This window comes from Dipteris shenzhenensis, chromosome 24, assembly GCF_047967505.1.
Source record: "Dipteris shenzhenensis isolate YYH24624 ecotype China chromosome 24, Dip_SZ_1.0, whole genome shotgun sequence".
Classification (NCBI taxonomy): domain Eukaryota; kingdom Viridiplantae; phylum Streptophyta; class Polypodiopsida; order Gleicheniales; family Dipteridaceae; genus Dipteris; species Dipteris shenzhenensis.
This window is the reverse complement of record NC_141619.1, coordinates 19,503,118-19,647,296: the sequence shown is the minus strand read 5'-3', so window position 1 is coordinate 19,647,296 and position 144,179 is coordinate 19,503,118. Positions and strand designations below refer to the sequence as shown.

The following is a 144,179-nucleotide window of genomic DNA, read 5'->3' as shown; positions in this document are numbered from 1 at the left end:
TGGCAGCCTATTTAGGGAGGGGAAACAGCTTGCTTCTGCAATAATAAGGGCCCAAAGTCTTTTACGTTATGCAGCAGATGCAAAACAAAGGACTGCACGCACCTATTATGGAAGGCCAGGACAATTTTGAAAAGAGGAGCTTAGTGGTGTTGATATGCATAACCAAAAGAAAGTCAGTGGATGAATCCTGCTCTACGCTGATGGTTCTCCAAAGGCTCTGTGATTTGGCACCGGCACTCTTGAGGAATTCAATGAGATGGTAGACAAAGGCAGAGAAAGCAAAGCCAACGTGTAGAATCTCGCAACCTTAGCAGAAACCGATGAAAAGCATGAGAGTGGAACCACTCCCAAACACCACGCAACACCAAAGGGGAACCATCGTAGAGCTCGCAAGCTACCAATCACCATGGACATAGAGGAAACGAACGAGATGTACATGAAAACTAGAAGAGAATTGAAGAAAGCGCATTAGGAGGCTGCAAGATACTAATATATAGAATGAATAGAGTGGGCGCATCAAGGCTAGGTGAGTCCATGCTCTTAAGAGCATTCCCAAGGGCTGGTTTATAGATGCACAAGGGAGCCAACAAGAGCCAAAAGCTAAGCAAACAAAGAGTTTGCTTGCCTTCTAGTGATTCACATTTTGTAAATTGGATTTTTGACCTAATATTTCATGGATTCCAATCTTGACATCTCCTAAAAAGTTGTAGCTTTCCAACGCACTAAATAGCTCCTCAATGGGAGTTACGAATTAAAAATTATGATTAATCATAGTAACTCTTGCTTTTTTTGGAAAATTGTGACATACTTTCCTCCATATCTGTCCACTTTTTTCTACCTCTATGATACACATCTAATGAAGAGGATTTCCAATTTCATTACCACCCAATCTCTAGAGTCCTCCCTTGGACCCAGTGCTTACCACTTGAGTGCCATGTGTCCATAATGGACCTTAATACTTATATGTCCATTTAGGCCTTAGCATTGCACTACATTCTATTACTTAGGCCTAGGATTATCCCTAGACCCCAATCCTCTAGGCTCCCTTTTATGCAAGCACTATCAAGCGATTTGGTTTTCGGCCTTACCATAACCAAGCCTCAGGCTTCCTCTCATGCAACATTCCTTTCCCCTTAAGAATGGTTTACATCCTCAAACAAAATTGGGAAACCTTCTCTAATCTCTTATAAAATGCAAACAAATCTAAGAATATCTATAATTCTTCTAGGTTTTTAGTGGCCATTGCAATATAGCGCTTAACTTTTCATGATTCATATAACTTTTCGAGATCCATATGAATCCTTCCTTGGGATATGATATGTCCCATGTACTTCATTTCTTTTGCAAAGAATTCAAACTTGGATTCTTTAGCAAAAATAGAATTATATCCAAGTAATTGGAACACTTTTCTCAAATGTTCCATATTCTTTTTCCTTGTTTTCCTATTGAAAAGAATATCATCTAAGAATACTACAATAGTTCATAAGTGTCATAAAAGTTGCTAGAGTGGGTTCTATTGTAATAAACTTCTACGTTGGTGTACTTTTCATTTACTTTAAGTGGTGATACCTACACTGTGTGGACTTGCTTTTGTGAAGGCTTATTTGGGGCTTTAGCTCTTGCCTCTTTGTTTCTAGGGTAGTTCCAAGCAGCATGATCTTTGCCTAAACATTCAAAGCAAATATTTTTTCGCTTGGCTTTCTCATAATCCTCTCTTTGCAAAAGAGGATATCTTTGTGCTTGAGTTTTCCTGGGTGTTGCCTAAGAAATTTCCTTCTTAAATTGCCCCTTGGGAAATTTATTGAATCTCAAAACAAAACAAGTTTGTTTCCAAGTTTTGACTCTGGATTTCACCATAGTATCATCATATATTTGGGCTACTTGATGGCTTCTTGAAAGGTTTTGGGAGAATTTCTTCTCACCTCAACCGTGTAAGTATCTTTTAAAGCCCATGAAACCTTTGATCTTCTAGGATTCATCTATTCCCTTTAACTTAAGGACCGCCTCCCTATAATTTACTATGTACTAGACTAGAGCGTTTTTTCCCTTACTATAATTATCCCAAGCTTCCCATGCCCTCCTTTCCAGCTCACTTTCAAGGCAAAAATTCTTTCTCAAAGTCAACCCAATGCTTTGGAATCCTATTTGTTTCCATGACTTTGATCCACCATTTATACGCTTTGTTTCCAAGGGAAAGATTGGCTTCCATGACTTGCTTTTTAGGAGGGTTATTCTTGAGTTGATGGAAGTCTTCACACTATTGCAAGAATGTGTCTATGGATTCCTTGTTTATTTCTTTTTCTTCCCCTTTGTATATTGGTGGCTTTAAGACCTTTAGAATATTCAAGGTTTCTTTAAGTCAAGAGGTGGACCTATTAATTTAACTATAGGAAGAGTCAAATAAGAATTATCGATTTAGAATCAGTTTGAGATAACTTTGAGATTACTTTGGTTAGAGTTTTAACGAGTCATTAATAGACTCTAACTACGTTTTCACGTTTTGCATTCGGGTTTCTAGTTTTATTAATTTCAAACTCAACAAGACCACTACCCATTGCCCTTTACAGAGCATGTGCTAGAAAGAGTCATTGGAAAGGAGGCTTATAGCCTCCTAGATGGATTCTCTAGGTACAATCAAGTATCCATAGCACCAAAGGATCAACACAAAACCACATTTTCCATAAAATGGGGAGTAAACGCATCCAAGGTGATGCTCTTCAGGCTCACCAATGCTCTCGTTGTAGCGTTGCAATGATTAATGATCACAACTATCAAAGAGTATCGAATAGATTTTCTAGAGGTATTTCTAGATGATCTGTGTGTACATTCCACATGGGATGGTCACCTTAAATACCTTCTACTTGTTTTCAAAAAGTGCCACTTCCCCAAAAGCTTCCTCAACCCTATCAAAAGCCAATTTTGGGTCAAACATAAGGTTATATTAGGACATGTTGTATCCAACAATAGAATCTCCATGGATTACAACAAAATCAAGCTCATCCTGGAGCTACCACCCCCTATAAATGCAAAGGGTGTGCAGAGAATTAGTGAGCATAGGAGCTATTATCATCGATTTTATCTGTGACTACGCTGGGATTGCTCGCCCTTTGTACACATTGTTGATCATTTTCCATTGGGCAAAGGATTGCTAACCTCCTACAAAAGCTTTAAACTCATTTTGGCTTCCACCTCAATCTTGTGGGTACCAAACTAGGATTTAATATTCCATGCTCATATAGATGCCTCTAAGTTCACAATAGGTTGTATGTTGGCACAACTAGGTGAGTATATAATAAGGACTATCCAATATATTTTGCAAGTCCCAACTCAATGATGTAGAAATGAACTACACATCAATAGAGAGGGAAGGCCTCGTGATGGTTTATGTGGTAAATAAGTTTCAGGAGTACTTACTAGAAAACAAGTTTGTGTTCTTTGTAGATCACCAGGCCCTCCTATATCTAGTAAATAAACCCTACATGACCGGACGCATCTTGCAATGGATGCTTATTCTTCTAGAGTTTGATTTCACTGTAGCTGTACAAAAGGGATGCACCCATTTGGCTAACCACATGGCTAAGATGGTTGATGATGGGTACTACTTGCAGGATGCAACTATGCTCTAGAAGATGAGAAGTCTCATATATCTTACCATCACTAGGCCGGACTTGAATTATTCTTTGGGTGTGGTAGTCAATTTATGCAAAATCCTTGCAAGAGTCACCTTGATGCAGGGAGAAGAATACTTAGATATGTGAAAGCCACAATAAATGTTGGATTGTTTTATGCCAAGGAAGGAGGAATATGCTTACATGGTTATATCGATGCAGATTGGGCTAGCAAAATTGATGATAGAAGGTCAACTAGTAGGTATGGATTCTCTATTAGGAGTAGTGTGATTAGTTGGAGCAGTAAGAAACAACCCACGATTGCTTTATCTAGTACAGAAGTGGAGTATAGAGGGGCTGTCATAGCAGCGTGTAAAGAAACTTGGCTGAGATTGCTTCTTCATGAGTTGGGAGTATGCATTGATGGTTCACTAGTGATCTACTGTAACAACATAAGTATTATTATGCTGCCTTGGAATCCCATTTACCATGCAAGGATAAAACATATAGAAGGAGAAAGTGATAAGTGGCAAAATGACTTGAGATATGTGGGGACGGATGCCCAGATTGTAGATATCTTTACCAAGTCTTTGGGTAAAGATAAGTTTTGTGTTTTTAGAGATACTTTAGGTTTATGTGATGTAAAAGATCATGCTGAGCTTGAGGGGGATATTATAGATGCATAGATGTATGGATGAGTGTATATGTATGTATGTGGATATACATAGATGATGAGGTGGCTTCTTTAAAGTAGGAGTGTGAAGAAACTTTAGGAAACTCTTGCACGTGAAGAGAGATAAGTGTATTGAAGGTGTAAACTATCTCTGGATCCCCCATAATAGATGAAGGATTTCCATGAATGTGTGTCCTCTTCCATATTTATTCACACCCGAGCTAGCTATTCCTATGATTTGACAATAAAAAACACTTAAAAACAAGCTCAAATGCATCAAAATCACCATAGGGACACAAATGAAAGTTTTTACTTTTTCCACTTCAAACACACACTTTTTCCCTTCAATCCAATCCTACACTTCACTGACAACACTCCTAGTTATGCTAGAAACCATTGTGCAATGGCTGGTTTGATAGGGAAAGCTTACGCAATACAAAAGCATACCTTGAACTCCCGGGCAACGGCACCAAAAATGTGTAGTCTCCTGTGGTGACTTATGCATCGTGGGAATCTTGGAAGAATGCCATCTGGGTCTCCACTCCCAAGAATGGGAGCTTTGTATGTATGAGCCTTGCACTTGTGTCACCCAAACGTCTACCAGATTGTGTTAATGTGATTCCGCGAAAGTGAAGAGAGGAAGGGGTAAGAGGGAAATAAGGATGAGAGAAGGGAATGGGGATGAGAAGGGGAAGGAAGTGTGAAGGTAAGGGAGTGGAAATCACAAGGCGACAGACAATGGAATCAAGAAGTCTCAAGCACAAGAGAATGAAGAGAATGAGAGAGCTTCTATTCCAAAAGTTGCATGTACACAATGAAGACCAAAGTCAAACTTTTGGCCTTTTATACAATCCACCTTTTGAAGGGAGGGCTAACTCTCTTTCACCTCTCTCTCTCTCTCTCTCTCTCTCTCTCTCTCTCTCGTTACAAGCACTTGGGCCCATACGACTCGAATATAGATAGCATATTTATATTCATCACATCCTCTCCTACTTCTCCACTTACATGAACTGTTAACCATTGCAATTAATAGCCATTTTATTTGGCACCACAACTATTGGAAATAACCGGTCACTCCGATCAATGGCATAAATAAACCCTGCTTGAATTAACTTGTCCAATTCGACTTTGACTTGTTTGGTATAGTTTGGATTTATTCAGTACTGTTGTTGCTGAATGGGCTTGGCATCTAGAACTAAAGGTATCTGGTACTGGCAAACTACTAGTGGCAATCCATGTAGGTCTATATAACTCCATGCAGACACATCCTTATATTGCAAAAATAATCCTTAAGTAGTTGGAGATGATCACCAAGTAGGAGTTCACTCACCACTACTATTTGAGGATCTTCCTCACTTCCAAAATTGAGCTTTTATGTTGGTTTAGGAACTAAATATTCCAAACCAAGCCAAGTATAGTGATTGGTTGCTCGACAAGTTCACTTTCACCAATCATGTCCTACGTGAAATTTCTTGGATAGCAATTCAGTGGCTTGGCCAATTCCTCAACCCTTATCTTCTTCTTGAGCTCGATGGCATCATGGAATAAATCAATCTTGCCTACTAGTAGGATCTGCATCTCCATTAACCGAGTCTCAATTTCCTACAAAATAGGAAGATGCTCTCTCTAGCACTCCACCATAGCTTGCCACAACATCCCTAGTTAGTGATTGGATGCAGAGCACAACATGAAGTAGTAGGTCTGTGTTGTGTGGGTGAAAACCATACGAAGACAGGTGAAGGAGTAAACAAGTAGAAAAGAAACAACCCATTGGAAATTACTTGTATTAATCAAAGGCCTTGGCCAATACAAACAGTCGGGGTCTATGTAGACACTTGCCTTGTCTCGGGACCACCAGTCACTCACTTACAACAAGACTTGAGACTTGCAGAGGCACTTGTGAGGCAAGAAGCTCATCTTTCAATTCCCTTTTTGTTCTTAACTTCTCACAAAATAGTGGGCCTACATTGCCACCATTGGATTATATCCAAAGTCATCCAATATCTTGTGTCATGGTAGGGTAGAATTCCTTACAAAGTGAATGTCATTACATTTTTGAATCACTCTCGTAGGATATTTTTTTAATAGTTCTTTTTGGGCCTCTGCCTTGTCAACTAGGTGATGAACATGTTTATGGGGTATTTCTTTGAGTTTCCCCTCATGATATAAAAGGATATTTATATGCCTCACCAAAAAATAGATTCTACAAGGTGTTCGATTAGATAAAAAGTTTAGCATCTAGTGGAGCTCTATATTCTCTTGGATACTGATGAATCTGCTTCATGGAGTCTCTAGATTATTTCAATATAATTGTTAATATATAAACGTTTTTCTCTTTTCTAAATCATGGATGGTGTCAAGAGTAGATTGTTTATTAGCACTATCCCCTTAGAGGTAATGCTATAGTGGAGAACTGGATTGATTGAGTTGGGATGATTTTACAAATATTTTTCTTTAGAAAAAACGTGGCTTTTAATAGCCCAACACATTACAAATATTATTTTGTTTGAATCCTCCTTGCATCCAAGTGCTACTTACCACCACATTAGGATGTGGTACCTAAGTGCCTACAATGGTTGTTGTGGCCATCAACATGGTTGATGTGGTGGTTGCCAACTGGTTTCAACTAGTTGGTTTTAACCATTGTGGTGGCAGATGTGGCCTAAGTTTCAACCATCACAATGGGTGATGTGGCTGATGTTGACCATCATAGTGGTTGACATGGGCCACTGTAATTTCTACCATCATGGTGGCTGGTAGATGCCAATTCCTCTACTAGGAGCATGTGCAATGTCACATCTTTTGCATAACCTACTAGCACGATGGTTGCAATGTCACATCTTTTGCATAACCTACTTCCATTGTTTGATGTGTCCATTTGCGATGGTTGACTTGGGCCACTAGGAGTTTATTCCATCCAATCAAGAGTCGTATTCATGGCTTTCAATATTTTTCATATAGTGCCACGTGTTTTGAATAACAAACTAGCATGGTGGTTGTAGCAAATTAACTACAGCCTTCAAGTCCATGTGGCATGCTACTACCACACAATAGATCTGATGACATTAGTAGTGGTTTTAGCAAATTAACTATAGCCTCCAAGTCCATGTGGCATGCTACTACCACACAATAGATCTGATGGCATAGTTAAGGAGTTTGAAAACAAGATGGAAGCTTGTAAAAATTTAGTCATGGTGAGAGTTGCAGTCCTCCTATTTGATAATGATCACACCCACAAAAAACGTCCAATGACAGTGCATGGTGTATTCCATATCATCATGAGCAAACATGAATCTTGTAATCCTGCACATCACAGCATACTCCAAAATTAGTTCCACGTTTTGCTACACCATATCACGCATTGATCCTTGCATGTCAATTTTAAATATTCTCTTAGTCTCTGATCCCTTCAACTTCATTTCTTCACTCTCTATCCTCTATCCATCTCCCACTCCTCCCCTATCTCTTCCCTATCACTTTAGCCCTCCGTATCATATATTCCCTATTCAATCTCATTGCCTTCATTGTAAGACAATGACATTCTAGAGCATCTTAGGGTTATTATTAGTAGTGAGCTCACACTAACTTTTTCAGTAATAAGTATACTTTGTCCTTGTAGTTTCATGATGTTGTTATATATTTTTTCATTACAAAATTTATTCATAAAGGACTTGTGGTGGAATCAAAAAGAATTCTAGTGATATATGTATGCATTTTATGACATTTTCTTATAGATAAGTATGCTTTATTAAAAATACAATGTTGAGAAGGGATATTAGGGATGAAGGGGTATGAGGGATATGCTTAGGGAAAGAGAAATATAAGGGATGAAAGGGTATAATGGATAGGTTTAGGGAGAAATTCTATCGACTAAGAGGGATATCAAAGAATGGAGATAAAAGTTGAAGGGGTATTAGGGGGTGTGGGACTAGGATATCATAAAAGAGAGATAGAGGAGGTATGGATAGAAGGAATGGGAGAGGGGATTAGGAGTAGAGCGATGGGAGAGGAAGGATGGCAGGGATATGGGAGAGGAGAAATGGGAAGATAGGGAAGAAGAGAAATGGAAGAATATGGGACATAACTGGGAGAAGAGGGACGAGAGGACATGAGAGTGGATATTGTAAGAGTTTTAGTTTCTTAATGTTCATTTGGATACAAGGTATGCCAATAATTTCTCATTCTTGGGAATTATTATTATGATAAGGGCATTGCTTTTTTATGGTTATTTTTTAAAAAGAAATCTCTCTTGTTTAAGATTTAATCTATTTTCATCAATTTATATTTCTATCTATTTTTTATATCATGGATTTTCAAATTTTAGTTTTTAGAAATTTCATCGTCTAAGCATAATATTTTTAAAAAAAGGAAAAGTACATGGGACCTAATTGGGAAAATACATGGGATGTAATTATATTCCATAAAGTCAAGGGGGGGGAACTAGAGAAGATATGGAGAACCCTCAAAGGGAAAATACTTGAGTATTCTGTAAGGTTGAAAAGGAAGTACTTGAGGAGATCTAGATAGTTCAAGGATGAGTTAGAAGAATTGTGTGTTAAGTCCTTTACTATCATTCAGGGACTTCAAAGTAGAACAAGTGGGATGCTCAAACACACTTCATCTACATTTTCTAGATCCTTGATTGACTTTAGATCTTTGATCCATGGATGCCACCTTTGTAGCTCCCAGATGCATACTCAATGTCACTCCACAAGGATAGGAGGGAGAGATATGGACTGGATAGGATAAGAGACCATGAGCATGGTAAAGGGGCATGGGAATTTTAGTTTTGACAACAAAAAATAGAACGGAGTAGCAAATACTCAATATCCAAGACACAAGAGAGTGGAGAGAATATGGAGGTCTTGTAATCCTTGCAATGCATATTGAGGATATAAATAAAAAACATTGTCTTTACAAACACACATTTCAAAGCATGTTTACCCCAAAAATCACTACTAGCCCTAACAATCCAAAATTTTGGGTTTTGTGCACACACCTTTTGAAGGGAGTAACAAAGACCCATACCCAAGACATAAGAGAGTGGAGAGGATGGAGAACTTGTAATCTTTTCAATGAATAATGAGGGGGAAATTCAAAATTAATCATTTCTATCATCCTTGCAAGGATGAGAGGCGCCACTTAAGATTAACCTGGGTCTTAATCCTCCATCACCAAGGCTATCCATTGCAAGAAGGAAAGATGATACCAAGGTGGGTTTTAAAACGGACCTTGGGAATCCTACACCTTGCCTTAGGTTCTCCCCATAAAAAATAAGAGGTGTCATCAAGGTCATATTCAAAATCATACTTGACTATTATGCTCCATCGCTAGGGCTTTCCCATTCATGAAGGATAGGTTCTACCAAGGTTGTCTTTAAAAACCAACCTTGGTTATCATCCTCCATCACCAAGGCATTCCCTTGCAAGAATGAGACGTGCCAACCTTGGGAATCCTACACTATGCCTTTAGCCCTCCCTTCCAAATCAAGAGGTGCCACCAAGGCCCCACTAAGGTTAGTTTTAAAACTAACCTTGGCTATCACCCTTGCTCTTCCTTGCAAGAAGGAGAGGTGCCACCAAGTTCCATTTTAAAATTGTCTTTGGCTATCATCCTTAGCTCTCCCTTGCAAAAAGTCTTAGGAATCCTACAACTTCCCTCAGTCCCTCCTCATCCAAAACAAGAGGTGCCACCGACCTTAGTTGTCATACTCCATCACTAGTGGTCACCCTTGGAAGGCGGATAGGTGCCACCAAAGTCAATTTTAACTGATCCTAGCTAACATCCTCCATCACTAGAGCTCTCTCTTGCAAGGTGGTTTAAAACTGGCTTTTTTCATCATCCTTTCTCACAAAGGATCTTCTTGGTAGGAAGGAGAGATTCCATTTAGTTTAATGGGTTTGAAATTGACCTTTTCTATCATGCTCCATTGCCAAGGCCCTCCCTTGGAAGAACAAGAGGTGCCACATATCTCATGCTCCATTGCCAAGGCCCTCCCTTGCAAGAACAAGAGGTGCCATGTATCTCAATGTTAAAATTGATCTTGGGAGTTGTGGACCATGCCTTAGGCCCTCCCAAAGCAAGAAGTGCCACAAAACTCCATTTGTCTATCATCTTTTCTCACTAATTCTCTCACTTGCAAGAAGGAGAGGTGCCACTAGGGTTGGTTTTTTCAACTGTCCTTGGCAATTATCTTCCTTCCCCAATGCTCTTCCTTGTAAGAAGGGCAGGTTCCACAGGCATACCATGAAGGTTGGTTTTAAAATTGACCCTAGCTATTAGCCTCCTTTGCTAGGGTCTCCCTTGCAACAAGGATAGGTGCCTCCAAGGCCAATTTTAAAAATGATCTTGGCATTGATCTTCCATCACCAAAGCTCTCCCTTGCAAGAAAGAGAAGTTCCACCAAGGTTGGTTTTAAAACAAACTTGTTAATCATGAACCATGTCTAATGCTTATCCGTGTTATGTTTAGATACATAATGTAAAGTTTACATTTATGTTATGATCTAGTTGTTTTAACATTGTGGTTATTTCAAAATAGATGTTGGAAAGCAACAATGGCTTAGCGACTAAAAATGTTACCAAAGGCAAGAGAGAAACTTCAAGTGATGGTGGTCATAGTACATCTAACAAAACGACTAAAGCAATCAAATTTCACTTGTTATATTTAATTTTATATCACATAGTTCAAATATGTGTATGTTTATAGAGTGTTTATACAAATGCTTGGAGTCCTTATTCCAAGGGGACCTCATCCCCAAATCTACCCACCCACATCTCATTGATTCCTCACATGCTTATTCACATGCACACACCCATGCACTCATATATGAGATTCCAACGTCCCATCTCAATAGCAGCATGTGGTACAACATGATGAGCGTTGCACTCATCTTCAATACTATAAGATTATGTTGCATGTGTGTGGAGCACATGCGTTCAAAAAACCCAATATTCCATGCTTACATACTTCTCCTTTCCTAGAGAAGTTATAAAATAATCACAATTACAATATTTGTTTCTCTAAACATAAGTTGGATCATGTTGATCCTCAATTTGTTTCTCCAAACAGAAGTTTCATCATGTTGATCCTCCTCTACTCTTTGTAGATTGAAATTCCTCCCCAAAAAAACATGAAAATAGCCTCGATCACCAAGATCTTCAAAGGGGAAATTTACCATGCTTGCTAACAAAGATTTATTGTGCCATCAAAGCCCAAGAATAAACAAAGTGCTATTAAAAATGGCATAAAATAGCTTCGTTGCAATAATTTCCAAGAGTGAAAATTTTGCATTGTGAACTCATGGGTTGACCAATTGAATAAAGCCTTTAAAAGAAAGAGGTAAGGGGACAAAAAAGGATTGCATACCTCATCCCCAAATCTACTCACCCACATCTCGTTGGTTTCTCACATGCTCATTCACACCCACACACACATACACAGCATGTCTTTCTCTTATCGCATAGAGATTTGAGTTGCCCTTTTGCACCAGAGAACTCCTCTGAGGCACTCATGTCTTGCTCTTATCACACAAAGGTTCTAGCTACCTTTTTGTACTAGAGAGCTCCTCTTATGTAACTTCAATAGCAACAAGGAAGAAATGTTTCTGTGAAAAAAAATGATGGTGTAAGCATTAAATAAAGTTTAGAAAACTCATAGCCCTCAACCCTATACTTGGAGAAGTGGCAATAGAGGTTTTGAGCATGCTAAGAAATAACCAAGGCCACAAAACCTTCTAAGGGAAAACAGTATGAAATTGCAAATTTCGCTAATAGCAACAAACTTAGACATGAACTGGCAAATGCTAAACACACAGATGAAATACTACCTGTATTAACAAAAGACCTCCTAGTAGAGTAGCAAACTTAAGACATTAACTTGTAAATGCTAAACGCATAGATGAAATACTACCTGAATTAACAAAAGATCTCCTAGCAAGTGTCAAAGCCAATAAACTCCTAGCTAGCTCTATGACCCAAAAAATGTGACGACATTCTATACCTTACTTCATTGGCTTGATTGTATTGCTTTGCTTCTAGCTACTACTAGACTCCTTAAAATTCTTGAGAGGAGTAGCATAGAAACTTTTGAAGGTCAACCTTTAAGAAAAGTGTCATCTTTGGTACATAGTAGCTTATAGCCTCCAAGAAAATGCAATAACAACAACAAGCAATAGAGAAAAACTTAACTACCTCCTTTAACCAAATCTCCACTTTAAAAAACCCTTAGATCATTCCTATAACTTTCAATGACTAGTAAGGATCCAAAATCCTCCCTTCCATAGAAAAGCATTCATAGTAGCAACTAGAAAGTCATTGAGCAGCAATAGCAACAAAACAACTAAACTGTGAATGTCATTCGAGAAGCAACAATGGTGCAAAATGTATAAGTTGGGGGTTCTATTTAGAACATCAATCGGGGAGACTCTATTTATAATACAAACATAACACTTAGGAACATTTAAGAATATGTCAAGGGAGTATTCAAGTGCTTAGAAATGTTTTGCAAAGACTCAAGGTCTATGATTAATCATGCCAAAATTGGCTATAGTACTCTAAATGGAGAGGATCAGGACTCTCTTGGCTGCTTAGGCTATCACAAAATTCTCAATGGAATAATATTCAAACTTTTGGATACCCTAATGCGACTATCAATGTTACTATGAAACACAGATGGGGCTAGTTCCTCAATAGGTTTAACGAAAAATTAGAGAGGTGGAGAGGATACCAAGCCAATAATGCTGGAAGGAGATTAGTCTTGAATCATTGCATATACCCAATTTATCTTTTTAATTTTAACCTACTAGCATCCCTGGAATGTTGCTCTAGAGAAGTTCATTAGAATCTATAGGTCCATCCTCTAGAGTGGGGACACTTCTAAAAGAATAATCTTTAAGGTGAAATGGTCCCTTTGCACCAGACCCAAGAGTAGAGGTGATCTGGGGATTGTTAGCATTCAACATGCTACCTATAAAATGTCCTCCTCTTGGTTCATCGAAGCAATTATCAACCCTAGCTTGGATTGGTCTCTCCTCTTGCTAAGTAATTTCTCTCATGTTAGACTATTCAAGGCCCCCAAGAGGAAAGAATATCCTAGAATTTTTGCACTTTGTAGCCCTAAACCATATTTCACTAAGGGTAGCCAACTATGGAGATCTATTTGGAAATATTTTGAATCTATTAAAGCATAGCTCAAATTTACCTAGCAAGGGAGCTTTCATGAACCTAGACTCTATCTAGTTCTCAGTCATATTTTAAATGTCCCCTTAAGTGACAGGGAATTTATTAGAGTTCACTAGCTTTTAAAAACGGGACTTCAATGTTGGGGTCAGCATTGGAAGAGTGGTGAATACATGTGGTGCTTTGGAAGAGTGCTAAATATAGGTTAAAGACTTGGTTGGAAATTAGAAGAGAATTCAAACTCCCCAATCAAGATCAATTCTTATCATGGGGAGAATTGAGTCATGGAATGGGAACATTTAGTGGAAAGGAGAATCTTCACTGTGCAATAGGAGGAAATCTAGCTAGGTACAGTGCTCTCATTTTTTCCCTATTCCCTCACCTTACAATGACATGATGGTGTCTTTAGAGTCTTAAATACTAGATGTATGCTTTTCTACTCTAGGCTAAGGGGCAAAAAAGGTCTACAACAATCTAGGACAAGAGGATTCCCAAAAACATGTCCATATTGCTTTGGCTAATCCTACACAAAGCTATACATTAGACTAACTACAAGGGACAAGTTATAGGAAAAGGAGATGGGATGTGCAAAAGATGCCCTGGACACAAAGAAGACATTTTTCATCTCTTTGTTTCTTGCCCAAAGGCTAGAAGGGTGTGGAAAGAAATGCAAATGCTTGTAAAGAAACCTATTAATGGAAAGTATTTGTTTTTGGAGATGTAGGAAAGGTCAAATAGACGATTGGGTCCTACTTAGAACAATTGCACTGTGGTTCATTTGGGTTGTAAGACAAAAAATTAAGTTCAATGAAGTTCTGACAGTTAAATCCCATGATGCTTTCTTGAAGTGGTCTAGTAGGAATAGCTCATCTTTCACTACTTGATATATGATATGAGTTCTACTAAGCAAATAGTGTATTGTCTCTCTCGTTTTAGGCACAGAGAAGTATTGAATATGAAATATTTAATTTCAATGATGTAGGTGACCAACTTCTCAAGGAAATGGAAGACCATGATTAGTTGTTTGGTACTTGCAACACTATTAGAAATGTACTGTAGGCTCACTACCCTCCAGGTTGCTTTTAGGTTAAGGATGAGGTGTAGCAAAGGTGGAAAATCCTCTCAAAGCCTCTAGTTTCTTTTGTTGCAATAGACACTTACTAGTTTGTTTTATTCTCTCTGCTTACATGGCACGTTACACCACCTCTCCTTTAGAATGCTCTTCTATAGCAGTTTTGATGTTTTGTGGTGTTGCTGCTCCAACTTTGGGAATCAAGTGTATATGGGAAGTATTGTAAAATCTTTATGATTAACACAAACTAAACTCTTTTATTCCCAAAAGAGAAAAAGAACATCAATAACCAAGTGAATCCTAGGAAGGAAACTTCTTAGCAACTCTATGAAAGAAAACAAAACAATCCCTAGTTATTTATTGATGACCTTCAGTAATCATCTCAATGAAACCCACAAAATACTATGGCTATTGAAAACTGTAGCCCACAAAACTAGTAGATATGCACCAAAGCCACAATTGCAACTAGCAAATGGAAGGCAACAAATTTATCAAAACCTCATTCCACCTTTTGCAACAATGATATCAAGTAGACTACTTTATGGCAAGTAGCGTAATGGCAAATCTAGCAATCGGTGAAAATGGGTGGTTTTCAACACAACCAACCCTTTAATCAAAATATGTCATAGTATCTCCTTGTGCCAATAAACAACGAAGAGAAACACTACTACATCTACATAACAAGTTCAACCAAATCAAAAAAATATCTCAATCACATGAAAGTCGATGATGTCAAGCAAAGTTAGCCCCAAGTCTCAACCCAAGGAAAGGAGCTCCGATACCATGTTGTGAAAATGAACTAAAATAGGATATGCTCAAAAGAAACCTCAAGTTTTCTACTCAAATGTGGTAGAGGAGAGAGATCTTATCCAAATTATTTCTTACATTTCATTCTCTATCATGCACTTATTTTTGTGTAGGACTTCCTTGGCAAAGCCATTGTGTAAAGACGTCATCCAAGTAATGATCATGTGAGCATCCTTTAGATTATACTTTGCTCCAAAACATATTTGCAATCTTGATATCATGAATAGATATGGCAAATGTAATTTGTGAAATGCAAAAGACAATAATAGAGATTCCCATCTAGGGAAAAATGGAAAACTTTTCCCAAGCAAGGGGCATAAGAAGGTTGGGACCAACAATATTGTGATGTCTATTGGAGATGGTAGACTCCATTATCTTTGATTCACAACATGAGATCTTATAAAGAAAATTCCTTCTAGAAGTATAAAAAAAGAATCATTTTCATAAGAGAAAAACGTGAAAATTTTCCCAAGCAAGGGGCATAAGAAGGTTGGGACCAACAATGTTTTGATGTCTACTAGGGATGGTAGACTCCATTATCTTTGATTCACAACATGAGGTCTTAGAAAGAAAATTCCTTCTAGAAGTATTTACAAAGAATTATTTTCATATCAATGGAGGACAAGTGATGGTGAATGAAAAGCGACAAAGTCCTTTAACCAAAGGTTGTCCATTTTCTCAGGTCAAAATGGGTAATAGTTGGGAGAACTTAAAAGAGTTTTATGACATTGTAGATGAAATGTATGAAACTTAGTTTGGGTACTATAATGAATGGTTAAGAGTACGTGAATGTGAGTATGTTTTGATAGATGAGAAGAATGGTAAAGAAATTTGAACAAAAAGAGTTTCCATTCTACATACAACCCTTAGATGAAACATATAGGCCAGACAACCCCGATTTTGAATGCATGTTTAAGCCTTGATTACAAATTTTGACAAATGATAAAGAATTCACTCTTAGTAACACCTTGCTCATTGATGTTAGTCCATGTAAGGTGTGTATACATCCTATAGAAAATTCTTTATATTCAAATCCTTTCGTGATACATGATATTGACGATGTGTTAAATAATGATCTCCCCTATATCTTCTTTAGTTTAGAAAAGTATCAAACATAAGTAAAATAATCACGCTTGATCGTTATGGCAATGAAACAATGTATCAATCATCATCAATATATGTATTTCAAAGAACTGATTTTGGAGTGGGAGGAGTTTACTACTAAGTGCATCAAAGGGTTATTAGAGGAGTTTAATACTAAGTGCATCAGAGTAAGTGCTTAAAAACCAGTATTTGTTCATCTAGTTGAAGTGATTTTGACCATAGAAATTAAAGTGGATATGCTTGTGAGGTAGATAATGAACAATCACATAAAATTTTTAGAGTGAAAGATTGAGCTAGCTGGCCCAACTACTTTGCATTTTTCTAAACATGAGCTCTTAAAGAGAATAGGGGGTGGACAAATTCTTTGAGAAATATGGAAGCTTGTTTCTAGCTACATCCGTCCATATATAACTAGTAGTTCTACAAAAGTATATAATGCCATAACAAGTGATCTACCAAACATCTCTTGAATTAAACATATAATAAATCCTTGATAAATGGTAATTGCTTATTTGTAATCTATCTCCCCTTTTTGTCTAATTTTTCAATAATTCTTTGCTCTTTTTCCTTTATGTGTAGGGTATGATGACTAGCCAAAAGAAAAATAAACTAATCCTTGAATTTGACTCTATTCGGACCGTTTTAGTAGCATCCTAGCATTCTTTTCAGATCATCAGTCCCATTTTATTAATGTGCTTCCTAGGTATCCCAAGAGAGACCCATATGCTAGGTATTAGTGCTTTAGTTGCAACTAAAAGTCCCATTCCATTAACATTTGTCGAAGATCTTCCAACAGAGAAACTTACGTAGGGCACAAGCACATGAACTCAAGATTAGTCAGATCTCGGGTAATCATCATACTACACAATTCCCTCCCAAATTGCAAAGGATTTTTGCTGTCAATTATATGGGTCCAAACTAAGGGAATATGATCAAAACAAAAGGAGTTGCTACTGATGGGCAGCGTGTAGACAGTAAGATTAGGCCAAACCAACAGTTAACGTCCCACAGACGATTTTCAATCCTTAAACAAGTGCAAAAGCCATCACAAGACCAAGTGGCCGTGATTTCCATCTTGGTATCTTGTATGCCTCGCCAGTGTGGTGTCGCGGCGATACCTAGTCTTCCCAAGAAGTTATGGTAAGGGTCCTTAGCGACAAAGTTCAAGTTACACTTATCTTCGAAGGTACTGTAGAGCTCTTATGTGGCAACGTCATTACGTCTAGTGATTCTACGTGTTACGTTATCCAAGCCACAATGTTCTTAGCTCTTAGTGTACTCCTGTGCTGCTTCCTCATGTCCTTGTGAGCATTCAGCCCAGTGGAAGTGAGCTCCAGGACTAATGCATTCCTCTGGTTAGAGCCATCACTCAGGGATCAAGCCCTATAATATTTCATTGGTGTCTCATGATAACCGTGTAGTAATATGAGCAGGGCTCCTTCGGTTACGTAGGTGTGATTCAAAACCGAAACATGTGAATAACGAAGTGCCTCCGACTATATCCTAATGAAGTTGCACGTATATCTGACTATATCCTAATGAAGTTGCACGTATATTCCTTGTATGCATCGCTCAGAGCTCTCTAAGATACAAGCAAGGTGGTAGCCCCGTTCTTTCATCAGTTCCTCAGTGCCTGGGAATGGCACTCTATGGGCAAGCTCCCCCGCTTTGGAGCATAGAAAAAGCTATTCTGGAGCAGAGGTTGCGTGCTCCGTTCCCTCCAAACTGCATGAAGGACCTCTCGTACCCAGGACTCTTAGCGGGAGTGGACAAGAGTTCAAACGCATTTGTAAGGAGTTGATTCCGAGCCCGATCTATAGGGACAGTCACCTCTCAGCGTTTACTATGTGATTTTCCAAAAACCAAACGGTTATGTAACAGAAATACAACGACGGGGAGGGGGGATGAAATACGATGAGTATAAGGGAGGGCAGCTTTCGTTCGGCTGTCTTCCAGCTTTTCGACGTGCCTCATGGCTTGCAACGTTTCACACTATAGGTGCGAGAGCCTGTAAGCTGTGGCCGTGGGTCGTCGCTTGTTGCCTCATCAGGATCATGTGAGCCCTCAGCTAGTATTGTGTGTTTCCATACCAACTTCACAAGTGCAGAGGCGTATAGAGAACGAAGGGAGGCGGTGAGGCTCCTCTTGACTGATCAAGAGTGTCCAGTGTTCCACGTGGTTCCAAGTCTTGTTAACAATCCTGGTTAATTCATGTTCAAAGCAGTGACAAGATAAGTTTCCCTCATCCCTAAAGGTTAACCATGGTTTCATTAGTTTTGCTCCCAAATTCTACTTGAAGGACCAGCTAATAGAGGCTTCTTTCAGGAAGGTACTAGCCAGAAGTAGATTATGAGTCACACAAAATTCAGAAAGTAGTTTCTTTACAGAAAAATAATCCAGAAGGGGGTTTTTTAATTCCAATGATAAAAATCCTTTGTCGTTTTTTATGCGATGAGTGGTTTAGGAAAATTCTTCATGAGGGAGTACAACAAGGTCCTTTGAGGGGAGGACACATACCTGCAAAATATCAATCTTTCTCGTCATATAGGAGATGCCAGTAGCTTTGCATTGACATCTTGTGTAAAGGACATTGTCTTGTCGCCCCTCATGATCTTCGAGGGTCTTACGTGAGATTCACCTGAGTCCAAGTGGATTGAGCTTTTTGCACTATTTTGCCACTCGATCTGCTTTGGGGTACACGATTGGGCCGGCTGTATATTCTTGGTTCTCCCATAACCAACCTAGCCCCGTGATTAAAACCTACCTCGTTTTGAAGAGCTTACTGTTCTGTGGCTAATGCCGTCATAACCCCTTACAATTGTTTCCCCATATGAACACACCCCTGTGGATGGTTATGGTAGCAGTGGTAAAGACGGGCTTTTCTCCAAGTTATGTACCGGTGTGAGCATCAGTTCTCTCATGTACACAAATAGTACCATATCGGGGGTCTTCATAAATAAGAGGAATGAGTTAAAGGCTACTTTGAGAGGCCTCCTTGGGAAGAAGGTAACTAGATTATTAGCAATAAACCAAATGGCATGGCCAAACCAAAGCGGCTGAGCCTTACAGTCCATTCTTTCTTCTTTGCATCCGCACTTAATGTAAGGCCTCCTAACATTAAAGATATCATTGACATATTTTGGGGTTCTCCTCTCAGATTCATTGATCTTGCTCTTAGATCTGCCAAAGACCCCTACTGGGGATGTCAACCTGCCCGATGCGAATATAGACATGGGGAAGAAACTGGCCAGTGCATGGCTATATATGATTGGCATGTCAAAGTTATGAGCAGCTTGTTTTGCTTCCAATTTTAAGTGCTTAGTGGACTTCTAGGAATCAATAAGAAATAGCCAAGTGTTAATGTGGAATGGGGCCAAGAGATTCATATCACGTAGATCCCAAACTTTGTTATCATGTGCCACAAGCTCAGCCTCCAAAACTTTAGGCAGGAAGATATATGTTGGGCATGAGCTCTTTCTAGCATTTGTTATTGGGGACACCATTAGATCTGAGAAGATCTTCTCTTGGTCATCCTGAGATAAACCTTCCATGTTGTAAAAACTATGCTGGGGGGGCGACTGCAAGTTCTATGGAGGAATAAAACATTTTAGGCCCATATTCTTTGCAGACGCGGGACTGACGGGGCGGATTAAACTGAAGTTTAGGAACAGATTCCTCATAGTGTTTGGAGATGACTCCACAAAGTCTAAGAGGGCCTTGTTGTCTTCATGAATGATTAGGTCTAATGATTCATGGAGTTGCCTCTGATGAGGGTTATTGCTTCATCCCCCCTGCTTTTGCTGAGAACTAGGACTTTGCACCAGTCGTTGAAAGACAGCTGCATTATAATTAGTCTTCCTAATTCTGGGTGTTCTTTCAGTTCCTGTGAGTCCAAACTGATTATGATCTCATGGACTCTTTGAGGGAACATGGTCATGACTACCTAGCATGCTTGGTAGCCGGTAGTGAATCCTCATAACCAAACTTGGTGAGGTTCGCAAACCAAGTAGGTGCCTGGGGGAGATAGTAACAAACCCATCAAGTTAGGATCTTTGTCATCCCGATGACCTTGTTACGATGTGTGTTACCTATCCAAGCATTAAGATCTAATTCTCCCCTATTACACTCTTGGCTCCCATGTACAGAGTTGCCCTTCACATCCAATGCATCCTCAATCCCATGCTTTTAAGTGCTTTCCATGGTGATGTGCAGGATTTCGAGTGTTGCAGCCTGCTTTTAATGTTAATGCTCAAGTATGCATTCATGTACAAACATTATTAGATCCAGAAATTCATTTTAGGATAATTCAACATTTACATATAATGTAGACTTCAAATTTTGTCTTGTCCTATTATTTCTCACATAAATTCCAAACTGCAGCTTTTAGTTTGTCCAAGACATGGTATAACATAGGCTACCCCATCAATTGTGCTTAATCTGCATAGTAACCTCATTATAGTGAGCAGTCCATTATTTGATTTGGTACTCCTTGTAATGGGCCTCCCAAAGGGTACCAAAAACAATGTCAAAATCCTCGTGCAAATCATATATAGAGCTTTCCTGAAGTAGATATTCCTGAATTGAGGGTCATTCATAAGTCGATTTGAGTTGTCACAATGTGCCTCATTACCCTCTTTCCTATCATTCAAAAATGCTGAGAAAAGTAGCCAGACTCACCTGCATCCATCCAAAAGCATAACATGTTAGAACATGGATATAATGCATTGTGGGACTACAGGCTTCAAAAGGCCCAGCTCAGTTGTTATCCCCCGAGCCACATCTTTCTTAGCTCTCAGTGTACTCCTGTGCTTCCTCATGCCCTTGTGAGCATTCAGCCAATAGAAGTGAGCTCCAGGACTAATGCATTCCTATGGTTAGAGCCGTCGCTCAGGGATCAAGCCCTATAATATTTCATTGTGTGGCTCATGATAACCATGCAGTAATATGAGTAGGGCTCCTTCAATTATGTAGGTGTGATTCAAAACCAAAGCATGTGAATAATGAAGTGCCTCCGACGATATCCTAATGAAGTTGCATGTATATTCGTCATATGCATTTCTCAAAGAGCTTTCTGAGATACAAGCAAGCTATTAACCCCGTTATTTCATCAGTTCCTCAGTGCCTGGGGATGGCACTTCATGGGCAAGCTCCCTCGCTTTAGAGCATAGAAAAAGCCATTCTGGAGCAGAGGTTACATGTTCCATTCCCTCTGAACTGCATGAAGGACCTCTCGTACCCAGGACTCTTAGCGAGAGTGGACAAGAATTTAAACGCGTTTGTAAGGAGTTGATTCCGAGCCTGATCTATGTGGACCAATCACCATTTAGCTTCTACTACGTGATTTTTAAAAAACGAAATGGTTATGCAACATAAATACAACAAGGGGAGGGGGATCGCAATACGACGAATATAAGGGAGGGCAGCTTTCGTTCGACTCTGTTCCAGCTTTTCGATGTGCCTCATGGCTTGCAACGCCTCACACTATAGGTGCGAGAGCCTGCAAGCTGGCCGTGGGTTGTCGCTTCTTGCCTCATCAGGCTCTTGTGAGCCCTCAGCCAGTACTATGTGTTTCCATGCCAACTTTGCAAGTGCAGAGGCATATGGAGAAGGAGGGGAGGCAATGAGGCTCCTCTTGACTAGTCAAGAGTGCGAGTAGCTCCCTCCACATGAAGGGGGGGTGGCAATGCCATTTTGTGGCTAAGCGGGAGGGGGAGAGTGAATTTGTGTCTCACCTGTGTGCCTCCATTATCTTGGGTAGCTGTGAAGCGTGTCCCTCGGGGCTCCTTTGCTATTTGTGCAAAGCTTTGTCAAGGCTGGGCCGTCACGCCAGGATTCTCTGCCCTCTCTCAAGAGCTTGAGGTGTCTCAAAATCTGGGTTGTCAGAGGCACCGAGGGGGTGAATGCTAAGGACTCATTGTCTCTTCCAGGCGTTGGGCCCGATGCACCTTGAATTCTGTCTGGGGCAGTGCCTTCAAGTGGCTATTGGGGACCATGCTAAGGGTGGGAAGGCGGGAAAGTAAATTTGCATGTGCTAAAGCACCTAAGTACCTTGTACTTCCCTCGAGCTCCATGATGGGGGACTCTATTGTTCACGAGCCTCATGGGGAAGTGGGCAAGGTGGTGGGGGGTTTCCAATGTGAAGGGTTCTTCCCCATAGTAGCTCTAATCACCTCATTTTAGTTGAATACTTCTTCTTTTCATTCTCCCTAACCATCAAGCACCTAATGTGCAATATTTTGATAGGCTTGAAATGCTTATTGGATCTCGGGGGTCAGTTAGTGCCATTCCGATTATTCGAAGGGGTTCGTCCGATGGGGTTTTTAGATGCCCCCAGTTCTCCTGTCAAATATCCCCCTTGATTGTGGGTACGTCCTTTGCAGACAATCCTACATACGGGAGTGAGTTGCTCCATTCGTGGGATCTCGGTTGGGATCTAGTCCTTGCCCTCCTTGGAGGCAAGTGTGTGTGTGTGTGTGTGTGTGTGTGTGTGCGCGCGAAGAGAGAGAGAGAGAGAGAGAGTACTACATTTCACCTTTTTTGGATGTACATTGATTTTTCTTTTTATGCATTCTTATTAGCATTGAAATAAATGTCACAAAAGTTATCGATATTGAATGATTGGAATTAGCATCAAAATAAAGGTCAAAATTAACACCACAATTTGTTTATTAGTCCATACTCTTAATGCATCTGTGGAGCCTTTTGTCTCAATACTTTTATTCAATAACACTATATTAGGAATTTTTTGGAAAATCTAATTCCCCAATTTTCCCAAACCCTTGAAATAGAAGACATCTCCCACGAAGATGGCGCCGAGATCCTTGAGAGCACACGAGGAGAACTCATTCTCACATCTGCTCCTATATTTTATATATAGCCCAAGAGTGCTCTGAGAACCTTGTGGTCAACGTGGGAATGCACTCTCATGAAGGTGGAGTGGAGATTGTGACAATGTGATTAATAATGTGATTAGTGGTATCTTAAGGAAGGGATTAGTCACTGCAGTTGGAAGACCACGTTGATTGCATGCAAAGCCATGATCCATTCTAATAACAAATACAAATCGCCTCGCATCGCCTTTGATTCTTCATCACCACCCATTTGTTGTTGTGATTTCATCCATTCCAATTTTATCTTCTCATCCAGCTTGCCATCCCTTGCTATGCAGCCCTCGCTCCATCAGATGCAGCTCCAGAAGCAGGACCTGCTCATGTTCTGGCAACACCAGATCCAAGAAATAGAGCAGACCACAGGTTCAGCGGCCTTCATTTGTGATCGTCGCGATTTGATTGATTTCTGCTAGCTGCAATTTAGGCGATCAATCGCATGCACCGCGATTGATTTGCTCGACTCTCGCAGCTGGCTGAAATAGAGGCAATAAATTATAATTGTGCGATTCACTGCAGATTTTAAGCAGCATCAGCTTCCCCTTGCACGAATCAAGAAAATCATGAAATCGGACGATGAAGTCAAGGTCAGGTTGGTTGTCTTTTGTCATTGCTGGAATTGTCGGGGACTAAAATTTAAGCTACGTTCCGCAGCTGGTGTATGGGCGTGTGGTTGCAGAATTTACACAAATTTACATCTTGTTGGACGGCAGATGATCAGCGCTGAAGCTCCAATACTCTTCGCTAAGGCTTGCGAGCTCTTTATTCTGGAGTTAACCCTACGCTCATGGATCCACACCGAGGAATGTAAGAGGAGGACTCTTCAACGGAATGACATTGCAGGTGCAATCAGCAGGGGAGATATCTTCGACTTCCTTGTGGACATCGTTCCCCGGGAGGAGCCGAAGGTGAGCAGCAGGAAATAAGGCCTGTGATCATTTCGCCAGTTTGGACTGCCATCCTTGATTTGCTTTCAGACACGAAGGCTTCTGCCTTGCATTTGACTCGGAAAGTTTTGCTATCTTGATGGAACCGTAGCTGAATTTCAATCCTTAAAACAGGAGGACGAATGCAATGAGACTTGGCCCATGATTGGAGCTCACGAGCCCACTTCGTTTGGAGGGGTGTTCTACGATCCCAACATGGTAGCGCAGCAGCAGCCTGCGCATCATCCTTTGTCTCCACATGTATGTTGTCTGTCTTTCGCCTTGCCACAAAGACAAACGTAGCTGATATATGCAATTACAAAGTCTTGAAATCTGCAAGCGAACGGAGATGCAACGCATTTGGATTTATTCTCCGATTCAACGCATGTTTTTATGATGACCTTCCATCTTCTTCGACTGATTTCTAACTTCTTCTAATATCGTCTCTCTTTGCAGAAGACGATGCTGGCTTCAGCTTCAGCTGGGGTCGATCAGAATGGACACCAGATCTTATATCAATTGCCCCAGATGAGCAACTTCGATGCTCACGACCATGTAAATCTCCACAAAATAGATTAAAAACTGCCCACAGTCACCAGCCACCTAGAGTGCCTGTTATCCACGCCTTCGTTATATGAAGAGTCAACCTTCCTGTTGTCCCTCATATTTAACATTTCATAGATTCAAGAATAATGCTTGAGGAAATGTTTACCATCCAGCCTATTCCTGATCGCGTGTCTATTATATTGAATACCCTATCTCTGATCTCGTTGCTATTATATTGAATACACACATTTATTTTCAACGTGTGTCCATCATCGTCAAGCTCATCCATGTGATGCTCCAATATGCTTAGAACCTTTAAATGCAAGAATGAGATCTGTATATTGATGGCGTTAGTGTGATTAAGACTTGAATAAATACAAGTAGATTTGTGTATTAATTGGTTGTAGCGGATTAGGACAACACTCATCCACAAGATACGTCTAGAGAGTTACATCGATATGTGTTTACAAAGTACAACATTGGTGTGGAGAGGATTGCATATGTTTTCACAACGAGAACAATTGGGATAGAACAATTGGGATCAATGGTAATAAAGCACAACAATTGGAATCAATAGTAGGTTTTGGTGAGAAGATAATCCTTTGAAATTAGGAGCCAAAAACCATAAAATATTATGTTAGGTTCTAGTGAATAGGACATTTTCGGATTAGAGAGTAAAAACCATGCAAAACTACCCAAAGGAGCCAAGGTGGAATCCCTTTCTCTTCTTTTGTAGGAAGCCTTCACAAAAAAACTCTTACAAAATGGAATCCCTCTCTCTTCTTTTGTAGGAAGCCTTCACAAAAAAACTCTTCCTTTGTAATGTTTTCTTCATTCCCTTTTGTAGGAAATCTTCCAAAAAATACTCTACTTCCCAAAAAACTCTTCTTTTTGTAATGGTTTCTTCATTCCCTTTTGTAGCAAACCTTTAAAAAAAACTCTTGTTTTGTAATATTTTCTTCATTCCCTTCCTCACATGTGGTAGAAACATGTAGGAAGAGCAATGAAATGGCAATTAGAGGTAGATATTCTCAAGGAAATCTTTCCAAAGAAAAACTCTTCTTTTGTCACGTTTACTTCATTCCTTTCACCTACATCTGGAGACTTGTAATGGAAGGGCGATTAGAGGTAGGGTAGAATATCACAAAAAGATTGACATTAGTAGGGAAGGAAGAACAATTAGAGTAGGGCGAAATATCACAAAAAGACTTACAAAAAACAAATACACCCTAATCATAGCAAATAGGACAAAGAGGGCAAGTTGTGACAAGCAAAATATGAAGAGGGGAAAGGAGAAGAGTGCAGATGAGGAGAGAGGGCAGAGCTAGAGAGCACACCACAAATGACTAACTGTACACTAGATTTAGTTGAAAAAATAGAATATATACAAACCCATTTAGGGTTAGGGTTAGGGGATCTAACCCTTTCCTTTATAGCACTCTATTGGGTTAGTGCTATGCACATATGATCACGTGATGGTACTATGCACACGTGATCACATGATGTTGAGCGTGAACTCTCAACACCTTCCCTCAAGATCAACATCATGAAGTAGGCCTTCCCTCAAGATGATGATTCTGGGGAATTGAAGAAGGACTGAGCATTACATTCCATCATACCCCTTTAATAGGAATGTCCTTCCTCTGCATCAAACCAAGGGCTAGTCAGTGTTTCTCGAATAGCTCTTTACCGAGTGGTTTGGTAAAGATGTCTGCAACATTCTCTTTGCTATCACAATGCTACAGTGTGATGTTACCAAGTAACACTCTTTCTTTGATGAAGTGCTCTCTGACATCAATGTGCTTTGTCCTGGAGTGATATACTAGATTCTTGGCCAATGCTTGAGCCGATTGATTATCATAGTATATTATTGTTGCCTTTGACTCATCAAAGTAATCTGTTTCTAACAATAGTCTTCAAAGCCATATAGCCTCACATGCACCTGTAGTGAGTGCTCTATATTCTACTTTAGTCGAAGGCAAAGAGACAGTTGGTTGTTTGTTTGACAACCATGATATATCACCTTGACCAAGGAAAAATGCATATCCATGTGTCGATCTCCTGGTCTCATGATCTCTAGCATAGTCACTGTCACAGTATCCATGCAACCGTGGATGACTTCCTCTGTATTCTATCCCAAACTATCTTGTACCTTTGATGTATCTCAAGACTCTTTTGGCTGCATTCCAGTGAGACTGTTTTGGATTTGCCATAAAGTGTGCTAGTGAGCTTACTACATAACAAATATCTGGCCGAGTGATAGTCAAACATATTAGAGATCCGATGAGCTGCCTGTAGTATCTGTCATTGACTGTAGGCTTTTCTGAATCTTTAGTAAGTTTCAAACTCTGTTCCATGGGAGTGGCTGCAATCTTGCAATCTGCCATATGAAACTTCTTCAGGAGACTGTCAACATACTTGAGCTGACTCATGAATGTGCTATCTGAATCTCTCCAGAACTCAATTCCAAGACAATAGTGCATAAGTCCAAGATCTTTCATGTCGAACTCTATAGATAAGTCTTGTTTCAATTTTCTGATGAAGCTATCATTGCCTCCTATCACAATCAGATCATCTACGTATAAAAGTGCAATAGTAATGTCTTCCCCTTGAACTTTGTAGTAGAGAGTATGATCTGCATTGGACTTCATGTATCCCAAATTAGCAAAATACTTGTTAATTCTACTGTACCAACTTCTGGGTGCTTACTTTAGCTGTAGAGACTTTTCTTGAGATAGCAAACCTTATTCTCCTTTCTTGGTTTAACATAACCTACTGGTTGTTGCATGTAGACTTCCTCGTCTAGATAACCATTCAGAAATGCATTCTTGACATCGAGCTGATATACATTCCATCTGCTGAGTGTCGCTAGTGATATCAAGAACCGTATGGAATCCATCTTTGCTACTGGAGCATAAGTCTCATCATAATCTTGACCATATTGCTGTGCAAATACTTTTGTAACTAGTCTGGCTTTGTATCTTTGAATACTGCCATCTAGATTGTACTTCACTTTGTATACCCATTTGTTTGCTATGGCCTTCTTTCCTGGTGGAAGGTCGCATAATTCCCAAGTATTATTCTTATACAAAGCATTCATTTCTTCATTCATAGCAGTTTGCCATTCTGGCTTGTCTACTATGTCTTCGAAGTACACTGGCTCTTTTGTAGCCATGATGGTAGTCATAAGAGCATAGTTGGTGGTTTCCACCCAAATTGCTTTGCCTTTCTAAGCATATGTCAATCTGGCTAGTGGTCTACTTTCCCTAGTAGACCGTCTGAGCTATTGTGGCTCTACTTGGGGTGTTGTTGGCAATTCTTGCTCTTTTTCATAAACCTGTTCTGTAGATGACTGTGAAGTCGGTGATTCTATCTCCTGTGTAGGTGAGGTTTTCCATTCTGATTCCTCATCAAAGATTACATCTCTGGAGATAATAACCTTGCGGTTGATGGGATCATACAATTTGTATGCTTTGCTTTATTCACTGTAGCCAACCATGATGCATTTGCGTGACTTCGCATCCAATTCCCTACGATGACCATCATGTATGTGAGCATATGCTATGCAACCAAATATGTGGAGATGCCCAATGTGTGGCTTGTGTCCAGTGAATGCTTCATAAGTAGTCATACCATGTATTGGTTTGATAGGAAGCCGATTAAGCAAATAGTTTGCAGTGGCTATTACTTCTGCCCAATACTGATTCAGAAGATGCTTTTTACTAAGCATTGTTCTAGCAATGTCTGCTAAAGTCCCATTCTTTCTTTCAGCTCTTACATTCTGCTGAGGAGTATCTGCACATGTGAATTGTCTTCGTATGCCATGAGTTCTGCAAAAGTTCATGAATGCTGAAGACATGTATTCACCTCCTCTATCTGATCTCATGACCTTGATCTTTCTGCTTGTTTGGTTTTCTACCATGGCTTTGAATTCTTGAAATCTGGAAAACACTTCAGATTTCTTTTTCAGAAAGTAGACCCAACAATATCTGCTGTAGTCGTCAATGAAAGTCAAGTAGTAAAGTGAACCATTGATGTTGCAGGTCTGGGCATATCCCCATACATCTGTATGAATCAAATCAAGAATACCTCGTGCACAAGAGGTACTTCTGCCAAAGTTGGTTCGCTTTTGTTCGCCGAAGCAGCATGCTTCACAAACTTTTCCAAGAAACTGTAGCTTCGGAATCCCAATTGCCATATTTTGATTCCTGAGATCTAACAAGTACTTGAAGTTGACATGACCATATCTCTTGTGCCATTTTGCAGATAGTGGCATCTGTTGCAGTTGAGCTAACATGGCATGCTTATCTAGCTAGCATTCTATATAAGCGTCCTTCCTTGACACCTTTTGCTACTAGCTGACATCTTTTGGATTTGTCTCTGATAGTGCATTCATCACCGTTGAAGATAACTCGATAATTGTGTTCTATCATTTGACCTACTGACAAGAGGTTCTTGCTAAGCTTCGGAACATAGAGCACATCTTTCACCAATCCTTTCGTACCAGTGAAATTGTTCATAGGGATAACACATGTCCCTCGAACTGGACTCGGTGTATTGTCTGTTGTGTAGATGACATTCTTCTGTCCTTCTAATGGCTTCATTTCTACAAACCATTCCTAATGATTTGTCATGTGAGATGATACACGGCTGTCGATGTACCAAGGATCCTATTCCACTTGGTCAACTTGATAGCTAAAATCCTCTTTGGGATTGTAATCAGTGTCTGGGTACACTTTATCATTCTGATGCATTTCCTCGCTTTGCAAGAAACATATTTCCATGTTCATTTGCAAAATGACTATGACTAGAATGTCCACCATGATGATTTCCTCTGCCTCGGAAATTTCCTTGATTGCTACTAGATTGACTGCCTTGGTCGTACTACTTCTTGCAGCAATCTCTTTCATAGTGTCCAAACTTGTGATAGTAATTGCACTGGATGTTTGACACATTGGTGGATGCATTCCCTCTTCCTTGAAATCTTCCTTGGTTGGAATGATTTTCTCTTTGCTGATTTTGATGCTGCTGAGGATGATGCTGATGCTAATGTTGATGCTGACTTTGATTTTGTTAATGATGACCACTTTTTTGATATGATCTACCTTTGCCTCTGTGTCTACCTCTACTTCTGTCTGAAGCTATGAATGCTTGATCATTAGAATGACCTTTGCATGCTTGGATGGCCTGAGTCCTGAGTTCTTCACCAAGTAGGACTGACTGAAGTCCTTTCAGTGTCGAAATTTGCCGTTGAATGGTAATACTCTGGACTAGATTCTCATATCCCTCTCCTAGTCCATTCAGGATTACTTTAACCATTTTTGCGGGGTCCATAGTCTCTCCTGCTACTACAAGTTGGTTGTTGTAGTCTTTTATGCAACATCATATTAATAAGTTTGGGAAAATCCTAGGTCTCATTTTGCTAACACCTTGGAATGCAGAATAGCAAAACCTTCTAAAAGTTTGTCGAAACCCCATCATTTGACATATTATTGGAAAGATCTCGAAGAGTAGGTTCTAGAAACATACTATTTAACAAATTCAAAGTTCTCATACTCAAGTTACATTTAAGATTAGATTACAAAGAAAATTCCCAAAGTATTGGGATTTTCCCAAAGTTTCTAATATGGCATTATGCGGAGTACATAAGCATGACCGGTTTCACTACTATTGCAGAAACTCTGGTTGATTTGGTTTCTCAGGGTGAGAATCCTAGATATGTTCTTGGACTCTAGATAGAGAGCTGCGAACATATCCCATGCTTCTGTTGATGTCTTGACTGTGTTGAGCTATCCTAGCATGAGATCTTGCACATTCTACTTGATCAGATGATAGGCATACTTGTCTTTCTTATCCCATTCTGCCTGAGCTCGGGTAATGGCAGGATCTGCTACTAGTGCGAAGACTGTTTGTGTAGCTGTAGATACCATTGTAGATCCTGTTGCTGGTGCTATGACGACCGGTGGAGTAGAGCTACTTGTGGCTGGATCATCCAATGGTCTAGGTGTAGACCCATCGACATACTCCCATTTGTCTTGAAGTACAAGAATGGTCTCCATTCAGTATTTCCATGTACCATAATTGGAGTTGTCTAACTTAGCAGATGCCTCTAGATTGAGGTTGCTAGTCATAGACATAGTGCAAGAAATGTACTCAAAAAATGTCGTGAAAATCTATGTATGAATCAATTGGAAATACACTGACTATGCCAAGTGAAATCTTTGAACCGTCAGTGAAGATAGAACTGCAATATATAAAATCTAAATGTATTACAAATAGGCTTTACAATGGTGGCATGTGTGTGAAATCAAGTGCTATCTGCCCACTAAAACAATCTGCAATGCCTCTGTACTCTCTGAAGTATGATCACTGAACTGATGAACGTAAGGTTTCAGGTAATGTAATGATGTAAAATCATATGTGAGCATATGGACTGACTCCAAGTAGGTACTAGTCAAGAATTTCGGGCATGGCTTAGATTGGCAACTTAGGAAAATTCAAAGCGTCCCCTCTATGGCGATCTAGTCTACTCTGATCTAGATCTATACCAACCGTCGATTGATGAAAGAATAGCAAATAATTCCTTTTCTTTTGTTCTTTTTAAGTGATGGGTCAGATGCGTCCATGTAGAGGCGAATGTGCGTGAAGGAAGTGATTTTGTCGGGCGAAGCTCAAATGTGAGTGTAACTTGCACCAAAATGTGTGCGTGATGTGACAAGCACGTAGAGCATGAAAAAATGAGCGACTTTCCTTTTTGAAGCACCCTCAAATTCTTCCTGGATCAAGAGATATGACTTAATCTAGGTGGAGGAGCAAAAGGAGTGCAAATGGTGCTCAATGATGATGTGTCACTGTGGGTCACATGTAGTGATGATGTGGCACTATGCCTAGCAAGAGGTGTGCCAGTGGAGCCCTGTGCTGAGGTGGCAGGAGTGGTCACATGCAGTGACTGTGAAGAGATAACTATGCCTGTAGGGCTCAGTGCTAACTGGATTGCTGAGGTGGCACAGATGATGATGTCAGCAAATGACGTGATAATGATGATGTGGTAGATGATGTGGCACTAATAATGTGGAACTGGTGATGTGACACTGATGACATGGCAGATGATGTATCAGAGGTGATGTGATAGATGACATGTCAGAGGTGACATGGTAGATGATGTGTCAGTGCTGACGTGGATTACTGATGTGGCAGTGATGACATGGCTGCCACCATGGCAGATAAGATTGCTTGATGATGTGGCACTTGGAGAGGATAAGGCTAATGTGGCAATCGGCTACCATGTGTCAGCTACGTGAGGTGGCAGATAGACCTTAGGTGGCCCTCACCCTTGGAGCCTTACTGTGGTTAGGTAGGTTCCCACTGTAGAACCTCAGGACATCATAACCTTACCTTGGGTAAATTCTATCCTCCACATGGCCTCTTTGTTGAGACCTAGGGAGAATGTTGCAAAGATGGCGACGTCCGGGACTTCTTGCAAAGAAGGTGTCGCGACTGTGAGCTATAGAAGAAGAAACGTTGGGCAGGCAGTCATTCAGAATCGTGAGGCTCCTGGGAGAGGCATGTAGCCGTGTACATAATCTCGCTGGATGGTCATCGAGGTGGCTTGGATGGAGCTTTGAAGAGTATGGCACTGGAAAGAAGCTGAATCTATCATTTGAGATCGTTGTGTTTGGCTTGTAGTCGCTCGTAGAGGTGTTGAAGTAGCTATGTGTGCGCTTGCTGGCTGTGTAGGAGCTACAAGGTCGTTCGTTGCTTGTTATGCATGTTGCAGGTGTTGTTGAGTCAGTCGATGGAGCCTTTGCTGGGTGTTGATGCAGTGCAAGGTGTCTTGGAGTGCCATTGCTCGCGTAGGTCAATAATCTCTACAACTATGACTTGGGTCACAGGAGCCGTTGCTGGAAGAAGAGGATGTAGATAGTAGTCAAGCCCAAGGAGGCTGAGAAGACCATCAAGCCTAAAGCTAAGAAAAAGCTTGCCAAGCCCAAAGCCGAGAAGAAGCTTAAAGATGTCACCCGAAGGATTCCTCCAAGAAGAAGCACAAGAAGAAAAGCAACGAGACGTATGATGTCAACATATTGTTGGAGTTGGCTACAGATTCGCAGCCGCTATTCACACTAGCGCTTCTTTGTAGTAGCCTGTAGTATGAAGCTCTCTTTCTCTCAAAGGTTCACAAAAGGTGCATAGATATTTTCTCTCCTCCCAGATTAGTGAACAGAAGAAGACTCTCTCAGAGTCTCTCTCTCTCTCTTTCTTTCTCACAAGAAGAACTGCAATGGATGGAAATGTCCTAGAATGAGCAAAGGAGATTAACAAAAATCTGTCAATCTCTCATGGACGGAATTCTCACATGAACATAAATTTCTCTCAAAGAAAACAGAAGTTCTCTCAGCAGAAGAGAACACTGGAGAACTCTCGATCACTCTCTCACACTCTCAACGATCGCAATGCCTCAGCAGACGGCAAGCGAGCTCTGATACCATGACAAAATATGAAGAGGGGAGAGGAGAAGAGTGGAGATGAGGAAAGTTGGAACAGCTAGAGAGCACACCACAAATGACTAATTGTACACTAGATTTAGTTGAAAAAATAGAATATATACAAACCCATTTAGGGTTAGGGTTAGGGTTAGGGGATCTAACCCTTTTTTTTATAGCACTCTATTGGGTTAGTGCTATGCACATATGATCACGTGATGGTGCTATGCACACATGATCACAGATGTTGAGCGTGAAATCTCAACAAGTTGGGGGCAAGTTGTACATGAAGTTCAACAAAATGGCCAGCACAAAATGGAATAGACTTACCACTACATTATCCATAAATGATAGGAAATACCATATGGTATAATAAGCTACCACTACATTATAAGTTTGGAGCCATAAATGATAGGAAATACAATATGGTATATAGATATTATGGTATAGATTAGTATCATTAGTATGATGGATATTCTCATATGGCATTGAAAGTATGTAAGGAATAATACATAGTAGTATAATAGTTAATAGAATTCATTTTCCAATGTGTAGGTGGGCTGTTCAACTCAAAGTGGGCACTGTACGTATGCAAGGAACAAAATCCAAAGAATACCTACCACAAAATTTTTTTTTTTTAACAATATCTATCACTTATTTATTTATTTTTGTGATTGATTTAACTTCACACAACCCCTTAGAGGATTTTTTTGCGATTAATTTAACTACACACACACCCTTTAGAGGATAAGGGGGAGGGGATGAGGCTAATCACACTAGGCTACTTCCCCATCCATAATACTTGCCATGGTGTTATTAGAATTCTTTCATACAATGTGAACATGGGCTCTAAATTGTATCAATATGTTTGTGGGCTATCAATATGTTTGGGCTATATATTGTGTCGATATGTTTGTGGGCTATATATTGTATCAAAATATTCATTATGAATGTAGTGAATTATGTTCATCATCAATCCAAACAACACCTACCATGGTTATTAGAATTATTTTCCTATTGTGAGCATGGGCCATATATTATGTTCATCATCAACCCAAACAACACCTACCATGGTTATTATAATTATTTTCCTATTGTGAGCATGGGCCATATATTGTATCAATATGTCCATTATGAATTGCAATGAAATCTTTTTTCCAATGTGAACGTGAGCCATACACTATATCGATATGTTCTATGAATCCTTAGTGAAAGTATAAAATGTGAACGTGAGCCATACACTATATCAATATGTTCATTATGAATCCTTAGTGAAAGTATACATTTGGCATGGCTGATGGCTAGTCTCGTCCTCTCATGTGTGTATTGTCAACCATAGTTAAACATGGTAACATAGCCTATATGGATCATGGGCCATATATTGTATCAATATGTCCATCATGAATTACAATGAAATCTTTTTTCCAATGTCAACGTGAGCCATACACTATATCATGGATGATTTTTTCCTATTAGTCTTATTAAGAAGCGAAAAATTCCTATTAGTTTTATTAAGAAGCGAAAAAATTTATATTGGTGTCGAAAGTTTGTATGCCTTGATAAAAATAAAGGTTTGAAACATTCGCCAAGATTTGAAACTTTTATGAGAAGAAATTTAAAGTTTTGCCAGGAGTTACAACTTTTTCTTTATAATTCAAAAGAAAATATATAAAATTGTAATAGGTTCTACAAATATTGTGAAACTAAAAAAACTAGTTCGATAAACTTTTGCCAAGATTTTATATTAATATATAAGTATAGGTTCGATAAAAACATCCCTGCACTATATCAATATGTTCATTATGTATCCTCAGTGAAAGTGTACATTTAGCATGGTGATCACTAGTCTCTCCTTCCTCTCATGTGAGTGTGTATTGTCAACCATAGTTAAGCATGGTAATAGAGCTTATAATTCAATCTAGAGTCGATGTGAAATGAGCAATGTGTTGCTTCTTGTTCCACTGCAAGGCGGGGGGGCATGGGTGGCAGCTCAAATTCTTTAGACTCGACCTTGGTGGTGAGGTTGATTACTTGGCTCTTTCTCTTGCTCTCAAAAAATTTTACATCATTGCTAGTCCAACAATAGCTCCTATTAGATTGCCTTTGTTTGTGCATGCCCTCTACCTTAGCTCCTTCACATATAGTGGATGCCTTTTTCATGGGGGTGGCCTTGATTATTGATGTGGTAGGGTTAATTATGCTGAGTGCCCCTCCTACTCCTCCTTTGGTGTCACCTTCTCATTAGGGCTGTCCTAACCTTGTAAGAGTGGAAGTCATAGACAAGTATGGTCACTTCATCAAGACTAAGTGTAATAGCATATTTACGTGTATTTTTGCTCCTTTTTCTTGAGCTTCCTTGTATCCCACATATCATTTCCAAGATATATTATCCTTTGAAGGCATCTTCATGATTTTGTCCAATGTACTATCATAGAAAAATATATTGTCTCCATCTTCTTCCTTGTGCAATCCAATGACTTTACTAGCCCAAAGTGGGTGCCCAAGGTTATCATCCTCTACCCAGCCTCTACCAATGTAGCTATTATAATAGTACCCTCTTTAACATATTGTAGATCTCTGTTGCACATCTCTTTAAGCTATTCAGTTCTTGATTTTGACCTTCTAGATCCAAGATACATTTCCCTTGTAGGGGCATGAAAGAGGCTATTATGTCTATTGGAATATTTATTTTAGAGGGATACTATCTTGATTTGTGTTATATCAATGTACTATGGTAGACAATATATTTTCTCCATTTTCTTCCTTATGGAATCCAATAACTTTACTCCTCCAAAATGGATGCCCAAGGTCATCATCGTCTACTAGAGTACCGTCTTTAACTTGTTGGGATCTCTACTCCACATCTCTTTAAGTTGTTTAGTTCTTGCTTTTGCTCCAAGATACATTTTCCTTGCTGGGGCATGCAAGAGGCTATTAATCTCTACTAGAATATCTATTTCAAAGGGATATTGTCTTTGATTCATAATTATCCAAACAAAAGTATAAACCATATCCTATTCCATTTTTTAGACTTTATTAATAATATTCTCTTGGTCAAAGAATATTCCCTCCCACCATGACACATATTGTTGTCGAGCATATTTTTTAGCCTTCTCTAGCAACCTCTTTCTTTCTTCAATCCATTTCTTATAGTCAATTCCCCTGCTCAACTTTTTAGCTTCTTTTACCTCCTTTAACCATACAACTGGATCTAGCTTGGCAACTTTCATGATGGATTATAGTACAAATATGAGAAACTATCGACCTTTATGGAAGCGAATCTTTGGGACTTGCCAAATAGAAACACTACATCCATATCACGCTTTTTCTTCATTAAATAAGCATGTCAAAAACTTAGATGGTTGAGTTTCTTGCAAGATTTCACTTTTATTCCTTTGATCCATATGCAAAAACCTTGACATCAAGATTCTCTTTGAGCTAAATTACCATGGGCTTAGGTGTATAAGGGATCTACTCAAGTGATCATAGCTAGCAATGTAAAGCATCATCTCAAGAAGGCCTCTTTGCAAATGCACTAAAAATTTGGTCAATATGTCCTTGAGTATGCCCAGCAAGTAGAAAGCTTACTTTCAGTTTGTGAAACACTCCCATACATACCAACATATGAACAAGTATGCAAGAGTAGTCTAACTCTTATTTTAGGCCTTTACATATGCTGCAATAACTAAAACGAGTCAAGATTATAAGCAACTCACTACCTCCTCTTGTGGAGATTTGCGGTCTTTCATATTGCTACCCAAGAAACATCTGTTGTTCGTGCTTTCACAAAATATGCTCATAGTCATGAAATACTAATACAGTAACTTTATGTTGGTGTTATTTATATAATTGTTTTTAAATTTTGTTTTTGTTTCTATTCATAATAAATTTCAAGATAATAACACTAGGATACTAGGATGACATCAAGAAATAGAGAGCAAAGGCACATGTGCACGAGCTAGGATGCTTAATTTCCTTTTCCTACAGTTATAAGAAAGTTGAGACATGTTAATGGGTTAAAGAACTTGGCCAATCCATATCAAAATCCTCACTATCTTATTAATCACCTCCTTGATCACTTCTTATTTAAATATGATTGGGTACCATATTTTTTTCTAAACAATGTGTATAAGTTTTATCTTTTGCTACTATAATGAAAATAAACATCTTAAAATCATGTATAGTAGGTAGTATAGTATCTTATACTAAATCTTTGCATTCTATAAAATAGGTACTACAATAGCTTGTGATGTGAAGCATGCACGAAATTGTTTAACGCTAGAGAAGGATGAGATACAACATCTTTTATTAAAATGCATGTGAAGGTTGTAATGGAGGTTCCCAATGAAGATGAAGAAGTTGGCACTTGTCTGCTGGAAAATAGCAAAAGGTTCCAACCAACATCGAGAGAGCCTATGTTTCCTCTTCTTGATGAACCCAGCAAGCTAGCTTCATTAACTAATATAGAAAATGATGTCCCCTTATTGACAAACAAAGAATGATAGGTAGTAACTAATAAAGAGGATGCATCCAATAAACAACCTAAATAACTTTTCAATGTTTTAGTCTAATTGAGAATAACATGTTTTGAGTAGAAAGATAGGCTTATTAGCAGTTACTATTGATTGTAAATGCCTCAAAGCAGCTTTACACTATGCTGCTTCTCTATGGAAATATTTTTTTCTTCATGATTTCGCTCTTTCAATAGTTCAATTTCAATATTGAGCCCATGTGAAAACTTGAACATTTAGGCTTGTTTTTAAGTCGCAATTTATACATGATAATCTATCATCATGTTTATAAAACCCTGGTGTGATGCAAAAAGCAATTGCATTGTGTCATATGACAATTTATTTCTTTATTGAATAATGGTGTGATATGAAGAGAGAAGTATACTTACCGTAAATTCAATGTAATAGAGATACAAATACATCTTATAAATTCAATGTTGTTATGAATACTTTAGTTTTTTTCTTATGTTTTATATTTTTGTATTGTCTTATGAACGTGCAAACTGTTAGTGTAGTGTTGCACTTATCTTATATCTCAAGAGAACTTGATTGTACCAAGTTTGCATCTCCAGCATGGCATTCTTGATGTGGTAAACAATCTAATATTTAGTAGTACCAAAGAATAGACAACTTGAGTGTCTAGTTTTACTAAATATTGTATATTCTACATAATACTTTTTTGCCAAACCCTAAAATAATGAACGTTTTAGACTTTGGTGGGGCTCTTAAAGTGGTTGAAAACTGAGCCTAGGCTAGGCTTATGATTAAGACTACACTGCAACACTCGTTTGCTACATTGACTACATGGAATGGGAATTTGAGGATTTATAGAGGATGCAATGCCCCATCTTCCTTGCATAGAGAGTGAACCGCCATTTATTTGGTAGGATCATTCCTTCTTAATGAGTTCTTTTACTTCATTCTTAGATAGGCAAGGTTTGGGCCATCCTTCATTGAAAAACTCATCTATTGCACCATTATACAATACCAATTTTGTGCACTAGCCACCAATAACAATAAGGCATTTTGTAGATATATTCAATTCCACTAAGTCCCTTCCCTATATCTAACCATGATAATTGATCTGCCAAGTAATACGAAGTCCCCTTTCCCACCACCATGATGTCAAAGCCTATTAAAAGCAATAGCCACTATGATATCCTCTTCGTTTTAAAAGTTTTATTTTCCATTGCAATGCCTAATGATCAACTTAGAATTTGATATGATTGGCCATAAGATAACACTTACACTTTCTGATTGAGTAGACCATAGCCAACCCCTCCATTAAAGCAAGTTCAGATACCCATTGCATATGTATATGTGAGTGCTGAACAAAGGGGTTTTTAGGACTTAGGAATATGCCATAAACTTACTAGATAGGACTATCTTAGGGATTTTACCGTGCAAATATTGAGGGATAGTGATATTTCAAGGGGCCTACAAGACATGTTGAGGGTTTTTCAAGGACCCTATTCTCCTAGAACTCCCACAAACACGTGGCATTGCATATATAGACCATGTTGACCTTCATGCCTAGTTGTATAGTTTTGTTCAACACATTCAAGGTCCAAGTTCATACTCCCCAAGTGAGGTGAGTATAAACCTAATGACATACTTGGAAACATCAATATGAACATGAAGTTCTATCTCACAAAAGGCGACGTTAATATTGGGGCTTTGTCTATGACTTGCTTAAGATTTCAAATAAAAAGATCGTCGATTGCAAAATCTTGAAACTATTGACCTTGACCTCCTTAATGAAGTTATTATTGCTTGCTATGATGAGATCCCCAACGACAACAATAAATGGTGAGGGTATATGTGCTTCTCTTTGCAATCACCCCATGATTAAGTTCGCTTCTTCTAAACTCTTTCCACCTAAAATAATGTAAATTTTGTTGTACCATGTTCGTAGGGCTTGCATGAGACCATATAATGACTTTTTCAATCAGCACACCAAATGTTTAAATCTCTTCTCAATGAAACCTTATGGTTACTTCATGTATACCTCTTCTTGTGATTCTCCATTCAAGAAAGTAGATTTGAAATCATTTTCATGCAAATGAAGTCCTATATTGCAAGCAAGAGGAGATATTATCATGTAGATGGCCTTCATCCTTGTGACTAGGGCAAATGTCTCTTAACAAACTATGCCTTTCTATTGAGCGCATCCTCTAGCAACCAATCTTGCTTTGTACTTGTCTACACTTTCATCAAAGCCTTATGCTTGACCTTGTAGACCATTCTTTCCCTTGAGTTGTCCAAGCACCATTTTTCAAAATGCCATTGTATTCCTCTTTCATAATATGCCCATGGATAGGTGCTTTGTATTACACATGATCAATTTAAAGCAATAAAGATTTTATTCAACACAATCGCGCATACCAAAGTGAGAACTCACTACAGAGGATGTTAAATCAAAATCCAAGTTGGATAAGTTCGACATTTAACATAAGCTACTTAAAACTATTACACATCCATACATATTGCAACCATCTTATAGACTAACACATTTTTCCATACATATTGCAACCATCTTATAGACTAACACATTTTTGCAATATTTTGATACCTCAGACACCTCCCCTTTTTGTAACTTTTGCAAGACCGAGACCTAGTTGGGATTTTATACATGCCCTCAAAGAGCTCAATCCTAAAGATCGCAATCTTTGCAACTTTCATGAGTGCAGAGAGCTAGCTGGAGGATTTTATACATACCCTCAAAGAGCTCCACCCTAAAGATTGCACATGGCATATCAATTCATCGACTGTTCTAGCCAATCCAGTCCCTTCTCCCTTATCCTCTCATTATCTACACCAACCAAGTGAGATATACTCATTTCTGTTTTGTACATAGTGGCATGGCTGCTTACTTCTTGCTAGACCAAGTACACACATCATGAATTCACAACTTGGTATACTCATCCTCTATTGTAGATAATGCCATGGTTCCTAAGACACACTATGCTAAAATTAATCTTTAGTTAGGTTTGTCTTTGAATTGATTCTTCTTACCACCAAGAGAGAGAGAGAGAGAGAGAGAGAGAGAGAGAGAGAGGGCCCGCCCTGGGGGGGGGAGTTGCTTTTGACTAAGCACGAGGGACCTGAAGAGACTACGGGAAGGATCCTATGAGGATGACCTAAGGGAACTACTCGCCAAAGATTGCATTGGCCTTAGTCAGAAATAGTCCAAGATGTATTGCATACAGCAAAGAAAGAATATTGTCAGATGCAAGGTCTAGCTTGTTTCAATACAGGGTTCAAGGAAAACAGTGCATTCTTTAAGAGATGGTCATTTAGCTGAGTTCTTTAACCATAACCCAACTACTTTCCCTAATCTGATTGAAAAGCAGTACTCTTTGTGTACCGATTGGACAGCGATACTGCTATCCATGATCAAACCTCCTTCGTGGCTGTTGCATATCAATGCTCCACCCAGTTATAGGTCAGTCCACAGTTGCTCAATTTTATTAGGTCCCCCTATGAGGAGCGGCCAAGTGCATATGTCAAAGATAGGCTTTGAAAGAACTGCGCTGAATCCCTACATGATTTCACACCAGCTCGAAAGTAGCATTAAATGCAAAGTTCCCCGTCTTGACCCCAGCAATTCCATAGAGAACCAACAGCCAGCCAAACACAGATTTTACAGGGATCCTTGAAAGGTCACACGAGAAACACATTCTCTGATGTCCTTGGCTACTCTATTGCTACAATGAAACACATTTTGCAGGGATGCTTAAGAGATCACACCAGCAACACATTTTCTAATGTCCTTGGCTACTCCATTGCTACAATGAAATTTAAGGAGAGCATGACAATACTACATATCAATTGAAATGGCAAGGGCAATATACAGACAGCAATGCAATTCAGCATAACCTGGTGGCCTTTTCCAAAATTGCCCAAAAAATAGGAAGTGACGAATTAATCGCTAAGTATTACATGCTTCAGCATCAAATGATAAATATACTAAAATGTCACAGAGCTGCTGCCTGGAGCTCCTGTACACAACTGCAATATCCCAAAACATGGTGGCAAAAAAGTGACTATATGTTTGCATCGTTATGTACCTGACTTTGAATGACACTAGAGACATTCTTCCGATGGCGGAACAACTTTGCCATGGCCTTACGTTCACAATCCTAAACAGAAGAAAATATATCATATATATGATGTGGAAACATTACACAAAGCAAGCCATAGGTTTAAAGCCATCTTTTAAAAAAATCATATAGTTTGCAACGACATTACATCAACTACCTCTTCAATAGCGTTATTACGGCATAGCACCGACTTCATAAAGTGTCCAGACCTGGAACTGAACATTGTATAAACACATGAACAGCATGAACAGACACACACAGTCACATATTTTATATGCAAGGTCCATAAACACACACAATGCAAAGCAAGCATTCACAAGACTAACAATAAATGAGCAGAGGTAGATCTCATCCACTATAAGATGCTTCCCTAAAATAGTCCAAAGCAAAAATTGTAACGTTGATCCTCTCCTATGCCATCCTCTTCCACACGGAAGGTCAATAGGCCCTTGAAAGGATTCCATGGATGGGGATGCAAACCCTAGATACAATGGAGGGATGAGACCTCGATATGAACCGACCTGGCAAGGGACCTAAAGCCAACCCGTGACTGCCACATGGCCGGCTGCCATGAGGCCAACTGGTCAATGACCTGCCCAATGGCGGTCCACAATAGGTGCTCACACGTGGCTGATTGCCACATGACCTGCCTACAAGCCAGCCATCTATTGGCACACATGTAGCCTGTCTTCTGTATGGCTTGGTGCATCACCTGCCTGCCATGTGCCTAGTACATCCTATGGATCAGCTCCATAGTTACCAGAGAACCGCGTTCCCCCATCTGGAACAGGGAAACAGCATTCCCCTGTTCGAGACGGTTCCCGGAACATGGGCCTAGCCAGAGCTCCAATGAACACCAAAACTGGAATGTTCCTGGAAAATGGACCTGGACCAGAACTCCAGAGAACGCTGTTCCCAAAATGCCATCCAAGATCATTCCAGGGTTCCGGCTTCAGCAGCCTGGCTGACGCAGCCTCAGCCTGGCCCCCTATCAGCTCCCCTCAAGGCTCAGCCCTGCTCTCATCCCCTTCCTCAAACCAATCCAGTGTTTCATGCCATGACAAAGCACATCAAGGTCTAGTGCTGAGAATATCTAGAGCAAAGACACAAGCCTTTTCTATTTCCCAGCTAAGGAGAACCCTGCAAGCATATTCACAGCCACACCAGTATGTGCTACAGCAACTTGGCATCAAACCTCCTTACTCATTGAAAAGGGGAAGGAGAGAGGGGGGGGAGGCATATCAATGCTCCACCTAGTTCGAGGTCAATCCATAGTTGCTCACTTTGTAAGGTCCCCATATAAGAAGAATTCCAGTGCATATGTCAAGATAGGGTTTGAAAGAACTGAGCTGATCATATTTAAGAGGGAATGGGAACGTTCCAGGAATACCCAATCTTGGAATGGGAACATTTTGGGTTGGGGGAATGTGGACCCATAATGGGAACACCACGTCCTATGACATCAATTGAAAATATACTAGGATACTTTCTGTAATCTCAAAAAAAAGGTTTAGTTGTAGAGTTGGTGGTACATATCCGTGCCCTGCTTGATTTATGTCAAAAAACAAGCTGAAATAAGCCCTTCTCCCTTGTCTTTTTGCTGGAAACTAGTGCGCTGACTTTAGCCTGCTTCTTTTGAGTGAATCAAAGCTCTAGATACTGTTATAAGGGGCATTTTGTTAGAAATGAATCCATACAGAGGGCATCCCCCAGCAGAAGACTGAGAGTGTGTCCCCAGGAATTACACAGAGACATGTTTAACTATGGAATCAATAGTTCTTTTACTTGTGTGCACTTCACAACCATGAGTGTGTGTGCAGGCCAGTAAATAGACAGTGCTCCAAGAAAGATAGAGAATCCACAAGGGGTATATTTCCACCCAAAACTGGACACTATACAAAAGACAGATGCAGAGTCCCACCAAACTGTGGTCCTCTGATGTTACCAATAGCTCTCCTACTATCTGCTTGATACTCCTAGATCCCTAAGCCCGCATGCTCTTCTCTAAGCTTATGTAGACTCTGATCTCTCCACCTTGCCCAGGTAAGCCTAGGTGTTTTGTTAGAAATGAATCCCTACAGAGGGTATCCCCCCGCGGAAGACTGAGAGTGTGTCCCCAGGAATTACACACAGAAGTGTTTAACTATGGAATCAATAGTTCTTTTACTTGTGTGCACTTCACAACTATGAGTGTGTGTGCAAGCCAGTAAATAGACAGTGCTCCAAGAAAGATAGAGAATCCACAAGGGGTATATTTCCACCCAAAACTGGACACTATACAAAAGACAGATGCAGAGTCCCACCAAACCGTGGTCCTCTGATGTTACCAATAGCTCTCCTACTATCTGCTTGATACTCCTAGATCCCTAAGCCCGCGTGCTCTTCTCTAAGCTTATGTAGACTCTGATCTCTCCACCTTGCCCAGGCAGTCAACCTAGGTGGGCAGCCCCTTGCCCAGCTAAGTCTGCAGCTCCTCAGCCCCAATTCACCTCCTGGTTGTAGGCCCAATTGGTGCTGCTCTGCTGCTCCTTCCTGCTCCCTGAAGTATGATGCCAAGTGAGGCCCCTTTGGCCTCTTCATATAGGGCTTGATGCCCCACTACAAAATAGCCGACTGGGTAGGGGAAATTGGAATGACCCAATCAATCCTCCCCACCTTACTTGGTAATGTGTGCATCCCCTGACTGGCTAGCCCAGCCTGGCAACGTGGCAGGCTGCCACTGCCCAGGCCCGTCCAGCCCAAACCTGACCTGCTCCTAGGCCTATATGGCCCCAAAACTGCCGCGAATCAGGGCGCCTCCATCCTGCTACTAATCCGTACCTGTCCAGACCTCTTCTACGCCCCAGATCATCTCCAAGCAGGTCTGTCCCTGCTGCTGTACCTTCCCATATAGGTGCTTCTGTACCTTCCCGTATAGGTGCTGACATTATCCCTGACTCATCGCAACCTCTCTCTGCTGGATACCCTGCACAGACAGGCCTGCTCCAGTCATGGACAGCCTATGGGCACATCTCTGCCAGATGTGCCATCCATGGTGGCTTTCCTCTGCCAAGTACTCTCCTCTCTGTGCTGCCCATGTGGCAGGCCCAAATCCCTCTCTTTTGCTCTATGGTCCACCCCCCAATGCACTCCTCATTTGGGGGCTCGCAAATGGGGAGGTGACCTCTATAATTCCAACACATATGATGGGTAGATCAAGCCCTTAAAATGTTGTTCCAACCCGTTTTCCTAAAAGCGGGGGGGGGGGGGGGGGGGGGGGTCATTTTGTTTAACGATCACATTTACATGGGAGGGGACACTTCTTCACCATCCAAAAAACAAAAACATAGTGGGATTTCATAGAAAAGGCCTTCTCTGGCAAACTCCAATTTCCGCCTGCTAATTCGAATGTCCTGGTCAAGTCAGATTCACACCTGAAGATCGGATAACCTTCTCTACCAATTGTGTTCCCTTTCTTACAAACTGCTCTCCTTCCCTAGCAATACATTCCTTTCTCTCCCTCGCAGATTTGCTCTCTGTGTCCAATCGCCATGCAGATCTTAGTGTGTCAGGCTTCATATAGTCTTGGTCATGTGCATTTGCATTGTGCAGGCATGCATCTGATCCTTGCCAGTTATGGGCATGCAGCCTGCCTGTCCCACAGATTTCTTTCTCCCACCCTATCACCCGTCTCACTCCACCTCACGCAACAAACAGCCTTCTCTCTTTCCGTCCCTTCGTTAGAATGGTGCGGCTTTGATACCAAATGTAATGAACCAGAATCTCCAACTACCCTCAAATACAGGCCCTTCTACAACCTTGATGCTGCAGTAAGCACCCCCATGACCTCTACATCGGGTCTTAATTTCCCTATTCTACTCGTTTCCTACTCTAGACTGATTAACTATGTGCGTAGGACAAATCCTAGGTACTCACTTGGTCGAGTACTACTACTAGTATATTGTTTGAGAGAGGAGCATCCTTCCAATACAGGGGGGCGGAAGATGGGATGTGGCTACATATGTGGCCACATTTCATTAGATGTGTACTTTCAATTCTCCTTAAGCCCTAGGTTAATCATTAGATATTAGAGTAGAGTTTCTAAAGTTCCTTGACTCTTCTCCCTATAGTTTAATTATTCTAATCCCTTTTCACCCCGTATCGCTGTGCATCCATCTTCTTAATCTTATTGAGGTTATCCCAGATAATAGCATAGTGCTTCACCTTCCAGTGGTATCATACCTGTTTCAGCTAACAAGATGGAATAAGGTGTTTGTGTCTTAACCCCGACTCTCCTATGATAAAGCATTTGTGCACTGTTTCTATTCTTTTCCAATAAGCTCTGGAGAGCCCGGGCGCCCAGGCTGGACACACCCATAGAGAACCACTGTTGCACAAGCCTGGTGTACAAAAATTTCCTCATCTCCCAATTCCACAAATGTGCCTTTCTGCATTTATTTGGAAGCTATACACCTCCCACCATCCTTCGTTCCACACATCCATTCTGCATACATGAGCAATAATAGTGCGTAACCAGCCACCTGGACTCTTCTTTGCTGTTTTTTGTCATTCAATCTTGCAAGTCATCTATAAAGAGACCAACGAGACTTGGTGATAGGGGGCATCCCTGCTTGACCCCTATATCGCTGCTTATGATGACCTTTTCTTTGGAATTGGATCCATCTACAATCGGCTGCTCTAGCTCAGCAGGTACTTCTCGTAGAGTCTGTATGTGGCTTCTCTGAGTTCCAAAGGACTTGAAGTTTTTCCAGTCTCTCCCATTTTTTACGTGGTACTGCTTTGAATGCTTCTTGAATTCTACAAAGCTGCAATAAATGGCCCCTTTCCTGTTCTTTGCCCCCTGAAATCATATATTTCTGTGTAGGAAACCCCAAAAAGAGGTAAAAACCCACCAGTAAGTACAAGAACAAAATTTATAAGATATGCTAGCAACCGGAATTTTTGAATCACAAGGTCAAAAACCTGTTTTAACATGGGATGAAAAGAATCCAGTGAAAAAGGCACATCTGCATCCCGAACAAAAAAAGATTCTGGCACAGGCACCATAGGCAAAGGAACAGAATCAACATCAATACACACACACATAGATGCCGACCATGATTTAATGTCCACGAGAGGTCAAATATGACCTATAGGACAAAAAAAACATTACAAAGATATCAAAATCATGTAGTGTGAGAGTAGAAGCTAATAATTTCAGCTATTAATGTTTGCAGTGCTTTGAGGTTGTTTAAGGAAGTGTTTTCTAGCTTCCATAACCAATGAGATTAAGTGCCATAGCCTTCATAACGAATGAGATTAAGTGCCATAGCCTTCATAAGGCCCTATTGTGACAAGAAAAAAAAAGGAAGTTTATTAACATCTTTGAAAGACCAAAGGATCTATGAGATTGAAAAAACCAGATACAATGAATGCTAAGGGATGGAGCCACTAAAAAATGGGCACCCACGCCCAAGGTTGGTGTATGAGATGAGAAAACAAATACATTGCACTATTGCTGTGAGAGGACACCTAAACACAAAGAACAAAGGATAATGGTCCATGTTCGTGCATCGCCATGCTAGGGCCTCACTATCTCCACCCCCACCATAGGTCTAGGTCATCAAAGTTGAGGTTTTGAAAGCCCCTTGCTATGGAAGGTTTGAGTCTAGACCAACAATCCTTGTCTTCATTCATGACCCATAGGGAGCGACTTGTGGTGCGCAACCATTATCTAAACATGTGCTTGACATGGTTCTCAATAAAAGACTGAATAGCATCTATGTCCGCTTCTCATCTTGGAGCTGCGTACATGTTGGGTGCGGGAAGCAATGAAAACGGAGTGGAATGCAAGGGAGCAAACAACAACCCGAAGCAAACGTGAGTACTTGCAAATGGATAATGAGAATGTACAAAGAGGTGGCCTATATGGCCCCGAAGTCAATCATATGGTTTACCAATGAAGTCAACCTAAGGGTTGACTGATTCCTAAGACTAGCCTACGAGGCCATACCAGAGCTAAGTGCTAATAAACCCCCCTCCATGGTATGGCTGAAGTATCCTGGATACATCTCAGATATATCTGGAAACTATATCATGGTTGCACATATTCGTCCAAGATAGATATAGCAACCTATGACAGTACATGGAGATCAAAATCAAGTAACAAATGGTGCCAAGTGTAAGGCATGTCAAAAATCCTCAAACTTGGGCCGTGGTAGAGCCTTCGTGAAGAGATCTACTAAGTTGTCCTCCGTGGGAACATAGGACAATTGTATGTCTCCGGTTGACAATCGTCGCTCTCGAACATAATAATAATGAACCTCAATGTGCTTTGTACATGCATGAAACACTGGGTTTCTCGTAATAGCCAAAGCACTCTGGCTGTTAGTGTAGATGGTAGTAGAAGCTGGCCGGCTGATGTCAAGATCTACGAGTAGCTTACGGAGCCAAACACACCCTACTGTAGTTGTGAAGACTGCCCTATATTCAGTTTCACAACCGGAAGTAGCAACTGTAGGCTGCTTGTTGCTGAACCATGAAATGCATGAAGATCCAAGCATGAAACAATTTTGTTACTAAATCTTTCTATTCCCGAACTACCCATCTACTATGGTAACCTTTTGTAGGAGCTAAAGAAGCTGAATAGTAGCCATGCAAAAAAATCTAAGTCAATGCAGGATCATACCCAGGCATGAAGTGGCAAGAGCATGTTATCTACGTCCACAAGTACCACCACAATTTTGTGATGATGTTGGATATCAATGTTCCATATGAAGATCTGATCGTAGATGCACCAACCCCAAGCAACCCCTTGTTAACATTAGCAAGATATACATGGCTGCCAAGGGAGCATCGTTTTGATTCAAAAAGAGCCACCATGTTCGCCTCCTTGCACTTCAATAACAGATGAGGCCGGTCCATCTTGATAGCCTGTTCGCCTCAACCTCCCGCTGTGGGACACTCTCGTGTCATAACAACCTGCCCAGTCACTATCCGTGAAAGCATTCAAGACCAGTGAAGCTAGAACAATCCCAAATTTTGTGTGGCCTTCAAGTAACAGAAGACCTGCTTCACTGCTTGCCAATGTTGTGTACTAGGCATGTGCATGTACCTGCTCGACTAGGAGACCGCATATTGAAGATCGGGCCGAGTATGACATAATTAAATAAGGCAGCCCACATCCTGCTAATAAAGGGTGGCATCAAATGGTGCACTCCCATCCTCAGAGAAGAAACGAAAGCCAAGTTCCAATGGTGTAGAAACTGGCTTGCAATCTTCAAACTGGTAGCAATCTAAGAGCTGTCCAATGTACCTAGACTGTCTCATTATAGTACCCCGTTCAACATATGCAAATTGGATGCCCAAGTAATAGTGCAACCGGCCCATATCTGTCATGGCAAAAAAATTTTGCAAAGCTGCATTGAAATCTGCAATTTTCTGCAAGTTTGGCCAAGTGATAAGCATGTCATCCGCATATAAATCAAAATCAGAAATTCTGATTCACTCTTCCGAACATAAAGAGTATCCTCCACCGGGTTGCTCTAAAACTTAAGGCACAACAAAAAAGAATGTATCTTGGCATACCATGCCTGTGGTGCCTACTTCAAACCATAAAGAGCGTTTTTTAGCCGGCATTCCTTAGTTTCAGACCCTAGAAGCTCAAATCTTGGAGGCTGAGTGATAGACCTCCTCCACTAAATCTCCGTGAAGGAAGGTGGTCTATGTCCAACTAATGGACCTCCCTATGCCTGTGAGATGCAAGAGCAACGACACAGCGAATGGTCATGATGCGTGAAGTGGGAGCAAATGTCTCTTCAAATTCAATACCATGCTGCTGGGCATAACCTTTCACAACAAGGCGAGCTTTGTAGCGATCAACACTGCCATCAGCTTTGCACTTCAATTTGTAAATCCACTTTGTGCCGATGGCACGCTTGCCTGCAAGCAAATCACACTAGTCCCATGTGCCATTTGCTTGAATGGAATCAAGTTCAGTTCTCATGGCCTACATCCATTCATGACATTCAAATGCATCTTTGTGACTTAGAGGCTCCTCATCACAAACAGTGGCAATCAAAGCTACAGCCACAAAATTTCCTTGCATCTGTTTGTGCGCAACTCTAATGTGGGTAGGTAAAGGCTCACCTTGCTTGCTGTCCCTGAGGCCATCTGGCGGTGGAAAATCAGCCTGAGCAAGAGCAACGGGAGGAGGATTGGAGCTGCTAGAAGCATGTGGCATGGAGCTCTGCACTCTGTCTTCTGTATTTGTGAAAGGCGGGATAGAATCAAACACATCAGAGGCTTCCACTGAAGGCTGTGTTTTACAGTCCAGCCAAGGTAAAGGGGCATGCTCATCAAAAACCACGTCCCTACTGCCAATCACCTTTGCTTGGTGAGCTACAGCCAATGAAGATGCATTTGACAGCCTTATCATCAAGCTTATGCCTCAACTGAGAGGGTACATGCACATACGCAAGAGACCCAAACACCTGCATGTGAGAAATGACAGGCTTACAACTTGTCCATGCTTCATAGGGAGTCATGGTGTTCAATGCCCGAGTGGGTGCTCGGTTGAGCACATAGTTGGCACACATAATCGCATCCAGCCAGAATTTATTGGGTAATGATTTTCCTTAAGCATGCACCTGCCCATTTTTGTCTCTGTTCTATTCTTGGGCTCGGCAAGTCCATTTTGTTGCGGAGTGTAGGCCACTGTGCACTGATGAATGATACCCCGAGCTACTAAAAAATCAAAAAATTCATAGGACAAGTACTCACCCCCCCTGTTAGTGCAGAAAGTCAAGAGTCTCTCCCAACTCTCATTCTCTTGCAAGGTAGTCCAATGCTTGAAGCAAGAGAAGACATTTGACTTCAGCTTCATGGCATATATCCAAGTGAACCTAGTGAAGTCATCTACAAAAGTAACAAAGTAATAGTACTCCCCAAGTGATGTTGTCCGCATCGTTCCGCACACATCATTGTGTACGAGATGCAACTTCCTGGATGCACCAAGGGTCCCATCCTTGGGAAATGGAATCCTATGCATTTTGCCCAACAAGCAGGCCTCACATACATGTTTTTTAAGTGCATGCATGGGTGGAAACGATATGTCATGTGAATGCATCTTCACCAAACTGTTGTAGTTGAGATGCCCCAATCTCTCAGGCCATCGGTGTGTATCAGAAATTACAGATTCAGCCACCGCATTAGCATCCTATTGTGCATATATGTCAAGATGATATAGCCCTCTATCAAGTGTTCCAGTAAGTACAATATAGTTGTCGTTCCGATTATCATAAACGGCATAGCGATAACCGTCAAAAAGAACTCTGTGTGGAGAGGGCTGAGATAGAAATTAGATTCTTTTTTATACTTGTAGTGACAAGCACTTGACCAATCCCTTTCACGAGATATGCTGCATTATTTGCACAAGTGACAGTGCCCCCCTTTGGAACACCACTCAATGTGTGAAAGAGATTTTTGCAGGAAGTGATGTGCTTGCAAGCACCACTATCAAAGTACCAGTCTGAGGCAGAATCTGAGGCTGCAAAAGCTGAATCATGCTGAGTAGGATTATAATGACACTCCACAATAAATGCCCACTCATCATGAGCAAGATTGGCTGCCTCTGTATTTGTGACATTAGCAGCTAGAGTATTTGAGACAACAAGACCTTTATGTCCCTGCTTCTTCTTTGCAGAAGCAATAAGCGTCTCGTACTCAAAGATGTCATGACCTGGTTTCCTGCAATAATTGCGGCGTTTCTTCTTCTTCCCATCAGCAAGAGAGGAAGAGGATGAGGTATTAGATGTAGGTTTGGACTCCCCCCCCCCGGTTTTTTCTTTGCCCCTGTGATCAATAGCAAAGGCTTGATCTGCATGAGTGGAAGCAACTCTGGTTTCCTGCAATAATTGCAGCGTTTCTTCTTCTTCCCATCAGCAGGAGAGGATGAGGATGAGGTATCAGATGTAGGTTTGGGCTTGTTGTAATCCCCCCCCCCCCCGTTTTTTCTTTGCCCCTGTGATCAGTAGCAAAGGCTTGATCTGCATGAGTGGAAGCAACTCTGTTTAGTTGACTTTGCTCCTCCTGCAAGAGTAGGAAAACAAGCTGATCAAAAGAATAGTGGTTGGGGTTACCCATGGCCACTAGTCAGGAAGCCCATCAAGTGTGGTAGGCACAACCTCTTTGTTGGGATATCTCAAGGTGTATGCCTCAGGCACACCTTGGTTTCTATGTGTGAGTGCTAGAGGCACAGTTAGGTGCCCATAAGCACACTTAGGTGGTGGTAAGCCACATAGGATGATTGAGAGAATCTAGGAGCAGATTGAGGAGATGATTGTGGAGCTCTGAAGTCATCAGTGATGTCAGTGAGCATGTAAGAGGTGCCTACATAAGGACCTCACTCTTCTTCATTCTATATGCAAGTATTCTGAGTTTGCGTTCACTCTATGCTTTCCTTTCAGTTTACCAACATGGTATCAGAGCCCTATGATCCTCCTTGAGCCCATTTGTGCCACATCATCTTCTTCTTCTTCCATTTTCTTTCAGAATCCTTCCTATTTTATTTTTGTGACACAATCTCATCCCATCCATCATCTCCCTCAATCAATTCGCATCGTCATTCGTTTGCACAGAAATCGATGCACACAACACACATTTGCTTCTGCTCTTGTGTTTTTTTTTTTTCCTGATTGAGATTCCCTGCACAGAGAAGTTGGCGCAAGGGAAGCTCTGGTTTTTTTGCTGATCGAGAATTGAGTGCAGAAGAGGAGTTGGCGCGCACAAATATGAGCTTTTACAGCAGGCGGAACTCCTTTTCTTTTGTGTGTGCTGCAGCAGTAGAGCAGTAGCAGAGGATTGGTGCAGATCGGGCTTCAGTGCTTCGGAATAGGAATAGCGGCAGGAAAATTTGCAGAAAGTTACTGGACAGAGGAGAAACTAGTCGTCCCATTCTTTCAGTATTATCGGGGAAGCACCGAAGACAAGACGCAGGTCGTGCCATTCGAGCAAATGTCAATTGATCGCCTTTCGTTGTTGCTGCTTTCCCCTTTTCGCGATCATCATACTTGCCAACAGGAAGTAGAAGCCACTGCGCTTTTGAAAGCATACGGAGCCTATTGGATGCACAACGCCTTCCCTTCAGGATAGTGCGCGAATTTTTGCAGCCATCTCCAACAGAAGAAATAACCATTCATTGAGCATCGTGGATATTTCATACTCAAAGGCCTTATCGTGGCAACGAATTCCTTCCTCTTTCTGTTATTCAAAGGTGTCTGGTCTATATCTTGTCTTCTTTCTGTCACGTCCCAAGCCTCACGTATAAATTCATCACCATTTTGTCACGTAACAATCATCATGAAAAGTTTTTGTAGAGCCAAAAAGGAAGCAACTTCAAAGACAGAAAATGCCAATCTACTTTCAGTTGATGTGCCTCCACAAGATGTAGGCATCCTTTGAAGATTATGCTTTTTAAATCATCTCTATGTATGCTCCAGATCTCTCTTTTTATGTTGAGTCAAGGTACTCAGCCTGGATAGTCCTCCAAAATGAATGAAATAAACTATTGTGTTTTGTGTGTTTTGTAAACACCTCTGGTCACCTTATGATGTAGGCCATGTGTATGTGTTTTGCTCCATGGTACCTCCTGCAGACATTGTGTGCATGTACATGCAGGGGAGATAACCATTGGACGGTATTTTGTATCCCTTTTGTTTACCTTACACCCATAGGAACCCTTGCTAGCTTGAGATCCTAGCCATTGATAGATCCATGACCACCATGAGATGGCATGAGACACCTTGTGCTAGCTGTATCCTTGACATAGCCTGAGGCATTTCCTTGAGGGGGGGTTTGTTAGGATATCTCAAGGTGTATGCCTCAGGCACACCTTGGTTTCTCTGTGTGAGTGCTAGAGGCACAGTTAGGTGCCCATAAGCACAGTTAGGTGGTGGTAAGCCACATAGGATGATTGAGAGAATCTAGGAGCAGATTGAGAAGATGATTGTGGAGCTCTGAAGTCATCAGTGATGTCAATGAGCATGTAAGAGGTGCCTACATAAGGACCTCACTCTTCTTCATTCTATATGCAAGTATTTTGAGTTTGTGTTCACTCTATGCTTTCCTTTCAGTTTACCGACACTCTTGAGTCTGGTACACTCTCATCAATATTGATGAGCTGCTCGCTGAAGTCTTTCACCTGTGTCAAATAGGCATTCATGCTGCTCCCTTCATTTATCTCAACAATGTCAAGTTGCATACGCAAATAAGCAACTCTGGCCTCATTGTGTATCTGATAAAGACTGGCCAAAGTGTCCCATGCAGCCTTGGCTGTTTTGCAAGATCGAATGTGAGGTATAACAACTCTCTTGCAATTCATGGCAATCATTGCATCTCATTGATCCCAACGAATCTGTTCTTATGTTGGAGGGTCGATGGAGGCACGGAGGGAGTAGTGGTAGATGAACCAAAAGTGGTAGAAGTGGCTGCAGTTGCAGCAGGTGCCTATGATGAAGAGACAAGTCTAGTCTCCGATCCAGATACAATTCCCCAAAAGTTCCTAAACACCAATAGGTGGTGCACAAAGTGCGACCACATGGGATAATTGGTGCCATCAAGCTTGTCCTTGGCAGCAAGCATTGCAAAAGATTCATGGTTTGCCATTACAAATGAAAATCCTCAAAAAATAAAAGTGCTCTACAAGTGTTACAGTCTCAAGGCTACAATGTAAAGAGCTGGCTGCCCAAGTGTCTAATTGCTTGCTGCTCCAATTGTCAGACAAAAATGACAACAAATGTCTGCAAGTGTCAATACCAAGATGGTTTCTCAAACACTGAGCAAAATGCACAGCTGTTCCCAAAAAGTGATCAAAGGACCCCCTTGCAAATAGCTGTCCTGCAAATGACCAACCCAAATCAAAGGGCAAATGTCTGCAAATCTGTCTGATGCAAATCTGAGCCCGTTGTGTCATGAAATCAATTCGTAGTTATTTTCAAATTAATATGCTCATTAGAAGGATTAGTCAAGAGAAAAACTTTCGTTCAGACGGCTCTAAAAGCAGAGTCATATTGAGTGAGATAGGGAGGAAAAAGGTCGTGTTAAGTTATATGGAGGCCACCTAAAACACGGGCTGGTACCGAGATGGGGAGGAATGGATGGAATCACATGGGATAAAGGCGGCTGATATACCAGAGGAATCAGTTGAAATCAGAGCCTTAGTGACGCAAAAAATGCTACAGAAGCTATGGCAGACCCAGAGCAAATTGCAGTTCTACAAACAGGAAATCAACCCACTGGACAGCTATGCAATGCAGAAATATCTTGGGGAGGACATCTCAATAATCAAAAGGCATTTAATCTGCAAGCTAATGACCAGCTCACATGATCTAGAAGTGGAGAAGGGTGGATGGATGCGCAGGATTCCAAGAGAGGCAAGGTTATGCAAAATCTACCCTACAGGGCAAGTAGAAGACGAGCAGCACGTGCTCTTAAAATGTCGAGCATATGCACACATGGGGGGAAAATAGCCCTGCAAATACTCACAATGTAGAAAGATTTGTGAGAATTTTATTTTAACGGTTATAATCGACAACTAATTAGTCTAATAGTGGTCACCAGTCCCATAGATCCTGAGGGTCTGAAGAGGAGTTTAAGCAATCATATCATATCATCTCTCTCCCTCCGGCAATTAGAAAGGAATTGATTTCATTAAAATCTGCCATACAACATTTTTGACAACTAGTGCACAACTGTGGTGCCTACCACCTTCTAGTTAGAACTCAAGACAGGCACAGTTCATAAATGTACTACGAGCATCTACATTCTATTCTTTAATTACCTCAAAATAATTTTCCTCTAGCAGGAAAGCAGGCCAACCAGTGGAAGCTAGCTCTTTAATTAGAAACAACAACTTCATTCAGACTGAGTTAGAGATTTAGAACTTTCAAATAATGAGTGTCAAATATTGCTCACCTTAAACATGTTGAGATGAAAATGCTTGTCTGGGTTTGTTCTGACAAGCTTCATGTAAGTATATGCAAAACTGAGCTGATCACGAGGGGTGAAACGATCAACTTCATTGAACCATAAACATGAGAAAAGGTTAGACATTGGAGTGTGTGCTCGAATAATAAAAGAACCTTCTGGCACATCTGCACAATAAGAAACCAAAAAGATAAATAAGTAATAGGAAAGAGTGAGGCTACACATTTAGTGTTATCTGCCGAAAAAGTGCAAGTTCCTAAACGGACCATATGTTCAAACAAGTTAGAAAACGTACTGCTTGGAAGAAGCTTCTTGGGGTCTGATCCATTGAATTTCATCAATCCATCGGCCTGGTAGAATGCAAATTGCTCATCAATTATAGTATGGTTGTACTTGTTTAGTTTTTTGTTTTGTTGTACTTCCTCCCAAACACAGTGGCGATCATAGTGATTTGAAATAGCATATTCATTTCCACCTCGCCACAAGAAGTGCTCTAGGATCAGCACAGGATCACTGAGGAGGCGTAGTTTACTATCAACCCATATGGAATACCTGCAACAGTCAAGATCAAGCACTCGGTTCCTTTCAGATATAAAGGAAATGCATATGAAGGCAGACAACATCCTGGCATGCCCAAAAGCAAATCACAGTCTAAAGATATTCATAATCACCACAACTGTTCCCTTTCATCTTCAAGGTACATGAAGGCATATCTGACAAAATCAGCCCTTGTGTACACCGTACCGTTATAAGAAAATGTACACCCAAGGTGAAAATTTTCAATTGGAATCCTTATAGCCCTAGTGGAAATTTTTCTTCTGCCGGTGACATTTTTCTTCTTAGCACCCTGTAAACTTAGTCCCAATCTTCAAGCACAAAGAAATTTATAAAAAAATAGGCACCATTACTCTGTGCTTATGCAGCAAAGGGGCAAAGGGTAAAACAATGCACTCAACTACTGCTTTTTAGACTTCAAGAAAGCATTCTCAAGCTAGTACGAAAAAAGAATGATGCAACCAGCCCATTGGACATGGCTAGAGACTTCATCTATGAGAAGTGTGTGGATAAGGCAAAGATTGGGAATGCATGGAGAGTTGAAAAAGATGACACAAGGGATTATCAAATTCAGACATGCCAAAACCAGACAAGATATCCTTGCAAAACAAGCAACCCTGAAGGATGCCACTGTTTTTATTAATGAAAACCTCACACACATGTGGATGAGGCAGCACAAGGAAGGCCTTGAGTGAGCCATAGATGCTGAGGAAAAGGGCACGTGGGCAGTCTACAGAGTTGGGAGAGTCCTTACCCCAAATCGGAGACCTCCACTATCCTCTAAATAGGAACACGAGGTCCATGAGACTAGTAAGCCCCTTTCAAGAGACATGACATGTTTGAAGGCCTAGATCTAGCGGTCTAGATGTGGACCCCTGAAGACACAAAACATTGTTCTCTTTGGCACTTGGCCTGCATGGTCCCATGAGCTTATGTGAGCCTCGTTGTCGTGCCCCACAAACACATCTTCAGGCTGATATTCCCAAACAGCCACAAGTAAAGCCGTGTTTGTTCTGGAACCTTGACCTTCTTGTTGCTCCGAAACGCAGCCAATGGTGAGGCACAAGCTATCCCTTTGATCCATCTTCCTTGCTACCCTGATAGACATCCAGGGTGAGACTCCTTTGAACCCTTTGTCTGAGCATTCAGCCTCTTCCTTTGCTGCTCCAATCCTCCTGGATGAAGGATCAAACCTCGCTGGAGTGCTGCTGCAATCTGCTCAAAGAATGGATAATGAATGAGCCAAGGAGGCTCTCCTTTTATAGGCCCCCAATGGAGAGCCCTAAATCTCCAGCTTCTTCTTATGCGAGAAGGCATATGGAATATCACCAATGGCAAGGAGCCAAAACCCAAAAGTGATGATGCTAGAATCAGTTGGTGGGAGAACCAAAATGATAAAGCAATGGCTATCATTGGCCTAGCTTTAGCTGACAACCTTATCCACCATGTGGATTTTGATAAAACTGCAAATGACGTTTGGGAAAAATTAGAGAATTTGTTTGGAAATAAGATCAATAATTCCAAAGTCTTTCTCAAACAAAAACTCTTCAAGCTCAGGATGAAGGAAACTGAAACCCTCAATGAACACTGGAGCAATCTTGGGTCAATTCTCCAACAATTATCTGCCATCCGAGCCATTGTTGAAGATGATGATCAAGTTGCTGTACTTCTCAAGTATTGAAGACATTTCCAAGTACAGTGAGATCCTTGCTGTCCTAAGAGTCAGCCGCAAAATGAGCTTTAAGGATATGGTAGCTCATCTCATTGATGAGGACCGTGGGCTTACAGAGAAAGCAGAATCTTCCTTTCGACCTGACAAAGCATTCTTTCTCAAGAATAAGCCCAAGAAGAAAGGAAAACCTCTTAAATGTAATTACTATCAGAAGCTTGGCCATACAGAGGATCGTTGCTTCAAGAAGATGGCAAAGGTACAAGCCAAAGAACATGCCAATCTAGTTGCGGAGCAGAGCGAGGACAAAGACGATGAAGCTACACCTTCTGGACCTAAGGAACAAGCCTGCACTGTTGCTATTTCTGGTCTATCCCTCCATGAGGTGATAGATGAAGAGTGGGCTTTCTAGAGTCGTGTGTGTGTTAGGTACTCTGCCTTGGGTAGTCCCCCTAAAATGATGTAATAATTTGTCATTTTGTGTGCCTTGTCCCATAAAAGGCTCCACTTATTTCCATGTACCCAGTTAGGAGACAGGGGGGTTGTTTTGTCTTTCCTTTATTAGGCCTGGCCGAGTTCCAGGATGTTGGTGTACTCCCTAGACCTATGAGTTGGTCATGCATCCATGCTCAGATTTAAGTCTCTGATCACGTTGACACCTAAGCCATGAGAGTGCTTGGTTCAACCTCTAAATTATGCTCAGCTATTAGCCTCCGAGATTGCCTGGGATGCACAGTCTGGATGATGTCATAGTTTCTCACCCTAGCTCCGAAGGGAGGTTTGTTGGAACTATCGGAGTCCTAGTGTGTGTGGTCCTAGAGTCCTAGGAGTGTCCTATAGTTGTGTGAGTGTGAAGAGTCTTGAGGCCACTTGTGCCACCTCATGTGGTAGATGTGATTCCTCCCCTAGATTATAGGATCTAGATTCTCGTGTGTGACCTCATCTATGAGGTGTCAGTGTGGGAAGATAAGGCTTGCCCAGCCTATAAATGAGGCCATGTACTCGCTATGATTTCACCATCTATCAACATCAGCTATTGTGCCTCAGCTCTTGCCTCCAATCATGTAATGAGTGTCTCTCACCCTCCCCCCATTTTCAACACTCTCAGCAGCAGAGTGGAAGAGATTTGAGCAGCTACAGGTGGTTATAGGCTCCAGGATGATTCCAAGTAAGCCCTCAATTCCACATCAGATAGTACTAGCAGAATTCGCCATGACAGCTCTCCAAGTTGATGCCATCTTTCGGACAGTGAGTTAGCTCCACAAAGTATGAGCCCTACCTCACGGGAGACTACCAAGGCTGGCACTAGAGTATTCCATATGACTAGCAAAGAGCGGGGTTGATACATGGTATGCACGCGTCTCCACTAATTTGCCAGCCACGGTATCCAAATGAGCCCGCTGCCCCTTTTCCAGTACAACATGGACACACCACCCAAGTCACTCCCTCGTGATGAGATTAACCGCATCATACAGTTAGATCCCCTCCAGCTCTATACATCTCTGACTTGGGAAGGGGACCAAGAGTTCCCCACCAAGGTCCAATTCTACCATGACCTTTTCTTGAGAGTATCGGAGGAGAGACTCCATCAGACCCCAGGTGCTTGAGGACAGAGGAGTATCACATGCATTGAGGATTGCTATTGGTAAAATCAGGTCTCATCACATCAGCTGGGAATCGAGACAAGGAGAGCCGCAGGCATACCTAGAGAGCAACGGATCTGTAGATTATGCACACTGGAGACAATTGAGACAGAGGAGCATTTCCTATGTGTCTACTAGTCTCCTATGAGATCCGAGGACGTTATCACTGCCTTTTTCGAGAGGGGCATGGCTTTGGTCCACTCTCCCGATTAATCCACTTCCATGATCAGCTCTATATTGGGCTCTATATGATCGAGATGACACGACACAAAGACAAGCTACTACAACAGATCCGACAACACCACAAGGTGCTGAGGCAGACCGGTCACAGCAACATGTCACAAACTTCTATGCATTCGAGTCGTCTCAAGGACATAGACGAGTGGAGGATGGGAAGGTAGCAGATATGCGAGCAACAAGGATCAATAGCAAGGGGCCAACCGACAAAGGGGTGCAGAGTCCACACAAGACACAGAGAGCGACCGGGGCATGCATGATCGTGATCCAACCCATCTCCCCCCTCCTTGGAGGAGATCGAAGAGATGTCACCCTTAATAGTGCTCTTTGGATACAAAGGTCAAGGAAACCACGCCCTCGCCCTCCGCCACAGCAGGAGAGAGCCCGACAAACGCAAATCCGTGATATCTTCGCTATCATAGACTTTCTCTTTTTCCTATACTACATATCACGGGAGCAGCACCACGAGTATCCTCCAAGCCAACCTTGCTGAAGCATGAGAGCTGACAGAGAAGTCAGAATCCAAAAACATACGTAAAAACCCATTCTCTTCTCTCACTAACTCCAACAAGCCCCATCTCCCTAGATGGATCTAGATGCCACATGTCAATATCATAAGGCCTTCCTAATGCAACTTTTCACCCCTCACTTGGGATACTTTCATTTCAATTGCCCCTAGGCACATTTCTTGCATTAGGCCTTTAGCCTTAGATCCACCTAGTCTGGTGCTATCAGCCCTCACCTAGGACCTTGACATTAATTCCCTCTCGATCATTTACACGAAGCGCAAACAAATATATTACAAACGTAGATCCTAAAAGGGAAATGTCGACTGATTCTTCCGAGGTCATGCTACCTCGACTAGAGCGTAACAATCCTTCCCTCTTCAGACATCAACGTCCTCGATGATAAAGTCTAGGAACACTCTCCGCAACTAGTATACGGATTCCCAGGTAGCTTCGGATAGAGGCTGACCATGCCATGCAACCAACACCGTGGGTATCTTCCGATTTCGTATTTGCATTGTTCCTCGGTCCAGGACTCTTGTTGGTTTGCGCCTTGCATTATCCTCTATCTCCTGAAACAAAATCACACCTTCGATTAGTGAGTCACTTGTATGTAAAAATTTCTTTAAGCGCGAAACATGAAACACCGGGTGCACCTTACACCCCTGTGGCAATTCTAATTTATAGGCTACCTTGCCTATTCTCTTTAGAATTAACCACGGCCCACAGTATCGAGGTGATAACTTAGCACACTCTCCTGAAGTTAACGACTTCGAGTGCGAAGGAACTCCTGAGAAAAACTTTTTCTCCTTCCTTAAATACTCTTATAGACCCGCATACACCTTGGCTCTATCCATAGCCTAGCGGATATTAGCTCTCGCAAGTGCTAGCATCTCCCGCATCTGAACCACAAAGTCCGCGACACTAGGCACTTTCTGAGGTACTCCAACTATAGTTGGATTCGCTGGTCTATAACCATAGTTCAGCTCAAACGGACTAAACCCTGTAGAGAAATGTTTTCTATCATTGTAGGCAAACTCTAATAATGGCAACCACTTGTCCCATGTATGTTGCCTCAATGACACCTATGCCCTCAGCATATCCTCTAAAGTCAGGTTGACTCTCTCCGTTTGACCATCCGTCTCAGAATGATCCCTACTACTCATTCCCAACTCAGTCCTTAGTGTCTCAAATACCGCTGTGCAAAAATGACCGGTAAATCTGACATCTCTGTCTGACACTATGGATCTAGGTAATCCATGCAGACGAAATATATGTCTAATAAACAAATCCGCCACTTGCGGGGCACTAACAGACTCTCTAGTCGGAATGAAATGAGCCATCTTGGTTAGACGATCAACCACCACAAGGATAGAATCATACCCTCCTTGTGTTGTAGGCAACCCTACAATAAAGTCCATGGAAATGCTCTCCCACTTACTTAGTGGTATTTCCAAGGGCTGTAAAAGTCCAAGTGGCTTCACCCGCTCGGCCTTACTTATCTAATACGAGAAACACCGTGTCACATATTCATGAATATGCTTTTTCATCTTTGGCCAAAAGAAATCTCGCTTCACGAGATCATGTCTTCTCGACTCCTGGATGTCCCGCACATGGGTTATCATGGCACTGTCGAATGACTCTCTGCCTGAGATCATTCTGACTAGGTACTACAACCTTGTCATTTCTTTTCAACATACCATCTCGTATGGTATATCTTGCATATGTTTGGCCTTTTCTGGATGCCAGGTCATCCTTTTCGTTTTCCCCGGATTTTAACACATGAGCCTTAGGCCATAGACTCTGGACAAACCCGTCCACCTTTTGAGTTTCTCTAATCTCGGTCATTAGAGCACTCTCTAATACCGTGAAACTCATGTCATGCATAATGCGAGACAACGCATCAACAACTTTATTATATTTTCCTCTTCGGTACCGAATCGTCAAATTAAACTCCTGCATGAGCTCTGCCCACCTAGCTTGGCAGCCCCTCAAGTCAGGCTGTTTACAAAAATGTTTCAGAGTACCATGATCCACATCCACATAAAACTCTGAACCATACAAATAATGCCTCCATGTTTTCAAAGCATGGATAATAGCATACAACTCCAATTCATGAGTTGGCCAATTCCTTTGAGAGGGAGAAAGCTTCTTACTTTCAAAGGCTACTGGCCTTCCCTCTTGAAGGAGAACTGCTCCTACCGCAATGCCACTTGCATCGGTTTCCAAAAACAACGGTTTCTGGGGATCAACTATTTTTAACACCGGTCCTGTGACCACAGCTTGTTAAAACTTTCTTGTTGATTCTGCCCCCATATAAAAGGTACTTTATCTGAGGTATGATCAGTCAATGGCGATACTATTTCGGAATATCCTTTGATATGCCTTCCATAAATTAGACAAATCCCAAGAATGATCGCAACGCGGTCAGACTCTGAGAGATTGGCCAAGTCAATATCGCAGCCACTTTCTTTGGATCCATTTCTACCCCCTCTGGAGTAATTATGAATCCTAAATATTCAAGCCTAACCATACACAGTAAGACTGGCTTTCCTCAACGTACTGAACACTATTCTTAAGTGTTCACGATGCTCAATAATACTTTTACTGAACACTAGAATATCGTCAATAAAATGTACTACAAACTTTTCGATATACGGACATAGTAAATCGTTCATAAGCATGACGAATGTAGCTGGAGCATTGGTAAGTCCAAAGGGCATTACCAAAAACTCATAATGACCAAACCTGCTTCTGAAAGCGGTTTTGTGCACATCCTCGGCTCTAATCCGGATCTGATGGTAGTCACACTTAAGATCTATCTTGCTGAAAATCACGGCTCCATGTAATGCATCTAGCAAATCATCAATCCAAGCCATCGGATACCTGTGCTTAACAGTGATATTATTCAGTGCTCTGTAATCTATACAGAGGTGAAACGTATCATCCTTTTTCTTCTTTAATATCACTGGCGAAGCAAAGGGTGAGAAACTTGGTTGAATCTACCCCAACTTGAGGTATTCTTCCAGTTGTCTACGCACCTCCATCTATTCAGTAAAACTCATTCTATAGGGAGGTCTATTTACAGGTTCTGCCCGGGATCAGTTCAATCTTATGTTGAACATTTCGCTCTAGAGGTAACCCATAAGGTAGTTCATCCCTAAAACATTCAGAGAACTCCTCTGTTATAAGATTAGCCAGCTTGGCCATCTCACCACTTTGCGCAACATCAGTGCTAACCGAAGAATCATCAACCGGCTCTACCGATGCTGTACAAAGGAATAAAAACTCTTCTTGAGCTTTTCGGATTTCCATCACGGAAACCAACGGTCCCTGAGGTACATCTTTCTTACCTCTTAAGACATAAAGCACATCATTCGTCTTGAATCGATATACGTGCTTTTTCCAATCAATGGCTGGATTCTTCCTAGAATGCCACGCCATACCCAGGGCTATATCTGCATGAGCAAGCTTAGTCATTTCAAAATCAAGCTTCTTAGCATAGTCCTGAATACGAAGCTCCAAGTGGGTAACCCTTTGGTCCCATACTTCAGTTAAACTTCCATCTGCCATCCTGACTGTATACGCATAGTCAGATGAGTTAGTCTTTAATTTCAGCCTCTTCACGAGCTTGGAGTTAATCACATTGTGCGTTGACGCCGAGTCAAACAACACAATGACATCATGATTGGCCACTTGCCCTTTCATCTTAATTAACTCCGTTTCATTAAAGGCTATATACCCCGTTGCTGCGGGCTTAGATAGCATGTTGTCAGATGCACTCGTCACTAGCTTAGCAACAAACACACATAACAAACAAGGTACTGACCTCTGAGAAGATCCCGCTAGCTGAATCTGCATCTCTTCCACTCAAGGATCTTCCCTCCATTTCCACGTCGCATTCTGAGACTACCATCTCAGCCATCCGACGATCCTTATTCCGTGGACAATCCTTCCACTGATGGGCTGAAGGCATCCAAAACACAAGCCTTCTCTCCTCGCTTTTTCTCTTTGCTCTGGGTTTAAGGGAGACTTCGATCAAGCCCGTGCTGCCATTGGCGTTACTTTCCTCTTCACTCCAATGGTGGTACTTGATTTAGGAGTTTCACCTGGTTTCGCCTGCTTAGCTTGACCACTCAGCTGAGAACCACTCCCTTTACTAATCCACTTCTTCTTAAACCCAGATTTCTTCTGGTACCCATACTGGGTTCCGACCTGTGCAAACCCACTTGGCCTGCTGTCTTTGGCATCTTCATAGTTCAGGGCTATGGCTATTGCATCATCCAACGTGTTCGCAGACTTAGCCCGAACTTCCATTTTAATCCGATCATTCAATCCAAATATGAAATCTTTTCTCTGACGAAGGTTTCTATACTGATCCCACGCTCGGGATGTTTCGTCAGGAGGTAAGAAGTGTTTTCTAAATTCTCTTTTAAACCCCTCCAAGGTAGTGGATGCTATACCATCTTTTTGTTGTTTAATCCACCACCGATCCGCTGCCTCACTAAACATGTGGGTGGCCTCGCGGATCTTCTTGATATCATTTTTGATTTCACAAATAGCAAACGCCTCGTCCCATTTGTGTAACCAGGTCTCATGACATCAAAACTATGGTCATTCATCCGACCAGAATACTTTTTCGGTCTATAATTGTCAATATTAGATATTTTAGCCTTTCTAGGCTCAACCGTATGGACACTAGACTCCGGTTCCATTGGAGCCTTTCCCTTCTCATCTTGAGAAGGTCTGGCAGACATACTGTGTATCACTCTTCTAAGTTCAGACTGCCCTGCATTGGCTTGTAACTGTTGCGCTAATAACTGCTGCAAGGCATCCTCAAGTAATGCAATCCTGCTAGATAAGGTGTGAGCTACTAGGCGCGACACCTGCTGGGTCGGCCGGACTCCTAACTCACCAGGGTCCCTTCTGGAAGCCCCTTCTTCTGCGTCCATTCAGGTCAATGGGTGTTTTTGTTTTCTAATAAACACTGCTAGAACACTGTATTTACAAACTGACACAATTCCCTATACTAGGGAATACCTACAATCCCAGATTCACCCTAACTAGGCATTTGACACAAGCATATATCCCAATCTTGCTTTTCCCTATACTAGGGAAATTCCTGCAAATCAACTCTAACTGAAGCACATAGGTACATACACAAGCATAACCAGTCCCTGCTATAGCATCGAACCTTCATGCAGACTAATCACTTACGAGACCCTCTTCATGTAAGCGGAGCATCAACAAAGACTAATCAAAAAAAAAAAAACACAGAGTTAACGGAAGCTCCCTGGTTGATCGCTCCTACTTCCCGATTTGAAGAGTCTACACTTCACATAAAGCAGACGTCCCGAAGCCTGCAGCCTCCACGTAACTGCCTGATCGCAAATGATACGATCTTTTGCAATGTCTTTACGTTCCTTCGTCGATGAAGTTTCGTAAATGAAGCAGATTTGAAACTCCACTTTCGTTTCGTCAATTTACGGGGCATATGCCCATCCACTTTTCGCATCAAAGGCCTCCCGTGCGTCAGCTTACCCCGCTAGTCCGTCGTTCGCTATCTGTATTCCATCAACCTGCCTCACGGGAACGCTCCGCTCCAGCAATAGCTTAGAAGCCTGGAGGTTAACTGCTATGCAATATATTTGTTTGCGTAGGCCAGTTCGTAGGCCAGCGCCGATCAAACCTCACAAACAGTCCACGTAGGCCTTGTACCCGACCGCTTCAGATCACGCTACTGGTGAAGCGCATCATTCATGATACCAAATGAAACAATCATTTCTCTTCTTCTGTTCGTCCAACCTGACACTCTGATACCAACTATCATAGACTTTCTCTTTTTCCTATACTACATATCACGAGAGCAGCACCACGAGTATCCTCCCAGCCAACCTTGCTGAAGCGTGAGAGCTGACGGAGAAGTCAGAATCCAAAAACATACGTAAAAACCCATTCTCTTCTCTCACTAACTCCGACAAGCCCCATCTCCCTAGATGGATCTAGATGCCACATGTCAATATCATAGGGCCTTCCTACTGCAACTTTTCACCCCTCACTTGGGATACTTTCATTTCAATTGCCCCTAGGCACATTTCTTGCATTAGGCCTTTAGCCTTAGATCCACCTAGTCTTGTGCTATCAGCCCTCACCTAGGACCTTGACATTAATTCCCTCTCGATCATTTACATGAAGCGCAAACAAATATATTACAAACGTAGATCCTAAAAGGGAAATGTCGACTGATTCTTCCGAGGTCATCCTACCTCGGCTAGAGCGTAACATTCGCAGCCCACCGACGAGCTACCCCAGTGCCGGGTTTTGGCTACTACTGAGTTTTGTCTCTAAGATTTTTTGTTTAGCACTCAACAAGGGCCTAAGTGATCCCTTTGCTTCAGCCCTTTGTAGCTTGTATGAGTTTTCATTTTCATTCGTTGTACAGTGTACTTACGGCTGTTAGGCCTTCCGAGCACGTTAACACATCTCTCTCTCTCTCTCTCTCTCTCTCTCTCTCTCTCTCTCACACATAGCAAGAGGTGACAGTGCCACAAAAGACTGAGATGGATTGAGCACAGTGACAAGTCACAGGTTTCTAAGCATTTGAGTTAGCCCCACGACATAGTGGATTGGAGGAGGAGCTAGCTCATATGACGACAAAGAGGCTCATGAGACGACACAGAACTGCAGAGCCAGAGACACACACTATTCACGATGCAGAGGATGTCCAAAGACACACGATGGAGATCCAGCCCATCCCAGCCCTACTTAGAGAGGACCATCTGAGTCAAGGTGTCACACTCAACATGCTCATCAAATACATGTCACAGAGACCATGCCCCCACTGCAACGAGAGACAGCCTCCAAGAGGAAGATACATGATATCTTCGCATCCCACCTGAGATCTATAGGCAGCCACCGCATGACTGCCATGTGTCAAGGTGGGCGCAGAGTACAAGGGGTCCCAATCCCCTGCCTCCTAGCCATGCCACAACCTCTCCTTGCCCAAAAAGCCAGCAGGTCATTGGGAGAGGGGCTCATCCCCTCAATATATCCAAGGAACCCTTTGATGTTACTTGTGTTATGGGATTCATCCCCCAATTGTCCACGTGTCCTCATGTGCTAAGGAGCTGCTTTTTCACCCCTCCAATATCCAAGTAATCCAAGGTATCATGAGGAGGTTTGGACCACACACGAGCCCCAATGGCCATAACTCCAACACCCCCCCATGGGCCAAACATCCAAAACAGCAATTCAATAACTTGGTGCCATTAATGTGACCCCCCACAAAGGTCAACCCATCCTAGGGTTGCAAGAGCCGCCACACACCTAGCCCGTCACACTGAGCCAGCAAATACACGGACTGCACATGCCATCACCCCTACGTCAGCCGCCTCGAAAACTGTGCCACAGTCTGCCACAAAATCTTCCAAAAAGCACTTGGATCTCACTCGTGAGGGCTTCTTCTTTCCCTACTATGGAGTCTGATACCGCTGTAGGTAGCCACTGCATGGCTGCCGCCTGTCAAGGTGGGCACTGAGTACAAGGGGTCCCAAGCCCCTGCCTCCTAGCCACGCCACAGCCTCTCCCTTGTCCAAAAAGCCAACAAGACATTGGGAGAGGGGCTCATCACCTCATATGTCCAAGGAAACCTTTGATGCTACTTGTGCTTATGGGATTCATCCCTCAATTGTCCATGTGTCATCACGCACTAAGGACGTCAATATCTAATTAATCCAAGGTACCATGAGGCGGTTCGGACCACACACATGAGGCGGTTTGGACCACACATAGGCCCCAATGGCCATAACTCCAACAAGATCTTCCATGGCACCAAGATAATAGATGATGACACTCGATAACATCTCTTGTCATCTCAACGTTTCTGAGTTTTTGTGTTTTTGAGTACTATTTTACGTTTCTTTAGTATAGCACTCAGCAAGGGCCCTAGCGAGCCCTTTGCCTCAGCCCATAGCAACTTTGTATGAGTTACTTTTTTTTTTGTACCTTGTCTCAAAGGCCCGCGATGCCTCCTGAAGATGTTAATCTCTCTCTCTCTCTCTCTCTCTCTCCAATTAAAGTTCGAGGATATGAATAAGCGTCTCAACTGGAGTGGACTCGGAGTGGATAGCAAAGCAATTCATAAGACGGGATTTGCCTCACCTTCAGCCTCAGCTTCAGCCTCAGCCATGGCCTCATCTGCAACCACATCCACTCCACCCACTCCTTTAGCTACAGATATACCCATAACAGGAGATCCGACATTGACTCCTCCCCCTCTTCGGCAACACCGATCTCTCCCTCTCTCCTCCTCCCGCTACAGTTACAGTCTCCCCGTCCGCTTCATTGCCTATGTCACATATATCATACATTGTCCCACATTACTCCTCCACTTTTCTTTCCCCTCTCCCTCTCAACCAACCATCTCTCCCACACCCTGCTGGTATCATTCCACCCATGCCCCAGTCATCGCCTTATCTCAACCAGCTAGCCCAATCACCGCCCACCATTTTGCCACATTCTCCTAGCTTTATACCACAGCCTTTTTAGTTCCATCTTGGGCGAGGACTAGCTGACCCATAACCATATGCTTGGGAGTCTCTGCTCATGGAGGTACACAACACGCGAGGTGTAGTTACTCGCTTCGCACAGGAGCAAGCCCACTTCATCTGAGAATAGGCTTGTGACATGCAAGAGCAGGCCCGCATCATTCAGGAGCAGGCTGGCCTCATCTAGGGGCTCAAACAAGACATCTTGCAGCTCCGATAGGAGGTAGCATCCATCCATGCAGTCCCAGGGAGTACCCTAATGGTCGAGCACAGATTGCGAGCATGCAATCTGTAATCAAGGAGACATCCAGATGGGTAGACGTGGCCAAACAGGAACCTGCAAAGGCAACCGTTTCGGCCACCCTTATGGAGCAGCAGCAAAGATCCAATAAAGCTCTCAACATCAGAGTCTGTGGCATTCCACGCACCGAGGCTACACCGATGAGCGATGCGACTACATTTCTCGCCACCACTCTTGGGGTAGCTGAGCACAGGATTGAGAGGGCATAGCGGGTGAGGAGAGACTCCAACGGAGAGTAGCCCCTTATCATACGATTCCATGATGCCCACGCATGACTCTCAACTCTACGACATAGATCAGTCCGACGGGACTAGCCATCGATATCCATGGATGAGGATCTCACTCCCTTACAGGTTGAGAGGCGCACTCTGATATAGCAGCGGGATTAGGCCCGCAAGGATGGAAAGGGGGTGGTAGTTCGCGATGGATGACTCCTTACGGACCCCCATCGGGCATTTGCTCCTACCTCCACATAGGGGGGCGCGGTCTATGAGACTCAACATGAGACCCTGTCTTGTACCATTTGGAACTATAATGGCACCTTATGGTCAGAACCAAGGTACTTCTCGAAGTCTTATACAGGTCGTGACATAGTCTTTTATACACAGACACATCAGAGTCCAGAGCGCCCACTACCAGTCATGGGAGTCTACTTACAGAGATGAGACAAGGGACACAAGGGGAGTACGAGGATCGGGAAGAGTTGTAATTCTTTACAGGTCCGCCCTTTTGGGGACTATCTCAATAGAGCGGAGAGATACACACTCCAGATTTCTCTAGATCCGAATCCGACACACAAACAATCGGGACTTGTTCGTTGCAATATGCTACTTCCCTCCCAAGACCTCCCACTTTGCTCGAGATGTCCGAGAGGAGACAGAGACATCGCCATACGCAGCTCTCTACCAAGACATTGTTGACTTCTCAAGCCGCATGGAAGTCCTCTTGGTTGGGGACTTCAACGCGAGGACAGGGGTCCGCCAGGTACCACTTCTCGAATTCAGGGACGATTCCATTCTACTGCCAGACATTGATCTTGAGGATGCAAGTATGATACGACTTTCATCTGACAAACGAGATCCGGTCACATCTTACGGGCACGCTCTATTAGATCTAGAAAGGATGCATGATCTTATTATTTATAATGGTCTTGATAGATGGCCATTATCAGTGATTTTACTTGCTTCCCACATGGAGGGGGCTCTAGCGTTATTGACTACATCATGGGATCCCCTGCCTTCGCCTCTCGTATCACTGATTTTACGATCACACCTTGTCCTCCCGGGGCTGATCACACATACCTCTTCTTTAGTATCTCTACATCCCATCTCACAGCAACTCCCACTCCACAAATCACTCGAACTACTTATCATGACATACATTTTGACCGCAGCCTCTCTCACCTATATATTCAGCTCGCCTTTACATACTTCTCACATATATTGACTTCATACCCTTACTAGAGGACCGTGCTGCTATGGTCACCCGCTCACTACACGATGCTGCCCTTCACGCTTTCCCTCACACTACTCGCTCCACTCGTCCACCACCACGTGGGACCATCCCTTATAATAGCTGGTACGATGATGAGTGCAAGGCTTTACACCATCAACTTAGATTCGAAACCAAAAACCACCTCTCGAACGAAGCAAAGACGGTATGTGAGTACCGTCGATTTGTACGTAGGAAGACGCTGGATTCCGTCCGCCGAAACGAGGAGGAACTACTGAATATTCTATTTAGTAACAACTCTAAGGACTTTCGACGGAGATTTCTAGAGGGGCGGTCCCCTTCACCACTCACTGACATCAAGTCTGGCAGAATTATGCACGCACGCTTTATGATATCCCAAATCAGCCAACTCCTGACCTCTCACACATACCCCGCCCCACATCTTGCACTCTTCACTAGGGAGGGTGTGAAGGATGCCGTGACGAAACTTCATAACGGCCGCGCAAAAGATCATGAGGACCTAAGCACTAAATTCATTGCATATGGGAGCCCCTATCTTAGCAAAGCTTTTTAATGAAGATGTTTGTCTGGGGTTCCCACGAACTCGGGCTGTTAACACTATTTCACCCATCCACAAGGCAGGGGATCCCATGAGTTCGGAGAACTACAGGACCATTATGATCGGACGTGTCATGTTCAGTGCTTGATTCTGAGGTCAGTCGATTCGCAGAGATGCAAGGACTTAGAGCAAACGAGTAGGCTGGATCTTGACGTGATCATGGGACCATGGATCACATCCTCACACTTAGATGTATCATTGAGGAGGCAAGGGCACGAAAACAGAGGGTGTATTGCTGCTTTGTGGATTTCTGCAAAGCCTTTGATACAGTTCCGAGAACCCGCCTCATCAGGCATTTGCAGAACTTGGATTATGAACAGGAGATCATTTGGGCTGTCGTGGCACTTTACGAGAGGGTTTCAGGCAAAGTTCAGGTAGGTCTGGGTGGACAAATGAGATCACGAGTACTATTGGGGTCAAACAAGGGTGTCCTTTATCACCAACCATGTTTGACCTCTATATTGATGAGCTTGAGATAGTTATGCAGACACTGGGGGGAGGGATGCTCTCTCGCTGGCAATTTGATTCATATCTTGTTATACGCAAATGGTGTGATACTCTTATCTTCCTCAGCAGAGGATCTTTAAAGACACCTAGATGCACTACAACCCTTTTGTGATTCCCATGATTTGAAGGTCAACCTTGGTAAAACGAAGGTCATGATCTTCAACACATCCCAAGCCACTATGCACCGGGATCAGTTCACTTTCGACAGATCACCGGTCGTCATATACGTACTTAAGGGTTCTCTTCTCTGGACCTATCTTTACTATGAGACCGGCGATGCAGGCCAGACTAAGCAGAGGATACGCTTCATTGTCCAGATAAGAGACAGTGCTTTAGTTCACATTTCCAAGACCCGCGGACCAAGGGCTTGCTTTTTGAGTCCTTGGTCCGTCCAGCAGGGATGTATGGCAGCCCTAGTTGGGGGCTGGACCTGTCAGATATAGAGTGGGCTCGGGTAGAGTGCCTACAGGTTCTTATGCTATCAAGGATGATTCGCAGTAAGCCATCAGTTCCTCACCAGATCATTAAGGCTAAGTTTGGATCATCTCCACTACAGCTTGATGCTGCATTGCAGATTATCACTTACCTATCTTGGGTTAGGGGATACGAAGATTGCACTTATGGACGTAGTAGATTACCGTGGCTAGCATTGTCCTCCTCTATGGCACTATCAGCAGCAGGTGATCAAGAATGCTGATTTGCACGCACAGAGAGATGGTTTGAGCAACTGGGACTCCACATGGATAGACTCCCCCCCTTTCAATATAGCATTGACGCACCTTTTTCCCCTCTCCTGTCTCATGAGGTCAACCAGGTCATTCATGAGGATCTTTTGCAGCTACACACTTCACGACCTGGTTGGGACCGAGCCAGCTTCCAGAGAGAAGCTCAGCTTCTACAGGGATCATTATTTACATATCACAGCGGAGGATTTTATCGACCCACTAGGATATACGCAGATCTACCTACCCCACACACTAAGGATCTCCATTGGGCAGTCACATAGACTTCGCATTGAGAGTGGCAGGGCTGAGAGTTTGCCCAGGGAGAGGTGCTTATGCACATTAGGTCAAAGGAGCATTTCATTTTCAGATGCCCTATATACTATGAGATTCGAGGACGCTTCCATTGCCTCTTCAAAGACAATTCTGGGATATTGTCCCGCTTTCTCTCCTTTTCAAACCAGAGATGCCTAGCCACCTTCATTCACGAGGCAGTCAGACACCAAGAGTATCTACTTCAATCACGGATACAAGAGCAGACCTCCTTGATAGACTCTTCTCAGAGCTCAATCACTGATTTCTTCCAGCCAGACCATGTGGACTCCCATACCACGAGACCCCGTCATGATCGTGACATAGAGCCAACAACGCGACAACTCAAACAAAGGATGGATGCACAGATTACACTTTGGAATATTCCTTCCTTGTTCAGAGCTGGGGCTCCCCCGATAGGGGGTACGATAGCCCTTGTCAGACGCAGAGCTACAACCAGGAGACGACACAAGACCACGTCCGTGGGCAGCCATCAACACTTAGTCTCTGACTTTATGCCCCCACAACTTCATTCTCTTACTTTATGCCCCCACTACTTCATCCACCTTGACGCTCGGATGATGTTAGTGTTGCGTAGACGATCATCATTCTGACATGACTATGTAGCATTGTGACACTCAGCACTTATCATTTTGCATTCTGCATTAAAGTGGATTTTTCAGTGTCATAGACCCATCGGTCTTTCGAAGACTTTAATACTCTCTCTCTCTCTCTCTCTCTCTCTCTCTCTCTCTCTCTCTCTCTCTCCCCCTCCCCCTCCCCCTCCCGCGCAACTACTTGTGCTTCTCTCTCAGCCCACCATCGCCATCGCCAAGCTGCTGCTTCAGCACGCCATCGACCTGCTGCTCCAATGCGCAGGGTCCTGCTGCGCCAATGCATCAGGTTCCAACCCATTTGCCATCGCCAAGCTTCTGCTTCAGCACGCCATTGACCTGTTGCTCCAACGTGCCAGGTTCCAGCCCATCTGAGCCAAAGCTCCAGCCCGCTATTGACCTACTGTTACAGTGTTACAGCGTGCAACCGCCAACTGCTCGAGACAGCCTGCCATCAACCTACTATTCCAGCAGGAAACCAGCTGCTCCAACGCACCATTGCCACATTGCTCAATTTTGTGTGCGACCGCACTGCCCAGCTCATCTTGCTCAGCTCGCATTGCCAACCCATTGCTCAGCTCGCACGTCCCAGCTCACCTTGCCCAACCACTGCCCAGCTCACCTCCTATCTGCTTCTGCCCACTATCCTCTGGTTTGGCAATGCATCTGCCTGCCCTATGCTCACACAATTAGCTGCATGATTTCCTGCTCAAAACCTCCACCATAAGCTGCACCATGCCCTGTCAATGTACCTGCCAGTCTAGTCCAGCCTCTGCCACAGCTTCATACATCTTGCATTGATATGAGACCTTAGCCCATGATTCGGGACTGCTCCACATGTCTGCTGCTCCAGATTCGGGACTGCTACATTTATCTTGCTTCTGATCCAGCCAGTTTCTCACCACAGCTTTAGATGGTGAGCTGAGAATCCTGCAGTCCGGATAATTGGGTTTCAACACACACACACACACACCCCCGCCGCTTTATCCTCCAAGTGGGCCTGAGAAGGCAACCATTTCAACCACTCCCCTTGAGTAGCAGGAGAGAGCCAGCAATGCTCTCAACAACAGGGTCGGCAGGGTTACAGGCACCAAATCAACCATTTAAAATGCTACAACCTTTGTTCCTCCACCTTGGGAGTTATAAAGCATGGTGCGTCGGATGAGATCCTATTACAGATCAGCCTCTCGTGATATGTTTCATAGACGCTCAAACTTGGCTAGCAGCATTGTGCAAGCACGCATCCCTATGGGCCCACCCAAATGTTTGCATGGACGAGGACCTCACTCGTCTACAAGTAGAGAAGAGGTAAGCCCTCTTCTTGCGACGAGATGCCGTGCGTACGGATGGGAAGTGGGTTTAGTGCGTGAGGGTTGTCTCTTGATTGGACCTAGGCAAGGGCCCATTGACACACCCACATAGGAACGTATGAGACCCACAGGACCGGGACCTTGTCTTATACCATTTGGAAGAACCTTATGGTCAAAGCCAAGAACTTTATGCAAGACGAGACATTGTCTTCTATACAGAGACACATCACAACCCAAAGCACCCACTATCACTAGCCTATGAATACACATGGGAGTCCACTAATCGGGACAAGATCACGGAGGCCAATAGAGCTCTTGGGGTACAACTTTACACCCATAGTGATGATCACCTATTCAAGCTAGTCACCTCCTATATGCTTAGTAGTGTGTGAGGGCCTTTCTCAGTGCATTTTCACAAGTTAGAAGGGAGACGAGCTAAGGCACGTACGCCAGGGTTCCCTACTGGAGTTTGGGCTTTGCCAAGGTAGGTTTGGAGGCTGGTTGGGGGTTTGGGGGCCACATTTGGCCACCCAACCAAGTCAAGTACCCCGACCAACTTGGTCGAGTAGAGTCAACCAGACCCAACCCATGTGGGTCAGATTAGGCTGACCAACAGGTCGGTCAGTCACTACATAAGCAAGCCAACAGCAAGGGTGGGCTCCCCTAAATATAGGGCCCTCCCCTACCCTCTTTTGTATCATCCATGTTATCAACTATGCACGAAACTTTTTAACAGGCGTTTCGGGTTTACCCCGAAACGTTTTTGAAACTCCGAAACACGTTTCAAAACTTGGCGTTTCAAAACTCCTCGCCTACTATGGTCAATAGCGGGCTACATCTCAAAGACTACAGAGGAGAAGGGATGGACCTGGACAAGCCAAGTGCCAGCAACCGTCTATCACTAACTTTCTTCCTTGACACCAACCCTCACCAGAATCCGCACCACTACGAAACAAGTCCTCTTGTCTCTCTTTAGTCGTCGGGTGGAGTTGGTCCAACAAACAGCATACATAAGTCTAGCCACTCAAATGGACAACTAATTGATAGGTAGGTGGCCAAGTGCGTCCCCCTTGGTGTTTTCACTTTTGAGTTTCTCTACAATGTATTACTTTTCTCGTCACAAACATCAGCTTCGATATGACCCTTAGCTTTCATTGTATCTCGTTTTTTTTAATCTCACACACCCTTTGGTCTTTCATAGACATAACTCTCTCTCTCTCTCTCTCTCTCTCTCTCTCTCTCTCTCTCTGCTCCTCCATCTGCTCCCCCTGTCTACTACTCCATCAACTCTCCACAAACCCCCCCCCCCGCCATCTGCTCCGCCCACCCGGCGCAGGCCTAGGGTCAGCCCCGAGAGTGCCTCCCGCCGAGGGGGGGGGGGGCTCGTGCTCCCACTCCCACTTCTGCACTAGAACTTGTAGAGGAAAACAGCTAGAAGTCAGTCTAAGATTCAACATTCAAGAAATGGGAAAGAGAGAACGAGATAAAGAGATGAACAAAACCAAGAAAGACGACAAAACAAAAGCAGCAAACACAACTGAAACTCGAGGATGTGAACACGCGCTACAATCGAAGAGGACTTGGGATTGACAACAAGCAAAGGCAGGATCCACCTCAGCCTCAGCTTCAGCCTCAGCCTCAGTCTCTGCTTCTGCTTCAGCCCCCACTTCAGCTTCAGTTTCAGTTCCAGCCCCCGCTGCATCCTCATCTTCAGCTTCAGCCTCAGTTTCAGCTGCAGCCCCCACATCCCCGGCTACAGCTACTACCGATGACATCGGCCTCTTTCCTCTCCCCTGAGATAGGGGGGTTGTCATAGATTTCATCCCTCCCTCCCTCTCCCGTTACAACTCTCTCATCCCTTATGACACCTACTTCGGAGGTGTCATACACTGCTCCGCATTACGCCTCGACCTTTCTCTACCCTCTCCCTCTAAGTCAGCCTACGCTCCCACACCTAGTTGGGATCGCCTCATCCATGCCACTGTCGTCTCCATATCTTACCCAACTCACCCAGTCACCACCCACTATTCGGCCTCGTCCTCATACTTTTGTGCCACAGCCCTTCCAGTTTCAGCTAGGACACAGACGAGCTGACCCACCAGAAACCCCCTTGTTTATGGAGGTACACAGTATCGGTGTGCGCGAGGTGGAGATAACACGCTTCGCACAGGAGCAAGTCTGCTTCACCCAGGAGCAGGCTCGTACCATTCGGAAGCAGGCTGATCTCATTCAGGGACTCAAACAGGATATCTCACAGCTCCGACAAGAGGCCACAGCCATATGCACAGTCCCAGGGAGCACTCTAGTTGTTGAGGCACAGATTGCGAGCATGCAATCTGTAATTGAAAAGACAAACAGATGGGTCGACGTGGCCAAACGGGAACCTGCAAAGGCAACTATTTCGGCTACCCTCATGGAGCAGCAGAGAAGAGAGCTAGTAAGGCTCTCAACATCAGAGTCCGTGGGATCCCGCACATTGAGGCTACACCGAGAGATGCGACGGCTTTCATGGCCACTACTCTGGGTGTAGTTGAGCACAGGATCGAGAGGGTGTGGCGGGTGGGGAGAGACCCCAACCAAGAGCAGCCCCTGATCATATGGTTCCATGATACTCAGGCACAACTTTCGTCTTTACGGCGCAAGTACAAGGATGGGAAGTGGGCGGTGGTGCGAGATGGACGACTTCTTACAAGTCCCCTGTCGGGCATCAACCCCCCCTCCCACATAGGGAGGCAGGGTCTATGAGACGTATGCCACGGGTTTCGGTTGACAGGCGAGCCCTGATCACAGCTTATGGGCAGGGCCTATTGGATCTAGGCAAGTTGCATGATCTCATTATTTATAGTGGTCTTGATAGATGGTCATTATTTATAATGGTCTTGATAGATGGACCGCCTCAGGTGGTCTTACATGCTTTCCACATTGGGGGGGGCTCTAGCGTTGTTGATTACATCATGGGATCCACTGCCTTCACATCTCGCATCACTGATTTTACTGTAGCACCTCCTCCTCTAGGGGCTGATAATACCTACCTATTCTTTAGTATTTCCACTCCCCGTCGCACAGCACCTTCCACCCCACAGATTCCTTACTCCACCTATCATGACATACGCTTGGACCACGATCTCTCACCTATTTACTCAGGCCGTCTATACATACTTCTCACTTATATTGACTTCATACCCTTAATAGAGGACCGCAATTCCATGATCACCCGCTCACTACATGAGGCTGCGCTTCCATGATCACCCGCTCACTACAAGGCTACGCTTCACGCTTTCCCTCACACCACCTGCCCACCACCACCTGGGACCCTACCTTGTAATAGTTGGTACGATGATGAGTGTAAGGCTTTACGCCGTCAGCTCAGATTCGAAACCAAAAACAATCTTTTGAGTGAACCAGAGACGCTACGCGAGTATCGTCGACGCAGACTACCATGGCTAGCACTGTCCTCCTCTATGACACTATCAGCAGGAGGTGACCAGAGATGCTGGTATGCACACACAAAAAGATGGTTTGAGCGACTGGAGCTCCACATGGATAGACTCCCTCCCTTCCAATACAGTATGGACGCTCTGTTTTCTCCCCTCCTATCACATGAGGTCAACAGGTCATCCGTGAGGATCTCTTACAGCTTCACACATTCCGGACCTGGCTGGGACTAAGCGAGCTTCCAGTGAAGCTCGACTTCTACAGGGATCATTGCTTTGCATATCACAGAGGACGGTTTCTTTGACCCACCAAGATACACGCAGATCCACTTACCCCACTCACTGAGGATCTCTAATGGGCAGTTTTGGGTCTCTTCGTATGACTTCGTATCGAGAGCAGTAGAGCAGAGGGCCTACCTAGGGAGAGGCGCATATGCACATTATGTGACATACAGGAGGTTGAGATGGAGGAGCACTTCATCTTCACGTGTCCTTTTACTATGAGATCCGAGGGCGTTTCTATTGCCTCTTCAGAGATAAATATGGGGTTTTGTCCGGATTCCTCTCCTATCCAGACCAGAGATGCTTGGCGTATATGCAAAATGAGAACCAGTTCACATGAGATCTAGAACTGGAGGAAGGAAGATGGGCAAGACCTAGAGTCCCAAAAAAAAAAAGAATATGTAAAATCTCCCCACCAGGGAGGTGGACAAGCAGCATGTACTCCTAAGATGCAGGGTCTATGCTCAAATCAGAGAAAAATATGATGACAACAGAGATAACCTGAAAATTCTGTTAGAGCAGCCAGCTACAAAGCTAGGGAGTTACGTAAAAGAAGTTTTGGCAACACCGCAACAAGATACTGGGACTAGCACACAAGCTAGTGCATCTAGTACTAACTACATAGTAAGTCTATAGTATTGTACTTCATCGAATTAAAGGGATCACTATTTGTTGATAGTGATCACCATCAATCCCATAGATCTTGAAGGGTCTCACGAGGACTTTCATACAACCATATCCTATCATATCATCTCTCTCTCTCTCTCTCTCTCTCTCTCTCTCTCTCTCTCTCTCGCTCGTCAACATTCCATGCTTTCGCACTCAATAGCTAGGATGGGAATATAATAAGTTCCAAGCCCCTTGCCTGTTGCACTGGTGTCAAAGCTTCATAAATTTTCCTAAGATTGTGAGAAGCAGAAAAGGGAGCAATGAATGGAAGCATGTGTCTTCCATATCCGGTAGCCTCTCCATGCTCCCTCCATCCTTCTACCTTGGTGGCAGATCCACAAGATCCAAATAGCAAAGCCAGTACATGGTGACAACACAGTCCAGCAAGATGACCATAAGTCTCGGAGAACAGTCTGACCCTGGCATGGAGGATAAGGCGGCTTCAACTGAGGAGGAAGCCCAACAACCAATATCTCTACTATCAACACCTCCACTGCTGGAGGCACAATATCTCCTTTAATACGGTTGCTATGATGCAGACGTAATGCAGATGCAAGCTCAGCAATCAGAGAATCTCTTCACTCGCATGTTCAAACTTCAGGAGCTCAAGGATAATCATGCATAGGCGGCCTAGGGGGCTAAAGAAGAATGACCAGGAGGCTAGAGAAGAATGTCTCCACACTGACCAAGAGGCCAACAGGATTGCCTCAAAGCAGCGTAGGCAGCAAAGAAGGACCCGGGTTGAGCTTTGCTATTGTCATTTCACAAGACCAAAGGAGTAAAGCCTAACAGACCAGTTTCCCCTCTCATCAAGTCTTATTCGACAGATATGATGGAGAAACCTATTTTCTTGTCTTGGCTCAACCAATCCAAGAGCTATTTTTCCATTGTGCAAATTCAGGATAATGACAAGTGCATTTAAGCTTCCACGCGCCATCACTTGGCAAGTAGCACACAGAGCACTACAAGATGCACTAGAGATAGCTCACTATGCGTGGAACATCAGAGCCCAATGCTTGCCCATGGAGTGTCTATTGTCAATAGCATGTGCATGACCATGACAAGCGCAATAAGCAGCATTGTACCCATTTGCATTGCTACAGATAGTCCTTCCCTTCCATCAAGATATGCCGCAACCTCAGAAGCAGCCTCAGCAGTCTCACTGGTGGCAGAAATTTAACAGAAGGGCAACGAGGTTCTCGTGTTATGGATGGGTAGCAGGAAAGAAGGTCACTATCTTGTTTGATAGAGGCAATGCAGAGGATTTATTGGATGAGTTCCTCACCACCAAGCTCTGTCTTCCAACAGCACAATAGGCAACAGCACTCCAACTTCACAGTGCATTTGGGAATGCCCAGCCACCAATTTTGTAGAAGAGTGATAGCACAGAATTTCGAGCTCTGCACTAGTGGGATGACAGAGAAGCGAACCTTCATCGTCATCCAGTTAGGCCCAGCAGAAATTATCTTGGGTGCACCATCGCTTGCTAACCACCGCACAGAAGTAAGTTGAAAAGACCGCACCATTTGAGTGCCAGGAAGACCACCTAACCTGACCCATCAGAAGTGAGTAGCCAGTCTATCAATGTATCGGCACCTGCCACAAGTTCAGGCAATCCTTGGACAGAGGTCTTCAGCTTTGCCCTCTGTTCCAATTTCAGCAGAGGTGGATGGCGTGGCCATCTGCAGCCCATGGTCTTGGGTGCACCATCGCTTGCTAACCATTGCACAGAAGTAAGTTAACAAGACCGCATCATTTGAGTGCAGCATATACAGACCGGAAGACCGCCTAACCTGACCCATCAGAAGAGAGTAGCCAGTCTATCAATGACTCCGCACCTGTCACAAGTTCAGGTAATTCTTGGACAGAGGTCTTCAGCTTTGCCCTCTGTTACGATTTCAGCAGAAAGGGATGGCATGGGCATCTGTAGCCCATGGCATGCAGATGGCTGCCTACATGGCAGTCCTGCAGCCCACAGCAGCAGGTCAGTCAGCAGGTTGCAGCAAGGACAGGATGCTGTCAGCCTGTACGGCAGCTTATGTCAGCAGAAGTACAGTACAGCAGCTTGTACAGGCTGCCACGTGGATGAGCAGGAGGCACAGCAGGTACCCAACCACCATGTAAATGGTCGGGAATGGCCAGAGCACTGCAGTAGCAGTCGGGTGCCACGTGGATTGGTTGGCAATCTGCAGCACGAGTCAGGTCAGTCTGTGGCATCCTGCAGGCCACAGACTGGGTCAGCCCCCCAAATGCCCTATCCGTATATAAAGAAGCATTCCCCCCTCAGTCCAGAATCTCCCAGAGCAGGCAGACGTACCAAACAGCCCTACAACAGTCTGCACAGACCATGGGATGCAGCAGTTCCACAAGCCCACGCAACTCCAGCAGCAGCAGATGCAGCAGTTTCTTCAGCATAACCTCATAACCTCCCATAACCTCTACAGCATAGCCTCAGCATAGCCCTTTAGTGCTGACATAGACATGACAAATACTTGTATAGAGGGGTGATTGACACGCCCCCAATATAGGAATGGAGAAGGTAGTTAGAATAACCATGATGTCCCAGTGACGTTACAATCACATGGCTACTCTAGAATAGGCCCTCTAGCAATAAAGCTGTGCCAATGATGGCATCCAGCTTTTTATTCAGTGTTACAACAGGTGTTAACCTTGGTGAGTTGTTGGGGGTGGAGATCTCCAGGTTACCAGGCCAGTGTCTTCGGTGCAGACAGTTGGGTCGCCTTGCCAGAGATTGCCCCCGTGGCCTCCCCCGTGCGCCTCCCCCCCTCCTCCGCAGAGTAGGCAGAGTCAGCAAGCCAGAGTTCAGCGCCCTCTCAGGCAGGAGTAGCAGGAGTCTCAAACCCCATGGGTTACCCCCTCAGAAGTGAACTGGACACAGGTTAAAAAGAAAAAGAAACCAAAGCAGGCCCACAAACACCACAGGCAGAGGGCCAATCGCAAAGAGAGGGACAGGGTTGACCGAGAGGCCTCGAAGGAGGAACAGTAGGAGCCACCTCCTCCAACGGCAAGGACCACCGCCCATCTAGCCGATCCTCCAGCTTCGGAGGTTCAGCCTCCGCACCCACCCTTGCAGCAGCAGCGAGCCCCAGGGGCTCCAGATGCGACGATGGTGGATGCCACAGACGCTAGCCCGACATGGACCACAGAGGAGCCGATCCAGAGCCCCGACAAGCCTAATCAACAGGGGGGGCCTGAGATTGTCCTTTTCCCTCCTCCCCCTCCCCCTCCCCCCTAGACCCCTCCCCCCCTCCTCTTCACTTCCCCCTCCCCCTCCAGGGTTCCCCCCACCCCCTCCAGTCCCCCCTTCTTTGGTTACTCTCACCACCCGCCCCCCTTCCTCTGTTCCCTGCGTCCCTACCCTTTCCTCTCCCACCACCCCCCTCTCCACTTCAGCAACAACTTCTTCCGCTCCGACACCCCTGCCATCAGGCAAGGGAACAATGACGCCCCCTTCTGCTTCCCCTTCGCAGTAGCAGGTCCGCTCAGAGAGGGACCCTGAGGAGCGAGGCTCGTCCTCCTGGTCAGCAACTCCCAACCTCCAGCCTGGGCGTGTCCCTTACCGCGGCACTTCTGGAGGTTAGGACCCTAGAACTATCTGGAGATTCCGGACTCATACCCTTTACCATTGGAGGTAACACTCATGGTCCTTCACCCCCGGAAGGAGGGTTTCATCAGTGCAGTGGAATCTCAGACACACCCCGTTTGGAGATTTCCATTTGCCTCGACAGGGTTGGAGAAGTGATCCCCGGAGGTGTTTGATGCTATTTTGGATAACCAGATTACACTCATGATGGACGAGTGGATGGGACCACAGGACTAGATCTTTGGTACGCCCATGGCGCGGAGGTGAACTTTCAACTGAGCTTCATGCGCGAGGAGCCAGTGTGTGGTTTGACGACAGGAGTTATCAGATTGCCGCTGGAGGCAAAGGTGGAGCAGGCACACTTCTCGCCCCTCCAGAAAAGCGCGGAGCTGTTCGGAGTGGAAGCCTCCTTCATGATGAAGTGGGCATGGAAGATCAAGATTGAGCCAGTATCGACCGTAGTACGACGACGTACAGACACTCACTACTCGCCCTCTAAACCCCCGGCAACATCACACAAGGCAGTCTTTCTAGCACAGGCACCCACTCATAGAAGATCCTTGTTCCCGACTCCCCCATCCTCATGAGCTGGACCATAGTGAGTTGGAACGTACACGGACTCCACGACCGTGTCCGTAGCCAGCCACAGTGCTTGATACTCCAGCAGAAGTTGCAGAGGGCACTGGTAGGGCGGGCAGTGGACATCCTTATGATTCATTAGCACATGTTTTCAGCCGCAAACATCAGACGACACCATCACCTTCTCCCAGGGAGAGGTCCAAAGGGCTGGTCTCCCGCAATAGGACGGAGCGGAGAGGTCTGCATCTCATTGGATGAGAGTTCGTACGGGAGAGTCCAAGATTGTTATCCTGAATGTGTATGCCCCAGCGTGTAGACAACACCACCCGGCCTTTTGGAGGAGGCTGTCGGAGATGCCAGCAGCAAAGCATAGCACCTGGGAGCAGTTCATTTTCATGATCAGTGGCAGAGACCCGTGGAGAGACCCAGAGTTCAACAGGGCTCCTCGCAACCTTCTCTTCTCCTTTGGACAGAGGAGACACGATGGCTTGCTAGAAAGATTAGACTGCTTCTATGTTGGGGACTGGGCACTACACAGAGGGGGATCTACCGGGATTCTGACAGGTACCACGATGTCAGACCACTCTCCAGTGGTACTTTACTTGGATCAGCCCCGCCGAGGTCTCCCCCAGAAGGGATTCTGCATTCCAGAGGACCTCCTGCATGACCAAGAGATTCAGCAGGTCATGGCAAGGATTTGGGAGCAATCAAAGATGGCACCGTGTGAGGGCTCGGCTGCGTGGGTGGCCGATGCGATTCAGAGAAGCAGTGAGGAGCTACAAGCTCACGCCCTTAGGCGGAGGAGGACCCTTCAGGAGCGTGATAGAGCTTTGAGGAGAGGCCTTGCCTCCATCGAGAGGCTCAAGGAGCAGGACCCAGTTTCTCAATGGCTTAGTGACAGATTTGAGAGCGCTCGTCTCGAGCTTCAGGATACAGAGCTACGGCGAGCTGAGTTCTCCTATCACTCCTCCCGGGCCCATTGGGTGCAACAGAGGGACAACATGACGAAGCAATTCTTTCAAACCACTGGGCCCCGATCGACAGGCACACAGCTACAGCGTCTCCGAGACTCGCAAGGTATCATGCACATTGATCCACAGGACATTCTTGACATGACCACCGGTTTTTACAGCCATCTCTTTTAGACAGAGAGGATGACCCCAACTGGTCTTGTGGCCCGAGAGCTAGTTTGGGATCACGTTCCGACAGTAGTCTCGCAAGACTTATGCAGCAGACTTGAGGAACCTTTCACAGATGAGGAGCTCTGGGAAGCCCTCAAGGCTATCTTGACCCAGGATTACCCGGGTGAGGATGGCTTGACTCCGGCCTTCTTCCAGAACTTCTGAGAGATTATCTCCACCCCTTTTCGTTTAGCTTGCTAGGAGATTTTTTACACAAGCCTTCTCCCCGAGTCCTTGAGCAGGGGGTGGATTTGTTTGATCCCAAAAGAGGGAGATGGGTGACATGTCAGATACCGCATATAAGATCCTCGTCAAGGTCTTGAGTTTGCGGTTACGGCCCCATCTTACCGACATCATCCATGACACACAGATTGGGTTTGTCCAAGAGCACAGCATCCTAAACAACATCTTCACGTTCTGGGAGGCAGTGGATTGGTCTAAGGAGGAGTCACAGCCGTTGGCCGTCCTCTTGGACTTCGAGAAGGCCTACGACCGGGTGGAGTGGTCTTTCCTGGAGGGCACTATGAGGAGATTGGGTTTCTCGGACAGATGGGTCAGAGGAGTTTCAGCACTATATGCAAGAGCTCTAGTCAGATGCTTATCACAGGACACATAGGCGAGGCTTTTCCTCTCTCTCGCTCGATCTGCCAAGGCTGCCCACTAGCTCCCTTCCTCTTCTTGTTTGTGGCGGAGGCTCTGGGCTACTATCTGAGATCACAGGTGGCGGGTCTCACAGGGTTGAGGCTCCCAATCAGATAGGAGGAGGACCTCCTTGACTCAGAGTTTGCAAATGACACGGCCTTGTATGTTGAGGACACCACAGTGAGTCTAGAGAGAGTCAGAGGCGCCCTAGCTATCTACTGTGAGGCCTCAAGGGCACAGATCAACTAGACGAAACCCGTAGGCTTCTTCACGGGCTTTGAGGAGACACAGGAGATCCGTGAGTGGGGGAGTGACTTTGGCTTAAGATGGATCCCATGGGGCCAGACAACGAGATACCTCGGATGCCAAGTGGGTATTGACATCATAGCACAGCAGCAGATTGTCCCGGTCCTTGAGAGTGTTCGGCGCAAGCTTCTCTATTGGAGCTTGGCCAAACTCTCCCTAGCAGGTCGCGCCTTAGTGGCAAACCAGGTCCTTCTTGCCACGGCCTCGTATATTACCTCCTGTTGGTGCTTTCACAGAGGATGCATTGGGCAGCTCCGACGGTTGGTACGGAACTTCCTCTGGACAGGTTCAGACGGCACGAGGAACACCAAGGCCCGAGTAGCTTGGCAGACGATGATCATGCCGCAGGCACTGAGAGGCTTGGGTATCATTGATCTGGAGATGCAGAGCAGGGCCCTTCTGGGCAAGTTGGTGGTTCATGGCCTCACCCTAGGTGCAGAGCCTTGGAAGCTCCTCTTGCAACGAGGGCTTCTGAGGAACACCCCTCACACTGGGGGGACAATGGCAACCTTCACATAGATGGATCTTCTCAAAGGCTCCCCTTACGGGGAAGGGCCCCCCCCTGATGAGGAGTCTACACAGGGTTTGGCAGAGACTGGCAGGGGATCTCATCCGTGCAACGTCCAGAAGCAGAGAGGAGTTTGAGCACCAGCCCCTTATGTGGCACCCAAAGGTCAGAGATCAAGAGGGATGTATGCTCAGACAACGAACTCACATTGGTTAAGCATAGTCGGACAGTGGTCCGGCAAGGTCTTTTGGTCATTGGAGCGGGATTCACTGGCAAATGATCAGAGTGGTAGGACGTTTCGGGAAGGAGTGACACATTGACCCTCCCAGTATCTCAAAGCAGGACGCCTCTAGATGGCGACTTTGGCTATGGGAGGGTAGACCCCTAAGGGAGGTCCAATGGGATCCGTAGGAGTGGTTCTCGCCCTCCAGGGACGACCTAGCTGAGACGATGGATGAGGGACGATGGATGAGGTGCCCTTCTTTTCCTACACCACACGGATTGGCAAGAGGCTTCAGATGGACTCGTCGAGGTGGACCCCCTCGAGGGAGAGACATTGGGTGACCCAGAGAGTGCCCTGGGATATGCGATCCAGGTTTTGGACACGGTTGTGGTCCAACTTGCGGCCAAGGAAGATCTCATACTTCTTCTGGCTGATAGCCCACTGAGGCTTGCCCATCAGCCCGTGGTTGGAGCAGATGCGAGTAGAGGGGCAGTGCCATTGTTGCTCCGATGGTGTCCTGAAGACTATCCCGCATTGCCTATGGAGCTGTCATAGTGCAACGAGGATCTGGATGAGAGCCCTCAGGATCACGACACGTATGCAGAGTCTTCACAGAGACTACACCTGGGGGATGGTGGCTTGGTTGACACAGGGAGGACAAGCGTTTCAAATTGATAAGATCTCCCCAGCCTACCGGATACAAGGTCAGAGCATCCAGAGGATTGCACTCCACGAGGCGGTCCCCCCTAACAGCCTAGCTCCTCCTCCTGGGGAGAACAGTGTTTGGGAGGTGGTAGCCAGCATCACGGCTTGGAACATTTGGGTGGCTCGCTGCAATCTTGTGATGGGAGAGCATCTGGTTCCACCCTCGGCTACCTTAGTTGCCATCTGGGAGGATATCATGTACACTCTACAATCCACCCGGGAGCGTGGGACCCAGGATCCAGGGCGAGTATTGAGAGGCATGCTCGTTTCTGCAAGGCTTGGCCTGCAGGTGTTTTTCTACATCATCACACCGCGAGGGATTCGCTGGCTGTATAGTCCCCCCACTTGGCTGTTAGCCCCAGTTCCAGAGATTCCCTAGGCAATGAGCTGGGTTTCTCTGGAACAGGCCGGTTTCTTTCTTTCAGCCTTTTCCGGTTTTTTCCATACTCAGCACCTTTGGGGCTGCTATCTTGTATGAAATCTTTAAAGCATTAATAGAAGGTTCGTTTCTTTGGAAAAATAAAAAACTGTGCAAGATAAGGATAGTGTGAGTGGAATAAGCCCTTCCAATAAACCCATTCACATGTTTTAACGACAGGGAAAGTTGAAGAGCCATTATCCTTCATTGAAAATGTTGTAATTACTTTTTGTCCACTTAGTACATTCAAGCAATCATCTTGTCTATCACTGAGTCTCATTGCAACAGGTATCCGTGTGTGAGCAGTGGGAGCTCACTTTAGATAGCGAGTCAAAGCTAGTGCCTCTTCTTGTTTCATTTTTATATTCTGAATATCACATTCTGTATGTCTGTTTCAAGTGGTTGCAAACATTTGCACTGTGGGACTTTAATTCGTTGTCGTCTGAATGTCCATAGGTGGTGCAGTAGCCTACAGACCTGAAGCCTAGTCATTATACAGGGAAGCACAAAAAGTACATCTTTCTAGATGAACATGCTGAAGTCTTCATTAGTCTTTTCTGCTTGACAAAGCATGCACAGTTTCTAAATGTCCCTCATGCTGATTAGAGATATGAAAGCTGAATCTACTGACGTTCCTAAAGATACTCAAAGCAAAAATGGACTCTACTTTAAAAAGTTGCAAACCATCCCACCTTAAAAACAAAGACAGAAAAACCCCATACGATCATGCATGATAGGGTCTAAAAACACCTCAGAGATCATAAAACTCTGCTTCCTCACCTGGCAGCCGGAAACAGCCGATGAGTCAACAACTTAGGGATCTTTCCAATCCGCCTTGCATCTGCATAAGGCATGTTTCTGACTACAACTACTTTCCACAGGCCTACATAGCCTCTATCGTCCAGTTCTAGCCCCTCCTGCTTCATTATATCCAAAGTACGCTGATCCACAAACATTACAAAACACACCTCTTTCTTGAAAGAGCCTGTAAACTGTAGATCCCAAAGCCCTTGAGATCAGTATACAAATAAGAAATTTGACCTTTAGTCTTCAAACTTTAGAAAATAATAATGACTAATCGTGCATGCGGAGTATATTCCTTTGATTGAACCACCACTACACACATCCAACTTCAGCAAGCATGCAACACGCTTCTCATCCAGTTCCGTACGATTTCAACGAAACCGAAAAAATGCCAATCGTAGACATAACAAAACTCAACTCCATGCAAGATCCTATCAAATGTAGATTTCAAACACTAGCCAGGGCCACTAGTCACATGTCCAATTGTGCATGCAGGCACAAAAATGTTTAACGCAGAGATACTCTTTAACTAGAACATCATCCTTATGAATATAAGAATATATCCAAAGCATGAAAGATCCTGCAGGGATGATAAAGATATACGTAAACCTTACCACCCATTAAAAAACACATGTTCCTGCTGAGACAAGGGAATATCCTCAAATAACTAAGTCCCTAACTCTAGCAGGAGCGAGACTAGTATTTTAGGGGGGGCTTACATTAGCAATTTAGTAGCTAGCCCTCGATTCTCTTTCCTTTTAAATAAGAATTCGACCCTCTGGAAGAAGACAAAAGGATCACTTCTCTCTTCGTCAGCTTCCATAAGTTTAATATTGGCTTCAAGTATTTAAATTTGAATGGCTTGCAAAAGAAAGTCTGTATCACACCAAAACCCGCATGTAGAGAAGGGGGAAGGGGCAGATGGGGAGAGAATAGCAGAAGGGAGGAGAAGAGGGGAGAAGGGGAAGGAAAGAGGAAGAGAGAGAGAGAGAAGGATGAGGGAATAGAGAGATAGAGATAGGGAGGAGAGAGAGTGAGCGTAGGCAGCAAGAAGCAGGAAGGAGGAGGGAGAGTAGATAGGATTAGATGTCACATCAAAAGGTCCGTACAAAGGTGTGGAGGTGGTCTTATATAGTCTCCCTCTACTATATCTCCTTTTTGACCTCCCTCTAGGCCTAAAAATCCCCTAAGCCAAATCAGGCCTAACCCTCACTAACTTGGCCTGATCTTGGCCTTCATTACAACCATCCCCGCTCAATATAATTTTGCCCTCAAAATTGCAAGTGGTGGCTGGAAACAAAGGCTCCTTGTTGCTGCAAAACAGTGAAACATATGCCACCCGGGTCAAAAGGAAAAATAAGATAGTCCTTGTCCCCATAAGTTATGGCACCACCAGGGTCATGTAAGTGTTGATCCCACCTAGCATACTTGTCATGAAGAAGCTTCAAAAGCACATACACATTGTCTCCCCCTTTTGCCATATACCTTGTAAGGCAGCTTTGAGGAGTTGTTGTTGCATTGCCTTTTGCAACTGCCCATATGCTAGGAACTGAAAATCATTCTCATTATAGCTGCTGTACTCAGGCTCTAACACTTCCAACAGTGCTTGTGCTTCCTTAGCATTCCAAGGATTTTCAGTCCTCACCTGTAAGGCCTTCAGCTCTGGGCTGTATCGTTGTAATTTACTTCTAACCATGACACCCATGAGGTCTTTGAAAGCTGCCCATGTGTAGGGCTTCCAAGATGAAGCCCTCAACTTTCACCAAGTGTGGGCATGGTGCATGCCATCACGAGGAACCTTGTCCTCATCATCCATTGGATATAATCTGAAAAATCCTTCCAAAAAATCTGTCCAGGCTGCATTCGAGGTGGCCTAGACTCTATGTAGAGCCTCATGTCTGATTCGGATCGAGGCCGAATCCTCTCATAGGCATTGGGCTAAAGCAAAGCTGAGAGATGAGTGCTAGAGGGACATGCTCTCCCAAAAACATCAACATGAGGTTGGGATGTGCCAAATGGCAGCAATGAAGATGGGCCTATATCCCCTGCACATAACTCAAGGATATCACCCCTTGGAAGAGTCGCTGGTGAAAGTCTCTGGCTGAAATTTCCCATGGGTGAGATCATAGTGGGCTGCTCACTAATACGCTTCCCAAAGATGGAAGGATTTGGCTGGTTGTGTAGTAAATACTCTACCGCCTGCCCACCCTGCATCTTGTGTGGGGATGCGACAGAATCCACATGCATGAGTGTAACTTCGTGCTCTACAGACAAGGATGTAGCATCATCGTGTCGTATGAGATCACCCTTCTCAGAAAGAAGCTGATTGCATGTGTCCTGTAATGTGCATCTTTTCCATCATCTGGCAAATCTGCATTATCATGCTGCTGTACACCTGGAAACAGTAGCTGTTTAGACCAATATGATTGTGCAAGGGTTGCTTGCCATCATACACCTTCTAAAAAGTGTCATAACAGGCATCTTCCTTCTGCTGTCCATTGCCATAACAGCCATCTTCTTTGTGCTGTCCATTGTCTTCATAATTTGGGGCTGTAATTTCAAGGTTGTACCATGTACTTGCAGCTTTTGTCATTCCTACTAGTCATGAACATATGCCATCTGGTAGTATCCCAGAAATCTGCATGCTTGGCCTGGTTTCCATTCCTACCAATAAGTTTAGTCCCAGATGAATGCATCTCTATTGTGTGCTTCATAAACATGTCATTTAAGTTGAGCAGCTCAAGTTTTGATTGCCCTTGAAAACTTTGTTGTCAAATTTTGAAAGTGCCAATACATGGCAGCAATATTTATGACATGCTGCCCTTGCATTTACAGCACTCCTGCAAAATGCCTTCATTCCCATTATGGCTGCTAAGTATTGGAGGCAAAACTCCCAGGTATACTCATTTAGTGAACAATAGTGAAGGGCAGTATTCATGTGGCTATCTTTCCCACTGTACTGCTCCTGAATGTGTGGTAATGCAGCTTCAGGGATTAAACTGTCATGCATACCTTGCTCTTGCTGCACAATCTGCTTCTTAGTAGATTTGCTTTAGCATCCTTTGTTATCATCACCGTGGTCTTCAATATTTTCTTCCTTAATGGAGACCATACCACGCTGGATACTCACCTCCTCCTCAAAAACTTTGTCCTCAAAGTTTGCATGCCTAGACATGTCAAGTGCAAGTGCATCCACATCCTTACCTTGCTGGTCAACATCCACATCTTGATTTCTATCACAGATTTGCTCAACATTGCAATTCTCATCATCTGTCTTTCAACCATTTGGCCTGTTTCATTGTCACTGTATGTAGGCTTCTGCCATGCATACATGTATTCCTTCCATTGGTATGCTGAACTGCTAGGGCATCATCTGGAGCAATGTATCAGTCCTGCAAACTGATGTAACAGCCCCCTTGCTGTCCATATTTGTTTCCATCATGTGTATCTGAGCAGCTATCCCCAAAAAACCCATTTGTATTTGCAGCTGTAATTGCCTTGAAATAATCAGATTTGTGTCCTGCATACAAAGGCATGTTCATTGGCTTTGAAGCATGATTTGACTGTATACTAGTGGGAGGCATAGGATGGCTTGGCTGCATTGGCTGCGTTACCCACATTTGCACATGTGCATTCTCCTCAAATGTTGGGTGGCTATTTTTATCGGCCTGCTTAGCTTGTGTCATCACCCCTCTAGTAATCATAGCTCCAAAAACAGGTGGCTGCTCTATGGCATTTGTATCTCCACATTTAGTGTGGAATGACCCTAGGAATGACATCTTTGCCGGTTCTAACAGCTGAATGTGTAATGTACAGCCACCGTCATATATATCCCAACCTTGCAAGCTGTTTCGTGCTTGCAATGCACTAGCCTGTGAGGCATAGTGTAGTTCATGTAGACCACCTGAAATCTGATGCATGACAATCTTCTCAATAAGCCCAAAAGGGGAAAATACTTGATGTAACACATCCAATGTAATTGATTGGACCCCATGCTGGGGTATAGGCTGCTTGCCTTTGTCTAGTAATGCATGTGCGACAACCTGGCCAATCTGCTGAGACTACTAACTAATCATATGTTGTCCCAACTGTAAAGATGTATCATGCTGGAGCATGGAGGAGAATGCTGCAAGGAATTGAGTTTGAACAACCCAAGATGTAGGAGAGAGAGGCCAAGTGGAAGGAACCTCTGCACCACCAGTGGATACAGCCACTATGGTAGGCACTTGCTCATACTGAGCAGCCTCATCAGTGTCCTGCAATATATCACAAGGGGTGCGCTTCGGTGGCATGGTGACTGGCCCTAGAGAGAGGAGCTCGAATGCAAAACCCTGTTGTAATGAGCACCTAAGATAGTGTGTGGAAAACACGAAAATGTCGATGGAGAGGCTCAGAAGAAAGGTCGTCAAAGAAGCTTTGAAATGGGGCTTGAATGAGCCAAAATAGGGCTGTGGAGAGCCCTTAAAAGAGGCTGAAATTTTCTGAGTTTTTTTTTTTTTTTGGGGGGGGGGGGGACCTAAGTCACCTAGCACAGTTAGGACAGCCCTAACCTAAGACCTCTAGAACTGTTAGGACAGGTAGTTAGTCTGACCTAACCTGACCATGATTGAACCTAGCCTTGGTCAGGTTGGCCTTCTAACCTAACCCAATCCAACTAACCTAACCTCACTCACCTAACTAAGGCTAACTGACTGGCGAAACCTAACAACCTAACCTTCCTACTAATCCCCGGTTGAACTAACCTAGGAAGACTTGCACAACTAAGGTTGGTTGGACAAGCGTGGCGTCGGCATGGCAGAGGCGAGGGTGTGACAACGGGCGCTGGCGGATGCATGGCGACGAAGGCGTACGGGGGACACAGGACGAGAGTCGTGGGTACGTGAGGCAAGACCATCACGCAACCGGCGAACGGGCAAGCTCACGATGATCATGCAGCAGGAGCGGGTGATGGACGAAAATGGACAAAAACAAGAGCGGGTAACAGACAAGCTGGGATAAGCTGGAGACGGAACTGGCTAGTTAAACACACAGCTTGCTTCCGATTGATTGGGCATCGGGAAAGACGAGTAAGGGGCGGCTGATTCAGGATGTTGATTCCCCTCACTGTTTGCTTGGTTCCCGCTAGGCCTCCGTTGCCGAGAGTGCTGCTGCAAGATTCTTATGCATCGTTGTTGCTTATCCAAATATCACAAAGTCCCTCGTAAGGGTCGTGGATCTAGCATATGCTTCCCAGTCAGCCGTCAGTCGCACTATAGTAAGGTGCTTGCTTGCTTTTGCTCTCACTGTGGTACAAGCTCACGTAGTTCACGATTGATTAGTTGTGCCACGTTGTGCGCTGCAAACGATTGATGTTTGCCGGTTGAGTTGCTAGTGGCGAGCTAGGCTTTGGCGTTGACACTAGTGCGCTATTGGAGTTGGGAAGGAAGATGAAAGAGGGAAAGCAACGGTGTCAGGGTCGGAGCTCTAATACCAATGTAGAGAAAGGGGGAAGGGGCAAATTTGGAGATGGGAAAAGAATACCAGAAGGAAGGGAGGAGAAGAGAGGAGAAGGGGAAGGAGAGAGGAAGAGAGAGAAGAATAAGGGAACAGAGAGATAGAGATAGGGAGGAGAGAGAGTGTGTGAGCATAGGCAGCAAGAAGCAGGAAGGAGGAGGGAGAGTAGATAGGATTAGATGTCACATCAAAAGGTCCGTACAAAGGTGTGGAGGTGGACTAATATAATCTCCCTCTACTATATCTCCTTTTTGCCCCCCCTCTAGGCCTAAAAATACACTAAGCCAAATCAAGCCTAACCCTCACTAACTTGGCCTGATCTTGGCCTTCATTACACCGCAGAATCCTCTTGCTTTGAAGTCTAACACAATGAAAGTCCATTTTGCAACACACGGCATCAAAGGACATGGTATACATGCAATTGACACCATTCCATATAAGAATACAAACTAATTCAATGCTTGCTTTCTTAGTAGTTTCTTGTTCCTAGCACTATGTATTGAATTTTGTTGCCTTTGTCCTCACAAAATAAGCCTAGTGGTTTCCGAAGAATGCCTATCAAAGCTGAACTCTGAACAAATTCCTCATTAAAAATATATTGGCTGCAAAGTAATCTAGGTGGCACCATTATGCAAGTTCTATGAGAGTGGTGCAGTGCAGCATACATCACAAAGACAAAGAGAGAGAGAGAGAGAGAGAGAGAGAGAGAGAGAGAGAGCGAAGCAAGAAAGAAAGACGTATTAACGTCCACGAGAGGCCTCCCAAGCCTATGGGACAAAGCACAAAGTACACCAAAAAAGAAAAACTCATGCAAGCCTCAATGGGCTGGAGCAACAGGCGCGCTAGGGCCCTTGCTCAGTACTTTGCTGATCTAAAGAGCTCAATAGCTCGAGCAAAAATCAAGTACAAATCAAATACTAACTGAAGTAGGCTGAGAGGTGGAACTCCGACAATCAGAAACCAAAGCCCGGCACCGTTGTGGCTCGTCTATGAGCGGTGAGAATATCTCGGATCTGCGTCTGTTGGGCTGCCTCACGCTGTGGTGGCATGGTCTCCTCGATCTCTGAACCTGCTGGGCTATGTTCAGACTCCAGAGTGACCCCTCGTCTCGGGCGGTCTCCCCTGAGGAAAGCTTTGATAGGCCGGGACCTCAATCAAGTGTGCTCTAGTCGCTCTCCATGCCGCGGGTGGTCTCTGTGTCTCTCTCAATGATCAAAACTGCCCACATATCAGCTAGCTCCAGAGATATGAGGAATGGCAACCATATATACAGCAAAGGACCCACCCAAAGACAAAGGAGGAGAAACGCTCCAAGACATGTGTCCAGCAATGGAGGAAGCAAGGCTTTATATAGGCCTGCCATGTGGCCAACCCAGGGTCAATCGATCGACCTAGGTCTGGTCGATTGACCTGACCAGGGTCAAGGCCTAAAACGGCCTAGCCAGGCAGCCCAACAGCCTAGGCCATGCAACCCTCCCTACAGCCTTGGAATAGGCCTCCACTTAGAAGTAAACCTAACCTCAACAGGGCGGGCACACCCACAAATCAACTCTCACTCACTATGAGATGCACATAGCTCCAATACCTCCCAGCAGCTCATGGTGGAGAGGCGGAGGTGGGCAGCCGCAATGGAGGAACAGAGGCACGGGCAGGGAAGAAGGAGAAAAGAGGGGGGTCACCAATGGTGGAATAGAGGCAAGTGGGCAAAGAGCCTAGAGGGAGTCAAAGGTGCCCTAAAGGTGTTCTACCAGGCATTTGGGTCCATGATCAACTCGACCAAACCAACTAGCTTTCTTACGGCAACTAAGGAGATTCAAAAGATCGTCCGTTCTTGGCTTTCGCTAGATCCCATGAGATCAAACAATGAGCTATTTACGCAGACAATTGGGCATTGACATTTTAGCAGAGTAATAGATCGGCCCTGTGCTAGAGAGTGTGCGGAGCAAGCTTTTGTATTGGAGCTCATCCAACCTCTCCCTAGCTAGGCGGGCCCTCATGACCAACTAGGTTCTCTTGGCTACGGCTTCCCATGCTGGTGTTTTCACTAAGGAAGCATGGAACAGCTCGAGCGCTTGGTGCACATCTTCTTGTGGGCAAGATCCAATGGCGAGGACACTAGAGACAAAGTCCACTCGTCAGACGATGATGCTACACCAAGGAGAGGGAGGACTTGACCTCATTGACCCGAAGATGCAAAGCAAAGCCTATTTTGGGAAAGCCTGGAGCCCTAGAAGCTCGTGAGAAGCCCACCCTCCACACAAGTTGTCAATGGCAGCAGTCTCATCAGTAGATCTTCTCATCGGCCCCCCTCATCGGGAAGGGCTCACCCTCGATGAAGAGTCTACATAGGGTGTGGCAACATCTGTTAAAAGGACTCGTTGGGCTCAGCCCTCGGTGCCAAGAGGGGTTTGAGCACCAGCCCCTTCTATGGCTCTGAAGGTTCAAGATCAAGAGACACTCATGCTAGGACAGTGGACGCACTAAGCATAATGGGACCGCCAGGTCTTTCAAAGCTTAGAGTCATCTTCCCACTGAGGCAAAGTCATAGGCGACAACCCTCTGACAAGAGCAGAGATGGATGGGACCCTAGGCATGCTTGAGTGGCAAGGAATCAAAGTAGTGGGCCACTTGGGCAAAGGATTGGACCATAGACCTGGCCCACTCACTTTGAAGCACAAGGCACCATGGCACCTATGGTTGTGGGAGGGCCCGTTGGGATCTCAAAGGGTGGTTTTCGTCGTCCAGAGTAGGACAGTCGAAGATATATGTGGAGGTGCCCTTTTTCTCATGCACGACACGCATCAGTCGTCGCCTCCAATTGGAGGTGGCCGCCTGGACTATTTGAGAGAGCGACATTGGATTGAGCAACAAGTGCCCCAAGAGACCATCCCCAAAGTTTTGGTTGTGCTTGTGCACTAGCCGCTGGCCACGGCCATCAGCTCCTAGCTAGAGGAGATGTCGGTCGGATAGTGACCTTGATATGATCCCAAACTGCCTCTGGAGCTGCCCTGTAGCACAAATGATTTGTGCAAGGGGCTCTCTAGATAGTGGCTCGGAAGTAGAGGATGCAATTGAGGAAGGGGAAGCCTAACTGACGAAGGGAGGCCACACCTTATCCATTGACATGGTCACCAAAGCTTGAAAGATCTAGGGACAAAGGATCTGTCGAGGTACAAAATGCAACTCCCCCTTCTCAACAGCATCTTGTTTCTTCCCTTGAAGAAAACCTCTTTTGGGAGATAGTAACCGTCATCCCTACTTGGAACATCTAGGTTGCACGCTGCAGCTTGGTGATGGGAGGCCACCAGGTCACCCTAGCAGCTACCATCCTCACGATTTGGCAGGACAGCATCTACACCCTCTGCGCCATGTGGGAGCGCAAGACGTCAAGATCTAGGGCGACCGCTGAGAAGTGGGCACATTTCTGCAAGACTTATCCTGCATGTATCTTTTTATGTATTCACATATCAAGATATTCGCTGGATGTGCAGTCCTCCACCCTCACTGCTGGCCCTCTTTTAGAGATGCCCTAGGCAGTGAGCTGGGTTCTCTGAGAACAGGCTCGTTGACAGCCAGTTTCTTTCCCTTTGATCCTCCCACGACCAGTGCCACACAGATTGCTGGTTCGCATGGTTGAGTTTTTAAGCATTAATAGAAAGTTCATCTCTATTTGGGCGGGGGGGCGGGGGGGGAAGAGAGCATTTCGTTCTCATACATCAAAGCATGCTACCTATACAACTCGTGAAATTAGTTACATGACTAACAAAGTATGTAAGACAACCACAAAGTATGCATAACACCCACAAACGGTGTGAACATGGCTAACAAAGTATGGAGGACACCCACAAACAGTGTAAACATGGCATGCTGTACAATAATACGTACAAACATAGAAATCTAGCCTGGTAAAAAGGCCCTCAAACTGATAATTCCACAACAATGAAGAGACATAAATGTCCCATGAAGTGGGAAGGTGGCATGTTGTCCACTGAAAGTCTAGACTAGGATTTGTTGAAAACCCTCTCCGGGGAATATCCTTCCCTTCCCCCTCGATTGTTATTATGGTGTACTGTGAAGAACCGATTCCTCAAGAATGCAAATGCGTGCAATGCATGCAGAATTTGAATGCCAATTGGCCCTCCAATGAGGAAGAGCGCCCTCGTGAGAGTACTTGTTCCTATTTCGACCTACATGCAGAGAGATGGCGGATGAATGCAAGGTGAATAGAGAGAATGCTACATGAGATTCAAAATGAAAGGGTGATACCCTTTCATTAATGTCCCTCAAGTTCCATCTTCCCATTTACACCTACCCTTAACCTATGACCCATGCATCTACCATTCAATGCACCTTAATGCACCCTTCCCTTCTTATTGCCCCTAGGACCTAGACACGTGTTTGCACATTTTTATTAATAGAATGAGTCACATGTCCAAATTTGATGCCGTCTGAAGAGGTGGCTCCAGCTCGACTAGTCCTATCTACTAAGATGATCCACCGCCATAACAAATCGGTCGGTGTCCATCATAAATGCATATACATGTTATACCATTGGCGTATAATATATAATAATGTTTTAAAACTACTAATCACGGATTAGTGATTTCTCTTGTCATGACACTCCCTTTTGCTTGAATGGACAAAAGTCCTCTTCTCGATCCTCTCGTCTCTCTCGTGTACGCTTCTCTTAACTTCTGCATTCGCATCTGCTCTTCATAATTTGCAAATGGTCTTCTCCTGGTAGTACACAATCTCTTTTGGATCAGAACTTGAATCTCATCTTCAAGTTTTGGTTCCTCTTGATGCTGAATATTCAAAATGCAGAAGTACCACTGCATTGCCTCTTCAATATCTCTTCATACTCAGAATTCTCTTCTAAATACCAAGCTGCTGAAATCTCTTCATAATAACCTGCTCAATAAGATGAAACATGTTCTCAACAAACTGGTTAGTATTCAAAACATGTTCTCTCACCCAAATGTGTTACTGAACTAGGTAGACCTCGGCCATAGTCGATTTTGCGATGGAGAACGACTTAGTCTATAGAAACTATAGACCTTCAATCTCTTCTTTTTTTTTTCAACTCTTCTATTTCAGCCCTATTCATCCTATAAGACGCTCTACATGGAGGAGAAGATTCTTTATTCTCTGTCCATACTCTACAATGAATATGCCTACTCTCTATTCAGTTCACACATCCATACACCAGTGTTGGCTGAATGGATAGCATTTACTCTTGGTTCTATGTTCACCGTAGAGTCTTGGGATGAGGAGGTAGAAGCCTCATCCTTCTGCTTGGATGCTTTGCCTTTCCCTTTTACATAATTGATTTTGGCAATTTTGGCTAATAGAGTAGGAAATTTATGCAATGGATGCCCTGGCTTATGTTTTTTACATCCGAAACATTTACCCTCCTTAATTAGCTTTTTCTTCTCATCATCGGTCATGGAAGGAAATATCCATCCAAGACGTGATTGGCTGTTAACATTTTGTACAATAGCTTTCTCTTTTCCTTTGTTGAAAGGCTTCCTAGGATTCAATTTCCTCTCAGCAATCTCAGCCAATTTAGTGAGGTCTTTCAAGGTGGTTGGGTTGAACATTTCAACCTCATACCTCCCTTTCGGGGTTAGGGCTGCTAAATACTTCTTCCTTCTATCATCCTCGTTCTTCTCAATTAACTCTAAAGAGAGTTTCTAGAACCTAGCTGTAAATTCAGCATTACTCTCGTTATCGAATTGCCTGAACCTTTCCCAGCGGAAGGTCAATTATTCTTCATGCCTCGGAGGCATGAAAGTGGCCTTAAGCTGCTCTACAAATTTGGACCATTGAAGAATAGGCTCTTTCCCCATTTGTAATAAGAACAACCGCATCAAAGCATCCTTCTGTAGATACAGTGTGGCAAGAGCAAGCTTCTCGTGGTCGGTCTTATCTTGATGGACAAAATATAGCTCAAAATGGCGAATCCAATTGAGGATTTTATTCGCCTCTCTTGCTCCATCATACTTTGGGAACTCTATTCTCTCTCGATGTTGAAATTTGGCTCTCTTGGATGGGATACCAAAATCTTCATCCCCAAAATTCAGCACTCTTAGTCCCAAATTTTATCATAATGGACTGTTCAATCATATGGCTAAGCTGAGAAACCAGCTTATCAATGGGAGACTCCTCTGTCCCTCTCGCACTTAGATTATAATCCATGTGTATAGGATTTTGAGTTAAAGGCGTAAATTCAATGCCTTGCTCTTGGAGAGACTCGTAAATTCAATGCCTTGCTCTTGGAGAGACTCGTTTCTTCCTTCATTTCTAAAGGAAAACTCCCTATCAAAAGATTCTCGAAAGAGAGATGAAGGTAATTCTATACGTGGGTTATCATATTCAATATGTGTGTAACTCTCATCTAAATTATCCTCTTCAGGAGGAGGTGATGGTGTTCTCTCCCTATATCCTTCTAGTAGTGGAGGAAAAAGGACAAGTTCATTATTAAACATTCCTTCTCCTTCCATTCTTTCCTTTTAGTAATACAAGAGAGAAAATGACTTTGCTGTAATTTCAAAAAAGGGGTTTATTTTACAGCAAAAGTTAAGTATTGTAGAGTTGGTGGTATTTATCTGGACTCCCGCTTCGCATGTGTCGAAAAACCACTTCAAATGACCTCTTCTTTCTTCTCTTTTAGCCTTTCTTCCTTGTTTTTATGCTGTAAACTGATACACTCCGTTTGGGCTACTTGTTTTGAGCCGATTGGTGCTCTAGATACCGTTATAGGGGGTACTTGATGGGTGGATCACCCCCTTATAATCTTGTTCCAATCCGACTTTCCATTGGGGAGAACGGGGGGGTCTCTTTTCCTCACCATTCAAGGGTTTTAAAAGTCTATTCGCACGGGGGGAGTCACCCGTTAGGGCACCCGGTTCCCAATCCAAAGACCAAAAAATTCAAAGAAATCCCTTACCTCAGGGGCTCCAAAATCCAAGATTTGCAAGAATGAGAAATATCTTCCTCCCAGACTCGCACCTTGGTTGACAGCCTCCCGTTGAGGGCCTCCAAAACTCGGCCTTTGTAAACGGACTTCTTTTACACTGTTGCATCGCGCCTCAATTTGCGCACATGCGCCCCTCTCCGCACGCGCACAACCTTTCTACTACGCTCTTTTATTGTGTCTTCCGTGAAGCCTTCCCCTATGCATCACCTCCTTGTGCAGCTCTCTTCCACGCAATCTTCTCGTACACTCGCGCTTGCTATTTGTGCCTCCGTCCTGCACGCTCTTCTTTTGTCCCAGTCGTGCATTGCCACAACTCTGATACCAAATGTGAAGAACCGATTTCTCAAGAATGCAAATGTGTGCAATGCATGCAAAATTTGAATGCCAATTGGTCCTCCAATGGGAAAGGGCGCCCTCGTGAGAGTACGTGTTTCTATTTGGACCTACATAGAGAGATGGCAGATGAATGCAAGGTGATAGAGAGAATGCTACACGAGATTCACAATGAAAGGGTGATACCCTTTCATTAGTGTCCCTTGAGATCACTCAAGTTCCATCTTCCCATTTACACCTACCCTTAGCCTATGACCCATGCATCTACCATTCAATGCACCTTAATGCACCCTTCTCTTCCTATTGCCCCTAGGACCTAGACACGTGTGCACATTTTTATTAGATAGAATAAGTGTCACTTGTCCAAATTTGATGCCATCTAAAGCAGTGGCTCCAGCTCAGCTAGTCCTATCTACTGAGATGATCCACCGCCGAAACAAATTGGTCGGTGTCCATCATAAATACATATACATGTTACACCATTGGCGTATAATATATAATGTCTACTAATCACGGATTAGTGATTTCTCTTGTCATGACATGTACGGCGTGACTGAAGGGATTAAAAAGGGAGCATGGATTTTCAGGTGATATTGCTCACGTGTAGCTTTTCTTTAATGCAGGTAGTGAGATTCTTTCTCGATGCTTTACCTACCGGTCATGATCTATCACCTACAATACTTTTCAAACCTCTCTTTGTATCTCCATACACCTTGACAGGTTATCCAAGTTAAGCTGGTTTTCCCTACCTTAGTTTTTCACCTTCGACTTCAAGCAGATAATCTCCCCAACTTATAGGGTGTGTTAAGTAGCTTTAGCACCCATTTCTTTCCTAGGTAGATGTATCTAAGTCTTTACCCCCCAAAAAAAGAGAAACAAAACCATCTTTGTTTGTGAGCCCAATAACAAAAAACAGAGAGAGAACTCCTTGCATACCTTTTTGCCCCTTGGCGAGCGGATGTTATCTGAGCTCCCAAAGATGCAAGAAGAAACAGCAATTTTGCAAGTGCTTAAGAATTGCATGTCATCTTCTGCCAAATCAAACCCCATTGTTCTGGAGCTGCCAAGTCCTTGGACAAAACCACAATGTATAGTTTGGTCTGTTGCTATAAACGTTCGCTCTCTTTGCTCAAGTGTCTGATGACCAGCAAATCTGGGTTCCCAGCCAGTGATTCCTTGAGGATCTTCCACCTCAATGTACTTCAAACTGAAGTTTGCAAACCTGGAATTGGCCTCAGGTTCAACAAGACCACGAGTGGTGTCCCGGAAATCTATCTCACAGGGATAACCTGCACTGACACCAGAGGAATTCTTTGACAAACATATGCAGGACAACAAGACATGAAGAGGCAGAACAATATAATCAAAGAACAGACTCCTAGAAAGCCAACAATATTACACATGACAAAGGACATCATTTAGGTTGTTGCAAATTTCAATAGCAACTACCATGCAATCAAAAATGCTGTCATTTATATAAATGATTCCTAGACAATTGTGCCCACCCAAACTATTGAACATTTGGGATCCATATGTTGCCTCCCTATACTCTCGAGTTGAGATATCACTACAAGCGCACATAGAGCAACTATATAAATAGAAATGAGCCTCTGATCCGGTGGTATAGGTTGTTGATAAGGAGCTACATCAATCCATGACAAGACGTAATAAAGAGGTCTGAAGTATCATTTCACAAGGCAAATGTAGTCATACTTGCAATATTTTGGCAAAGGGATGTTCTAAATTGGCATCAGGGACATAATGACTTCCCTCCTGTTTCTTATGATTTATATCAAGATGGATCTATGAACATGCCCAACACTAATTTGAAACCTTTCTACTTAAATTGCAACCAGATTCACATTATCTGGCCATTCACTTCTGGTCCACACCACTGTGGCTGTTCATTCACTTCCCATGCCTAAGGCAATACAATGGATCTCTGTGTTACATAAGACAATGATACCATTGTCCCAATTTATCCAGTCATTTATCATTCCAGGAGCAGATTTTCATTTTCAAGGGAGACCATAGGAAAGAGTCTTAAATGACCATTGGCTCTACACCTTACAGAGACATTTTCAGCTCACCAGAGAATCATCACATTCTTGAGTGAGAACAAAGCATGTTCAATTTTGTTAAAAAGAGAAATGACTGTCCTGAGAAGCCAAACAGAAGACGTAATATGTAAGCTGTTGAAAACAGATTATTTGCTATACTTAAGAGTGTCACATATAGCGAATCCTACTTGCATGCCTTTGCTGCCTAGCCCTTTTACTCAGCCTTCGCTGCACTGCATTCTTTTTCCGTAGAGCTTGTGATTGTCGTTTATTGGTGCCATCCTGTGGATACCTTGCAATTGAGACCTTTGCAGGCTTCATTTCCACGGAACCGTCCATACGTTCAACAACCGTCTCCTGATTTGACAACCCTAGGGCATCAGTTCTTGGATCAAGTAATTCCCTTTCAGATTTCTTGCCGGAATCCTCCTCTTCCACATCACCTCCAGATTCATCAAAAACTTCATCCTCATCACCAGTGTCATCATACTCATCGTAACCATTATCATCCTCGATAAATTTATCAGTTCTACCCATTTCTGTCATATTTGACTCAAGTACTGTTGAAGCATTTGCATGGGCTTCACCATCATCGACATTCTTGTACACAGTATCACCATCGAGTTTCTCTCTCTTATGCCAGCTTCTACTTTCAAATTCAGATGCATGTTTCTTTCCAAATGAATGAGCTTCCAGTTTTAAAGCAGCTTCATACTCCTCTGCATATCTTTGAAGCTCTTTGCGACCTCTCTCATTGTACAAACTTCCACTTCTATCAGGAAACTTTGTAGTATCATCTTGATGTATTCCAAAGTCAGATTCCATATTTACATTGTACAAACCGTCATTTATTTTATCAGTATCTGTGTTCATGTGTGTTCTCTCATCTTTCCCGAATCCTATATCTGTATCTCCTTTGCTTCTAGTAGACTGTATAAAACTACCCAGCTCAGCATCCTCCGTATTAGTGATGCCTGAATCTTCAGACTCATAATCTAAATATCTGTCTCTTCTCCTGTCATCCTTATCCCAATCTCGTGAATCCCTGTCCAGAAGCTCGTCGTTTCCAACAGAGGCCTTGCCAAACTGAAGAGCCCTCTCCCTTTTATCATGACTGTTCCAATCGCCATTTCCAACATCATCTCCCCAGTCCGCTGGAAGCATCAAGGCCAAAAGAAGTAAGAGCAACTAAAGAACCCAATTACCAAAGCAAATTCAGACGTACATATTCATATGAAAATACAAATTTAACTGTGTGATGAGCAAGTGAAAATGTCCCCTTCACAAGCAAGGTAAAATATTTTGATATTGTTCAGCTTCTCAGAGACAAGTTCTTTTAACTCAGATCCAGACCTGGTGTGGGAAACACATCAGGCTGAGTCAGACTGTGAGCTCATCAAGAAAGGGCGGTGTTGGATTAAGACCCCTAAATGCATGGAAAATATTTATTTGCTTTGTCCTACTTTTACCTGCGTATACTTCCTAAACCTTTTCACCTGCCTAACAAATCGAGCACTCAGAATGAATGAAAGAGGGTATTTTTAATGAGATATGAAAGGGTCGGTGATAGAAACTCCAAGGTCAGATGCTGTCCATTATACCTCCTCTTATTTTGAATTGGCAGCAGGGAGGGAAATGTAGCTATAAGGACAGGATGGTGGATGTTTATGATGCAGCTTGTGAAGTTTCTTTGATATTTGTTGCAATTGTGCAGTTTTGTGTACAAGAAATAGCTTGCAGACTCTCCATTGTGTTCATTACTTTAGACGAAAGTCACCAAGGTAAAAGTTGCGTGATAGGTTGGACGTGAAGCTCGTTTTTGTCAGAAATTTTGATTAGAGTACACAGTCTCGACATGAAGGACCGTATTTGCAAACTGGGTCTCAAAAGATTGCAAAAACTCTCACTTGTATTATCCTTCGTCGAGCCACGGCCATGACTCCCCATATTCCAAAATGAAAACAAGACCGAATGATCCTGCCAGAGATAAACCCAACATGCCATCGGGAAAAAATCAGATCACCTTCCAGAGGTAGAGAGAGAGCTTCATAGTCGTGAGCTAACTTGAAGAACTGGCCAGGTCAACATTACTACCTTATTGTCAAAATAATCGTGAGACCTGCGACCACCTGTGATACCAATGAGTGAAAATGTAAGTTCAGCACACAAACTGTAGCGATGATCAAGCGAGTAGCAAGATGCTCATAATCACCTTTGTGGTTGCGGCCGACGGAAAAAAGATAATCGCCGCCAAGGATTGTGACAATGACCACACACAGCAGGAGGAAAGCGAATAGGCCGATCCCACAAGGACGAAACCTGGCTGAGCGAGAAAACCGTTTCCCTCTGTTGGATCTCATGGCAGTCCTATTGGGAGCTTCTACATATCTCGAGCTGCTTCCGTGCCGTCCACCGATGGGCAACTTCTGGTCGCCATCGCCATGATCTTGAGCACGAAGAGTTGTTCCAAACGGAGCTATGCCGACCTGCCACGAACCACTTCCCTGCCTGTACAAGGCCATAGGCAAACATTCTCTCTCTCTCTCTCTCTCTCTCTCTCTCTCTCTCTCTCTCTGTGTCCCTCTCTGTCTCTCCGCCCTGCTCCTCCTCCTCCTCCTCTCTCCTCGCTCCTCTGCACCTCACGATCGAGGCTTATTTGCGCATAGCAACAAGCCCACGAAGACCACAACACGCAGGCGATCGAATAACGTTTATGGGCTGGTTCGTGGTGAATTTCTGGGCGTCAGGGCATAGGAGCACATGGCTCTGCCGGCATGAATGCTGGAGCAGCGTACGCCTAAACTGATCTCTCGCCAGAGGAAGGGGAAGGGAAGCTGTGGATAATCGAGGATCTGAAAGCTGCAGCAGCTACAATGCAGCAAGCTGGTTTGTGGGGGAGGAATGGAACAGTAGTTGGCAATTAACAAGGGCGTTTGCAGTGTCCTTGGGTTTTACTTGGCTTTAAAGACTTACCTTACTCATTTATGACTCTACAGCTTTACCTCTCCCAAGTTTTTTTTGCTTCTTCTGCATCTTTAGTTTGGTCCTCGGGTTTTCAAACATCTCTCTTACCAATACAAAAATATTGCTCCTCCCCCCTTTGTTTGCCTACCACCGCACCGACCCCATTTCCGCCCTCCTGCTTGCACAGGAGAGCGAGGTCGGGTGCCCCTTCATAGGCTCAAACGGGTTTGTGAGTGGATGTCTCAGTTTTTGGCCTGCCACATTTCGAGTGGTAGCCTTATTGACGATGGGTGAGCTTGGCAAAGTGAAAATAATTTTTAATCCATTTTTTGTGCCCTTCTCTAATTTCCACGTTCGCTCTTTCTCTCTTTCTATTTCAAGGCAAGGCCCCCTCCCCCCCTCTCTCTCTCCTCTCTTCTCCTTCCTGCACATCAAAGTCCTCTCTCTCTCTCTCTCTCTCTCTCTCTCTCTCTCTCTCTCTCTCTCTCTCTCTCTCTCTCTCTCCACATATGAGGAAGGCCTTACGAATGCTTTATGAGCATTCATCTTGTTAATTTTTTTAAACAATACAAAAACCTTCAAGTTGGAAATTCTAATTGCTTTTTATCGATAATTTGGAGTTTTTGAGCCAAAAGGAATCTCAAATGCCTTCAAATTCGTAGGTTTGACAAGCTTCTACCAAAATTTGCCATTCACCCAACATTAAACCTCAATTTCTCGTGAATACTTGTTTTTTAAGTTATGCAGACATACCCCACTTTAAATTTTTGAAACTTTAAAATAATATAATCTAATCTAAAATGCCTTAAAGGGTCATCAATCGAAAGGGGAATAATGGGCATGCCGCCTTGACAAACAAGCTACGCATAGCATTTGAATTTCTCTAAGAACCCCACTAAGTACGAGAGCTTTTTTCTTCATAACCAATTGGCTAGATGTTATGCTCCAAAGCAAGGACATTCCAAGTACTACATGGTTTTGCTAGGAAATCTATAAAACATCAAGTTTTTTGTCTGCATTTAGTTTGGTCCCTTTGGATTTTGGTTTTAAGTTATGCAGACGTAGCCCACTTTAAAGCTTTAGAACTTCAAGTTTTTTGTCTATATTTGATTTGGTCCCTTTGTTTCAATTTTGTGTTGGATGGGGGGACATAATCCTATTCTTTTTATTTAAAAAACAAAGTCCCCCAACGTTTGTACACACTCTAGTTTGGTTTTAAGACTGTAATAAACTTTCTTTCTTTATGATTCACACACCTTGCCCAAAGTATCTCTATGTAAAAGCTCCAAATTAATTTGTTGATATCAATAAACCTATGGTACCCGTGTTAATTTGTTGATATCAATAAACCTATGGTACCCGTGTTAATTTGGGCCCCGATCCCAATTAACCTATCTTAATTTTGGTACCCAATTTTTTAGGCAAATGGTGTTGTGCGAACCATATATCTCACATGCAATCCAAGTGCTCCCAACCATCGATGTAGCACACAATCAAGTTTTCAAGAGGATGAAGATAAGTCCTATCAATGGCGCTCAGCAATTGGACGCAAGACATGTCTACTCACACACACAAACTCTACTCACCACCCCAAGCGATTGTCTACTCACACACACAAACTCTGCTCACCACCCCAAGCAATCGTCTATGTACCATGAAAGGTGCCTCATCTTATTTATTGTTCTCTCTCCCATATGTGGAGAGAGAACTCCCCTATTTGGTAATCATGCCACCAACATGAACATCAAGGTCACCCCTTTACTTTTCCCTCCCTCCTTAAATGTGCACATCATCACTACTCCTCCCCCTGTAAAAGTGCAAATCATCACTACTCCTCCCCCCTTAAATGTGCACATCATCACTACTCCTCCCACTTTCAATGTGTATGCCGCACTTATTCCACTTCCCCCTTAGTTTCATCATGTGTTTCCCACTTAACCAATAAGACTTCCCCGAGTAAAGGAATTTTGATTGTTTTGTTGAGAAGGGGGACATACTCCATTTCACTTATGTTGGTTGATCCCATGCAACCAAGGCATGCAAGATTCCAAAACATCAAATTAGGTGGTTATACTTGCTTTTAAGTTGTGATGACATATGAGACATCCCTCTTTAAACTCTTATGATTCAATATATATTTCATTTGCAGATTATTTGTCTCCCCTCTTTAAACTCTAATGATTCATTAAAGTTTTCATTTGTAGAGTTTCATCCAATATGCATAGCATAGGATTCCCTAGATGTATTCACATTGCACAGAGTTTATTAGCCCACTCCACCTCTTCTATTATAGGCTTCTCAATGATCAATTCAAGCATCCATTCTCGAGACAAAGTGTAGCTATGAACACCTAACCACTTGTGTTCATGTCTGAAATGTCATCTAATGCCATGGCCTCATGACACCACCCATATGTGACAGTAGCTCTTTTGCCTGAGTTCTAGGCCATGACAATGTTGGCACTATCAAACAACCCTTTGTCCATTTATAGGATAGCTTATTCAATGTAGTTTATGAAGAGCAATAGAGGCATACTATACCATGCCAAAATAGGCAAGAAAGAGAAACATTTAAAGAGCCCTTGTAATGATAAGCCTTATAATAAGTACATGAGGAATTGGTATTAAATTTTTATCTTAAGGAAACCACTAGCATGGCAGGCATTTAAGCAAGCCAAGAGCTTATTTTATCAAAGTCCATTAAGAATAGAAGGCACACAACACATCACACGATGCAATAATAGGAAACCAAGAGCAACATTTAACTGAGCATTGGTTAAACAAGGCATTGATCGAATATATAAGTCTTGCAATGATAAGGCTTTAGACTAAGTACAAAAGGAGTTGCTACTATTAAATTTGCAAATGCATTGGGAGTTACCATAAGGCATGTGCCAACAATCAATTCAATCATCTCCCATGAGAATACATATAGCAAGGGAAGGACAATCTATAAGGAAGGGACACTGACAAAAACTCTCCACACAAAGGGACAAGAAACTAGGAGCTGCACGCACGTGTGAGAGAGAGAGAGAGAGATAGACAAACAAACAAACAGACAGAGGAAACACAATAACCATTTCCCTTCCAATAATTTTACCATGATAAGTTGGCCAAGCATGAAATGTAATCTTCTGTATACTTTAAGTATGACATCTTTGGGTTCACAATGCACATTGCACCTACATGCACTCAAACTGATGGACAATCTTTGCTCCATACCTTGATCATTATTTTCATGTTTATATAGATGTGACATTATAATCCAATGCAATAGTGCTAATTAATTAGATAAAGTAAGAATGTTTTTGCATGGATGCAAAGAGAATGGATGCTTGAATACTAGGAATTGCCACATTATAGTCATCTTCAAGAGGATGATCATCTCCATCTATGGCATTGACACAAATTGATTCAAGGTTGAGGTTTTGACAGCTTACATACGACCTTGAAATAGGGGATTTTGACATTTCACAACTCCTATCACTATTTTATTTTATTTTTTTCTTATTGTCCTGGCCCTCACATGTCAAACCAACATAAAGTACAACTCTTCATTTGGATAGAGGAGAATTCTCACAAATTTGAGGCTCTAAACGTTCGCCACTAGTGTTATTCTTCACTTCTCATAATGGGAGCTTCTAGTCTATCTTAATGGGGGTTATTCAGAGAATGCAATTTCTATCAATCTACTTAATAACAGTGGTTTCATACATTTAATGAAGGTCCATTGAAACCATATCCCAAACATTAAACCTTATAACCTCATTAATCCAACAAAGGCCCATAATGCCTCATCTACACTATCTTGAGGATTTGGGACAATTAGCCTTAAAGGCGATCAAGAAGGTGGTAAAGCAATTATAAGCCCTGCTAGGGGAAATAGTTTACTCAAAATGTAGATAAGAGCTAAGAAGCCATCTCTAAAGAGTTCATGACATAGTGGCAATGTTCATATCCTAATAGCTAATTCTAAATGGCAATGTTTGTATCCTAAAGAATCTACCACCATCCTTTCAAAGTGTTGGTAAACATTATGAGAATTGAAGTAATCTGGCAAATTGTCACACGTAGATGCCATGCTACCACCTTATAGCTACATTACTAACATAGCAAGGAAGATCCATTGCAAAATTATGATTGCATTTGACCTCTCATAAAAAAATGCACAAAAATGCATCCAAATCTAGTTTAGCTATGCATCGTGTTTTATTGAATTCTTCATGTAATGTATCGAATCAAAAAAATTGGTGCGCTCATATCTTAGCATACCATGCTTTCAAAGGAGAGTCTCCATTGTACATATTGTAGAGTTTATAGTGTACACCTCCTTTCTAAGGTCTACTAACATTTGACTACAAAGATGCCCACGGCATACTATTACATCCCTAGCTAACCATGGGTTGCAAGTAGCTAGCCCTAAAGTTAAGTAAGACTTTAGAGGGTAGGCTATTAGCCTACCCTAAGGTTAAGGGAGACTCTAGGGTGTAGGTTATTAGCCTAGGGTGGCTATTGTCTCTTGAAGCCTTTGTTTCAATCGCTTTAGTGGCATAATTTATTGCAATGATAATATACTTACTTCTAACTCTTTAAATGGCCCATGAAGTCTAACCCCAATTTCTGTTTCCAAGGATGCCTTAGGTGTAAACGCATCTGATCCTGCAATAAAGGTCTATCTCACACTATTTGTAATACTTTAAAAATCATATAACATGCCTCTGCATCATATTGTAGCCATCCATAATCCAACATGAATGATTTTTTATATGTTATTTTTGAAGACGAATGTCTTACTAAAGCACACTGGTGAGATTCCCTTAAGATTGAATGCTTCTCATGCTTCATCACTACCCTTCTTAAGATACATTTGCATTCTTCTTTTATAGTTATCTAGTGATTGAAGTTTACTCTAGGCTTTGAGGCCAAACTTTATGTGTGTGTTCATATTATTTTCTTGGGAAATATTGCAATAGAAATGTACTAAGTACTTACTTTATTCTCTTTGCCATCCATTTCCATGGCTACAAATAGCTGTGCATCTACAATGAATCAAGGATATTGCTCTCAAGGGTACCTGTGACTCCATCCTTGACAAATAGATTCCCCTATGCTGAGTTCTGGGGTTATGAATTATAGTAAATGTGAAATCTTGGAGTAGCAACATCCACCTCATCACCCTTGCATCAAAGTTTAGCTGAATAGATATAGAAGGTCCTAATGATCAACATAGGATAGTAATGTCTAGACATGTTTTATATCATGCCCAAAGGTCCTCTTTTAGTGGTAATGTACTTTTTTGACTGATTGAACATCCTGCTTGCATAGAAAATACGAAAGTCAAGGTTTCCTTTCAATTGAGCATGAATTGAACCACTGGCAAAATCTTGAAGCATCCACATACACATGAAATATCACATCCTTACTGGCTAACCTTAAGATTCGTGCATATATACCTTTATGAGTCATGAAGAATCCACCTGCACAGAAACTATCACATCCTTATTGGGTGACCTTAAGCTTGGTGCCTCTATAACAAACCCTTTAAGTCTCATGAAAACCTTTTTTTAGCTTTCATTTTACACAAATCTTTCTTCTGTTTGAGAAATTTGATGCAAGGGTTCTACTATTTATGCAAAGTTTTAATGAGCCTTCTACAAAAGCTTGAAAAGTGAACTAATGAGGTCTATTCCTTCTCCTTGATTATCGATTCTATAGGTGATTTGAAGTTTGGGTCTCTCCTAAATTTATCTATATATTAGATCTTTATCAAGGTAAGACTAGACTTGGTTTTTAATGTACCAATTCATTTGCATCAAAGTCAGCCAAACACCTTAAACTAGTTTGTAGGAGTATCCTATAATCCTAACTATACATTTGTCTTCCAGCTATTTGGTTAGAAATTCAAAATCCTTCTCAATAAAGTGATTATTCCATATGCACATTAAGCAGTACATGCTTCGTCACATATGAATTTCATCAAAGCCTTGTTAGCACTTGAAATCTTGGGGTAAAGTGATTATAATATGATGCAACACTTTAAAAACTTTGCACGTCACATGATCTTGTTGTAATTTGATAATAAGGAGTCTAGTCTTGAACTAGGCAAATACTTCAAACTCAATTCAATGTACTAGTGAGAATGAACATAGTGGCCTTCTTGAATCTCAATAAATCCTTTAAGCTAAATTTACCCAAGGAATGACAAATAGAAACATGCTATAGAAAGGATATTTTCTAAGTTGATTGCTACCTTAGTGATATTAAAAGATATAGGAAAAGTTGAACTCATTAAAAGTGTTCCCACTTCATCTTAACTATTTTACTCTTTACCAATTTGAATGTAGCCACATGTGACTTTTGCAGTTTATAGTTGATGTTTCATACTATGTTTCAACATAGACTTTTCATATTTAAAAAATAGTGAAAGTTCACTACTAGAAATGTTCAATAGATTTTCTCGTGTAAATCATGTTCATAGTTTCTTTTGGCACCCAGTTTGTTCTCCAATTACCAAACTCCTTTTGCATCTATCAACACTTTTAACAAGACAATTCCTTGAATTCTAATGGGAAAACCATTAAATAACCTCACAAATTCCTTCCATTTTAATTTATTGGATTCTCTTACTAGATTCCATGCACTCAAAACCAAACCTTGCATTACTCGAGTAGGCATAGATTGATAGAAGAAAATATACTTAGCACAATTGCCAAAAACTAGATGCCTTTACATTATCTTGGCATTAAGAATTGGAATGATTTCAAAGGGTATTGTGGTAGTCAAGTGCCTCTCATCGAAAGTAAAGGGGTCTCAAAAAAAGGATAGTTGACAAACTATAGGTTATGCTATGATCTCCCTTAGGGATGGCTTATGATGTATGGGATATCCCTTGTGCTCAGTACATGATTTTTCTAAAGAGCTATGTGTGATGTACTAGTTAATACTTCACCATGACTAATCATGAACACATGGATCATACTAGTAGAAAGGGTGATATACTGGTAGAACCATGATATGAATCTAGCATAACATTAAGAACCATGGGAACCAATGAAGCATCTGCAACCAACTCACCCACACATGCTAAATGTTTCTTAATGTATTTCACCTTCCTTGAGGACTCATCCACCCTTTTTCTCAAACATCTTGAGATTTTTAAATTGCCTTCTTAGAAAAGCAACACGTAATTCATTGCGCCTGGATAAAGTCTTTGTTAGACATCCCAAGCCTCCTTGGCAAATCTGTAAGAATGTATATGAGGTATGATGGTCTATGTCATGGGACAATGCCATCAAATCATGTGCATTGGCATCACATCCATCCCATCTCTCTTGTAATTGCATGTGTGTCACTCCTGTAGGAGCAAAATCTCTTGACCTAGAAGTAGTAGCTCTACCTCCCAAAGGTAGCATTGATTGTAGTGACATTGGAAGGAGAAACTTATTTGAGCTCACCACCACTCAGTACACCCCAAAAGAGATTTCATATTTTCATGCAACTTTTTACGTGATTTATGTTTGTGAAGAACCCTTTCAAAAAATCATGTAGGAAATGACGATAAAATATTGTCGATCTAAAAAAATAAGAAATAAGCTATTTACCATTGTTACTTTGCCATTTACTACTGGTACTTGCTCAATATATTGTCGGCATAGAAGCACTTACCACCAGTAACACTATCATTCTACTGGCAAAGATCATAATACCAATGGTATATTTAGGTGTGATTTAAATCGAGAGTATTAAATCATATGCCACCGATACCATGCATAGTACCACTAGTAATTGTATGTTTATCACCAGTAGTATGCCTATTATCGGTGTAATATCCTACTTACTAGCGGTACAATTACAATCACAACAATAAATGAATGACACCAGTTCTTTTCCACTTCTTTTCATTTGACAGGTAATTTTTTGCTCCGATCTTAGTCCTTGGCACCTATGCTCGCAAGACATAAGACCTAGGTTGGACCACTCTTTGGGTGTAGGTACCTGGGCTCTCTCAAAGAGGGAGGTGGTTTTATGTTGGCATGCACGTTGTTTTTTCTTTAGCAATGAAAGCATGAAATATGATACTTATTGAAGCATGTCACCCAATTGTGAAAAGAAAACATGCATGTACTATGTATCACATTGCCGCTTGCGTTGCAATCAGTATGCATGATGCATTGTGTAACATGTTGCTCATGCAATTTGTATCATGACGCATAAATGCATTCAATATGATGTTGCATGCATGCATTCAACATCATGTTGCATGCATTGCATGCTATATTTGTAAGGGTTAAATTTTGCTTATACGTTTGTGCATTACATGTTACATTTTGTACTTGTGTAAATTTGGTTGAATTTCTGCATGCAGAATACCTTAGAATATTTTGCTTGCACTTGTGCCTTCCTTGAAACTTCACCCAATACTTTCAAGATGTTTGGAAATGAGACACCTTGTGATGAGAGAGCTAGAAGAGTAGGAAAGAGACCTTTGACACAAGAGGAGTGTGAAGAAAAGGAGCATGCTCATACAATCTATGCATGTTATGAATAGATACAAATGATTACTGGTGTCAAAAGGGTACGTGTTATCCATTTGGCCACTCAATGAAGGGGCAATGGTAGAGAACTTTGAAGGTGAGGGAAGCCAAAGAAGACAAAGGTGCTCAATGTATGGCTCTCAACTTGCTGAGCAACATGGTAGATGGAAGACTAGTGAGTGTAGCGCCTGGAGATTCAAGCATGAGCAAGCTATATTTATATCAATACATATGGAACAGAGCCTCACCATCGGATGTCCCTCTATACTTTGCAAAGGTGTTATTTTGGCACTTTGTGAAAGTAGTCCTTGTAGATTTCTCCTCATACATTGACAAACATGTAAGGCCTTACATGGATGTCATGATAACACAAGAGATGCTCTCAAATGCATTGGTGGAAGCACGAGAGATAATGGAGGAGTAGCTGGAGGCTTTGTGATGAAAACGAAGCACATTTTGAGGAGATTTGGTGGTGGTTGAGGAATATAATGATGAAATAAGTGGCAAGGAACTCCATCACAGCTCTCCAAGCATAGTTAGCCATCTTAAGCAAATTGAACATGCCATTAAGGCAAGAGTGCATGGACCACAAAGTCACATTACAAGGGGCACTACCACATTGATATAGAGAGTACAATGTGTCTCCACCCTATAGACCAGCTATGCCTAGTGCATCCACTTCGCACATACACACTTTTATGTCCAATTTGTCAGGTAGTTTTTGATGTGTGTGTCGGATTCTATATCACAACTTTTAGGCATAGATTTCATCTTATCTACTTATTACAAGCCATACAAGCAAGATGATTATGACCACTTTGCCAGGTAGAGTCTCCATCTTCTTTTTATATGGTGTTGTGATTGGCGATTTGATATCCACATAGGAGCTTTAAGATCTTGCCATTTATTTGAATATATAACATCCACATATTTTTGGGGTTCTTAATACTAACTCTTCAGTTCTTAATATTGAAAGATTCACACGATGTATTATAAGTTCTTAATATTAACATGTCCACACTATGTACTCATATATAATTATGCAACAAGAAAACCCATTGAAGCAACCAGCCAAATGTGAAGCAAGAAAGCAAACTTGTTGAAGCAAACCATTCAAGACTTTGCAAGTTATTCAAATCGAATTTGCATGGGTGGCTCCTAACAAAATGGATGCAACTCACTCGACTTATGGCCCCTTCCACTTTTTGAATAGCTTCTACTCATCACCCAAGAAGAGCTTACTCATTCTTATGACCAATCCATGTACTCTTCTCTACAAATGTTTTGGGATTACATTCACGTTTGCATTAATAGGTTATTAACGTTCATTAACTATGCTCTAAAGTAGCATGAAATCAATGTTATCATGTTGATTACCAAGAAAAATAATCAAGAAATTAGGTAAACTACAATCGATATTATTAACATAATCGATGGTAGTATATCTATTACCGGCGATTACTATTACTACCGATAGTATAATCGGCGATAATACAATATTACCATCAGTTGTCATCATATTACCGCTAGTAGTAGCTACAAAACTATCAGTGGTATAGCTAGCTGCGGGGTTCACAATTTTTTGCGCAACTCAGCACTATATATTGGTAGAAAGGGCAATAGGCTCTTCATTCGATCCTATTGTGGTTTATATCCCGATAAACTGTTTGTTGGTAAGTTGGGATAGAAAGGTGAACCACAATCTGGATCATAGTGGTAAGGCTGAGTGGGCAAGGGTGAGTAAGCATTCATTATACTTGTGGGTGTGGTTTGCTACTCCAATTCCTTGCATTTTGGGGAAATCGCAGACCATAAATGAGAGTGCTAGTGAGTGCGAGTGTTTGTTGTGTGCTCCTGGGGGTGGTATATACTCCAACTCCTTGCGCTTTGGGGAACTAATGGACCATGATCCTGAGTGCCAATGAATGCGATTGTTAGTGAGGAGTCTTGCATTAAGGATTTATGCATAGTGTAGAGTTGTGAGATTTTTATTTTTTTCTAATTTATCAGTAAAGCATGGAGAGAAGGGATAGACGAGATGGCAATCATGTGATCAAAAATAGATTATGAGTTGCGATTACGAATGCACAATCGGAAATGCCTTAACTAGAAATATTCATCCACAACCTTCAAGATGAGTTGTGACTAGGCAAACTATGGATGCATTGAGTCATGCCCAAGCCAGTATTCATATGCCTAATAATGTTGCTGGGCTTGAACAAGGATTTGTAGAAGAGGATCTCAATTCCGAAATGCATACTACCCCAACGCATGATCCACCCTATGAGATTGTTAATCAAAATAAGGGGAGAGGATTTATGTGGGTATTACAATCCTCTCAAAGAGGTATTCCACGTGCAAATGGGGGAAAACATAAGTCACATGGTCCAGAATGGGACTTTGTCATTAATGTTTGTGACTATGTTAAGTGGAAATGCAAGTATAGTGCAATATAAAAATCAGTGGGAGCACCTCACATAAGGGATCACTTGCCTGGTAACTCAAGAAAGAGCATTCAGCATCGTGTGACCCTGAGAGATAGTGCAACAACTCACACCTTGACAGAGAAGATGTAATCTTTTGGAAAAATCTAAAGAAGATCAAGTTGGGAAGGTCAAGGTGTAGAGTCTGCAAGCACACATAGTGATGATAGAAGCACAAGTGTTGTAGGCTCCCATACCAGAACACCTTGTGTGGACACTAACATGCAAGATCGATCTCCACCTATTGCTCATGAAGCTAGATCGGCAACTGCGACTCCTAATTTCAAGCAACCCATGATAGTTGAGAGCATTTGGATTCAAGATTTGGAGAATGCATAGTGTGTTCTTGGTAGATCATTTTGCGGCTAGGATATCCACTGAGTATGGTCGATAATGATGATATAAGAGGTGCACGGAATTTCATTGCTAAATATCAACCTGGATTCAAGCCCCCTTCATACCACACATTGCATACAACATTGTTAGACAAGGCATATGCAGAATATAAAGATCACATAAATCGCAACATTTTTGAACAAGTGCATAACATTCGATATAAAATTATCTCAGACAGGTGGACAAGCATAAAACGCCATGCTTTATTGAATGTGATGGCTATATCGCTATGTGAGGAGGCCTTCCACATGTCAATTGATAGCTCACATGTAAAGAAGTTAGGGACACATATAGTTGGTGTATAATCAAAGGTTATAAGAGAGTTAGGCCATGAAAAGGTTGTACAGGTCATAATGGACAATGCCGAGAGTTGTAAAAAGGTGGGTAGAATATTGCAAAGGCAGTACACCAATCTATATGCATCTATGTGTTGTATGCATACTTTAAATCTTGCATTGAAAGTTTGGTGTAAACAAGTGCCATGGTTCAAAGAGATTGTTCGTGAGGCTCGAGACATTGTGAAGATTTACAGAGTGGACATACACCTCTGGTTGGCAAGTAATCTACTAAAAAATAAATATGAAACTTATGGCCGCAAGATAAACCATAGGAGCCAATTGAGTTGTCAAAAAGACATGGCCATATAGAGCACAAACAATTATCTAAACTATCGAAGGGAAGTGGTTGCATGTCATATGGTTGTGCAGATGGGTGCTGTGACAAATAGCTAGTTGGGTCCATGCTGGCATCTCCAATCAATGTTGCACATGCGTCGTGTGCCTCTTGTTGCAACAAGTCGTCAAGGCTCTTCAGCTGGGTAGGTAGAGCAACAATCTCATTCTACAGCTTGGGCTCTGCAGTCTTTCGGTTTGCAAGCATTGAACTTGCTCGAACTAGGCTACGTTCTCTTCACAGATTTGTACCATGCAATGGCCCACATGCACCCTCCAATTCCTTGGACAATTGTGACTGCATGATCGCCACTTTGGTACAACCATGCGTACGCTTGCCCTTGTAAGATGAGAAGTCCACTTGGATTCCTTTTATGAATTGCATGTACAAGAGTTTGGCAAAGTATATTGCCACTTCGTTATGGTGTGGCCCCTTCCCATATACCTTGATATAGATTTTCCTAGCATTTTGTCAAATCTTCTTGTCTCAACAATTTGTGATCTTCCATCTACCATGCTAGTCTAGTGCTTGGGTTGGGGTGCTTCAATCTTTCTCCATTGTTCTTCTATGTGTCCTAGATTGGCTGCCCGAGGCTTCACCTTCATTGGGCTTCTCTAAGGGCCAGATTTCCAAAAGATCTTGTTTTGAGGCGAGCTTATTGACTTCCTTCCATTGCATGTCTGAAAAACTAGTGCACATGGTGTTGGTTACTAGTTCATATGTGATAATTAGTGATGAAAGACCTAAGAAATGATAAATATAATATTAGAAGCGTGCAAAATTTGTAATATTAAACATATCAACCTCCAGGTTGAGCATATATGGATATGCATGAAACAGTGTCAGGCACATGCTTGGACATTGCACTTGCAACCCTGCGTAGTTGCTCGAATTGTAAGCATTGCTACTTGGCACATTGAGAATCCTCTTTAGCCTCCTCTTGCATCAATCGATGCTTGCCATCTCTTCTGGAGTCTTCTAGTTCCCTAGGCAAGGCAGGAGTTTCCTCTCCTTGGGACATTCTCAGAATAACTATTGCAACCAGAGAGCGATAGCGGTTGGATGTTAGATGTGTGATAGTGCGGTTAGATGCTAGATGTGTGATAGTATGCAAGCTTTGCATGCATCAAATTCAAAATTTTTGAAACGCAAATGTGTGATGTAGGACGCAAGATGCAAATGTCACATGTAATATGCTCGATGCAAGATGAAGATGTTACATATCCCATGCAAGATGCAAACTGTTACATATGTTGTGTAAAATAACAAAATTACTTTAATTTAATAAAATGTAAATTTTGCAATCTTTAATTACAATTAACAAAATAAATAATTGAAACTCATGTACATTGACAATAGCATGTAGTACGAATGAAAAAAACTAAAATTTATTCTTGAATAAGAATTTAATTACAATGGTTTGACACATGGGGTCCCAAAAATATTACAAGATGAAAAAGGTGGCCTATGATGCAAGCCTAAGTGCAAGGCTCATCTTATCCATAGGCCTCAAAGCCAATTGTCCCTCATATCCTACTCTCTTTAAGATACACTAGTCTCTCTAGGTGGCCTTCTCTCTTCGGCATTGCGATGCATCATTTGTTCATTTGCATGACGGTGAATGACATTAATGACATGAGAAGGGGGCATTTTGCAAATCATTCTCCAGGTAATTCCAAATCTTCAAAAAATTGGATCATCTCAACAATGATCCATCCCAATGCATGCATATCTACATGGCATGGATATTTGCCTCTTTATGCTACTTCTTATAGCTCAGGTGCAAGCCATTTTTTTCACCCATGCTAATCCTCTTTCTTGCGAACTTGCTCGGCAAGGTCGGCATCTGTCTCCAAAGACTGCTTCTTCAAATTCTTGAATGCTTTTTGACTCTCTGAGAAGTTCATGGCCATCCCCTATATATGATGCCTACTTGACATCTAGACTTTCCAACAAAATCCAGCAATATGTTGCTATGTGCATCTAGCTTCCAGGGTGTAGCCTTGATAAACCATTGACCAATGCATGTATGATATGAAGGAGATTCTCACAAAAGACATTGACTTGAGAAATATCTGCCTTTCCCAATGTAGCTTAGAGTTCCCTGATTGCTATGGCCATCAGATCCACTCCTCCCCTTAAAAAGTAGTGTGTGAACCTTCCCTGGTCCATTGGTGGAATTTGAAGGAAGTGCAATAGGCTACTGCCATTAAAGTACGATGTGATGGTCCATAGTGGCTCTTCTTGGGTTGCTGCAATCATGTGGGCAAGGATTGGGTGCAGAATCTACATGAGTTATTCTCTCCTTACTTCTCATGTCCGCATCCCAATATTGCCCTTGTACTTTTTTTTGGCATATTCTACGTGATATGGCAATCTTGTAGTTCCTACCAAAAGCGCACTTTAAATACAATGCCATAGGTGCTTGACCTAATTTCCTTGCCAACTTGCATCTCCTTGTCTATGACATATAACAAGTGTGACACATTGGTTATGTTACTAAACACGTGTTGTTCCCTTTGAACCTTACCACCTCTCAATGGCTGAGAGAATCCAAAGGCTGCTTGCTCTTCACTAGTGGCCAAGGATGTCGCTCGACCATAAATGGTTATAGCCTTCTTGTCCCAGCTCTTAGCCATTGTGACCTATCGATATGATGCAAGCACCTTACCCTTGTGCTTGGCCCATGCACCCATCCATTGTGTTAACTTTAGAACATCAAACTGTTGTGCAAGAGTAGGGTCTACATTGCATGCTTTGATGAAGCAGGCTTTTGCATTCCCAATAAAGCTATCAACCCAAAGCATGGCATCTATCTCCCATTGTACTAGGGTGACAAGTTCATCATGACCTTAAAAATGCCAACTTCTCTTAGCATCATGAAGAATCCTCCTCTTCATAGTGCTAATTCCCTCTAGACTAGACATGGTTGACTCCATCTCACTTTCCTCCATGTTGCCCACCCTAACAAAAAAGGCATCATGAATGCTTTTCATCACTCTTTGTGTTGGCTCTTACTTAGCGCTTACCAAAATTTTCGCTTAGTGCTGCTGGTTGACGCCATGCTTGCGAGAAGATCTTCCTATGTTTGAAGAAAGCTTGATCACTTGACACCAACAAAGGGCTGCATTTTGCCACATAGTAGTGAGCAGGCAGGCATGTGAATTCATAACTAAGAACTATCTGTTGACTCTAATATCCTGCATACCCACCCTATGCATTCTTTATTTATTTTTAATTACATGAAATGCAAATGAATAATTATGCATCGATGCAAAGGTTTAAAGATTTCAGAAAAACTAATAATTTTCACTGCACAAAAGATTCTTTCAATGCATACATGCAACAAATGCTATATAAATCCTTAAAAAAATAGTAAAACAATCCCCCCTTTATGTGGAGCTCTAAGCGGAACTCGATCTAGGTCATGATTCCAACTAGCTCGGCCCCTCGGCCTAGACTTGGAGAGAGGAGGATTTTCACCTCTTGTCAATCCATGTTAATGAGCATGGCGGTGGACATATATCTTGGGCGGGTAGTATTACCAATGGTAATTTGTAATTACCATATGTAATATTAATTATAATGGTGGTAGTTCTATCTCTACCCTCAGTAAGATGAAAATTGATGGCGAGATTCTTACAATTACCACCAATAATAATACTACTAGAAGTAGTATTAGCACTACCACTGGTAGTATTATGTAGACGATAGCCAATGATATTAACACTACTACTGGTGGTTAGCCGATTGCTAGGTCAGGGTCACTTGACAGTAGTGAAAAGGCATGATTGTGCCCATTATTGCATGAAATACATCATCATGACAAGTAATCATCACAAGAAAAAAGACATGATTATGTAAATATACAATCCCAGCAAATGTTACATCTCCAATTTTGACCAATTAACATTGTAAAAAAGTTTTGTGCCTTTGTAGGAAATTGACTGTGTCCATGAGCCTCACCTCACCCTAGGTTTTTAGGCACACTATTCCATCATCCATCATAGCTTGAGGTTCTTTACATGCTTCTATGTCATCCGCCATGGAGTCTACATTTGTATGGATCATTCCTCCCAAAATTCTTGCAACTCTCTTGACTCCTAGCCCTTTACACTCTTCAATTTGCATCTGGTCATCGCCTCCAAATTTCTTACTAATGCTTGTGATTGATGCCGTACTTTCTCTATAAAGGTTACATCTCCACTTTTAACCAACTAATATCTTTACATAATCCCATGCCTTTGTAGGATTTTGAACTCGCCTATTTGGATATGTGATTTTTGTTAAGGTAGGAACCTTCGGAGTTCCATGTCCAAGATATCATGTTTGATTACAACATCATCTGGTGGAATATCACTTTTATCAATTGGAGAAGAAATCTAAGTTTCCACTACATGTTCAAGTCAATTGGTCACACTACCCTGCTCACCCTCTAATTCCACCTTACCTTAACCAAATCCATACCTTTTTGTCCTTGTTCTTTCTTTTTTGAGATGTCATAAATCCCATCAATTGTGTTTGATAGAGATTGTTTTCTGCAAACTATTAAAGATCAAAATTTTCACCTACCTCTTCTCTGATCATAGTATGTCATGGGAAACTTGAATTAAGGCACATGAAGCTTCAGTGGTGTACTATTCGAAGTGCTTAGCATGTGGTTCTTCTTGTGTTACGATGTCTGCTTTTTGTTGTACATCCATGTCAATTGCCTGCTGAGACATAGTTACTGTTTCTTTTCAATAATGACCTCTGACTCTATGTAATCTTCACTTCAAGAGCACTAATTGCTTCTTGGCTCTTGGATGTGTTTGGTTCATCTTCTATTAAAATAGACTCTCTTAATTAAAAAATCGAAGCAGTAAAAATAACTTGTTTTGATATCTTTTTCCTCATACAACTCTCTTTGCAGTGCCTCCAGCTGTTCCCGTAAGATGATCACCCTGATGGACTCTTTAGTCCTTAAGTGATTTGAAAACAAATACTCAAGTGTCACCATCAATTTTTCTTTCACCAGTACCCACATATCTTTCATGTAATTGTGCAGTTTCTTTTGCAATTATTCAAAATGTTTACCACTCATAAACACACCCTCAATCTCCAAGGTGTCATCATTAGTCCATTCTCCACATCTATCAATGCATTTAATATATCCTGTAACAAGGTATTCTCCATTTTGAGTTGAGCATTTCCTTCCATCAACTAGATGAACTATTCTGACAGGGTATTTTTCACCTCTATAGGCCATTTCTATACCTCTTGTACAATACTAGTTTTAGTAGTCACCAATTGCTACAATCTCTACATTTTCGAAAAAACGATGGCATTTTGTTTCCGCAATTCTACCAAAGCTAATGTATTTTCTTCTTGTTTCCTCTATGCTTCCCTCTATTTCTTTTTTGTAAAGAGGCACTTCCTCCTCCTATAAAAGCAGGTGGCTCATTAATGTTTAAGTCCTTTTCTCTTGTTTCTTTTGGCTTTGCCCCTCCTTGCTTTAATCTCAATTTCATGATTTTTTTGGTTCCAATAGTAGGATGAGGTGGAGGTGGCAGGATATCTTCAACAAATTTTACTCTTTTATAGGTTTGCTCAATGTCTTGATCTGTGTATCCCATTCTTTTCATCTCCAATCTTTCCTCCTCTGTGAGGGTAATATATTTTAAACTCTATGAATCTCCTTCTGCTCCCATAAGCCTTCCAGGTTGTGTTACCACAGTGGCATAATCAAACAATCCAACCAGCATTTGTCTTAACTTTGACTGCATAACACATCTTCTCTTCTCCTTACCCAAAACTTCACGCATGATTTTGGCAAGAATAATACCGGCTCAATTGTATTTATGAACTTTTTTAGCAAAGAGAATTAAAGAATAATTTGCCTCTGACATATAGTCATATTTTATAAGAAATAAGATTCTCTCCACTAGAAACAATAGAGACTACTTCTGTCCTACTTGGCTTTTACAAATTTTGATCATGTAACAAGGCGTGATGCTGTGGCATCCCAAATTTAGCTACCATTTGTTGTGTGGTGCACTTTACTTCTACCTTAGAGCATCTGAGTGCAGTGGTAATTAAAATTCTTTTGATACAACTTCTTCTGTTAGCTATATTCCTGGTGCCAAATACCCACTTGATTCTTGTAACCTGGCAAATTGTTTGTTTGCCTTTAAATTAATCTACCATTTTCACCACCACTGGCATTAGCGGTATCCCTCCAATTCAATCTTTTGTAGCTAGATTGAGTCCTTTGACTCATCATCATCCAAATAAAACTAAAAATCAACAAAGGGTGATGACTCCACAATGGCATACTGACTTAGTCTCTTTGCTTGGGAGTCCACCTATTCTTCGAGTTCCTTTAGCTTTTGACCTTTTGATCGCAGGGTCCTACATGGTTCAAAAGAAACTTTGTGTTTGCCCAGACTGTTAGATTGCATTTGTGAGTTTGAGTCTGCCTGAGCTTGTGAAGTGTATCACTCCACTGCCACCTCCATATAATATCATGATACAGTCTCGACTAGTACTTCCAACTTTGGATCCTTCAATTGGGCTATCATTTCACGTACTCCTATTAAAGGCTTCATGAAAATTTGTTGACTGATGTTGGAAATACGTTATCATGTAAATCTACAATTGAGTATGTTCCTTGTTTCAGGTCCTCCACAATCCGATATCGACCCTGATATCTAAACTTTAGCTTACTTGGAAATCTTTTGTATCTGGAGTTATATAATAATAACAAATCACCCACCTTGAAAACTTTGAACTTGATATTCTTGAATGACTTGGACACTATACTAGCTCTAAATCAGATCTTGCTCCCCACTCGAAGCAGTTGTTCCTGTCAGAATTGAATTGACTCTTCTAGGGTCATCTTCTCCATGCAAATCCATAGCTCAAGGATATAAAATCCATTGAGACAACGGTCTTCAAACCGTATACTAACTAGAATGGTGTCACGATTATGGCGACTTTGAAAGCTATTTTGTATGCCCACAACGTTGAGTCCAATTTTGTATCCCAATTCTTTCGGTTTTTTGACACGGTCATCTTCCTGATCCACTTCACTGTCTTGTTACTACTCTCCACCTCTCCATTTCCTTGCAAATGATACATCATGGCCATCTTGTGAACTACCATGTGCACATCTTTCGATTGCTTCACCATTGTATTAAGCAAGTGCATCCCTTGATCCAACACCAATTCGATTGGACAGCCGACCTTGTGATCATATTTTGGTACAAGAACTTTGCTGTACAGGTTGTCGTATTATCCCTTAGCACCTATGCTTTAAATCATTTGGTTGAATAATCCATGGCCATCATTGCATACTTGTTGCCCGTGTACTGTACTACCAGCTTAAATGGACCCATGAAGTCTAGGCCCCATGCCTGAATGGCTCCAATGGAAGAATCAGATTTAGAGGCATCCTATCTACATTCACTGGATGACCATCTCTCTAACCATACCAATAGTGCTTTGCATACTTATGTGCATCTTTAATGATAGTCGACCACCGCAACCTAGCTTGGGAAATTTTCTTTGTCATCGTAATGTCTTGCAAATTGGCCACTGGATATACCCTGAAGTGCCTATGACAACACCACATTCTATTCATGTTTCGGTACACATAGCCTTAACACCTGATCTGCACCTTGATGATACAACATTTTAACAACAATCATGAAATTTTTGCTCTTTAATGCCATCTGTTTTTTTTGATCTAGTGACACCTCCTTTGGGAAAATACCATCTGTCAAAAATTGAATCGTGTGATCATGTGTCGCATAGGTTCTACCCCAAACAAAGCCACATCTGGTAGATAATATGGAATGCCCTCTGAGGGTGTTTCCCCTGAATCCAACCTACTCAAATAATTTACTACCAAATGCTATATTGCAGACTAATTGGTATGGAATCCCTAGGTGCAGCCATAGTCACCAATAATTGTATAGAAGCATAGGGATCCCTTAGGTCCCTAGTTTGACTAGCAAATGGGTACCCATGTCTATTGTCGAGTTTCCTAGTCCAAACCTCTCCATCACATTGGACAAAGTCCCGCACAGTCTAGTGGCTACAAAGGGGGTAGCTGATTGAGGCTCATCGAGCTAATGTTTGGGGCTAATGGCCCTAACATTTGAGGGTTCACTCATGTTCTTGTTGAAGCTCATGGAATCCTATCATCTAGATGAATTAGCAGGGGTGGGTCCATAAATTGAGTGTGCACTAAGTCTTGCTACTCCAAACTTCATTGATGAAAAGATGGGAAAATAGCTTGAGAGGATGTTGTTTGAGGCACTTTCTTCAGGCTCTTTCTCTAGCTCTAGCACCCAGCCATATCTCAAGTGCATGAACATAGCTTAATTTGATGTCATTGACCAATTTAGAAGTTTTAAATGCCAAATATGGAGGCTTGTAATAAATTTTGACCGAAATCCCAAGCCTGTGCTAAGTTAGCATTTTGACTGGCTAAGTCAGCGTCTAACTATGGATCAGGGTGATGAACTTCCCTATGCATTTAGACTTCAATCTCAGGATTCTAGGGTGATTCAAGAGTCCTGCTAAAATTTTGGTGGTACTTTGTCTCCCATGCTCAGTCAACATTTTGGATCCTACTAAGTCAGTGTCTTTAATGTTGCTAAGTTAGCATTTTTAACTTTGATGCCTTGCAAGTGTCAAATCTAAATTTCAAGTTTAGGTGCAAGCAAGGAATGAGCTCTCAAAATTTTTTTCTAGAGTTCTAACCCAATTGCTAAGTCAGCATGGATGTTCAGGTCAGCTTACTAATTTCATTGGTTACGTCAACATGGCACTTTTATCGCATAATTTTGGAGGGTTTGATTTGAGATCTAACTTCATAGCTAGGTTACTTATTATCTATGGACTACATAGGTGAATTTTGGAGGAGTTTGGTTTCTAGAACTAAATCCAACTCACTCGGCATTTTACTAAGTCAACTGGCTAACTTACTTCAGCTGATTGGGAGTTGTATCAACGTTTTGATCTCTTTAGGTTTTCAAAGAATTTCCAACCTAGAAACCTTTGTACTCAATTCCCAAGTTATGAGAGTTGCATGAACCTTCAATTAGTTAACTCTGATCTAGTTTTAGTTTTATTGGTCTAAGTCAATGTGGAGGTTTACTCATACAAAAAAATGCCCAAAAACTCAAAATTTCTTAGTCAGCATCCCATCTTTCTAAGTCAGCATATGATGAGGTGCCAAGCTGGGTAGAATATGCCACATTGTAGTGCTTGCTAGAATCTCCCAAAAAGTATCCACCAAGCATGTGCACACCTATAATGAGAATGGGGAACATCATCTAGAAAACATGACTCAACTATTTGTCATCAAACCAAAAGAGCAAGAGACCCACAATGGACACTTCTACATAAACTTCATGTTTCTACAATCCCATATATAATGTTGAATGGACTCCCCAATAGAGAGGTAGGTAGAGGCCGACTCAAAACTAAACCTCAACAAGATCGATGCAATCCCTCCCTGAATAGAAAGCCAAAAGAAAATGGGGATTTTCCTATTCCTAATTTCCTAAGTCTTTTCCAAAAGGGATTCGCAAGTTTATAGAAACCTAAAAGTTTTCTCAATGAGGGGCTCTGGTATAGTTAATGCAGCAATCAAAATGTCATTAGCAATTGAAATGACGCAAATAAGGATTGCAACAAATTGAGCAAAACTAGCATCCCAAAACTGCCAATTACAAAATGCACACACGCACATGATGCATGTGCATATGCACACGTGTATGCACGTACACACACAGAGACACCCACACACTTACAATTTCCATCCATATTCCACACATCAATATCCAAATCTGCCCAATAAATGTAGCAATGTGTGGCATTAGCATACCCAAAATTGCACTATTTTGCTCATTGGAAAATTGTTGAAAGTGATGGTAGCTAGCTCAACCATATGTATATAGAGGAGTTAAAACTCAAGTCTAATATGCCCAAAAATCAGTATAATGATGCTATAGTGCTCTTTGAAATTATTTGATTGTACTCTCATTGTACTGGTTGTTTCAACCATTAGTACTACATGAAAACCCATCGAATATCCTAGATATCATCATAACAATGCTATAACATTCTTTGGAAATAAGAGAAATCAATGTTGTACCTCTTACCAATATCCCAAATCATGCTTTTGCTACTATGGCACAATTGCCACTAGGTAGACACTTGACCTATTTGTCCATGGGTGGTTCTCCAAGGAATTGGCTCCAAATCTTGCACACACACAAAAGCATAAGCTCTAATTAACCAAATTAGTGCAAAATTAGTGAAAAATAAAGACATCTTGCAATGCACAAATATATATGTCATTATTCCACAATGAAATTGATGTAATTAGCATGCAGTCAATTTGATGCTATTAAAAAATAGTAAGTGTAGGAGCAAAGCCTGAGAACGGGAGCCATGCTTGACCAGGGGGAGCATAGCTCTACCTTAAATGGGGGTTTTGTTTGTTTATTTTTTTACAAAATTCTCAAATTTTTCCTCATATATGCCACCATGAACCTATCATGGCATAATACTAATTAATCCATTAATTTAACAACCATATGGAGCTAATCTATACACTTTCAACAACTCTTCTTACTCAACTAGCTTAGACAATCATTCCCAACAACAAGGCACCAAATGTAAAGCTAGAATTATCTTGTGCAAATAGTGAAGCATAAAATCCACTAATCCAATCATTATGAACCTAAGATGAATCTAGACCTCGCTACTACTAGATAGAGGCATAGAGATCATAGATGAGTGTCTTATGTGGAATCTTGGATATTAGAAAGAGAGATTAGGCAATGCCATAAAGTGGCATCCATTCACTACATCCATGTCCATTAACACTAATCATACACTAATTAAGAAGATATACATATATGCCTAATACATTGTGAAATATGTATATGTATATATATATATATAGATATATGTATATGCCTAATACATTGTGAACTATCAAGCAAGCTTGACACATGTACATGCAAAAGAATAGTGCATGCACTCCCCATGCACACACATGTATCAACATGTAAGCATATTACTTCAAGAACCACACACTAACCAGATTAGAAAAGGTAAGATGTTTTGCAAGCTCAAGGGAAATCACACCCCAACAAACAAGGTTCACATTTTACAAGTGATTATATACCTAGGGTCTAATGGCCATGTCTATTCACAATGCTCATAGATCCCAATTACAAGTCACAATAGCGTGCAATTACATCAAAAAAATAATTACATTGTGACTTTGGCCAGAAAAATGTTATGATGCTATTCTTGACTTGCTGTGACCACTTTTCCATGTGACTCCACTAACTTGTCATTAGCAAGTTCCACTTCATAGCAAGTGCTTTGAGGGATTATTCTAGACACCATGGATATGCACAGCTATAACAAGAAAGATTTTAGTGGAAAGTTGAAAGAGATTACCTTTGCAATTTCAATTAAGGTTTGCAAGTCTATATTTATGACTACTACGCTCGACCGAAGTAGGCCTTCACTTTCATGACCTATAATCATGGGCTACAAGAATAGTTGCTTCATCTCCATGAGTATGCAGGATGACAAATTCACTTTCATGATTTTTTATGTGTTGGAATTCACTTTCTCTTCTCCTCTTTTTGGTTGGAGAGAACCTTTGTTTTTATGCGTTTCAATGCTAGCTATTGCAAGTTAATTACCACACTATCTTTTTCATTTTTGTCTCCTCTTGGGCAAAAGTGGGTACTCCTCTTGATTGAGTTTCCCTTCTTGGGGTTGCAGGCTCTTATCTGTACTTCCTTTCTTCTTATTGGTGAGAGATTATCATTATCATCTTCATCATTGCCTTTCTAAAGCAATAGTAGAAGCATCGGAGATGGTCAAGCCCTCATAAGCCTTCGACACATAAGGAGATCTTTACAGAGATTCACATATAGGGGCACAATGCTCATACATCAATTATGCTTTTTCATTTGACGATAATATGGGACTCATTATATTTGAGCATATTCTTTTTATATGCATTTCCAATTGGTTATTGTTTGTAGCTTTGATATTTCATGGACAATGCTATCGACTGTAATATGTGCATTGTGCATGCATCTAGAGAAATCGTAGTGTACATTAGCCCATGATCTTGCACCTTTTGTGGGTAGATTTTGTTTTGTTTTGAGAGTTGGCTTTATTGTGTGAGGCACTTACACCCACCACACATCTCATGGAGAACTCTTTCTCCTACCTTATTTGTTCGGTGCCACCTCAAGTGTGGACCCTTTGTACTTTGGGCAAACTTAGAGAGCGAAGAAGATACCAGGACCCTGGAGGACCCAGGAAGGGGTAGAAATTGATGCTTGGCATTATCAGTCCTTATAACTGGTGTATTGTTTCTGGATTTTCTGGTTGGTGGATCGGGGATTGCTTCCATGTGATCACATTCATGACATTTTTCCTGACTTGAAATTCCTTAGTGATTTGTTGTATTGGTGTCCACAATTGTGTGGCTCCTTCATTGTATAGGTGTTGATTGTCATAGCGAGCTTTGGAACCTATGTTGGAATTTTGAAAATACACACAAAATTGATTGGTGGTCTCTATTTCTTGCACCTTGAAATATGTCATTTGCATTGACAAGACCCTCAATAATGTCTATGATACCTCTACATATTTTAATGATCATTATTTTCTTTAATAATATGAAATTGGCTACATCTTCTTATTGAAGGGTTGTGACCCTTTTTGTGGTGGACATTGACATTATCACACAACAGGTTCCTCTCTTGCTATGGGGCTACAACCCACTCCTACACCCCTCATTCTTGGGGTCCATGACCTTGTCCTAATTGAGGTCTCTTACATGATATTGTGTTGATGTTATATTCTTGGGCGAGTGGATGATTTCTCTTACATGATAGTGATGTTTTAAGGTAATCTTGAAAGTTGGGCAGAAGTGGATTATGTCTTACATTAATTAAAGGGTAGAGCCTATGACAGAAGTGGATTATGTCTTACATTAATTAAAGGGCAGAAGTGGATTATGTCTTACATTAATTAAAGGGTAGAGCCTAGGACATGCGACGCATACTCAGTAATTAACGAGCAAGATTTTTTCCAAGGTGGGCAATTATGTCTATAATACAATTGTAACTCATGGTTCTAGTGGACTAAATATTAGTGGGATGTGGATGAGTACTTATCGAGTTATAATAATTAGTGGGATGTGGATGAAGTTATTAGCGAGCATGTGTTTAATCTATAAAAGGTATATATTGCTATGGGGCTACAACCCACCCTACACCCCTCATTCTTGGGGTCCATGACTTCTTAGCTTGTCCTAATTGAGGTTTTTTACATGATATTGTGTTCATGTTATATTCTTGGGCGAGTGGATGATTTCTCTTACATGATAGTGATGTTTTAAGGTAATCTTGAAAGTTGGGCAGAAGTGGATTATGTCTTACATTAATTAAAGGGTAGGGCCTAGGACATGCCACGCGCACTCGGTAATTAACGAGCAAGCTTTTTCCAAGGTGGGCAATTATGTCGATAATACAATCGTAACTCATGGTTCTAGTGGACTAAATATTAGTAAGTTATTAGCGAGCATGTGTTTAATCTATAAAAGGTATAGACTAAATATTAGTAAGTTATTAGCGAGCATGTGTTTAATCTATAAAAGGTATATATAATAGTAAGATAATAATTAGTGGGATGTGGAAGCGCACTGAACCAAGTGATTAGAGAGCATGTGTTTAATCCAAAGTGGAAGACTTCGACGCAATTAACCATATATTATTTAGGCGAGGTTGCCTTTTGGGCTTGTATTTAATTTTTCTCTTTCAGCTCATACTTAAGCTAGAAAAAATGAATACGGTGAAAGTTTCCTGTATTGTTCATTTACTTGTTATGCTTGTCCTGCTATTATTCATTACTAGTGCAGTTTCTCGCAGTTTAGCTGTACGTCACGAGGAGGGCGTGCACGCCGAAGCAGTGCATGGAAAAACTAATTTGACCGGAATATCGGATAAGCTGATCTTCAATGTAATATCGTAATGTCTAGTCTATATGTCTTCAAACTTGCTGCTATGTCATCTGACGTTGTTGTTTGTTTGGTCGCTGGTGCGTGTTGATGATATTTGTCCGTCAACTGCAGGGGTCCGTTCGTCCGGAGGCTAGAGTTCTGGCGGCAAGACAGATTGGTCCTTGGGGCGGTGACGGAGGAGACTGGTTCAGCGACGGCATTTCCAATGGAATTCACCAGGTTATTATAAGACACGGCTTTTCCATTGATCACATTCACACTGCTTATGATCAGAATGGTGTGTATACATGGACAAACGTGCATGGCGGCTACGGCGGCGTGGTAACTCAGGTTGGTTATAACTTATGTGTAGCTCGTCTAAACTCTAATTAAAAGTGGGTAGTGGGTGTCTTGGTAAGGCAAGATGGAAGCTCAAGAGTACCGTTTCAACACTCTTTTTTTGTTTGTTGGCTGTTTTGGTTCAGACCATCTTCAATTATCCTCAAGAATATTTGAAAGAGATACTTGGTTACTATGGAGATAATAGTCAGGGTGGACGGGGAGTGAATTCCATAACGTTGGTCACTAACTGGGCTTCGTATGGCCCATTTGGGCGACAAATTGGCACTTCATTTTCATCCGGAGGTGCAGGCAAAATTGTGGGTTTCTTTGGTAGAAGTGGAGCATTGTTGGATAAATTGGGTGTCTACCAAGTTTGATTCACAAGGGGCAAGCCATGCACAAGTTGTCATGACTTTATAAGCTTAGAATCCTTTTGAACAAGTAGTACTATTGGTTTTTTGTGCTTTGATCTATAAACTTTATGTCAAAGGGATACCCTAGGCATTAAAAGATAAGTTTATATATATGTTAGTAGCTAAAGGCTATGTTATAATTCCATATCCATGGTTCACTCTGATTGATGACATTCAAGATGCCTTGCCTTGTGGGTCTTATTTTTAGTCAATCATGTGAAATCTTATAAAAGGTAAAGATGCTTTGCTTGTTGAAAACTATGACAATGTGAGTGAGAATTTGTTTTATAAGAAAAGCCTAATCTTTAAGAAATTAAGAAAAGGATATTAATTTAATGTCATGACATCCCTTATGGTGGCCATGTTGGGTTTAACACATATTGGAAAGTAAGAAAATCATTCTTTTGACCAAGTTAAACAAACATGTGACTACATATGTGAATGAGTGATTGTAAGAAAGCAAAATAGAGAAGAATTTCAATGAGATAGAGCCATTAGATATACTCGAACCCAAATGGGAGTTCATATCCATTGATTTCATTACAAATCTACCTACAGTAAGAGAGGGATATGATATGATCTACATTGTAGTAGATAACACTTACCAAGTTGGCTCATTTTATGCCAAGGAAAAAGGCTGATGGAATGATCGATCTAATGTGAAAGAAATCTTCAGGTTTCATCAAATGCCTAAGAGCCTAGTTTCTGATAAAGTTTCTAAGCTCATATCCAACTTTTGGCAATCAATCTTTAAGGAAATATATCTATGAGTACCACATTCTATCCTCAAAGTGATAGGGAGATTGAATATAATTTTGAAGGATATCATGAGGATGTATGTGGATGAGAGAAAAGAATTGGGTTGAGTCATTACTCTGGTAGAGTTAAGCTACAAAAGTTCATGGCATTCATCTATGATGATATCTCCTTTCAAAGCCATGTATCAGTAAATTTCTTTGATCCCACAAGTAGAGTACAAATTTCATGAGAAATGCTTGAAATCACAAAGAAATCCTTAAAGATGATTAAAGAATATATAAGAAAATCTCAAGATAGATAAAATAAGTAGTATGATAAAAAGAAGATGCCATGAGAGTTTAAGGAAGGGGACATAGTCTTTCTGAGGATCCGACCTAAGAAGAGTAGCCTAAGGTTGGGACAAGATAGAAGACTTTCACATAGATATGAGGACCCATTTAAGTAACAAGTTGTGAAAAAGTATGGAAACTTGGCCTACAAATTAGAACTTCCCATGGAAATTGAAGTTCACCCTATATTCCATGTTTGCTACTTGAAAATGTATGTGGCTAATGCTGACCATGTTTTATAGGATATACATAGATTATAGGAAGATGAAGTCTAGGAGTAGTTTAACAAGACATTCTAGATAAGTAGCTAGAAGGGCTTAAGAACAAGGCTATCTGAGAGCTGCTAGTAAAGTGGGATATTTACTCAGTTGGAGAATTCTACATGGGAGTATTGGGATGTTCTATGTGCAAAATTTATAGACTTTGGCTCTAGGGATAGAGTATTTTAAAGGGGGGGCATATGTGAGGCCTCGGCTCATGGCACTCTATTTTGTTTCTATTACATTTTTGTATTTTTTCATTAAATAATCTATATCATCCCTTTTTGAAAGGAAAATATGTATAGTAAGACGATTCATTTTGCAAATTTTTTGTACAAAAAAGTTGTAGAATTTTGAATAGACTATAGTTTTGATACATTGTAGTTTACATGGTCTAATTGTTTGGATGGCAAAACAATGGTCAAAAGAGGGTTAAAAGATCATGGAAAAGTAGTTTATACTGAGCTTTTTGCTTTGGTTTTTGTGTCAAATTCTAAAAGTAGATTTGACACCTAGAACAATAGATTTTGGTAGATTGGAATACAAAAGTTGTAGGGAAACGAGAGATGTTCAAAGTTGTCTTATTGACTATTTCTAGATTAGATACCATTTGGGGTATACAATCTTCAAAGAGGGTTGATTATTAAAAAAAATACTTATTAAATGAAAAATATGTATTTATTATGAAAAATTTCCCTAATTGGGAAAAGAGGATTCACATTTGAAAATGATAGATTTTTGGAGACAAATAGTTCCCTTTGCATTCACCAAACTTTAAAGACAATTCATGCATGCGAATTTTGAGGCAAATTGAAAGAGCTTCATATTCAAGAATTGGATTGAGATCGAGACCAAGGTTTCGCATGCAAATTTTGAGATCGAGATCGAGATTGAGATCGAGATTGAGACAGAGACTAAAATTCATTTTCTACATTTGATTGAGATTGAGATTATGACTGTGATTGTGATTGTGATTAAGATTGAGATACTAGAGGTAGAGCACAAGGGTGGCAGAGCAATATATCTATCTTTCAGCAAGAATTATTTCCTTTGTAAAGAATTACTTTTGGAATAAAGAACCTCTTTTTTTTCAAATTTCAAGATGTGGAACCTTGACTTTTATGTTGGCACCTCACATTCTAGCAGTGATGACTCACCACAAATCAGAGATCTAGGATGCAATGAAGTGTGATGGACTAGCATCTCAAGAACATTTATATTGTGAGGATTGGTTGGGAAGGAAAGGATGAGTATAGGAGAGATCCTAAGCAATGGAATCAACAATGATAGGTTGTATACATGTGCGTAAATGTGTGTGCAAGTGTGCAGACATGTGCGTACATGTGTGTGTGTGTGTGTGTGTGTGTGTGTGTGTGTGTGTGTGTGCATGCATGCCTGCACATACATGCATATGTGTGTGTGTGTGTGCATGCACACACGTGCATGTGCATGCACACACGTGCATGTGCATGCACACACGTGCATGTGCATGCATGTGTGTGCATGTGTGTGTGTGCATGCATATGTATGTGTGTGTGTGTGTGGGGGGGGGGGGGGATCTATGCTACTAAGGATGAGTAATAGAGTAATGAATCCAATTGTATTCCTTCTTGAATGTCATTATCCAATGTTGGGATGTAGCATGAACCCCCTTTGTAATGAAATCTATGCTTGTTGAAAACTTGTGCAAATGGTATCCAATTGTACTCCTTGAATGTCATTATCCAATGTTGGGGATGTAGCATGAACCCCCCTTGTAATGAAATCCATGAACCCCCCTTGTAATGAAATCTATGCTTGTTGAAAACTTGTGCAAATGGTGCCTTCAAGCATTCTTTTTATAGGTGCAACTTGTAGCAACGTGTTGCAATTTGTAGCAATTTATTGCATGCGTGCCTTATTCCTATCATCCCATTCAAAAGACAAGTAGCAAGTAGCAGCAAGAGCCAACCCCATTCAAAAGGTAAGTATTGGCAATAGGCAAGCTAGTAGGATATGAGGTAAACATCATCAATAGGCAAGCCACTAGGGTCTGAGGTAAACATCATCAATAGGCAAGCCACTAGGGTCTAAGATAAGCACTATTAATAGGCAAGCATATCATCCTTGTACCATGAGACTTACAAATATTAAGCATGACCACTCACATAATAACTCATGTACAAAAACTCAAGCTATCAATATTCCATGCAATGATGTGTACCTTCACCCAATTACCTAGATAGTCATGCAATCACCTAACCCTAGATAGTCATGCAACATCATTGCATGGAATATTGAGAGAGAAATATATCATGTGTGAGGCTCATTCTTCTTGAGCAGTTCTTTTGCTCAATGAATTTGAAATATATCTCTATTCTTCTTCACCAAGAGAAAGAGAGGGAGCCTTTCCGACTCTGAGGCTCTAATAATCCATTGTGACAATCCTACTTCTAGATAGATAATCGAGGGAGATATACTACTCCTAGCCTACTGGCATGCCGCAAGAAACTAAGAGGGATCTTGTGCATTTCCCTATCCCTAAGGCAGCCTAAACACAACACAACAAGTTTTTTCAATGTGCATTCAATCCTCAGCTAGCACGGCTTGAGAAAAAGCTGCATCTACAACTAGCAACTACAAAACATAGGCCCAAAAGCAAAGCATAGAGGGCTCTAGCAAGGCAAGCAACTAGCAATTGTAATTGGGCTACATCAACACATCTGGCAACTACAAGTCCCACATGCTTGGCTGTAAGATTCTACGATGACATGAGCTAAAGAGGCAATTAGCTACAGAGGCCCTTAACGTAATAAGTTCTAGGCAACAATGGGCAAACCAAAGAGCCCTCAGGTGACCTTGCCTTCATTGTCATCGGCGGTAGACTCCAATGAATAGCCCACCGTACAAGTAATGAAGTAGCGAGGTGACACCATAGCACACCTCCAACAAGCCAAATAGTTACCGACCACACCCATCTCACAACTAGCACAACTGAGCATCGACCTCAGTAGATCGACTCATGAATCACTAGCGCCATCGACTCCTACTGCCACTGGCAACTGCTCACAAACATCACGCCACAACGACATGCCCTCCAAGGCCAACTACCAGCACCACCAATAAGCGCCATTTGCATACATAACAATGCTTGCAAGTTGCAACGAATTACCCATAAACGGACGATACAAGGAGCGCTTTCAACGTCTATGCTTCCGCACTCACAACTCGGCTAGTAGCTTGACATAGGGTCTCTTTGACCCATATTTAAATTAGTGCCTCCTAGAAACCAAGCATCCATACAACATCTAGGATGATAGTGGCTCATTGACGTCACGGCATCAAGCACAATAGACGACAATGCAAATGAAATCTTTTAAGATTCTGACAAAATCTTGAAAGATTCTATATTATCTTATATCTCCCGTTGGTTTGATATGTGGTAACCTTATCCCATTTGCCATGTGGACATTTACCATGTCAGCACCTCAGGACTGGTTGCCACATCATCAACCCTATCTTGAGTACCACATCATCACACCTTCCATGTCACCCATGATCGACACGTAAGCATTTGTGCCACATCATCATGCCTACCACATCATGCATGATTGACACATCAGCATCTATGCCATGTCATCATCACTACCACGTTACACTACCACATCAGATTGACATGTTAGTAATGCCACATCATCATCAAGACCACATCCCTTGTCCATTCATCTACCATGTCACCATTTATTGCCACATAACCACCATTGACTACCACTTGAGCACTGCCATGTGGCAGTCCCCTATCAAGCACACTTATCTCTTGTTAGGCACTACATGTGAGCTAGCCTACCACATCATCTAGTGCTCCACTAACACACCTCTCCACAGACACTACATGTGCACCCAGCTACCACATCATAACTGCTCCACCCCTTGTGAGGCACAATTCTTCATTTTTTGCATGTGACTCACCCTACCACATCATCATTGTGCATTTCACCCTTTTCTACCCCTCCACCTAGATCAAGTCATATCTCTTGATCCAAGAAGAGTTTGAGGGTGGTCCAAAAAGCAAGACACTCATTTTTTTGTGATCTACGCGCTCATCATATCACACACACATTTTGGTGCAAGTATCACACACATTTTAGACTCAGTAAAAATCCACCTCTTGCCATGCACATCTCTACATTGATGCATTTCACTCGACACCTAAAATGAACAAAGAAAAGAAATTATTTGTTGCTTTTTAGTTGCTCAACAGTTTGTCTAGATCTAGATCAGAGTAGCATAGTTCATCCTTAAAGGAGAGAACTCCAAAGCAGCCAATCAAAGACATGCCCAAAAATTCCCAAATAGTACCTACTCGGAGTCAGTCCCTTCTCTCACCTATGGTTTCACATCATTACATTTCCATAAACCCGACCACTATCAGTTCTTCAGAGTTTTTTAGAGGCATTGGCTAATTGATCAACAGCCATATTTCACATTTGTTCATTTTGCACTTACATGCCAACATTGTAAAGCCTCATAAGCTATTTTCCTGGCATTGTGCACTTTATTTAAGCCTTGTAAAGCCTCTTAGTTGTTTTGGGCATCATTTTCCACAAGCCTTGTAATAGATTGGATTATATATTGTAGCTCTTCTTCACTCGATAGTTCAAATTACAGTTGATTCAGATAGTGATTTTTATAGACACTTTGAGTACATTTTCTTGCACCATTTCTACCATTGGCAATCTCAATTTGGAGGCATCTAATAAGCTAGACAATTCCAATTACGGCACATGGAAATACTAAATGGAGACCATTCTAGTGCTTCAAGACAAATGGGAGTATGACGATTGGTCTATACCTAGACCATGGGATGATTTAGCATCCACTCCCACCATTGGCGCAACACAAGCAGCAAGATCTACAACTGCACCACCAATGTCTGCACTTGTAGTAGATCCTGCCATTTCCCAAGCACAGGAAGAATGGGGCAAGAAAGAAAAATATGCATATCAGTGTGAAGATAGTGGGGGAATACACACAAAGGTGGAGGCTGAAAACAATTTTTCTCTTCTTAGTTGTGAAAGCCAAAAGAACTCTAGTACAAAGAAATAAAAGAACCCTATATGTGGGTCTCAAACCAAACTCAACTAACTAAGGTGGCATACTAATTGAGCCATGAACTAGAGTAGATAAGGATAGCTGTCATCCATCTATTATTTGTGGGTGGTGTACCAACCACATCTGCAGCTAACAAGTCAGTGACATAAATGCACAATGGTCACCTTGGCATATCACGAGTGGAGCTCGATATCTCAACACTCCCCCTCGAGCTCAATCCCAATTCCTGCACACCAAGCACGTCTTTGAACTTGCACAGCTTCTCTATGCCCAATGCCTTCGTGAATATGTCAGCTACCTGATCCTCTGTGCTGACATAAACTAGATCAATAAGACCTAGTAAAACCTTCTCTCGCACATAGTGATAATGCACCTCAATATGCTTTCTTTTAGCATGATAGACTGGGTTATTTGCCAAGCGTATTACTGCTCATGTTGTCACAATAAATGACAACTGGCAACATATGTAGACTGATGCATATCATAAAGTAGCTTATGCAACCAAGCTACCTCACACACAGCCATTGCTGCACCCCTATACTCAGCCTCTGTGCTCGACAAGGCAACTGTAGGCTATTTCTTGCTACTCCAGGTGACTGCAGCACTCCCAAAAGAGAACACATATCCACTGGTAGATTATCTATCAGAAATACTACCAGCCCAATTAGCATTAGTGTATCCGTGCAACTATATCTGAACCCCAGCCTCATAAAATAGTCCATACTGTAATGTGGACTTCACATTCTTGAGTATGCATCTAGCCGCATCCAAATGTGGTTTCCTTGGAGCCTGCATAAACTAACTTACCAATCCAACAGCATAGCTTAAATCTGGCCTGGTAATAGTCATATAAATCAAACTTCCTACTATGCATCTGTACATAGTAGGGTCTTCCAGATTCTCACCTGCGTCTGTGCTCAGCTTCACATTTTGCTCCAAAGGAACTGAAATAGGCTTATAGCCTGTCATCCCATATTTGGACAGCATGTCCAATCCATACTGCCTCTGCAAGAGCTATATCCCACTTGGTGATCTAATCACCTCAATGCCCAAGAAATAACGCAGCTCTCCCAAATCCTTCATCTCAAACTTCTGCTTCAATAGCATTTTCACATGAAGGATATCTTCATCACTATCACCTGTGATGATCAAATCATCAACATAAATGACAAGCAGCATAATACCTTTCTCTGTTTTTCTCACATAGAGTGAGAAATCTGCCTTGGAAATCTAAAAGCCAATAGTGACAAGATACTGTCCTATCTTATCAGACCATGCTCTAGGTGCTTGCTTCAAGCCATACAAGGCTTTCTTCAACCTGCAAGCAAACTCAGCATGAATAGCATGAACATAACCTGGTGGCTGCTCCATAAAGACCTCTTCTTGCAAATCACCATGCAAGCAGGCATTCTTTACATCCATCTGATGTAAAGACCATCCCTTTGATGTAGCCATAGTAATGATTGCTCTTACAGTTGCCATCCTTGCAACCGGACTGAATGTTTCTTCATAATCAATGCCATGTGTCTGTGCATACCCTTGACAACTAATCTTGCCTTGTATCTGTTCACAGAACCATCTGCATTGTGCTTGATCTTATAAACCCACTTACAGCCAATTGCATTCTTGTCTTTAGGCAAAGGCACCAATTCCCATGTAGCATTTGCTTCCAAGGCATCCATTTCTTCATCCATGGCTTTCTCCCATTTTTCATTTCCCATGGCTTGCTCAAAAGAAGTGGGTTCTGGTTCCTGTATCACTTTGACCATATAGGCATAGTGAATGGCTGTAAATCCATCATATTTTAGCCTATCCACAAGATACCTAGCTTTGGTAGACCTGCACAAAATAGGCTCACTTCTAGGTGCTCTCAAAACATCCCTGGTCTTTCTTACTCCAGGTGTAACAATAGAAGGAATACCCAACTCATCATCAATGCTCTGTTCTGAGCCACTGCATTCACCATCCACGTAAGAGTGACCTGCATTCACATCAAACATGGGCTAATCTACCTTCTCTTTTCCTTTTCGTGATACCTGTGTACCACTATCTGCATTGCTTTGAGGAGATTCTCCTGATCTCAATCTGCCTGTCCATGGCGAAGTATGTGAATCACTGCTAGAGGACACTATAGGTCCACTGATATTTTGTGATTGCTATTGTGAAGTCTATGCAGCATTACCATTTTGTGCATCTACATCAATCATCACATTTATTGGTTTATACCAACTGCTCATCTCATCAAAAACAACATCTCTGCTCACTGTAAACTTACGAGTAGAAGGGTTCTAGCATCTATACCCTTTCTGTTGCAGAGAATAACCAATAAAGATGCACTTCTCAGCTTTTGGATCCAACTTGGACCTCAGCTCATCTGGCACATGAACATAGGCAATGCAACCAAAAATTTTCAAATGAGAAATGTCTGGTTTCCTACCAGTATACATCTCCTTTGGCGTCATGCCATGTATTGCTGCAGTGGGAGTCCTGTTCATTATGTAAACTGATGTAGCAACTGCTTCAGTGCAATAATAATATGGTAGATCTTTTTCATTTAGCATGGCCCGAGATACCTCTCCAATATGCCTATTTTTCCTTTCTGCAAGTCCATTTTGCTGTGGGGTATGACTGCATGAATATTGCTGCTTTATGCCATGCTCCTGCAGGAACCTTGCAAACTCATTTGAGAGGTACTCTCCCCCTCCATATGACCTTAGGCATTTTATTTATAGGCTTGTTTCTTTTTTAGCCATAGCTTTAAAAGCTTTGAAATGCCCAAACACTTCACTTTTCTTTTTCATAAAATGCACCCAAACTTTTATGCTGTAGTCATCAATAAAAGTGACAAAATAATGACAGCCTCCAATAGATGCAGCTTTAGTAGTCCACACATCAAAGTGGATTAATTCCAATGGCTTCTTGCTCTCTTGAACATGCCTAGGAAATGGTTTCCTTGCCTATTTTCCAAATTGACAGGCTTCACATACCTTATGCATTTCTGCAACCTTGAATTTAGGCAATCTTGCAACAATATTTTGGGCCTGCATTGATTTAAGTCACTGTATATTAACATGACCAATGCGTTTATGCCAGATATCAATATCTGCAATAACACCAGTCCCATGTGCAAACATTGCTGCACTCAATTCAGGCATGTCCGCATCCAATGTAAACATCCTGCCATTCTTCTTTCTTTTTGCTATCAAGCGGCCGTTATTTTTCATATCCTCAACAAAGCATCCATGAGGATTAAATCTGACCTGCAAGCCTTACTCAACCATTTGACCAACAAAAACCAGGTTCTTGGTGATATTCGGGACATGAAATACATCAGATAGGTATTTCTTTTTCCAATCCTACATAGACAAATGAATTTTACCAATCTGCACAATAGGATGTGCAGTATCATCACCAGTCTCCACGAATCTTGGTTTTTCCATTTTCCTTGCATCCTGCATCCATTCTGCAGCACCTGTCATGTGGTTTGATGCACTTGAGTCAACATACCAACATCATTTCGTTCTTCTGCACTTGTCACAGAATTGGTCATGTGCTGCACCATAAATAGATGCTCATTTCTGTCATCACCCTGTCTACTAGAAGATGCATAATTGCCTTGCTGCAATTTTCCATTCATAATGTCATTCTGCTTTTTGTAGCAGTCCTTAGCCATATGACCCATTTTACCATAGTAGTAGCATTCAACAATAGATCATCATCTTCCACTGGTGACCCAATGGAAGCAAGTGCATCTGCAATTTTCTTCACCTTCATGTGGTAGTCATTGATGCTCATATTTTCTCTCTGCACATTGTGCAACTCCTGCTTGAGCTGCATTTTCCTGGCTTGCATATTTGTGCTGTACATTTTTGCCAAAGTATCCCATGCCTCCTTTGGTGTACTTGCATCCTGAATATGCACAATCATAGAATCTGAAATACTGATAGACAGCCAGTACATAACTTTTCTGGCTCTCTCATGCCATCCTTTAAATGCCTGCATTTCCTGTTGATTGGGAACATTAGGAAGAAGTGGTTCTTCTTCATTTCCTGTAATGAACTCCCAATAGCCTTTTCCCATAAGGAAATTCGTCATTCTAAACTTCCATGCCTGGAAGTTGTTCTTGTCAAGCTTTTCAGTGACAATCTGTGAAAGAGAATCAGATGCCATTATAGAACACTACAAAATATTCTATCACTGCAAAAAACACAGCTTTTGCCTCACACGGCAGATCTGCAAAACTGACGAAAGTGGTATTTGACCACACAGTCACTTCCTAGTGATGATTTTGCATCAACAAGCAACAAGCATGATTTTGCAACTCCCAATATCTCTGCACATAGGCATATGATGCAATTTCTTAGCAACTTTTCACCGACCAGCAGAGCAATGGTCGCACAATAAAGACAGGGCCTTTTTTTGAGTGCCTGTGAAGAACTTCCACCTTCAAAACGGGCCCTGAAATGGCCTCAAATCAGAAAAATGAAGTGACCAAGGGCTTCGCTCTCTCCCATAGCATATAATGCCCTCTCACCACACCACGAAGGGCATCTCAATCTGAAACAATGCACTCTTGCACTTCCAGCTGTGCTACCTGTAGAGATTTGCTCCCAAACTCGAAAAAGGAAAGCAACACTGGTCCTCTTACCAGGACACCGCGAACTTGGTTGCTTTCTTGAGCTCCTTACCACGAACAAGGCTCTGATACCATGTGAAGATAGTGGGAGAGAGGGAAGGAGTCTCACTTGTGGCTTTCTCACATACACAATGGGGGAATACACACAAAGGTGGAGGCTGAAAACAGCTTTTCTCTTCTTAGTTGTGAAAG

At 42.4% G+C, this 144,179-nt stretch overlaps 3 protein-coding genes across 3 annotated transcripts; 2 read left to right on the top strand and 1 right to left on the bottom strand.

Annotated features, from left to right (window-relative positions):
• Positions 1 to 23,653: 23,653 nt before the first annotated feature.
• Positions 23,654 to 24,874, top strand: LOC147886335 (nuclear transcription factor Y subunit C-2-like). Its single transcript, XM_087395224.1, has 5 exons — positions 23,654 to 23,696; positions 23,850 to 23,917; positions 24,044 to 24,238; positions 24,392 to 24,517; positions 24,713 to 24,874. Exons 1-5 carry the CDS (start codon positions 23,654 to 23,656, stop codon positions 24,833 to 24,835), a joined length of 555 nt encoding a protein of 184 aa, XP_087251350.1. The 3' UTR covers positions 24,836 to 24,874.
• Positions 24,875 to 41,269: 16,395 nt separating this feature from the next.
• LOC147886334 (uncharacterized) lies at positions 41,270 to 105,983 on the bottom strand. Its single transcript, XM_087395413.1, has 9 exons — positions 105,284 to 105,983; positions 105,166 to 105,200; positions 104,979 to 105,048; positions 103,260 to 104,225; positions 101,948 to 102,300; positions 88,183 to 88,394; positions 56,154 to 56,410; positions 55,847 to 56,025; positions 41,270 to 41,935 (listed from the first exon to the last, which is right to left on the bottom strand). The coding sequence occupies exons 1-9, from the start codon at positions 105,591 to 105,593 to the stop codon at positions 41,840 to 41,842; spliced, it is 2,478 nt and encodes an 825-aa protein (XP_087251539.1). The 5' UTR covers positions 105,594 to 105,983; the 3' UTR covers positions 41,270 to 41,839.
• Positions 105,984 to 132,000: 26,017 nt separating this feature from the next.
• On the top strand, positions 132,001 to 132,876 carry LOC147886333 (jacalin-related lectin 19-like). Its single transcript, XM_087395223.1, has 3 exons — positions 132,001 to 132,177; positions 132,290 to 132,508; positions 132,643 to 132,876. The coding sequence occupies exons 1-3, from the start codon at positions 132,001 to 132,003 to the stop codon at positions 132,874 to 132,876; spliced, it is 630 nt and encodes a 209-aa protein (XP_087251349.1).
• Positions 132,877 to 144,179: the final 11,303 nt, after the last annotated feature.

Excerpts from the sequence above, each read along its gene's own strand:
- LOC147886335 (XM_087395224.1), top strand. The coding sequence starts at position 23,654 with ATGTTCTGGCAACACCAGATCCAAGAAATAGAGCAGACCACAG. Across the intron at positions 23,918-24,043 it reads AATCGGACGATGAAGTCAAG|ATGATCAGCGCTGAAGCTCC; the intron begins GTCAGGTTGGTT and ends GTTGGACGGCAG. Across the intron at positions 24,518-24,712 it reads ATCATCCTTTGTCTCCACAT|AAGACGATGCTGGCTTCAGC; the intron begins GTATGTTGTCTG and ends CTCTCTTTGCAG.
- LOC147886334 (XM_087395413.1), bottom strand. The coding sequence starts at position 105,593 with ATGGCCTTGTACAGGCAGGGAAGTGGTTCGTGGCAGGTCGGCATAGCT. Across the intron at positions 104,226-104,978 it reads CTCGACGAAGGATAATACAA|CGGACTGGGGAGATGATGTT; the intron begins GTGAGAGTTTTT and ends TGATGCTTCCAG. Across the intron at positions 41,936-55,846 it reads TTCATCTCAACATGTTTAAG|GATTGTGAACGTAAGGCCAT; the intron begins GTGAGCAATATT and ends TCTTCTGTTTAG.
- LOC147886333 (XM_087395223.1), top strand. The coding sequence starts at position 132,001 with ATGAATACGGTGAAAGTTTCCTGTATTGTTCATTTACTTGTTATGCTT. Across the intron at positions 132,178-132,289 it reads CGGATAAGCTGATCTTCAAT|GGGTCCGTTCGTCCGGAGGC; the intron begins GTAATATCGTAA and ends CGTCAACTGCAG. Across the intron at positions 132,509-132,642 it reads ACGGCGGCGTGGTAACTCAG|ACCATCTTCAATTATCCTCA; the intron begins GTTGGTTATAAC and ends GTTTTGGTTCAG.